General features: G+C 36.7%; 1 protein-coding gene across 2 annotated transcripts; it reads right to left on the bottom strand.

The window, feature by feature from the left end:
- Positions 1-819: 819 nt before the first annotated feature.
- Positions 820-100,906, bottom strand: LOC145693647 (protein takeout-like). Of its 2 annotated transcripts, none has more exons than XM_081769851.1 (6): positions 100,751-100,906; positions 35,824-35,913; positions 21,465-21,612; positions 16,887-17,020; positions 13,856-14,005; positions 820-3,777 (listed from the first exon to the last, which is right to left on the bottom strand). In XM_081769851.1, the coding sequence occupies exons 1-6, from the start codon at positions 100,803-100,805 to the stop codon at positions 3,626-3,628; spliced, it is 729 nt and encodes a 242-aa protein (XP_081625977.1). In that variant the 5' UTR covers positions 100,806-100,906; the 3' UTR covers positions 820-3,625. The 2 variants fall into 2 exon arrangements, with proteins under 2 accessions (XP_081625977.1, XP_081625976.1); XM_081769850.1 differs by lacking the exon at positions 100,751-100,906 and adding an exon at positions 61,365-61,718.
- Between the last annotated feature and the right edge of the window lie 21,145 nt (positions 100,907-122,051).

Here is a 122,051-nt window from a genome sequence, read left to right as displayed (position 1 = left end):
CTTAAAATATCATAATAGTTTTGATAAAGTGGATACTTTCATATATCTAGGATCAATATAAACAGACGTGAACTATATTCACGAAGAAATTAAATGCCAACTAAAAGCAGGGAATTAGCGTCATTCAGTTTAAAATATGTTGTTGTTGCGAATTCTATCGAGGAATTTCAAGCTTAAAAAATATAAAACAATAATCATGGCTGTTGTCCTTGGTTGCGAAACATGGTCGCTTACTCTGAGGGAAGAACATAGACTGAAGGTATTTGAGAACAAGATCCTGAGGCTGAGACAAATATTCGGACCGAGGAGGAACGGGAATGGGGAATGGCGGAAACTTCATAACGAGGAACTACATAATTTATATGGTTTGCCGAACATTGTTAGGATCATCAAATCTAGGAGGGCAGGTCATGTAGCCAGGATGGAAGGAAGTAGGAACGCTTTCAAAATCTTAACTGGAAGAACAACCGGAAAACGTCCATTAGGAAGACCTAGGCGCAGATGGGAGGACAATATTAAGATGGATCTGGCAGAAATAGGAATACAAAGTAGAAACTGCATCCAGTTGGCTAAGGATAGAATTCAGTGGAGAGCTTCTGGGTTCCGTAAGTCATAGAGTTAGTTAGTAATTATGATTACATTTCTCTTGTTTGTTGCTTTTGTCCAAGATGTCTCTACATTTTATCCCAATAATCTCTCCGCTTGAAAATTCAAATAAGGATATAGAACACAGAGCTTTTCAGAAAAATGTAAGCAACAAGGTACTTCTGAACAAGATTCTATACATTTAAATGTATGTATCAAATAATAAAGGTAAACTTATTTTTAACATATTTTTTAATGAAATTTGATTATATACAAAACAGAATTGGCATATACAGTGATGAATACAGAGAGTTGACATGCATTATCATGGTATGAAGAAATATTTTAATTTCTTCAAATTTGTGGAATACACGCAACCTTATTGTACTTATTAGTATTCAACTAACAACATTTCTTTTTTTTTGTAAATGAACTAACATTCTTAATATCAAATAACTATTTTCTTAATACTTGCTTGTACACATAATGTGATGTAGTGAAGTTCATGTGGTGCTTTAAAACGTAGTACACCTTCAATATGTTACACATATATATCACAGTTTTATAAAACAAATATTCAGATCAAGCGATGATCCGTTTTATAAAAGTTTACAGTTTAAAATCTTATTGTTATTAAATCTGTATTTTAAAATTTTGTTTCACATTTGTTGTGAAACAAATAAATTAAGAAACACAAGTTACACGCGCTTAATATCACTGGATCAACATTTGTTGACACATTTAGAATTTTATATTCATATTATAATTTTTTTTTTTTAAATTCTGAATACATTTTTTCAGTATCCCATGACATGCTAATGATTCATTTATATGGATGGCTCAAGCAAGACAGACACATTCTTCAGCATTGTTTCCGGTGCTTTTGAAACAAATTGAACTAACGTTAATATTAAGATTCTTGCAATACAATAATTATCATGTTAGATCGAGGAAATGGTATGTAGAAACCTAATGTATATCAGAAATATGCAAATCAATGGCATAAGATCTTCAATATATTTCCAATAAGATTATATTGAAATTTTTACTAATTAACATTTCTCATATACATTTCTTAATTGGCTGGTATTACTGAAACCGACATGAAATAAGAATGATAATAACTTCCTGTAAGTGACTACCAAAATAGGTTTCCACCTCCATTTCAGTAATATGTTACTAGACACACAGCACTGACATGCTACTATGAACGACTACCAACATCAAAACATTTCATTTAGAAACATTAGGAGTTGACGACCTCTTCACTTGAAATATCTCACCAAACTCAAGAGCTATGTAGATTCATCATGACGTTCAGAGCTATTGTCGTCGCAATATAAGAAGTGCAATTAGATGATTATGCACTTCACTACATAGCATTTTTATGAAAATAAAACCCAAATAAAAAAGTAGCCCCTTCATAAGTAAATTTCAACATTTTTTTTCTACACGGTACGTCCAAAATTATAAAATTCTTATAACCTTTCTACAAAACATAACTACATACTGAAGTCAAAGTGGTTACATAGTTTGCTACAGTCTACAAGACTATGGTGACAGACATAACAATAATTATTATTATTTTAAATTTAAAATTCCGATACCAAAAATCTTAAAGAATAAACGAATTTATTAGGTAAGAAAACGTTTTTAAATGGAAAGAACTTTAAAAATATATAGCAACTAATAAACTCTTTCTAGGTAAGTGCTTGAGAGCGTCACTGCTCCTATTCTGAGGACATTACAGAGAGAGAGATGAAGGAGCAGACAACAAACGCTGGTTTGATAAACGACAATAGGATCCATGACTATTTGTACAATGCCAACAATTGTTTACCCCATTCCCCTGCCTTACATTGTCCCCTCTCCTCCTTTTCTTTATCTGTTCTGTCTTTTATTTGTCTGATTATAAATACCTGTTGCTACGTTATACATCGGTCACTTAAAGTGACTGCTTTGTAGTAATTAAAAAGTTTTGGATACGTAATTATATAGTTTGGAATGTCTCAGTTCTACAAATGCCGGATGTGTCTTAATTACTTGAGTCATCCATTTAATATCCTAATGTTTGGAAACCCAAAATAAAACACCATAGTCTACACATTTAGCCTTAGGCCATAGAATAATTCCAGATTTAAGCAATAGATGATATCAAGGTCTGCTAGTTGATATCAACCATTACACTATACCTAGCAGCACAGACAATAGGATCATTAGCTCTACGTTGTCCGCTCTGCTCAGCATTTGCTAACCAATTCAAGAGAAGTAAAATTACGATTGGAAGTACTATATGAACCAATAGCATGAATACGGCCCAATCATCAGCCTGCGTAGGATCCACCATACAGACCTTTAGCCTACGTAGGATCCAACATGCTGATCATTAGTTTACGTAGGATCCAACATGCTGGTCATTGTCTGTCGTAGTGTCCACCGTGCCAACCATTAGCCTACGTAGGATCCACCATATTGATCGTTAGCCTACGTAGGGTCTATGATGTCAAGCATTATCCTTCTGTAGGGTAATTTATTAGGAAAAAAGGTTTTCTTCAATGGTCTTAAAATAGACTTAAAATATTTTCCAGTCGGACTTGCAAAACTGTATTGTAGGTGGCAGATTTGATTGGGCAACCACTAGCCTACGTATGGCCCACCAAATGTACTGCTAGGGAAATAGAACTTTATATTCTGATCAAGAAACAAATACATTCGAAATTAGCTTATAAATAAAGTATGGTACGACATCTTTTGTTTGAATATAAAATTATAAAAAGAGACTCATAAACTTTTTAAATCAAAAGTTTGATATTATTGAAATATCGTGGCACATTATTTAAAAATTCTACTTTTTCGAAAATCACATTTATGAGAGACATAAATACATTATTATTACGATTTTATAATTAATAAATTTTGGTCTTCCACTACTTGCTGTTCAATACACTCATACACGCATACAATAAAAACTTTATGATAAAGGAAGCACATGAACTATCTTATATAATGTATCTTTCTTCTTCTTCTTAAACATCGGTCATCAAATATCTGCCAGTCTGTCGATGGGGACGGACCCCAAAGCAGAGTTGACAATGTCCTTGGCGATGGAATTCACTACGTTGGTCAAGATTGGTTTAATGTCTTGAAGCAAATCTAGGGCTCGTTCGTTGAGGAAACTGTTGACTGTGTCTCCTGAAAATAGAAAGAAAATATTGTTTATTTTGTGTCTTCAGAAGTACAATATACAGTGTGTTTCAAAACAACAGCAACAACGTGTTTGAATTGTTTCCTGACACCAAGATAAGACAAAAAGTATAGATGAACCTGCGTGCACAAATGGTTCATTTCGGAGTTATAGGCTGCCGAAAATATGAAAAAAATTAACTTTAAGGGTCCATAGCTCCAAAACTGTGGGACCTACCGTAGTCGGGTCAAAACTTTACTTAGGAAGTAGTACGTGTCCTATCCAAACATCCGTTTCAAAGTCCTGTGGTACTTCCGCAACAATTTTTATAGAGGTGGTTATTGAGTACTTCAAATTATATGCCTGCAGCCAAGAAGATTTTCACATAAAACATTACAAGATCATAATTCTGCAGCAACTGGAGCCACAATACATGCAATATCATGTGAAATATTGTTATCTCAATGCTGTCTGAGATTGCAAAGGATACTTACATGTGAATCTGTTGTTTATGACCGATGAGGTATATTTCCGTCTTAGTGGGTATATAAATTTCCATAACTCACAATTCTGGGACACTTTTGCACGACCAGAAGGAGAGTGCATGGTGTACTGTTTTAGCCAGGAGGACCGTCACATCTTTCTTGCAAGAAAGCATCTATTGACTGCAAAATATGGAATAACTCTTCATTCTAACTCTCAGTGAATTGGATGGTGACTACAGCACAACCACATCTAACAAGACGGGGCAACCCTTAATCTGCCCCCTCAACGCAAGTAGTAGTCGGTCAGAATTTTCGATAACGATCAAAATGTGTGCCTCGCCGTATGTGTTTTTCTTATGGTGGTTTGAAGAAGAAAGTGTATCAGAACACCCACCCACCCACAGCAACTCCAAAAGAACATCACCACGGCTGTTGAAAATTGTAGTTTCATGTCCCGCAGTTATGTTCTTTAGGCTACAGGAGACAGACATGAGAAAGCGGGAGGTAACGGGAGAACTCCGAGAGAATTCGCGGGCACGATGTTGTTCCCCACTGACCTGAGATCGAACCAGGAACGCCTTGCACCAGAGGTTAGCCACTGTGCCTTCCAGACCACTAAGGACATTGAAGAGTTCACGTAGGAACCTACTGCGTGCAACGTACTGGTGGCCATTTCCAGCACTTGTCATAGCGTAATTGCCAATTGCTAAATATAGCATCATAAATATATCCAGTGGTGTCATTCCACGAAGCACTTGGGCGAAATCCTCCCAAATTAATCATGCTTCTTATTCACCCTTAAGAAAAAAAAAAGTAGCTTGTGCTTCCTTCTTTTTAAACAGAATCAGATACGGCATACCTACTTACGATCCCTGTCTCAATATTATCCATTTAATGAAAAGAGGATGCGTTCTTTTCCATTATGAGTAATTATTTATACTACGTTGTCCTTCGCAGTTAGCATTGTTGAAAGCATGATTATGGTATAATTGAAGTTCGATCGTACCACTTTCAAGGAAAACTTATTTCCTCCTGAAAAATCTCATGAGCAGAACCTGCCATCTAAAATTCACCTCTGAATATTCTTGTACAGCGGGGGACACTTCTAAATGGTACACCTTAGCCGTAAATCTCCATATGGCTGTACCATTTAGAAGTGTCCCCCGCTGTATATATATATACAGGGTGTGGCACGTAAAACCGGCCCGTAAAGTGAACACATAAAATGAAATGTAATGTATTGAGTTGAGTTAGTTGATTTTGAGTTTAACGTCCCGTTCAGCAGCGAGGCTATATGAGACGTGGACCTACTGATTAACGTGGAATCCGAACCACATGAGCTCCCGCCGGGAATCAAACCCGGGCCTCCCACGCTAAAGGCGCGTACGCTAACCGCGTAGCCACGGAGGAGCTCATGTAATGTATTGAATATGATTAACTACAACACATAAATGAAATTGTATTGAATTATTGAATATGACTACTCACCTTCACAGCAGAATATAACAGAATATACCAGAATATACCAGAACACAATATACCAGAATATTACGACGGGCCGGTTTTACGTGCCGCACCCTGTATATATAGTATATATTGGCAGAATATTCATTCTTCCCATAGTGGGGAATTCATTTCATTTCGGACATAAAGGGCTAAATTTGGATTTAAACAGCATCAGAAGTTTCACTGTTTGTCTCAGCGACCGCAAAAACTATGGATTCGACACTTATATCGGTCATTTTCGATTATTTTTAAATCTCTCCTCTCATCCCATTCCCCTAAGCTGCACCGTCAAAGTGAAATGATAAAAGCCATACCAGACTCGAACTTCATCTGTGTTGAAAATTTGATCGAGATCGGTCGAGTGCTTCAAGTGGTGTGAAGTCACAAGACAGTGACTTTCATTTATCTATCTATGTATATATATAATGAAATTCTGGTTAAAGCAAAGAAATTTGCATTTAATTGGTAGTAATTTGCACTATTATCATCGTATGTAACGCAAGAAAAAAATGTTTGGTATGCTTTTTTGTCTAGTTATAATCGCAATACAATTTTTTGTTTTTTGTGTAGTTATTAGCTTTAATAAAATAACCAAAAGCAAGAATTTCTGTCCACAAATTTTTCTTCATGTCTTGCGTGAAAAGTTAGTGTGGGAAAGAAGCAATCATTTTTATGTCATTACATAAGCTTTTATGTCTTTTCTCATCCACGTGGATTGGGATAACAGGCTATTCTTTGACCAATTATTTCTTTTTCCCCTTCCTTCCAGTTCCCTCTGATTTCCTGTCTCTCATTACAACTTCCATCAAAAGTTATGTTAGCCATGTCTTCACGTATTATCTACAGATCACTCTCAAGGTTTCTTTTTCTTTCTTTCTTTATTTCTTTCTTTTTCTTTCTTTTTTTTTTTTTTTTTTTTTTTGAGTGTCTCTACATGTGTCTGTTAAATTTAGCCTTTCGAGTGGTGCTTTCCCAACACTTTTGTCATTATATAAGAGATACAAGCGTCAATTAGCTGCTTCCTTGCTTAAAATAAGAAAAATTAGTAATACTGTATGTTCCGTTAGTCAGTCAGTTTCTTCTATTACTGAAACGCCCTCTGATATCGGTCATTTTCGATCATTTTTTATATTTCTCCCACTTCCACTTCCCCAAAATGTGGGGCTGAATTTGGAACTAAACGGCATCGGAAGTGTCACTGTTCAACTCAACGACCCCGAAAACTATGAATTCAGCACTAATATCAGTCATTTTCGATATATATCCCCCTTCCCCATGTTGCGAGGCCTGGCATCGGAAGTGTCACTATTCATCTCAGTGAGCCGGCAAACTATGGATTCAACACTGATATTGGTCATTTTGGTCATTTTCGATCATTTTTATATATCGCCCTCTCCCCCAAGTTACGAGGCTGATTTTGGATTGAAATAGTACCGGAAGTATCATTGTTCTTCTCAGCGACCCCGGAAACTATAGATTTGGCACAAATATCGGTCATTTTCGATTATTTTTAAATATCTTCTCTTTCCCTAAAAGTGATATAATAAAAATCATCGTAGATACGAATCTCATTTATGTTGAAAATTTTATCGAGATCGAACGAGTAGTTCAGGAGATGCGGTAGAGTCATAAACATAGTGACTTTCAATTTTATAAAGCGGTTATATAGAATAGCAGTACAATTGGTGAAATATTTAGTTAATAAGAGTATAAAGCTTATATACATTTTAGACTTCATCCGTAAGTATGGGAGTCTTTCGGAACGGCTATGCGTGTGCGTCCGTTTTTCCATCGACAGATATGAGAGCCGAATCGGTAAGAGATATCAAAAAGAAATATTGTTTTAGCTCTCGGCTAACCATACAGGAGGTTGTAGTCCCACTCTAAGTGTGTGTATGTGATATTTTATTTATCGGTAACTGCTGATGGGATCTGAATGAATTTGATGAACAAGCAGCAGGTTAACATAAGCTGTGCTCAAGCACGTAGCCAGAATTTCGTAATAGGGGGGGGGGGTCCGTGATAAAATACTGTGATTTCGCACCAGAGGCTCGATCATTCTAAACTATTTTCTTGGCAAAGTATACTGGTTCGTTTAGCCAGGATTTTGTAAATGGAAGGGGGGAGCGTGACATGAAATACTCTGGTTACACATCAGGAACTCGATCAATCTAAACTATTTTAGTGGCAACGTACCCATATTAGTAAGTAATAAAATGAGGATATGTTAGTAAGTATTTTAACAACAAACTATGAAGAAATCTCAAATAAAAGAATATTAAAGAATATTGAAAAAATATATAGTCTTCTGAGGTCATTCCAACTCGATTCTTTGTAACTGGAATTCATATTGCCAGGCTCATGTTATTAGTGTTCTTAAGCTGTACCTGAGAGTCTATTTGATAGAATCGGTTTATCGATTGTCATTTGTAGTCCATAGATTAGCATGGAGCTAGATGGAATTCGGAATGCTCCGTTACATTAATATCCACTTTTAACTTGACCCGCCCCACAGTGGAGTATTACGGCCATAAACCTGGCCAAAAAGGCAAATTTTAAAATCCGTCACATAGGTGTGAAATCACTCCTGCGCCAAGGGGACATATCTGTGAGTCACACAATTACCACTTCCGGTGCCTGAGTCACTCCTGGTGGGTCACAAACCTAGTTGATGTGTGGGTATCAGTCTGCGCGGGTGTGTGTTTCACAAGTTCATACTTTTCGTATTCGATCAGTTTATAGTTTTCTGTGAGACTGTATATAAAAGGATCAACTTCATACTTTTCTTGGATGTAACGGAATGTAAGAGCTTTTGATTTATGTACGTATATTTGCATTACTAGCATTCCTTTTATTTTTTTCTATTCGTCTAAACATAGAATACTTGTTTTACTATAAATTTTTGCAGAAAATTTATTACCACTGTGATTCTAACACTGTGTCAAGCTCTGTCAAGCTTTATCCCATTGATATTCTGAATCAATGGTATATTACTTACTTGATTCAAAAATAAAATTTCCCGCAACCAGTTGCTTTTTCCTTATATATATATACTTTTGTAACGTGATGTAGATAGATTTTCAGTAAATCGAAGTGATAATTACTGCCCATAACGAGTTTGAAACACAAAAATCAAATTATTATACTGTATGTACGTGCGTAAAAGGGGTGAATATAAATAACAGAATTGTAAAACATTGATTTTGTAAATATATACACACACGTATTTATATACAAAATATATACATATGAGCCAGAAATGCACAGAAATGAAACCCTTTAGACGTCATTTTAATTTAATTTCACATAAAATATATTTAATAAGTATAAAACATTATTATCGTTATATACTCAGTTTTTAATTATTTTTTTTAGGATTCTGAAGATGGAGAAAGAGTTTAAAAGGCGAGAACTCTAAGAGTTAGTAAAGGAATGCAAAATCAGAGCTACTATAATGTTACTATACTACTTGAAGAAAAATTACTATAAATGGAAAACAGAGTAAAAGAAATGACAAAATGTCCCGAAGCTCAAAGAAGTGCCCTGAAACGGTCTCTCCGATATTTTAAAATCCAATTTAAACAAAGATGGTCACAGTCACACAACAAGGAGGAAAGATTTTTGCAGCAGAATGAAGATTGGTTGGCGGGTGGGTAAAGATGCCAACATTTTCATCTAGAGTTCCAGGCCGCCCTGAAAAGGAATTTCAAGAGTCCAGCGAAAGGAGTAAACGGAGGAAAACTGAAGAGTTGAGACAGCAGACTACCCCTGAAGAATTAACATTCGCTGCTTCCATGAGCCTGAGGACTGCAGGTAATCCTGATGCAGCAGATTTGTTTAAACAAATCACGGAAACCCCAACTAGGGCTTCTAAATTCAAAAAGGTATTAGGAAGTTCCGAGCATATTGAAATAAAGAAACATACACCTGCTGAGGCATTAGGCATTTTGATAGATGCAGAATTAACCAAACATCAGTATGAAGTCATACGGGATGCAAATAAAAAGATATATCCCTGCTATTCATTGGTAAAGGAGGCTAAAAAGCAGTGCTATCTACCCGAGGATTCAATTACCGTTACCGAATCACTATCTGAAGTTAAACTGCAGGCATTGCTAGACCACACAACCTCCCGATTATGTAAGTATCTGGAGGAAGTATTGGAACATGTCTCTGTTGAAGAGAAACAAAACTTAGAATTGGTCTCAAAATGGAGGTGTGATGGGTCACAGCAGTCACAATTTAAGCAAAAGTTCCAGAATTTGAGTGAAAGTAATGCATTTTCCAGAGTTCGTTTGTTCCCCTTAAACTGATGGCAAACGTAAAGGATAAGAAAAAAGTTATTTGGCAAAACCCAATCCCTTCTTCCACTAGGTTGTGCAGACCGATATGTATACGATTTGTACATGAAAGTACAGACATAACAGTAGAAGAGATCAAATATGTTGAAGACCAAATAAAAGCGTTAAAGAACACTGAAGTTCAGTTAGGTGACAACCCAGCTATCATCAAACACACGCTTTTACTTACAATGGTTGACGGAAAAGTGTGTAACGCGGCATCAGGAACAACGTCAACTGCAAGGAGTTATAACTGTGGGTTGACGTCAAAAGATTTTAATAACCTTAAAAAACGTGGTGCTGTAAACCCTGAAAATTTGAAATTTCTTCTTTCAACCCTCCACACCAGGATTAGATTCCTCGAGTCAGTTCTCCATTTGCCATACAAACTGAACATCAAGAAGTGGCAAGCGAGAAGTCCGGAAGAGAAGAAGAATGTTAGTGAAAGAAAAAAAGGAAATCCAGATGAAATGTAAGGAAGAATTAGGACTCCTAGTTGATGTACCTAAACAGGGATTTGGTAGCACCAATGACGGAAACACGGCCAGCCGTTTTTTTCTGATCCACCTACAGCCTCACAAATCACAGGAATACACTTAGTTTGATCACCAGACTGAAAGTCATCCTGGAAACAATAACAAGTGGACACTACATTGATGAGAAAAGGTTTGAAGAATATACGTATGCAACAGCCAAATTATACGTAGAGCATTATGGATGGCACCCCATGACACCGACATTTTATAAGGTCTTAGTGCATGGAGCAACTGTAATAAGACATGCAATAGTACCGATACGACAACTCTCCGAGGAAGCCGCTGAGGCCAGAAACAAACATTTCCGGATGTACAGAAGTAAATTTTCAAAGAAATTTAACAGAACACTATGCAACCGAGATGTCCTCAATCGGCTTTTATTAACTAGTAACCCCTTCATGAGCTGCCCAAGGAAGACATCCAGGAAGAAGAGTAAACCATTCAACAGTGAGACACTTGCACTTATTCTACCAGAACCAGCTGAAGGGAGCTCCTCTCAGAGTTTAGAAGAAGAAAGTGATGAGTAAGTTGAAAGTGATGAGGACATCTAAACTTCAGCCCCAAAGAACTGTATGCATATGTAAATATTGACATCTCTACACTTTTTATGGTTATAGGTACATGTACATGTTTGTTTGTCGTTTTTGTTTACAAACTATTTCTCAAGTTCTGCAAGCCAATTAAGTTTACTAGGTTTAATATCGTTAATTTCCAGTTCCGATTTGTAAAATTTATTCAAATGTCATTACGTACAACACAATATTTCTTTCAAGCACATTTTGTATGTATTTAATTAATCATGTGTACGTTATTTTAATTAATAAATAATATCTTATTTTTGATGCGAAAAGATTCCATTATATCCACTAGCACTCATTTTCTAATTAAATAACAGTGCATGTTAATTCAATAATGTATGTTTTCATGTTCAACTTTACAAATTCTTAGCTTCTTTATCTCCACTTTCAATTATAGTATTGAGTATTTATAATGTGTAAACTGTTATTATTCTTAAATATAACCTTTTTATTCAAAACTAACACTGCAATATCAGGGCAAAGAGTTTTGGCCAGGTTTTCAGCGCAAATACTCCACTGCCCCCTCGTTTCCTCCACACAAAGTTCCTCATAACTAAAGAGTAACCAAACCCTTACTGTACCTTTATATTTTTAACGCTGAGTCTTCTATTTCTAGCTTCTTTTTATTTTATCCTTCCTTATTTTTTTCATTTCTGGTTTCAAAGGGGGGGGGTCCGGACCACCCAGACCCACCCCTTGGCTACGTGCCTGCTGTGCTGTATAGCTGGGCCACAAGTTTTATTTCGTTTTGTAAATCTGTTTACAAAATGTTATGTTCTTATCTATGGCCATGTTAGCTCGTCACATATGAGGGATCAGATCTCTCAGCGATCACACTATCCAAGGAGAGGAACGAAAGAAGTGGGGAAGGAAGGAAGCGACCTGAGACCTATATGTTAGCTACGATCCTGGCATTTGCCTGGTATGAATGAGGAAAATCTCACTCAGAATTTCTGGTTTCTTAGAATTTTACGACCGACCGTCCCCACCAGGAATTGATCCCGAGACCGCTCGCTCTCTTATCATTTGAAAGTGTATCATAGTTTGACAAATGTAAATGCGAAGGTACGATAGACCTTGAATGTATAAGAACTCTTTAGGTATTTTCCCTAATACAATAAATATGTGGGTTTCCCTGTTCTAATTGTGATATGCGCTTTAAGCCGTGTAGAGATAGGCATGTAATGTAAAGATCTGGTATGTTATTTTTCTTTTTCTTTCTTACATGGAATAATGGAAGTAGGTGATAGTCTTTCTTTTTATGATCGTTCAAGAATAATGTTAGTCTCAATAGGAAACGAAACTGAATTTTCTTGTACAGATACTAAAAAAGACAGAGTTCTTTACAAGGCAGCAGTTTTACAACAATTTTTGGAGAGGAGACAGTTTCAAATCTTGTTACGTAGATAACACTACAGCTAGTAAATTTGTCTGTCTTGACACCACTCTAGAAGGATTGTCTAGCCTCGATTCCCAGAAAGCTCTTTTTCGTCTCACAGCGATTTCTCTTGTTTTATTTTGTAAATTTATACACAAAAATTGTTCCTATTTATTCTTAATTTCATGTAGAAGTTATCAGAATCTTATTTCGTTACGAGAGGGCAATGAAGAATTTGATTTAGCAACACTTAAATCATATTTGTTATTGGAGTATAATATGTAATGACTTCCATTTCTTTAAACTTTCATAAATGCTCTTCATTCTGTTCGTACAATATCTTTATCAATTACAGTTTTTACATTATGAATCATATAGCATTGTTTGAGATCTTGTAAGATTTGGTTGAAACAGTGTTGCACACGAGTCTTGAGAAATTTCTCGTCATGTCTTGACTCTGCGCTCGAAAACTACAAAACGGAGCACGGTGGTTCACTGGTAGAGTGCTTACCTCTGGTGTGTGGGGTTCCTGCTTTGATTTTTGGCCAAGTAAGTTTGAGGTGAACAAAATCGTCTCCGTGGGTTTTGTCCCCGTTTCCCACATTCTCATTTCACCAATGCTTCCATCATTATTCACTTATCTTACTCATCCGTCTAAAGGCAAGGGCGCCCATGTTGTGGTTTCCAAAGGGAGGAGGGGCAAATAAAAGCAACGTTTCAAATATAGTTTCAAACTTTGCTGTAACTAATGTAAAAATTCTATTGGGTTTTCGATATTCCCAAACAAAATTTCCTGTTAGTGGGGGCGAGCGCCCTACTTTGCCCCCCCTGATGGTCGCCCTTGCCTAAAGGGCATAACCGTGGGACGTTAAACTGAAAGATTTCATTTCATTTTGAAAACAAGAAGAGAACTGTTATCTCGTCTGAAATTTCAACACGCAATTTTCGCCTGGACTCTCGTCTTGTTTCCTAGACTAGAGAACAAATTTACAATCTCGTTTGGAACACTAATCATGTAAGTGGAGAAAAACAACCTTTTGAAACTAAGGAGAGTTTAAATATTGAAAGATAAATTTTTGTGTCATTGGTTGATAACTTATCTCAGAAATTCAATAACTGCTTTTTGTTGGGAAACAAAAGTAAAGTAGTCCATGCAGACATTACACAATGAACATGTTTGTAAGTAATAAACTGACTTAAAGAAAGGAAATTATTGATTATGGCTGTAGTAGTTTCACAAGTTCTTTATTGGGATATACTTACCTAGAGCTTTGTTTCCATCGAAAAGGTTGCTGAAGTGAAGTCGAACGTTGTCCAAGTCAAACTTTACGTGAATTGTCTTGATTTGGGCCTTTCTGTTAGCACCTCGGCCTACAATTGAAAGCTGGACAGCCGTGTTGATATCCAATCCAGCTGAAAACACAAAAGAAAGAAATTGTTTAGTAACAGGTAGATTGATAATAAGATTGATAATAAGTATAGTAACTGATAAATAAAATAGTTTACATTATACCAGCCTTTCCTAACCTAGGGTCCACGGACTCCCAGGGATCCGCGAAACAATCTGAGAAAGACACACACACAGTGATGAGAAATACATTATTTTAAGTTAAAAGATCGAATTAATAATCAAAGTCAATTTGCGTGAGAAGTGACATTCGACCTACAAGAAGTTGCCTATACTTCAATGGCATTTTTTTTATATATATAAGACAAATCCAAAACGCGTGTAGAGACTGATGAACGCGTTTGTAAAATATCTTCAAACGAAAATATTCTTTGACACAATAGGTGACTCGAAAAGGAAAGAGGGAATGAAAAATATTTGCTCAACACTCTTTTATTTGTCAAAAACCCTTGACTATTGTGATTTAGTTGGGTTTACGTACTAGATTTATTTATATATTTGCAATACTTAGTCAAAGTGTCCTGCCCTAGGTTTGAAACCAAGGACCACCGAATTACGGAGTAGGTGTCACCACACTAACATGATTATATCAGTGAAAAGAAAAACAAAACCACCCATAGACCCATATATATATATATACTATCATGGGGAAGAAATACAAATACTAACCGTATATATTGCAATGGGTCCTTCACATGTATTGTAGAATGAAAAAGGGGGGCGCAGTGTGGAAAAGGTTGGGAAACCTGCATTATACTCTAGCACCACAGAGAATACGCCGAACATTGAGAAACAGATGGCCTGCTATCTTCCAATGCTGACCCTATATTATTGGTCATTTTGTTCAGTATTTGCCATTAGTCTCCCTGCCAAGTAAGTTGTTTTCCCCACTTCAAAACATGCGTGAACGTAGCTCGCTGAGACAATCAAGTCTTAGCTTGTGAGCTGTATGTAATGCAGTTTCTACTTGTCGTTACCGCCAAGTGCAAAGGTTCCGCAGTTATACAGTTTTTCAACGCAAAAGGCATGAAACCGATTGAAATTAATCGCAGGTAACGAAAGTGTATATCGAGGCGTGCATGGATGTCAAAAATGTCTGCAAGTAATGTAGGGACTTCGGAGCCTGAAGCACTGAAATCCATGGCAAAGAAAGGAGGGAGAAGATCGTCCATTTTGGACAAGTCAGTACGAAGACTGAGCACACCATGCGTGAAAATCGGCGAAGCACGTTCAGTAATTTCTACATGTTGTTTCCTGAGTTTTGCCGATGCACTATTCATAGGATTATGACGGAGAAGTTCCAATCTCGGATGGTATAAGAAGATGGGTTCTATGAATCATCGCGATAGAGTACCAACAGCAATAAATTGACTCTTCTTGCGGATTTCTTCGCCGCTATGCAAGACGAAAAGTGCAACGTTTTGGATTCGGTTGTCATAGGTGTCGAAATTTGAGCATTCCGCTACACACCTTAGACCAAACAAACCACTGGTTATGAATATTAGTACCTTTTCATACACATATTTATGAATATGAGTACTTTTTCAACACTCAAGCTACGAAAATTCAAACACAATTTTTCGGTAAAGTAATGGATGTTTGAGTTGAAAGAAGATACTGTTGGTCGACTTTATGGCTTTTAAAACTGCAACAAACGTTGACGTGGCACACTGAAAAAAACAGACGATTCAAAATTAGAGAAGATTTTTGAGCAAGAGTGTAAGCTTTCTCCATGACAGCGCTCGCCACCACGCTGCCAGACAAACTGTGACTTTCCTGCAACAGTTTGCATGGGACGTCAGCAACTCATTCTATAGTACGGACTTAGCACTCAGTGAATACCTTTTTTTTTTTTTTAAAAAAAAAAAAAAAAAAAAGTCGAAAGAAGATTTGACAGAAGGCGCTTCAGCAATGAGGATGAGATTCAGCAGTTCCTCAAACACGTGATGGTGAGTTTGTATAGCATTGGAATATAAAATCTGCCACATCGAATACAAAAAATGCAACTGAAATGGTGATTATGTAGAAAAGTATATAAATTTACAAGTTGTAAAATGGTGTATACATTATTAAAGATGCACACTTCTTGGTATTTCTGAAAAGACTACGTTCGGAAGTATCCTCATATTTATGAATTTTAGTACTTTTTCATACATATATTTATGAATATTAGTACTTTTTCATACAGATATTTATGAATATTAGTACTTTTACATACAGATATTTATGAATATTAGTACCTTTTCATGGATATATCTTATGAATATTAGTACTTTTTCATACAGATATTTATGAATATTAGTACTTTTCATACATATATTTATGAACATTAGTACTTTTCCATACAGATATTTATGAATATTAGTACTTTTTCATACAGATATTTATGAATAATAGTATTTTTCCATACATATATTTATGAATATCAGTATATCAATGGCTTACATTCCGCATGGAACCTTGGATATTACTAATAACACAGGATGTGTATATTAAATTACTATTGTGGCAATATTCTCATTTCCACATTTTTCAGATGTTTTTTTAGTTAGTTCTTTAAAACTACCACGGTGTTATTTTCACAACGGCTCTATTTACAACTATTTAATACAGGACCTCTGTTAACCAGAACACTCAAAATCGTGCCAGACCACTGGCCTGTGTTGAGTTGTACTAACACCATATTTTCTTGCTGTATAATATCAATAATAATAATAATAGGTGATGATTATAATGATGATCAAATCAAATTAAAAGATTTAGAAACGTTAATTGAACAGAATTTCTATGTGAACAAAATGTAAGATATGTGGATTATGTTCAGAAAGTACGCTCACTCGGAAAAGAACTTATGCATTTCTGTATTTAACTAGTGTGGCTACTTACTGATATTGGCTTGCATATCTCCTTTGCCCTTGATTGGGAGCAACAGCAATCTTCCATCGATGTCGTATTTGCCTGCAGCCTTCACATCAGGAATGTACATCTTCAGGTACGTCTTCAGAGTATCAGGATTCATGCTGAAATTTGAATAATAGTTGTACGTGAAAAAAGGAATGTATTAGTGAATTTAGACAAGAGCATAATGCTACAAGTACCAATCTTCCCTACCAACTATGACGCACGTTCACTAACATTTCCTGGGGAAACCTTCCTATTGACAAGTAACAATATTTTCAGTTCTCTAACATTTCCTCAGACAGTCTTCCTATTGAAAAGTAACACCACCTCCAGTTCTCTAACATTTCCTCAGACAACCTTCTTATTGAAAAGTAACAAGTAACAATACCTTCAATTCTTTAACATTTCCTCAGACAATCTTCTTATTGAAAAGTTACAACACCTTCGGTTCTCTAACATTTCGAGACGCAATCTTCAAATTGAAAAAATAACAACACGATTGGTTCTATAATACTTCCTGAAACATCCTTCTTATTGAAAAGTAACAATATCTTCAGTTCTCTAATATTTCCCGAGACAATCTTACTATTAAGAAGTAACAACACGCTTCAAGTAGTAAGAAGCTAATTGCTTCATGATAGAGGCCAAATGACACCGATTACTTGGTCCTTAACTCGTTCGCTGCCACTTGACGTCATATGATGTCATTCTTACCTATTGCTGTGTACCATTGAAGCCATTTGGCGTCAAGAGGTAGTTCTCATTGTAAACATTCTCTGTAACATGGTACACAGGTATAGAGCTTTTACACTCTGGTGGCACATAGTGTTGGCCTGTCATTTTCTGTAGTGTGCTTGGTTTACGCTAGATGTAGCTAGTTTGTTGCAAAAAGGCTAAATGTTGCAAAAGTGTAGGTGGCACATTGGTTTGGGGTACTGAAATCAAGGTGGCAGCGAAAGAGTTAATAGACAGAAAGCGAGTCCAATGAACAGTGGACATTATTGCACATTATAACTTAGATCTGAGACAATACGCACCAAACGTACTTGTGTTCACTCCCGTTCTGTTACAATATGCCTCAAGGAGAGTTGAACTCTTATTTATATAGGGTGTTTTATAAAGAATGCAACTTTTGAAATGCCGGCTATTTTTGTTCTAGTAAGTTAACAGCATTGAACGTTACACGAGTTTCATCTATTGTCTTCCTGATTGGTATTAACGGAGCGCATGAGCGACAGATGATGATCGTGTAACGTTCAGTGTTGCCAACTCACTAGAACAGAAACGGCGGGAATTTCAAAAGTTGCGTTCCTTAAGGGATACCCATTATAAATACAATTTTTGGAATAATCTTACTAGAAAACTAGTTCATCCGTAGTTGAAGCAGTCCATTTAAAATTTGTGTGTTTTGTAATCGCTTTTTTTTATTTAATTGTGTGAATTGCAATTCGGAAAATCACAATTATAATAACATACGTATTGAACGAATATCGGAGATAATTTTATTTATTAATCTTAAAATTGTTCATTTGTACCCTCAATAATAATAAATTAAGGTTCTTAATACTTTCCATCGACAACAGATTGATAGTTACTTCTGTATTGACAGAAAAGTTCGCTTAATCTTTATAACACAGGAAGATTTAACTTAATGAAGAAAAATGTTCACTGAAATAAAAACATAGAAGAAACTTTTCCTTTTACATATAAACATAGTATTATTTGATTGTTGATAGGATCTCACGATGTTTTAATTACTGCTTATGCAATCCGACATTCCCACGCACACATATTAAAATAACTCTTGCCTCCATAATATTATCTTTTTTTATTATTTCCGAGCGACTGTATGAAAGAACGTATGGTGATAGTGGGAACAAAATCGAATTCAATGTTTCAACGAATTTACATGTTTCATCTTCTCTGAGTACTGAAGAAATTATTTTTGGATATATGTTGGTTTGTTCATTACTTCATTCCTTCCGATGTATGTAACACTCACCTTGAGGCCATATCGTTCAACGTATCCGAGCAAAATTTTAAACTTGAGATTTTTGTAAGATTCTCCAGGGAACAAAGAAAATAAATGTTCCCTGGAGAATCTTAACGACATGCCTTAATGATAGCTCTCTTATAATGATTTATATGCCTTAACGATAATTTGATTTATATGCCTTAACGATAGTTCTCTTGTCAATGTTACTTTGTTTTATATGCCTTAACCATAGTTCTCTTTCCAATGTTACTTTACTTTTATATGCCTTAACGGTAACTCTCTTTTTAACAATGTTAAATTCTTCGAAATTTTCTTTGTTTCCAAAAATAAGGGTAGTTTACTGAAGAGTGAAAACCTCTAACAAATTTGTTCATTTTTCGTGAATCAATATTTCAGTTATAACCGTATGTTATATTATAAATAATTTTTTCTGAAAAAAAAAAAAATAGAAAGGACAGTTTCTTCTTGAAGGTGGATTATTGTACAGTATATTTCAATTTTATACATGTTTCATAAGCAAAAATATGATTAATAACCCTACACTGAGGCGTAGTCATCAAAATTACTTGAGGAGTAGTTCACTCTTCACAATTCTTTTTTTTTTTTTTTTTTTTTTCGGACGATATTCTCAGAAACTGTTTAGGTGATTTTGTTCATATATCATACATAAATATGTCATTATAACCCTTATAATACGGGATAAGTTATTCTTCGTGATAAAATAAATAAGGGATAGTTTGATTTTGCGGATGAGTTTTTTTATGGATCAAGTTCTCCAAAATTGTCTGTTATTTTTTATAAATAATCTTTTCCTTTGCAGGAATCAAATTAAGTGGCGAAAGTGATAAAGTTTAGCTTGGTGTCTCATATTTATTATCTATTCTTGATTCCAACTCCAGAAGTTCTAGTACACATTTGTGTGTTATTCTTGATATGTTTATGAAAGTCTGTGTGTGTTCCAAGTTCTGGTGAATTCTTACCGCGAATCTAGAACTGGTCTTTCCCTATTTCAAAATGGAAATTGAGAAGAAGAGAAAAATAAATTTTATTAGTTTGTCCTCGTGTCCCCCAAGAGACGAGAAATGTATTTTCAAATTCTAGACGAGATTAGGAACATGAATATTCTCGTCTCGATTCTCATGTCCATTCTTTTTCATGTCATGTCATGTCATGTCTTCATGTCATGTCCATTCTATTTTTTTAAAAAAAAATAAAATAAAAACTGTTCTGTAGCTTAGATATGACACGAAAAAGCTACCGTGCATTTCAATGCTCATCGAACATCCAAGGAATAGATGAAAAACAGATAATTGTTTTGCTTGTTGTGTACATATACAGAGTTCCTTTTTTAGTGGTAGAGCGTTCACCCCTGTTGCTTGGAGTCTCTGGTTTGATCCCAGCTCGCGCCGTGTGGACTTTGTGTTGGACAAACACCATGTGCGTGGGTTTCCTCGGGGTTCTCCCGTTTCCTCTCACTTTCTTCATTCCACTATTTCATTCATTTCTCATCATCACCGTCTCCTTTAACCTGCCGGCATAATCGTGGGACGTAAAACTTAAAATTTTCATTTCATTTTCATTGAGTTCCTTTCTTCTCCCTAGTATGATTCAATATAATTAGACCCTACCACTTAATCTGCTATTTACTGTTTGATATAATTAATCGTTTCTTCAGTACTGCATTACGACTGTCATGATAGTAAATGTTTTAGTAGGAGTAGAATGACATGTCATCTCTTGTGTATTAAACAAAAATGTTCTTAGTGTTTGTGTTGGAATATTAAGATTGTAACTAGAGCTCGAAAAATCCCGTTACCTGCTGCCTAGAAACCCACAACAAAGAGTCGATTTTGTTGCTTCGCTATTTAAAACAGCGTGGATTTTTTAAGTATTTCCTTAAACTGATGATCTAAACCATCATTCCGCATTGATCTTTACAACATTTTTAGTGATGCACAACATTGTACCCGTGGGATTCTCGCGGTACTCTCGTTTTTTCCCCACATTCTGATCCCACCAATTCTTCCATCGTCATTCACTTGCCTTAGTCACCCGTCTCCCTTAGCCTAACGGGCATAATCGCGGGACGTTAAACTCAAATATTTCATTACAAAATTTTAGGATTGCAACGCAGTGCAAAAGATAATAATAATAATAAATTCTCTTTTTGGGACTGAGTGCACAGTAGACATCAGTATTTCTTTCAGAAAAAATGTTCCAGGGGGCACACTTAGTATTACGGTGGGCACTGCTGATACTATTCCATTTATTATTATATTATAGATGTATTATTTTGGTCTCCTCCGGGAGGGCACTCTCAAAGCTCCGGGAAGTCAGTGCCCCTCTCTCTCAAAAAAAAAAAAAAAAAGTCTGAAAGAAACAGTGGTAGACACAATGGGCCTACTATTCAAAGTCATTTTCATGTATGATTAGCATCGTACTAAAGACCTGACTACTGCATGAAACGTGTTAGATGAACTCCTTGGTATGGCGCTAATCACGCGTGAGAACGACTTGAATACAACCCAAAATAAATAAATAAAATTGAATTTGTCTTTTGTACTTACGTTACATTTTGGAAGACGATATTCCGAACTCCACGGATGAACATATCCCTAATTTTGAACTTGACAGAAACTGGGCCAGTAGTTTCAACGACGTCAATGTCCTTGATGAACAATGGGTCCAAAGATGGAGTATTCCATTCTTGTATTCCTGTACAATAATGAAAAATAATAAAGAGCAAATTAGTAAAATATCATTTTTAGTTCTATTTTGTAGCGAACTAGCCTGTTAGGTACTACATTGTTAATCTATAAGTTACTACATTTACCTCCTGAATTATAAATCATATCGGTAATGGCTGTACTAAGTCAGATTTAACGAAGAATTTTGATTCGGATCAATATAAGGATGTTATTTAAATAACATTTTTTAATCAGAGTTATTTATTTTTGCAGATGATATGGCGCTTATTGCAGAATCTGAAGAAAAAAATCACTAGGATGTTAGAAAACATGAAGAGGGTCTGTGAACAATATGGGATGAAAATGAATGTTAGAAAGACAGAAGCCATGATGATGGGAACGAAGGAATCAGTGTTAAATATAGAAGTAAGAGAGAAGAAAATAGAACAGGTTACAAGTTAGGTAGTATTATTAGTGATAATATGAAGTGTGAACGTAAAATAAAACCAAGGATAGGAATGGCGAAAGATGTCTTTAGGAGGAAGAAAATACTATTTTGTGGGACCTTGAATAAAAAAAGTTTTGAGAAAAAGACTTATAAAATACTTTGTGTGGAGTATTGTGTTGTTTGGGTCAGAAACATGAACATTACGCAAGAATAATGAGAAACAACTAGAAGGTTTCGAAATGTCGGTGTGGAGAAGAAAGGACAGAAGTAGCTTGCTCGAGCTGAAAACTAATAAGAGCGTATTAGATATGAAAGGGGAGAAAGGGACAGTTTTAGATATTATTGAAAAAAGTAGGAGAAACTAGTTGGGACATTGGCTAAAAAGGAATTGTATCATGAGGGACATTTTAGAGGGTTTGGTGGCAAGAGAGAGAGGGACAGGGGTGAAGAAAACTACAATTGATGTACGATATCAATATGGTACGTGAAGGCGAAAAAGTTATCGGAAGATCGTGGAGCATGGAAGCTTCTCAGCTGCGACAAGTGACCTGCCAATAAAGGCAGAATACCTATGATGATGATTTGTAATGGTTATTTTTCTTGTTTACCAAAATTTATATCATACAAGTGAGTGTGAGTTTCTGCCTGATCGCATCACGCAATAATTACTGAACCAATTAAAATGAAACACCAATCTTAGCCTTCCCAATGCCCATATGATATTAAATTTATTAAAATGCATATCCAACTGAGAGGGAGATCAAAATTTGTGGAAAAGTTTAATATTTCACGAATATGGCAAGTGAGTAAGACTAATCTTGGTATAGCTATAAGCTGTTCTTTAAAAAAATAAACTGAGCCGTATCCCAATGACTTTGCAAACAACCGTTCAAAGGAGAACGGGGAATCGTCATGTGTGCGAAAAATTGAGTAGTAACGTAAGAAATAATCTAAATTGGCAGACATTAATGTCCAATGGAAGTTTATGGAGTGACTTCAAACCGGAAATCGAACATTTGCATCACTTACTGTTTGAATAAAGGAGTAAAGATGGCGTTTAAAATTATACATGGAATGTTGAGAGCAGGGGTAAAAGTGGATCTGAAAAGGTAGGGGACGTATGACGTCAGGCCGTGCTGCCTATTTTGTCTATTGTAACTTTTTGGGAAGTGAGGGGACGCCATAGGTATTTTATGGAAGTGGGAGAATGACGTCCCCTTGCCTTCTCCCTCACTTTTACCCCTGGTTGAGACCACAACAAAAAGCCATTTTTTGTTGTCTAGGCGTTTATTTTTTTCGATATCGAACTCAAAATTGAAACCGGAAATGGATGAATTCTAAACTTTTCTACTTTTGTGAAGAATTAAGGAAGGATATTGAACCTAATCTTGAGCACCAAAACAGTACCAAAAAGAAGGGGGGGGGGAGAAAGAAAAAGAAAAAAAAACATTTCTAGCTATCCCCAGAGCTGGGTTTAGGTTTGGTTGGGCCCTAAGCTGCTGAAGCTGATGGGGCCTTTTATGTGACCCGCAATCTATATACAAAAATGAAGAAACTAATGATATTTTAGGAGGCAGGCTAGCAAGAGCAGCTCCATTACTCACATCATAGGAGACTAAACAACACAAAGCATCGTTGCTATATGTAGATTTTATTTTATTTATTGTTTTCTTATATTTCGGAAATGTACATTCAATTTTTTTCTTTAATTTTTGGGGCCCCTAAGAAAGGGAGAACCCTAAGCTATAGCTTGTTTAGCTTATACGTAAATCCGGTACTGGCTATTCCGCATCGTTTTCGCTTTGTAGAAATCAATTTTTAAAAGAAACGGGAGAGCCCCGAGGAAACCACAATCTCAAATGACCTGAGTTTGAAGTCTTCGGATCAAAAGTGATACTCTACCACTGAACCGCTGTACGCCCTTCCCTTTTGATTTCAGGTAGTGGGAAGTCCTGTAGTCAGAGCCGGCTCTACCATATGTGCAACACATGCACTTACACTGGGCGGCGAAATCCGTCATAATTATATTATTAAAATAAATATTTCTTGTTGGAAACAGACTTTTTACTAAGCTGACTTATTTGAATACTACATTCATAAATCACGTTTAGGTCGCATTACTTTAAGATCACATGGACAGTGCTAAAGCAAATAGTCAAACAAATTCCAGCATGAATTGCTTAATTGTTGTCAAATACAAGATCTCAATTCTCGAACAGCACTTGTTCCATTTAGTTAGTTACAATAGTTTTGGCATGAAAACTAGTCTTGTCTTTGTCACAAACAAGCTCTTATCATTGAAGGTGGAAACAAGTTCTTTTCTTATATTCTAACACATGTAGAAAAATCTATATATATAAAAGAGAACGTACAAATCCTTTGTCCGCTCATCACGCTAATACGGCTGAACCAATTTCTTTTATTTTTGGGGGGTTATTAGGATTTGGACCCTAGATGGTTTTTATCATATCACTTTAATTTTCAATTACCAGTGTCTTGAGATAATTGACCATTCAGGTGTCCATTACGTACAAATCCTTTGTTAGTTCATCATAGGTATAAAAATAAACGTATTTATATGCAACCCGCATGACCGTGTCACTCGGCGGGTTAACATAAATGACAGGCGTTATAATGGTTTTTATCATATCACTTGAAAGCGAAAAAGTAAAAATTATCTAAGTAACAAAGTTTATTGCGTTCGGGGGTGACCGCAGCGAAGCGGGGCGGGTTAACATAAATGACAGGCGATATAATGTTAACATTTACTGCAATCTTCTATGGTTTTTATCATATCACTTGAAAGCGAAAAAGTAAAAATTATCTAAGTAACAACGTTTATTGCGTTCCGGGGTGACCGCAGCGAAGCGGGGTGAACGCTGCTAGTCAACAAATAAAGATAAAAGAGCTAGTTGCATTTTAATTGAAAACCGATATATTGAGATTGAAGCTCGATATTGAATTCTATAAAAAGAATTACCAACTTTCCTCTGCGTGTGTATTTGCTACATCTTTCACTAGCATAATACATTATTATTTAAGGCGTTGTGGCAAGTACTATTTAAAGAAAAAGAATATATAATGAGATTGTATTTGTAGTATTTAGGTTTTTCTGAGTGCAAGTGCGCTTTGCCTCCCCTTTGTTGTTCATGATAATGTAACATACTTAAAATCGTGGCTTTTAAGATTTGCTCTTTCTGGAGAAAGGGGGAAGGGGACCGCAAGCGATGCCATTGCATAGAGCAGTAAATTGTCTAGGGCCTGTAGTTTGGATCCCGCGTTAGTCTGTAGGTCTAGATCTCATATGGACACAGTGTTGAACTCCGAATCGAGCAACCACTATCTTACAAAATAAATCAAACCCAAAATCTTCATCGCTGTGGCTCAGTGGTAGAGTGTTCACCTCTGGTGCATGGGGTCCCTGGTTCAAACCCTGCTCCCACCAAGTGAACTTTGTGGTGGACAAACACCGTGTGCGTGGGTTTCCTCGGGGTTCTCCCGTTTCCTCTCACTTTCTTCATTCGACCGTTTTATTCATATCTCATCATCACCGTCTCCTTTAGTCTAGCCAGCATAACTGTGGGGCGTAAAACTAAATGGTTTCATTTTTCCAAAATCTTCATGATTTGATAAACGATGAAGAAATGTACATCTCTATCTATGGTAAGTCAAAGCCACCTTTCTCGCCATTAATAGAAAACTCCGGATTAAAATTTCTTGGGCAGCACCTTAATTATATTTCACTATAGTATAATATAATTTCGTTTTAGTGGCGGATATAAGGTGACAAAGCTCTTCTAATGTCTATTCTTACTTACAAGAAGCAGAACATTACGACGTTGTAACGATAAAATCATGCTTCTTAATGATGTGACCTCCCTCAGGAGGGACCACCGGATTTTTATCTTGTCATTTTATCATTATTTTGCAGAAAATGTTAAAGAAGAAGACATTACAAAAGAAACGAAAAGGTATAGAGTAACAAAAGCAGCAAAAAGATATGAAGACATATAATTATTTTCCTCTTATAATACATTAAAAGCAAATTTGATGTTTGAGTGAGGAAATGGGAAATTTCTCAGAATGATTAGGGAAGGCAAACTGCGGAACGGATTGTATTTTCCAATCTATTTCTTCATTTTGGTGGTTGAAGGTCAGATGTAGAAACAGGCTCTTAATAGCTATAAATTAACTAAATTGCCTCTGAATAAATGGTTGGCGATAGTACTTGTCTGCAACATTTTATTTACGGACTTCTGAAACTAAATCTATAGTCAGAAACCAACGACCAGGAGGATGTTCTTAGGGTGGTGTAATCTGACACGTACTAGTTCGGTATTTCTTCGGGAAATGGGCTCGTCTGACCATGTACTAGAGGTCTACACGGGCCGGAATGTTTTGCCCGGGTCCGGCTCGGCCTGTGACTTTATAATGTGAGGCCCGACCCAAGTCCGAAATATGTTTTAGCATTTAGGGCCGAGCCCGACCCGAGCTCCTGTGATAATCAAATGAGCCCGAATTACAGAAACTTAATAATTAAAGCAAAATTGTACTTTTTATTTACAGTAATAAAAGGTTTAATTTTGCAGTTGTGCTTTAAAAGTTCTTCAGACTGGCTCCGAGACTGGCTTCAGTGTTGAAGAGGTACGCTAACTTCACCAAATAAACAAACCAATCGCCTTAATCATCCTCCAACATAGACAAGAAGGCCTGCAAAATCAGAGGCGCAAATACGGCGAGGGTCCATTGGGTCCATACCCCAAGAAAACTTCATAACGCTTTAAATAATAATAATAATAATAATAATAATAATAATAATAATAATAATAATAATAATAATAATAATAATAATAATAATAATAATAATAATACACTTGTGTTTTTCATGCACAAGCGCCGCACTCATGAGGTTCCACTCCGTCCGGATTCCCTCAAATTTTTCGACTTAAACTCCTCTTTCCTCCCCCAAACAAAAGATTGTCGGTGAGTGTCTGCGTCGCCTTGACATTTGTGATCACACACTTTCAGTGACTCTTGTTCAAATTTTGAGGGTTTTCAGTTCTGGCTGTTCACATAAACGGATAAATCAAACCATGGTTCATTTGAAAAATGCATTTTATCAGATCTGTTTTGTGTTCTGAATACGTCACGAAATCAACAGCAAAATAGCATTTTTCTCCTCTCCATGTAGGCCTGGCATACAGTTCTTTCAGTTCTTGTGCGACGTGAGCACAGTTAGTGTCTAATTTAAACCTAGGAAGAGCTTTATTTATTTTCCTTTCTCCAAACTATCCGACGAAGAACCTTGAGATATTGGTTTAAATATTCCCGTTAGGTTGACGGTAAAGTGGACTTTCACGGTATGTAACCTCTAAAAGGGAAAACAGCAGAGAACGTTTATTTAATTCTAATGAAACCTAATTAAAATCAACGAATATTTTGAAACTAGAAGAAAAAAAGTTTATATATACCGTAAGACACAAAATATGAAAAGAGTTTCACAGTCCTCTGTCGGTAAAACCATGAATTGTAAAGAGGAAATTTCAACTGCCACCGTAAGATAGAAGATCTAACTGTATTTTTGCAATAATGTTGACGGTTTACAATCAGTTCTAATTACCCGGACGGTTTGTTGTTGTAGAGGTATGTAAAGCAGTCACTGTAAAGGCCGAGAAAATTTGAAACATATCACCTACAAGAATTTCCGTCAAAATTAAGTCAGTTTCGTAGAATACTATTGTGTATAATGGTACATTGATGCGTACGTTTGTAAGTTACATGAGATTTTCTTTAAAATTCCTTAAATCTTGTGCAAAGTAACCCCCGTCTTACGGTATCTTTCAAATATTGAGCACATTAAGAATAGGTGCACCAATTAAAATCATTAAATAAACCAGTCTTTCCCACAAAATCACTCTTAATACTTTGAAAACGTTCCATTCCTCGGTGCAGGTTTACTTTAGGAAGGCATAATTGTTATAGCAGTAAATACAGATTTGGAGAGATTATAAGCTATTTACTGGGACAATGACGCGTATAACAGCTGCTAATATCTACATAAAGTACTTCACTGTACGTATATGCATTACATTATTTTATTGGGCAATGTTTTCTATCAACATGGACAGGTATTTTGGAATTAGCAGAATGAAATAGATTCCTTTTGTAGCGAGATGGAGTGAGTGAAGAGCAGGTATGGTGATTGGAGATCAGCAGCCAACTTCATCGAGATACAAGATCCACAAAGCATGGAGACTTTGTAATCGGCGGAAATGCACAAGTCCAATGTTCACAATGAAATCAACACCGCAACCTTTAGTTATCGCAACGCTTAAAGGAGGAAATATCATCGACAACATTGTTTTAGCAACAATTTTACTTTGTTCTTGAATACGCTCCTCAGAGATGTTTGATTGTTGGAAGAAATTGTAGATCTCATCCATTGTGCTGTGAAAGATTGCCCTCCTTAAGCTGGCACTTGATTTAGCTGACCAATCAAACCAATGTGTTGATATTAGATCTCCAAACAAATGTGATTACTATTCAATGAGGAGATCATACATAGCGTGGAGACACGAAAAAGGGTAGCGTTTGTCATCTGGTATGTTAGCTTCAATGTCTGCAATGATCAGATTCGCAAAGAAAGCAGCTGTAAATCCTCTTCTAACTAAGAAACTGACAGACGGAAGCAGAATTGCTAAGAGAATATGACCAAACCATTGCCCGACATTTTTCTCAGAGCTGTCCATGTTAATCTACCATTATGGCCTGTCTTTGTGATGGCCTGTTCTATATTGTTTTATTGTTAATTTCATATTAAGGATTTAGAGATTCCATAACTTTATCCAAATCTCTTTCACTGTATTTTTGTACATTTTAAATACATTTTACAATGTGGTTTGGAAATAGCTCCAGTGATTAAGTGAACCATGGGAACATAGCTACTTTATTTTAACCATATCTTAAAACAATGATTTTTTAAAATTCATTGTTGAACAAAATTGAAGGGATAAAAGATGTATGTGTGGGACACATAAACTTGGAGTACATTCTGAGCAATTACTGAGGTTTCTCGTCCACAAGTCACTATGACATTTCGTCTCTTCAGAACTAGTAGTTCATGGCTGAATGAGCTTTCTCTTCTTCTTCACATAAGCATTACAACATTCTGTAAATATATATATATATATATATATATATATATATATATATATATATATATATATATATATATATATATATATATATATATATATATATATATATATACAGTGGCGCATCCAGGGTATGATCAAGGGAGGGGCTAAACCATAATTTGCCATTTTATCCAGTGTAAAGCAGAATTGAAGCTTATTTTATCCAGTGAAAACCTGAGTGTCAAGGGGGAGCAACAGTCCCTTAGCCCCCCCTTGGATCCGCCCTTGTATATATATATATATATTTGCACATACACTCGACATTTGCAAGTTGAGTAGCTATTCCTTCCGCACTGAGAAAAGTCCGTTATTTGGACAGCGATATATTGTACCTAGGTACAAATATACGGAATCCATGTTTACTACGGAAACCTGCACATAGCATACATTACCCGTATACTACATATGCACTGCCTTTTTCCCGCTTACATGTTACAGGACGTGCAGCTGCAGGACGTGAGACATTTAACAGTGAGATATATATGTTATATACGTCCATCTGTATATGATTCTTACTAGGGATGGCCATAAAGTTCCGGGTCCGGCGAAACCGGTTCTCGGAGATCCGGTTTTCTGAACTTTTTCTGTAACCGGTTCCGGACCTGGATCCGAAAACCCGGTTCTAGAACCGGATCTTAGGAACCGGTTCCAGATCTGGATCCGAAAACCCGGTTCCAGAACCGGATCTTATAAACCGGTTCCAGATCTGAATCTGAAAACCCGGTTGCAGAACCGGATCTTAGGAACCGGTTCCAGACCTGGATCCAAAAGCCCCCAAAGACCCGTAAAGGAGGCACAAAGTTCACCTTCAAAAAAAAATGCAAAGAGGACCATGTGCTCGTGTTTTCCCCGCCCAGACCCGCTTGTGCCCCCAGAAAAAAATTTTGGTCCACCAGTGGTTGTTTAGCCAAATGAGTTGGCCAGTTACCCAGTTTATTTAGCCAAATGAGACAAGCTGCCGCCGCCTGGGCGCCTGCCTGTCGCTTCCACCATTTCATCTAGCATACTGTTCACAGCCTGTCAGCAGCTCGGGTTTAGCGTAGGGATGGTCACAAAGTTTCGGTTCCAGCGGAACCGGTTCCAGACCTGGATCCGAAAAACCGGTTCCGGAACCGGATCTTCTAGAACCGGATACGTTCAGACCTGAAAACCGGTTCCACCAGGAACCGGTTCTGGCCATCCCTAATTCTTACCACCTATATATTCATACGGAAAGTGCGTATAGATAGAACACTTATACGGACAGTATTATAAAACATATATTTTCAATTATACGTCTACTACAGGATATTACATATAATCGTACTTTAAGTGCAAAAACTACAAGATTTACGCATGTAACCTACGTTTTTACGTATGTTGCATACATTTTTTCTCTGTACATGTTTAAATGCACATACTGTTCAGTTATTTATCTCTAGTTTAGTTCCTAACTACAAACAATTGAAGTTGCTGCAAGCAATAAATTGCTAGTTAAAATCCATACGGTCTGTTTAAAAAAAAAATAAAGCTCAAAGTGAAAAAATAAGATCTTCTCTAAATTTCGAACTAGTAGTAGTAGTAGTAGTAGTAGTAGTAGTAGTAGTAGTAGTAGTAGTAGTAGTAGTAGTAGTAGTAGTAGTAGTAGTAGTAGTATAGTAGGATTCCGTTAATTGGACTTCCGAGAACAACACATTCCGTAAAACTTGACGGTCACTATTGTGTATACAGTATAGGCGTTCCTTACGTAACCCTTTCATCCTTCCTGGCTGCACGGTAGCTCAGTAATAAAGCACTTGTCTTCGGTGCTTGAAGTCTCTAGTTTGATTCCAGGCCAAGTAATGAGTGATAGACAACATCGAGTCCGTGAGTTTTTCGGAATATTCTGTGCATTCTCTAAAAATAATTACTGTATATACTGTAACTGTACTAACTTCTTCCAGTGACTGTATATATTAGCATCATACACCCACAAAATGGTTTAAGAGCTCTTTTTAGCACAGAAGCCATTAGGAGTGCCGTACCGTGGAAAATCAGCGCCCGGGGCGAGACTACAAATATTCCAAGAAATTTTTTATTTTTATTTTCCTTTTTCTTCCGAATTTAGCGCCCCCTTACTTCGGCGCTTCGAGCCGTCGCCCCGCTTGCTCTCCCCACGGCACGGTACTGGCCACTGGTACTGTATATGAGAACTGACACCACAATTTAATGCGGAATCCACCAGAGATAGAATTCGAATTCAATAGACCAAAAATGGAAATCTGACCTTTTAGCAAACAGTTTTATTTTCAGAGTTTGTTTTACAGAAAGAAAACAAGACACATCATGAGCAGGGTAAATAAAGACGCTTTCCCACACGATTAGATATGATATTACCTATATATTAAAAGAGTAAATCCAATCAGTCACTCATCAAGAAATTTGCAAAACAAATCGACACAGAACCTCGAAATGTTTGTTAAATTTTCTGCTTGCATTCCCCTGGGTAAATGAGTTTCTGGTGGACAACGTTGTGTCCGCGGGTGTTCTCGGGATACTCGCGTTTCCTCGCACATTCACATTCCATCAGTTATTCCATCATCAATCACTTCCCTCAACCTTCCGTCTCTCTTAGCCTAAGGGTCATAATCGTGGGACGATAAACAACGATTTCTTTTTCACTCTTAAGTTGCAGGCAAGGCGGGGTTTTGCGAAACACGACCTTAAGGGTCTTAGAACCGCTAATTTTAGATTTTTTTTTTTTTGTAATATCTTCAAAACAAATAAAAATATTCGAAAAGCAGAAACGTAGTGAACTAGACAATACGATTTTGCATCAGATATCTTTACAACAATTCACCTCTCTGCTTTTGGTATACCACTATTTACAGAACCCGAAAAAAAAAAAATGCTAAATCTATCTACAGTTGCAAATCGAAAGCAGATAGATGAGTTGTGATAACGGTATCACATTGAAAATCGTATTCTGTAGTTCACTATGTTTCTGCCTTTCGAATATTTTTATTTGTTTTGGAGATATAACAGGAAAACACTAAAATTAGCGGTAGTTTAATTTCGCTGTAGTAAAGACTCTTTAATGGGAAGAGGTGGGACTTCGAGTGATTGTTTGCCGTTCTCCAGATCTCCGAAACTATCAACGTAGAACCTTCAAATTTTGTGTAAATAGCCTACTTGCATCCTAGGCTGTAGATAAATCGAGGTTTTGCGAAACGCGATCCCCAAGGTTTCTGTTTTTTCTTTCTTTATTTATTTCACTAATTCTCGTAAACTATTAAGTGCAGAACCACAAAAATGAGTGTATGTTATTCTCTTGTGCTTATTCAATATCGGAGACGAAGGCGAATGAGATACAGGAAGATTAAAGGATAAAATATTATGCGAGAACACGCTAGTTAGATATCAAAAGTTATATCGTAACTTAGAACGCAGCTATCTTTTCTTCTAATATTACGAGGGTCTGCGCTATCTATAGGTTGTTGTTGATAGGTAAAGCAGTTGTGACCTGCTATAGTCTGTTGACAAAGTCGAACAAAGGGGAGAGAGATCATTTACTTCAGTTTCTGAATCATCATTGTATTCCATTACTAATACTTTCGATTCATCTTCTTCCTTTGTCTATTAAGGAACACAGATTTGTGCATTTGTTGCATTCATAGTTGCTCGCAAGGATGTTTCAACGAAAATTTATGTTTTAAAATGACTCTACGTAGGGACCAAATCCACTTCCAGAAATAAATATATTGGGTGTTCTAAAATGGCGCCCATGCACTACAGAGTACTATTTTACAAGTCAAACTGGGTCCTTGTCTGGAAACATGAATTGCACTACGTGGCAACGTCGCAGGTAAAGAATCGTAGAACAGATCTACCAATCCATCAAATAGTTACATCAATTCTTTCCAGATGGCAATTAAAGTTGATCGACGTTGACGCTAGAACCACCTATTACCTTAATAATCGATGTAACTGTTCGATGGACTCATAGAACAATGCTAATAGTACCAAGTTAATCTGCGACATGGGCGGCGATTAGGGGGGGCAAAGGGGGGCAGTTGCCCCCCCACTTTTCTCAAGTGACCCATTGATGTATATAGTTTCATTTGGAAATGTAAAGTTATTGTATATATATTACTGACTCATCGAAAAGAATGATGCCATATATTTGCCATTGCGTGAGTACGGTTATTTCTCTTCCCGTTGTGTTACGAAAACTACAGGAATTGCGTTTCAATTGCCACGGAAAATAGTCCAAAATTTAACGTATTGGAGCACAATAATTCCAGCGTACTTTCATTTCTTCTTACAATGTTAGTCAGCCGCTTTGAAACTAATTGTGATAACACTTTAAAAAAAACTTCACAAATTATTCTTTAATTGCATAAAAATTGACTAAAATGTATTTTCTTTTTTCTAATAGTAAGGAATATTGATTAAAAAGAGAGTAATAGGAAAGAACTACCTTTGCAGTGTAATATACGAGTGAAGTGGTGTGTTTAGGGGTGTACGAGTGTGTATACAATTAAATTTACTGAATTCAACATAATTCTAGGTTTCAGAATTATTTTGTATAACTGGAGTGTGGATTGATTGTAAGTATTGTTGAGTTTAGATGTATTCCAAGAAAGTGAAAACTGCACCTAATTGAAACGACATGTTTCGGGAAGCTTACTGCCTTTCTAGAGTAATAACATACATTTAATACCTTGTGTAGAATTAAAAATATAAGTTGTTCATTAATCCCTAATTCATTAAAGTTTACATTAACTTTTGCAAAACAAGCCTCATTATTCATTACTGTGAGTAATACAGGGTTAGCCTAAAAGAAATAGACAACTTTAGTGGTCCCCCAAATGAAGAGTTTTAAGGACATGGTAACATAACTTACGTGAGTTGTAGGGTACATCTGGAAGTGTTTGTGGTACAACTACAGATGTTCTATGCATGATCCTTTGGTTACACAGGAAACATCTAGTCTGTAGTCCAATTCTTCCCAAACAGGCATCAAAGTATGACTGTCCACCAATGCAACAGCATCTCTGGTTCGTTCAGTTGCGTCAGACTAAGGGAGGGGGATAACATACACATTATCTTTTCTGAAAAACCACAGAAAGTAATCACACGGTATGAGGTCTGGACTTCGTGGTGGCCATTGAGTCATAGCCATGTTCTCATCAGTTGAACGGCCAATTCACCGCCTAGGAAGAACTTCGTCAAGGTAACCCTTTACATCGGAATCGAAGTGGGGTTCCATCTTGCACAAATATGAAATTGTCACTATCTTCTTCAAGTTGTGGCATCAACCAAAGTTGCAACATGTGCAGGTACGTTCTTTCAGTAACAGTTTCTTCTTGAGCCATACACCTTTTTGAGCGATACAGCACAAAACACAACCTTTGGGGAGTCCCTAATCTGCTCTGTTTACGACATCACTAATGTGAAAGGTTGATTCGTCTCCACATGTAAGCAGTTGAATGAGGTCATCTTTTTCTTCACAAAGATTTTGCATGAACACGCAAAACTCTAAACGTTGCTGTTTGTCACTTTCACTGAGACTTTGCAGTAATTGCAGTCGATATGGATAGAACTTGAGACGTTTGCATAGAATGTTTCAGACAGTCTTTTGAGGGATATCAAGTTCTTTTTCTGCACGTGTCGTTGATTTCCTTGGGCTGCGAGCGTAGCTCGCACGAACGCGTTCAACTATTTCATTTGACACTGGAGGTCTTCCTGTGGATTTCTTCTTACACAGACAACCTGTTTCTTCACATTTATGCACCCAGTCATAAATGAACTGTCGTGTGGGTGGTTCTTTCTCATACTTTGTCCTAAAATGACGTTGCACTACAGTAACTGAATTTGTCTTGGCATATTCCAGAACACAGCTTTCTCAACTTGACTCGCCATATTCCTCCTAGCCACGTCAATGTCAAGTTCGAGGGCAGGGCCGCTTACGTCACACACCCATCATTGAAACAAAGGAAAAACTGTCAGCCGCAAAACTTCAAGTATGTATGCATGTACCACAGGTAAAATCTTTTTGCTCAAAAAAACATTTTATACATAGTACAACTTGTCTATTTCTTTTAGGTTAACCCTGTATTACCCTTTCTATTTATTTGTTTTGCAAGTCTGTTATTAAATAATCTGATAGCACAATTTTCCAGACAGAATTTTAAGATGTTCATGAGCAAATAATCAAATTTTTTCTTACACTTTCGTTGTTTAAGAATACAAGGAGCTAATATCTACTTTCGTTGCTCTTGTCAATTTACTTAATAAAATATAATATACTGTATTTTAACTGAAAAAGGTAGTATCCTATTAGTTATGCAACCTTTCGTCGAACAAAGTGTTAGTATCAACAAGGTAAACTAACATTGATATACAAATATTCAAATCATGTCTTGCCCCCCCACTTTTAACGTCCAATCGCCGCCACTGATCTGCGATGTTGCCACATAGTGACATTTTGATTTCCCATAGCGACTAAAAGAGGCCCCGGAGAGTACAGCATTTTTTCTTTATTTTGACTTGCAGACTAGTGCTCTGTTGTTTGTGGGTCGCTATTTTTTAGAATATCCGAATATATATTGTTATATATAAAGTAGCGACTTACCTTCGATGATGTGTGGCTTCAATATGATGAGATTGTCCCGTAAACATTTGTTGAAATTGGCGTTTCGGTCACATCGCTTCAGGTTGTTTGCTATAAAGAAAATAAGTGATATTAGAAATATGCAGCATTAAATAGAAGACAATAGTTTTATTAATTATATCATATAATACATGATACCGAAGGAAATATAAAAGACAATACAAATCTTCTATACCTGTTCCGTTTATAAGGGTACTCCAAATTGTTGCAAACGTTTCTAAAGTCATAGCCGAAGTTGCACGAGGTCTTCCGGACTAGTGCCGTAATTTGTAGGAAGACAGGGCCATGGAGGCAACAGGCCCCTCCCCACACCTAGACATTTAAGTTCCCTCGCTATTGGAGCGCGACCTACTTCAAGATAATTTTTTCTTACTTCATAAGAAACAACTCGAATATGAATGTATAAATGAAGAATGGAATAACTTTACCAATCAGGAAAGTAAAGCAAAACTCTTAAATAGAACGAAAATGTGATTTGGGCCCATTTCAGAAAGAAGCCTACTGTTAGGGCCCCGACAAATAAAATTTATTTCTTATGGCTTTAAATTGAGTTAAGTATTCTTACATCGATTTCACTAATGGGCCAATTAGACCACTTACAAAAGAACTCAGAACTTTAAGATGCTGGTGCTGACCATCATCAAATAAAAAGAAATAAAGAAAGAAACGTTTCCTAAGGTAAAATATAAAAGCAGTATAGGTAAGCAAACCACCAAATGGAGCCCCTAGAAGTAATAAAAAATGTTTATTGAGTTTTATTAAGGCTTCGCATTACTGTTTGACTGAGACACTGCAAATGACACGCTTCTTTGGGGATTCGCCACACGCGAACATGGTCTGTGGTTTGAAACAAGCTGAACGGTGATTCATCCGAATATTACACGTTTCTAGTCACAGTGCTTCAAGTTCGACGTTCACGTCAGCATTGGCGTCGAGCTAATGTCTTATGATCCCTATAGAGATGGCGTGAGTCAATGAAAACTTGACCCATGACTCACTGAACCCATAACCCACCATGACACACTGACCCACGGCCCAGGCCCACCATAGTTCACCATTCACTGTGACCCACTCCGACCCACCACACACCATGTTCAATCCACAGCCGTAGGTCAGTGGGTTAGAATGGGTCGGTCGTCACAATGGGTCAGTTGGTTACGTCCTGTTCACCCACGACCGACTGATCGACTCACAAATCTTGACCCACTTGACACAACACCCACACACCTACTCCATCTCTGGTACGTTATCAGCAAATTCGCCCGTGTAACTTGACGTCGCAGTAAATGTAATGTAACTCGCAGATGACTGTAATTGTCAACAGAGGTTTTGGGAAGTGTTGCTTGAAGTTATCCGTCACGTGCGCCGCCCACAACGGTTCTGAATGACAATTTGCTTTAATGCTCAGCGGAAGCTGTCATTGAGGGCTTTCTGCCGACTAGTTTTCCTCTTCGCCGACGGAGTTTTAGGTCGTCATTATCTTGGAAACTATCACTCGCGACATATTTCGTCATACGCGCACCACGTAACCGACTGGCAGCAATTTGTCCTCTTTGGAAATCAGGGAAATCGCCTATTCTAAAAAATTATCCCCTGCTCATTTCATTGCAAGCTGCCATTTTACTGCTTCTCACGAAGTAGGGAATTTCCCGTACACACCATCACGAACAGGCCGGACTTTCGGTCGCCGCCTGACTATTTCCATTCCATTCCAGTTCCAAGTGTTTTCATTAAATTGATAAAAATCCGTAATGCCTAAGATGTGTTACCAAACAATAAATTATCAACGACCTTTGTGAGATTGCACATACCATTGGTTATTGGTAGTTTATTTGTTGAGAATTAAGTCCGCAGATAGGATTCTGAAGAACCCAAGTGAAGGTAGAAAACTGCATTTGGCGTGGCCTACGAGACGAAAAGAGAGAGAATGTTCCCCGCGACATACGAGACAAGAGAGAACTCTTCCAACAGAAACAAATACGACTATACTTTTCAAAACAAGAGAATGATTTCAAGACAACTTTCCGAGACGAGACAGTCCCAAATCTAGTCTCGTTAGCAACATTAGCTACATGGAAACGTGCACAGAACTAGACAAATTTCCATCCTTTACCGGCAATCGAACTCGTTACGCCCAGTTAACAGATAAACGCCTTGCAGAGCACGCAATCGTGACTCTCAAATATAGTATTAGTATTTGATTGTGTAGTACCGTAATATTAGCGTAATAGATTACAATTACATCAGTTAGATAACAATCTTGAACCAGGCATACTTCCGACGAGGGATTTCCCCCGGAGTGCTCAACCTTCTACCTAATATAATCACATGCCACTCTAATGGAGGCTACAACCTTTAATAAATATTGACTCTGTTATGGTTCCCATTTTATTAACATCTTGTAAGATGTCCGTGTTTAATTGAATCAGACCTAGATGTATATAATCTGTCCCTCAAAATTGTTCAAAACTCCCCAAATGCCGGGTATTTTAATGAAAAAAGTTAAGTTAATATCATTCGTGAAATATTTTTATAAAAAATACAGCTTTTATTATAATCGATACTTAACTAATAAGAATAACCTTCTCTGTGTCACTCACATTTGGTTGACCTATGATTTAACTAATTCTGATATTTCATTTTTAATGAAATAAAATGTTCTTATATAATTTTTATTTGATACTAGCTAAATGTACCAAATTATTCAATGGGTCAGATAAAATATCTATGTAAACAAACTCAACAACGAAAAAAAAAATATCGGTCATTTTCTACTTCTTTTACATATCCCGGTAAATGCCCCCTGAGACCCCTTGTTTCGTATTTTGAAAAATAAAATGTCTCTGATCCCCAGCCGATGGGGCATGTATTTGAAAGTCAATGTCTATGGGAGTATCACCATTCATCTCAGCGACCGCGAAAACTATGAAATTGACACTAATATCGGTCATTTTGGATTGTCTCGATGAGCCCTTTATTATGGTCCCCGCTTCTTAGCTGATAAGGGCTAAATTTCAAAATAAACGCGATTTTGAGTTTCACCATTGAGCTAAGCGATCCCGGAAACTATGGATTTGACAGTAATATCGGTCATTTTGGATTATTTTTACGTGTCTCGGTATCACCCTCCTTGTGATGCCCGACCCGCAGCCGAACGGGATGAATGCGATCGAGGCTTCAACATTGATCTCACTGACTGAGAAAACTATGGATTCGACACTAATATCGATCATTTTGGATTATTTTTACCTCTCGGTAACCCCCCTCCCTCGCAGGTGACCCTCGGTCCGCACACTGCTAAGGTTTATTGAAAGAAGACAAAAATTACAATAAACATAGTACAAATTACAAAAGTAGGCCACATCGGAAATTCCAGATATAAAGAGGAACACATACACACACATCTATCTATCTATATAAATTTAGAGATTCTAACTAATTATAGAATAACAATATAATAATATTTTTTACAAAATACCAAAGGAAAGAGAAAGAAAGGGGGAAAATATTCAGTAGGAATAGACTTAAATAGTGTGACGTCACATCCTTCTCGTTGCCATGGTGATCGCCATTATATTTTCTAAACAAGTAGCCTAAATACCTAAAGAACCTATATACAAAACGAAAACAGTGATGAAATATTTCGGAACTGCAAACATTAGAGTGGAACAAATACTTGTTTTTTTTGTTTTTTTTTTTTAATATTTCTAATGATTGAAACTAAAAAAAAGGGCAGAAAAGGTAATTAGAAAAGAAATATGTTAAATAATGTTACGTGCATGACAAGCATTGAAACTAAAATAGGCGAGTTCACAAGTTTTGTGAAATTTTCCCTCTGATATCGTATATTTTGAGAATTTCTATTTTTTCAGGTTAAATTAAACCTTAAAGTGTACTCACCCTGTTCATAATCAGATATTAACTTTAAATAATTCCGGAAAACTTTTGATTCAATAATATGAGTATGATATATTATTGCAAATTTGAACAGGATTATTGTTTAACAGTTGTTTAAAATACATACTGAACCATCTATAATTGGATGTGTAATTATTGTAGTTTTCTAAATGCTTTTTTTTTTTTTTTTTTTTTTTTTTTTTTTTTTAAGAAATTGATAGAGAATATAAGAAAAGATGTTACCTATATCCACTGATGGTCTGGATTTAATATTTCTAAAGGCTAGCGTTTTCTTTCTTTTGTAATGTATACTTAGAAATAATATTGTGCATTCTCATTATAAACAGTAGACATTAGAGGTGTAAATGCTCCAATAGAATTAACCTTATTCTAAAAGACTTTTTTCCTTTTCTAAAAATTATATATTTTTACAGCTTTCTCTGTGCCGGCAGTTTGTCAATCTACACGTCAGGGAGTTTATATTGCTTATAAATTGTTCTTATAGTGGATTGCATGATAATTGTGCTTACATTAACTTTTCGATTTCTATCTTATTACTTAGGGATCTGGAGCTTTTAGAAATAAGTTCTTTGGTTTCATTAACTTCACGCGTGTGTATGGAAAAAAAACATGGCGATCACCATGGTAACGGGAAGGAAATGACGACATCACTATTCCAGTCTATTGGATAAATCCAGATTTCTTTTGTCTATATTGTTCTTCATCCATGTCTAAAGGGAATTGGAGTTCCAGATTTCCTATACTGTTTAACATATCCGGTATTGCACGGAATATAAAGGGCCAACGCTGGATCAGTGGTAGAACGTTCGCCTCTGTTGCGTGGAATCACTGGTTCGATCTCAGCTTGCGCCAAGTGAATAATGTGATGGACAAACACCATGAGCGTGAGTTTTCTCGGGATTCTCCCGTTCCTTCCCACTTTTCTCATTTCACCGTTTCATTCATTTCTCATCATTACCGTCTCTTTCAGCATAGTCGTGGGACGTAAGAAAAAAAAAAAGATTTCTTTCATTTTCCCAAGGCTTCGAATTTCCAGAGGTCGCACCTTCCGATTCTGGGCAGAGTTTCTCACAACATTAATTCGAATAATTTTATTTGTGAGTGAGATAAATGCTCACATAAATCATTAATATTAAATTTAAGTTGGATATTGTTTCATTTTGTTTATTTGTCGCATTTTCTACCCATTATGAAATTAAACACTTGTGGATTTTCATATTCCTTTCGTCTTTTATTCGATTTTTTTTGGTAAATTTTTGTTATAAATGAATCTGATATTGAGTTATAGATCTAATTGTGCATAAATGTTTTTGTGCTACACTTCGAATTGGACATACATGATCAATTGCTTGCCATTCATTTATATTGTTTCTCAGGCAAATTATAACAGATTTCACATACAAAAATTATTAATAATGTTTCACCTAATCGTCTCTTAAGACATATTCTTAAAATATTATTTTTCTGTGCAATTAATTGTTGGTTTCAAATGCAGGCCCGTAGCCAGCCCTAAAACTTAGGGGGGCCCGGCTGAAGTTAGGGGGGGCCCGATCCAACCATATGATAGTTCATCACCATATTATAGTTCTTTTGCAAGCCTACTGTAAAAACTTTTAGGGGGCCAGCAAAAATTTAGGGGGGGGGCGGCCCCCCTAGACCCCCCTGGATACGGGCCTGCTCAAATGTGTGGAGTAAGCAGCACCGCAATTTAATACATTTTAATTCAATATGCTCTGTACAAAAGCATGGTGCTCGATATACAATATTTCTCAGTGGGACAAATTTGTATGACAATTTTCTTAAAACTTTAGTAAAGTATTGAACATTGTACTGCCATTTTAAATATTTATGAATGTTTATTCCCAAACATTTTGTGTTTTCTAATAAGATTTTTACGTTGACACCTTGTAGTACTTTCACAATTATGCAAATTTAGTGATTTATTCGTTGGTTGTCCAACAAAATTAGGTGAGAATATTAAATATCTAGTTTTATGAGATTTAGTAACAGATTATTACTGAGCCATAACTATACTTTTTTCAGCAGCTCTACTTTCGCTTTTAAGAATGTTTCATCCCATCTGTCGTCATCAGCAATAAAAGAAGTGTCATCAGCGAAGTATTATATATTCCCATATAATTCTATGTTGCATAAATTTATAATATAATACAAATAGAACTGGTCCTTGTGGCACGCTATACTGTATAGTTATCAAGGTGACCAGAATTTTCACTTGCGAAAACTGGGCGCATACGAATTGGCTCCGAAGGAAGGGGGGGGTATTTGACTTCCAGATTGCATTTTGAGACTCAGCAGGCAGTGTTCTCAATTTACAAAAGACACAAGTAAGAGTGATAACACACCGTTTCTAACTTTACGTGTACCACACAACAAATAATGGTTCCCGATTGCAAGTTCTACCCAACGATTCTTTTAACTAGTTGAACACTCAGAATTCCCACTCAATTCCCACTTGAACCACGAACACTCAATTCCCATTTGAAAATTCAGAAGTTCTAGACACGGCTGAACCTTCCCAGTGAGTGTTGGTTCGGGAGAGAGTAGAATTTTTCATTGACGATTTATATTTTGAATAATAATTACGGGACACCTAGGTCATTTTTACTTAAAAACGGGACATTTAGGCGTCCCGTTCGAGAATGAGAAAGAAACGGGACAATGGTTGGAAAAAAGGGACTGTTCCGGCTAAAACGGAACGTCTGGTCACCTTGATAGTTATACATTCATTTCGAAAATTCCCAATTTGGACAGCCTGTTTTCTGTTACTTATATAGTTAAGTACTAAACCAAAATTACACTATTGCTAGTATTTTACATTTCTCAAGCTTGTATAGCAGAACAGTTCTACAGTTGTCCGCCATGTAGTTCTGCGAACACTAGTTTCTAATCGAAATTTGGTTGTAGCTCCTAGTTCAGTTGAAGGAACCAAGAGAAGATTTGTTTTTCCAATTACAGAAAATATATTCTGACGTAAATACGTACAAGAATTATTGAAACGATGGGGTTAAAGAGACTGTTAGTATTGGTATCCTGAGAGTGTATATAAGGGATGGTTCTTTTCCATGATAATACATATACGAGGGTTAGTCAAAACTTATCCGCAATGTAACTGTAACTTTCCGTACATTTTTCATGCTGACCTCTGTCCTCCTTTATTTTATTGTTATGCTGTTCTGGTCATGTTATGAAAGTTTGATCCTAATTCCTTTATTTTTCTTCCTTTTGTTGCAGATAAATCATAGCCGCTCCATTAGAAGTTTGCACTAAAGAGGAAAAACGACCAGTGATTCGGTTTTTCGTGGTCGGAAAGTGTATTAGGGGCCTCTATCCATCAAAGACTTTCGGCACAATAAAAGAACAGCGTATTGCCGCAATAGGGTGTTTATGAATGGATTGAAAAGTTCGAAAATGGACGCACACGCTAAACGATCATGTACGGCTCCTTCCCCGTGCGTAACACTTGTGCGATAATTTTTAAATTTTTCAATCCATTGGTGGACAGTCCGTTGCAGCAAGACACTGTTCCCGTGTTGTGAAGGAAAGTCTTTGATGTATTGTAGGGATGCGCATGAGACAAGATTTGTGTCCGTCTCGTCTCGAAAATGAGCTGTAAAAGTGATGTCTCGACTCGAAAAAATGTATATATTTCTCTATTGGAAGAACCGTGTCTCGACTTGAATTTTGTCAGGAAAATCCTGTCTCGACTCGTCTCGTGCGCATCCTTAATGGATTGTTACCCCTGATACACCTTCCGATCACAAAAACCGGATTACTGCTCGTTGTTTCTTTTTGGTCCAAACTTCTAGTGGAACGGGCTTGATCTATCTGCAACAAAAGGAATACAAATGGAGGAATTAGGATCAAACTTTCATAGCATGACCAGAACAGCATAACAATAAAACAAAAGGAAGACAAATGGAGAAATTAGGATCAAACTTTCATAGCGTGACCAGAACAGCATAACAATAAAACAAAAGGAAGACAAATGGAGGAATTAGGATCAAACTTTCATAGCATGACCACAACAGCATAACAATAAAATAAACGAGGACAGAGATCAGTGTGAACAACGTAAAAAGAATTATGTCAAAATTGCGGATAATTTTTGACTTACCCTCGTATAGACCTATATGTTTGCTGGAGAAAAAAAGGAGGTTTGTCCGTATTACGGAGGTTTCAGATATTAATATTTTACTGTATCAGCACGCAACGACCTAAAGGAAAATTGGTAGAATATCTGTTGTGTTTTATATATTAAATAACTCTATTGATCAAAACTAACAGGTGGGTTATTACTTAAATAAGGAAGCCAAATAAACTGAACAGTGTGGAATAATAGAGCACAAAAGAATTAGAGTTTAGCATCCCATTCAGCAGCGGGAGCTAATGGGATGTAGACGTACAGTTTATATGGAATCCACAGAAGCTCGCATCGGGAATCGAACCCAAGTCTTCGATCTCAGAAAATGTCAAGGCCTGCCAGACACCTTATCATTGATAAAATCTGTTAAGATACTTAGCTAATGAATCACGATTGCGAAACAAGTATATATTGCATAGCAAACAAAGAAAAAAAAGGAACACAAAAACTGAAGTGACTATATATTCACACTAATCTTGCTTTGATTTATTACGAAAATTGCTATATTCTTGTTCGGAAAAAGAAGAACGGAAATGTTATTATTTTATGCATTCTGGGAATGACATTAATTCCAAGGTAATCAAGTTCCACAGATGAAAATAGCGAGCCACCAGAATACTCAACAGCTTTTCAGAAGGTCAGTAGGATGCTATCTGAAGTTCACAACCACACACACAGATACTCAAGAGAAGAATATATACATATACGAAGCAAAACAACATAAAGAGAACGTGATTGCTATAAGAATAAATATATATTTATTTATTTCAACATTAAACGTGTTTCAACTGCTAACAAGTTCACTGATGTAACATATTACGTCAGCACAAAGAAATATACATTTCACAAACTTGGATTTGACACAAAGAATGCTGCAAGACAAAAAACATCCATAATTTATGGTCATAAGACTGTAATTCTTTGCAGACTGTAATCAGATATGCATGAATGCAAAGTCGAGAAAAATATTTGAAGCTTGTTTTAGGAACAACTCTACAAGTAAATGTATCTAATATTCGCAATTATAAAATTTTGTCTGCTTTTTTTTTTTTTTTTTTTTTAATATATGAAGTTTGGTTTACAAAAACTTATCCTATGTTTAGAAGGCATTTATGTAGAGAATTCGCACTTCTCAGCTTGTAATGTTTAGCTTCCGCCTCAATCCATATCATAAGTAATAACCGATGATTATATGGTATTGATTAGGGATGGCCAAGATTTTCGGGAATTCCCCGAATCGGAAATTACATTCTCAGGATTTCGGAAAAAAATTGATGTCGAAAAAATTCCGGAATTGGCCATCCCTAGTGTTGATTCATATTCAATGTTACAGTAACTGTTGAAAATGTGCTCTTATGTGAATCCAAGGAAATATGACGTATTTGATTTTGGCATATAATACAGCTTGATTGCTCAAAATTTTAAGTGGCAGAAAATTAAAAAAAAATATATATATTCCAAGTTATATTCAAAATTATATTTTCCTTATGGAAGAAACATTCATTTTAGCTTGTCAGTGTCAACAGCTAACTTTGCGAATTTTGTCATCGGAGAACTTTGGTAAGCCCAGTGCATCTTACCCATAAGCTTCATTCAGTGTCTTAGCCAGATTCATGTTCCCATTTACTTTTGACCTTGGCTTGTCAGAATCCCTCGGAACCAACTTCAATCATTTGCCAATTTTTATGATGTTTCAAAAGAACTATCAATCACAAGTGAAACAGCGAACAGTTATAAAGAAAAACCCCGAGGGTTGGTGATACCAATCTTTGTTGTTCTAAGTTCACAAAATTTGTCGTTCAACCGCCATATTGCATTTGATAGAGTTATAATCAGTCTTGCTTTTGTTGTTACCGTAAAGATTTCGGAGAAAACGTCTCGATTCTCAACGTGGCTCTGTCGAGACTTTGAAATGTCCCAATTTCCATGTATATTGATGAAGTTGGTTATTATTATTATTATTATTATTATTATTATTATTATTATTATTATTATTATTATTATTATTATTATTATTACTGATATTGAAATTTAGTTTCCAGATAATTATTCCTCAGAATAGCGGCAGGTACGTAATATCCTACACATAGGTAACATAGGTTACATATTTAAATTTGGTACGCGCCTTTGGCGTGGAAGACCCGGGTGCGATTCCCGGCGGGAGCTCATGTGGTTCGGATTCCACGTTAATCAGTAGGTCCACGTCTCATATAGCTTCGCTGCTGAACGGGACGCTAAACTAAAATCAACTCAACTCAACAATATTTAAATTTGATATGATTTAAGGTTAGTGTAAAGATACAAGTTTTGCCGATAGATGGCACTACAGTCTTCGTATCTCTCCCATGTATTTTTTACCTTTGACCAAAATTTACAATTTCTCTTACAAATTTCAACCTAAAGACTTTAAATTTTTAGAAAGAGAACTTCATAATTTATCGAAGACAATAATCCGTGCCGATTTTTATTTAGAATTTTCTTCATCGTTGAAACAGTTCCATTGTTAAAGGTTTGGATATCCATTTCAACAATGAAGAAAATTCTAAATAAAAAATCGACACGGATTATTGTCTTCGATAAATTATGAAGTTCTCTTTCTAAAAGTTTGAAGTCTCTAGGTTGAAATTTGTAAGAGAAATCGTGATTTTTTGTGAATGGCAAAAAATACATGGGGGAGATATGAAAACTGTAGTGCCATCTATCGGCAAAACTTTTCCCTTTAAACCAACTTCAATTTGATTTTGCCGTCCGTCTGAGAGACAAAAAATGTCTGTCTCTTCGTCCGGTTGACAAAAGATCTCAAGAACTGGTTGATGGATTATCTTTCCCTAATAGCATTCTAGACTTCTAATAGCTTTACTGAAGCATTTAAGGCTTACAAAAGCTGTCTATAGATTTACACAAGCCTGCATTTACACGGTGGCAGATCTAATGAATGCTACAGCAAATTTGCTACTTCCTGGATTGCAAGCTTGCGTCAGACTTGTAAATAATACGTAATATAAGACTAGCGTTAAAATTCCTTGATATAGATACCCCTCTTGAGCATGTCTTACAAGGCAGGGAACCTCGGAGACTATGTCGAAAAATAATCTAATGCACGTACTATTTTTTTCGCTGTATTGGTTGTATGAAATAATATATTCTATAAACTTTTCACTACAGGCTCAGTAACGTTACTTTCTGATCATCCCTCGCAAATTTTAAATAATGCTTCAAGTCCTGATAATCTTGAAATATAAACTTGAATACCCTTAGACCAAACATAAGAATAAAAGCTACGCAAAACACGTCCGCATTAAAATTACCCTCAAAGATTCTCTCTTTGTTATGAATTGCGAAGTGTAAATTCTAACAAAGCAGGGTATCCAAGGGTAACACGCCGATTGTGATAAGATTGCACAGACATAGAGAACATCGAAAAAGAAGCGACACTTTTTATATATATATATATCGGTTAACAAGCGCATTGAAAGGGTCAAAAAGGGGCATAAAAATGGGGTCAAAATGAGATTATGTGGAATATAGCGAGAACGAGAAGAGATATCGGAAAAGGTTAAATGTACGAAATACTACCCATGGCCAACGCAAGGCAATGAAGTAGAACACGCCCATGCGAAGAAAGCAGAACATCCGGAAATGGACCAATCACGTGTACAACATTGTCACAATGTATTTCGGAAATGAGCGAAAAGGTGGTAAGGAGCAGGAAGAAAGAAGAAACGAAAACAGAAAATACGTGTTTTTGCTTTTGGTGCATATGTTGCCCGTGTGCGAAAGGGACACAGATTCATCTCAATGCACGAAGATAGGATAACACGCAGGAAGGATGCAAACGCCGTTCGTATAGGCACCCAACGAGACAGTACTGCGCAGTGGGTTGCATATATCGTGTAATGGGAACAAAAATGCATAGCACAGTAGACTGTAACAGCACGTGGTCCACATATGTAACATAAACCGCAACAGTAATATGATTACCATGCATGAGTATCAACATTACATCACTACAACAATATAACAGTGATAGTAACATTTTTGCTTTTGTGTTACTACTGCCTACACACATTTTCGTTTCCAACATCCATCTCATCGTTGTTTCTATTACACGATATATGCAACCCACTGCGTAGTACTGTCTCACTGGTTGTCTATACGAACGGCGTTTGCATCCTTCCTGCGTGTTATCCTATCTTTGTGCATTGAGATAAATCTGCGTCTCTTTCGCATATGGGTGATGTGTGCAGCCAAAGCAAAAAGACGTATTTCCTGTTTTCGTTTCTTCTTTCTTTCTGTTCCTTATCACCCTATTCGCTCATTTCCGTAACACATTGTGACAATGTTGTACACGTGATTCCGGATGTTCTGCTCTCTTCTCATGGGTGCGTTCTACATCATTGCCTTGCGTTAGCAGTGGGTAGTATTTCGTACATTTAACCTTTACCGATATCTCTTCTCGTTCTCGCTATATTCCACACAATCTCATTTTGATCTCATTTTTATGCCCCTATTTGATCCTTTCAATGCGCTTTTTGGCCGATATATATATATATATATATATATATATATATATATATATATATATATATATATATATAATACGTGTCGCTTCTTTCTCGATGTTCTCTATGTCTGTGCAATCTTATCACAATCGGCGTGTTACACCGAGGTACCTTGCCTTGTTAGAATTTACACTTCGCAACTCCTAACAAAGAGAGAATCTTTGAGGGTAATTTTAATGCGCACGTGTTTTTGCGTAGCTTTTATTCTTATGTTTGTTCTAAGGGTATTCAAGTTTATATTTCAAGATTATCAGGACTTGAAGCATTATTTAAAATTTGCGAGGGGTGATCAGAAGGTAAGGTTACTGAGCCTGTAGTCAAAAGTTTATAGAATCTATTATTTCATACAAGCAATACAGTTAAAAGATAGTACGTGCATTAGATTATTTTTCGACATGGTCTTCATATTGGTCGAGGCACTTGTCGCATCGTGGGATGAGCTAGAAAATTCCCTTTGTGCTTCTGTGTTTCTGTGTTCAGCCACGTTATTACGAAGTGTTTCACCTTTTCGTCTGAAGCGAAGCGTTTGCCTCCGAGGTGCTCCTGCAAATGCGGGAACATGTGAAAATCGCTGTTCGATGGTGTTCCTACGAAACTCTTTCAACAGCATGGTGATCTGGGCTGGATGCGGGCGCGCTTTTTCTCTACCAGCTGCTGGTGAATTTCAGCCGCGGTTACATGTTTCGCCCACAGAAATCGAATTCGTGAGCGGACTTCTTCGCGACACTAGCTTTCCATACGAATCTATTTGTGTTCACCTACAACTAGTGCCGTAGTTGATGAATGACTTAAACTCTTACACAGATCTCAACTCCATGTATTAAAAATTATCTGCACACTCCTCATTCTTCTATAACAGATGAAACTTCCGAAAATACCGGCCTTGTAACATTCGTTTGTGATTCCCCATCGTACACTTAGCACAATCATACACAGAGATAATCTCTAATGTGAAGGCAGTTAAGGTAAATTAAAGGAAAGTAAACTTAGGCTTACCGTAAGTAGACCGTGTGCTTACTGGTTTAATTTTGACTAGGATATACTGGGTCAAAACTTAGGACTCGAATTTGTTAATGAAAGTAATATTTAAATGGGAAGGAATACAAATCAACCATTTCCGGTTTTAAAGTTGAGCATTCTAGAGCAAAAAACTATAACAGACAGCGAGATGTGATTTCCTGTAATTGATTAACTGTTCCAAGAATGCTTGTAACCTTTACCCGTAACTCTATGCTAAAGCCACAACAGATAGAAATTCACTGCAACTTCCGGTCTCAACATTTATCTACATAAAGCAAAAAACTATAACATATCGACAAGTGTTTTTTTTTAAGTTAATTAGCTAGTTAGATGCCAGTTCAGCGTCTCGTTCAGCAGTGAGGCTATATGAGACGTTGACTACAGTTTGGCGTGGGATCCGAATCACATGAACTCTTGGTGGGAATCGAAGCCGGATAGAGAAGTGTTTTCTAAAGCGATTTTGCGTTGTAAGAATAGGCACAATCTTTTCCTTCAACCTTTTGGAGACCGAATGTCTCTCAATAACACTCTTAGTACCGGGCGGATTTTCATCAAGATGCAGTTAACTTCGAATATTTGTCAGTGAGTCGCTAATAGGCTTACCAAGTTGGAGCAAGAAACAGGATACGTAAATTACTACGGACTTTCAGAAAAGGGCCATTGAACGAGGCGTCGCTTCAGTGGGAGCGAGCAAATTCAAAAATGCTCCAACTTATAAATTGTTCATTAAAAAATGGCATTTGCCCACTTTGTAAGGCATTACTCCGCCCTGAAATACAGGTAACGAAACCTACTTGACAGAGATGATAACAATCCATATTGTTCCTAAGAAATTTATTTACACACAAAAATTAGATTCAACTATCAAAGAAATAAATGTTCCACAAGTAGTGGCCAGAGAAAAATCAGGTTATCAGTTTTTTTTTTTTGCACAAAAGAAATGTTTTTGTTTATTGCACAATGAAATAAAAATATTTTGAAGTGACAATATTAGATACTGTTTTACAAGTATGGATTCTAGAAGATATTTAAACCAGATAAGAACTTGCACATTAATAAATGGAAAATAATCCAGTATTTCCTAGTTAAGTCCAACACCCTAGTTATATGATCTACATATAGCAAAAACGTAGCGAGAAGTGATTTTTAGTCATTTAGCTGAGTTTAGCATTTTTTCAGCAGCAAGGCTATATGATAAGTAAACCCACAGCTCAGAACGGGATTCGCACCGCATGAGCTTACGCCGGGAATTGAACCCACGCCAAGTGAAACGAGAAACAAATCGCGTGAAACACGTTGTTAATCATTGTAATCTATATATAATTGTGATTTTGTCTCTGCTTCTATATATAGTTCTAGATTAAAAATATAAATCATACATTAAATTTGCGACTTCAGATTACCGTATTTTCATGTACGTGTATGGTGCGTATTTTTTATCTACACGTACAGGAAACAAAATTCCATTATGCGTTCACTAATGCGTTCTGTCCACCCTTGTTTGGGACAGAAATCCAGCAAAAATAAGCCAAACATAAAGAAAATTACTAAGAATCTAGGTTCATCTTTTGGGCTTTTTTTTTTTTTTTTTTGTCATACAAACATAAATAGACTGTAAAAAAACTAAGCCTAAAAGATAAACCTAGATTCTTAGTAATTCCCTTTATGTTTGGCTTATTTTTCCTATAACCAGGAGTGTACAATCGGCCTTACCTAGAACTAATTATATGTAGTTGTTTGGTAACCAAAAGGTTAAATGTTGCTAGCAAATGAGAGTCCAGCGGTATTGCCAAGTTTATTTTGTACACATCCACGTCTATCCTCTGCCACCTGATCGTCTGCTTATCCATAGCCACACCCCTTAGCACTCGGCAACAACGCTTCAGAGCTTGCGTTTTATTCGTTTAGCTGAAATGCCAAGACGTTTGTCACAGGCTTTAATACATCATCTCTGGGCGGAGAAGTCGGAGGCCAGAGTTAACCTCTGGAGGGCGCTCGCCCCATTGCTTCCCCTCTCACTGTTATGAATATATATTTTCATCTAAACTCTAATCTCTTTACTAAAACAGCGGCACGGTGGTTCAGTGGTGGAACGCTTACGTCTGGTGTATGAGGTCTCTGCTTTGAATCCCGGCAAGTAAGTTTGTGGTGGACAATATCATGTCCGTGGATATTCTCGTTTCCTCCCACATTCTCATTTCAACGAATCTTCCATCATCATTCAGTTGCCTTAGTCATCCGTCTACCTTAGTCTAAAGTGTATAATAGTGCGATGTTAAACTGACATTTTTCATTTCATTTTTTCTAAAAGTAAAACTGGAAGTTATAGAAACTACTACAACATTTTCAGTTTCAATATTAATTGCGAAAATATCACTAGCACATAAACCAAACTTCCTCACGTGATGTACAAGTGAAATTGGTGCTATTTCTTTAGTAAAAAAACCTTCTTCAAAGTGCGTAGATTATCGTTGTAGTTTTGTTACTATACTTGCTTTCGGACTCCTTTCTCAGTGGTTTGTTTCAGATTAAACATTAAGCAGTAGATCTACGTCTCGAACAGCCTTGGTGTTGAGAGGGATTTTTAGATGTCGTCATAGAACTATCAATGAATTAGATACAAGCCGCGTGCTAGAAGAACCTATCTCTGTCTTTCTTTAACAATTAAAACATATCTTTAGTATGCCTAAGATTTAAATAGCTCTCAGCATCTTCAACGCAAGTTTCCTTGTGGTTTCTTTCTTTTTCTCTTTATTTCTGAGAAATAAATTAACTGTTGGGAGAAATGTAACCGCAAGGCCTTCAACTCCTCTTCCGAAGGTCAAGGCCTAAGAACCAAGGATAACGACCATTCTCAATCAGATCAATAGGTGGAGCTTTGACTCCACTGGTCAAACGGTACAATTCTTAACATATAAATATTGTATTTAAAATATTTTAGCACTTGTTTACAACGTTTTTCGTAATACTATATTCTGCACAAGGATTGCCATTGCATAATTAAAATGCAACTTTTACTAAGATTAAGTCCAGGGGCATACGCAGGGGGTGGGTCCTGGGGGTACGAACCCCCTCCAAAATCCCGACTTTTTTTTTGTAAATGTAGTTTACTTTTAGGGTCAATTTTAGAAATGTTCATATAATTTAGCCTCAAATTGTATTTGGACCCCCCGTAACGCTTTAGACCCCTCCCGAAATAAATTCCTGCGTACGTCCCTGATTAAGCCCAAAGTTTCCGTCTATCACCGTACTTCTTATGATTTAGCTAAAGTAGGTTTAGGAAAGCATTTACAATTTACAGTTAGCATGTGCAAAAAACAATATAAATCTTTTAGTGTAACGTCTCACGTTTATGTCCATTAGACTAATGGAGATGGGTGAATATAACATGGGAATAATGATGAAAGAATTGGTGGAATCAATGTGGCAGGACATGGGCAACGGGGGGCGGGTACCATCCCCCAGAGTCATCGTCTGCTCCCCCGGCTGCCCCCAGACATTTTGTGGTGTGATTCAGATCAACTTTTATTTTGGATTTACCAAAATAATAGCTGCCTTCGTTCCTCAAGAAACTAAACGTAGCGTCATCACTAAACGGAGGTAGCTCGTGAGGAAAGTCACGCCGGTAAAATTAGTTTTCCGCTTGAATCTAAAACATGGAAATTTACTTAATATACCGTACTAATTATTGTAATATATTAGACAACTAGTACAATTTCTGCGAAAATCTAAGAAAAAATAATTTTTATTGCGCTAACAAACAGTTCATGTTGTTCGTGGCCATCAATGATAAGCTGAACAACACGCTAGCCATGAAGGTGAAAACTGATATTAAAACAAACTCCCATCAATACCACGACGGTTCAATGCTAGAGTGGTCACTTTCGTTGTGTTGGGGTCCGTGGTTTGATACCAGTTCTCAGAAAGTGAGTTTGTGGTGGAAAAACATCGTGTGCATGGGTTATAACATTTCTTCGGACCGCTTTTGTTATTCCACTCTTATCATAACTAACTTTATGGCTTATGAACCTCGGAGATTCAATGTCTCGTTCAGAAAAGTTCTCCTTTCACTTTTGTCCTTAGTTTCTATTTTGTATTCCTATTTTTGCGAGATTCATCTTAATATTATCCTCCTATCTGCGCGTAGGTCTTCCTAATGGTCGTTTTCCGATTGGATTTCCAGTTAAAACTTTGAAACCATTCCTACTTTCCTCCATTCTGGCTACATGACCTTGCCAGCTGTCTTCTAGGCTTGATGACTCTAACAGTGTTTGGTGAACGGTATAAATTATACATTGCTCGTTATAAAATTTCCACCATTCCCCATTCCCGTTCCTCTTCGGTTCCAATTGTTAAATACTTTCAGGTTGCGTTCTTATCATCATCGCCTCTCTTATCCACGATGCATAATCGTGGGACGTTAAACGTTTTTCTTTTTTAATCAAGCCTTTCCATACATTAGGAAGAGGACAATACATGTCATGGTTAACGAGAGTATAACTTGAAATTATGCCTAATCGATATATATATCAAATTTTCATTATAGGTGAAGTTAGGATTTCGAATAGTTTCTATTATTCCACTTTGACGGTTTAACTTAGGAAAGAGGGAGAGGGGATATATAAAAATGATTGAAAATTACCGATATTAGTGTCGAATCCATAGTTTTTGGTGTTCGCTGAGATACACAGTGACACTTCCGGTGACATTTAAATCCAAGTTTAACACCCATTAGTATTCCTAAGCGAATATGATGACACGTAAAAATAATTGAAAATGATCGATATTAGTGTAGAATTCATAGTTTTTCGGGTACCTAAGTTGATTGGTGGCAGTTTTAGTGCCCTTTATGTCCAAAACGAAACGTATTCTCCCCGTGCGAAGAACGGCATTCTGCTAGTAAGAGATAAAACTTATAAATATCTACCAACTAATGTTTTTATAATTGTACGTATGTCTTGCTAAGCAATAATAAACTTTTGTAAGCGCAATATAGGAGGATCGCACGAAATTCTTTTTTTATGAATGAAGTATCTATGCTTGTAGTTGAAGCTGTCAGCATTTCATGTATGAGATATAGGATATGGACAACCATGTTTAAGTCACCGTTACCTCGTTCAGATGTTAACAGATTGTCTCCATTAACGCAGTCGATCGAGATAATTGCAATAAGAAATGTTACTTATCCTTATATCATAGACAACCAACAATCTTTTGCTACTGTGCAGGTTGCATAGAGGCTAGGAAATGGAAACATGAAATGGAGTTTTACGTCTCACTGTTATGCCGGCTAGGATAAAGGAGACGGTGATAATGAAAAATGAAATAAATTGTGGAATGAACAAAATGGGAGGAAACGGGAGAACCACGAGTAACTCACGCACACGGTATTTATTCACTACAAGGTTCACTTGGGGCGAGCTGGGATCGAACCAAGGATCCCATGCACCAAGGTTGGACTCTCTACCACTGAGCCACCGCGGCCCCTAGGATAGGAAATATTTTGGATTTTAAACGAGATATGGATAGAGACCGTTGCCCGTGATGTTAATGGGTTGAATCCATTAAGGGACTCGGTCGAAATAATCCCTTTATCTTTCTAACGCAATATGCAGAATTTAAAAACTCGTTTCTGTTTAAAAGTTATTCTGTGGAATAACGGACAGGCCTACTAATATTACTATCTTAGAAGACATATTAGCCCTAGCTTGATCTTGATAAGTAACTATTCAATGTCTTGTTTGTTTTTCTTTTTTCTTTTCTTTCGTGTTTGTGAAGTAATAAGCTAAAATGTTGAATAAAAACTACCAAAAAAAAAAAAAAAAAACACTAGAATATTCTGCCTTCTAGTCGTGTTTCTGTTATAAGGAAATGCAATTTTTAGAACCTGTTCTGTAAGATTGAATTACTTTGATCATTCTGAAGGGCAGTAGGTGAGTCTTACTCAAGGTCAGGATGGAATTTCCGGACGAGGAGGAAACTCCTTCCAGAAGGCCTGTCTACTTCCTCTTTCCAAGAATACAAATACAAATACTTCTTGTCTGCTCTCACACCTACATAGGACAAACACGGAAGCTAATATGCTAATTCTGGATCAGTGACTGGAAAACTTCCCATTACACTTGTCTCGTCTGCTCGCTGCAGATACAGATTTACCCGACTCTTATTATGAGCGATTGAAGTGGCTTTATTTATTTATTTTTTTTCTACATATCTGTGGGCATTACCTGTATCTATAGCCTTAACCCTTTCACATGTGAGGGATGACATTCCTAGGCAAGTACATTACTTAGGGAAGTGGGAAACGAAAACAGAAATGGAGATGGACGGAAGCAGTTTGGGAGCTGGCATGTTAGGTACCATCGCGGCACTTGCCAGGGGTGAATGAGGAAAACCCAGGAAATACTTCACTCCAGGGGCGGATCCAGGACGGACTTCTGGGGGGAAGGTGGGTTTTAATACTGCTACTTAGAGCTACTTTTAAGAGTTCGAAACTCTGGGATGGGTTTTATTTATATATAAAATAAAAAAGTTTCATCTTCTGGGGGGGGGGCATTGCCCCGATCACCCCCTGGATCCGCCACTGCTTCACTCAGGATGGTGTCTCGTTTATATTCATTTAATCGGGCCCTGATTCCAGTACTGAAGTAAATATATCACTTTCCATCTATCCTCTTTTTAGCTGCTGTTGAAGTGCATCGATCAAAAGAAAATAAATCTGTTTGTTTGTGAGTATTCTGCGATCGCAAAAGACACAGACAGAGAGAAGGCAAAATGGAGAGATTTCGTGGATTCTGTCTCTGTCCAAGTTCGTCTTGCTTCCAAGTGTTAATATCACTAAGTAAGCTGTATTTAATTGTGGTAATAGTATTTCCATTCTACTTGTCACAATAATTTTCTTGGGAACGCGGTGGCTCAATGGTAGAGCGTTCACTTCTGGTGTGTGGGGTCCTTGGTTCGATCCCAGCTCGCGCCAAGTAAGCTTTGTGATGAACAAACATCGTGTGCGTGACTTTTGTCGGAGTTCTCCCGTTTCCAACTACTTTCCTCATTCCACTATTTTATTCATTTCTCATCATCACCGTCTTCTTTAGCTAGTAGGCATGACCGTGGGAATAAGATTTCATTTCACTTTTTAAAAATAATATTCCTAAATCCTTCTGCTACATCAAGCGCGGTTTTCCTTCTCGCAATGGGTTGGCCCCTCTTGCCTATCTACACCTATTTATGTTACTAATGGACTAATTTATCAACAACTATCATATAAAATGTTTTTAGACTATGAAACGGTATCAAAGTCTTCATATTTTAATGTAATTTTAAAAATATAAGTTTTGCATTGTTAATTAAGAAAAAAATGTTTTCTCTATTGACATGTATGTTTTCTATGCCAATCATACAGTAAATGTTCACAAAACGCCGTATACTCCGTGAAAATTGTGGGACTAAAGGACTGGTTCTAAGCACCATTCTTTCAATTGTATTAATCGCTAGTATATCTGATGCCCTAAAGGCAGACGCACCCCCTTCCAAATTTTAAGGTATAAGTGCTCCTAGAGAACACCTCCCTAAAATTTGATAGAAGTACCTTGGCCCATTGGTACAATCATGTCCAAAATGATTGTCGCATATCTATAACTGCCTTCTTGTAAGAATATAATTTGGTAATGATTTTGTAGGGTACTTTTAACACTGATACTGTGTATATAGTCGGGAAATGTATATTTGTGGTAAATTTCATAGGAAAAGAATTATAAATACGAAAATTACAATGAGTAAAACAAAATGTTGCTAAATGAACAAGAAAGTTTTATTTTCGTTTATTATTCTTATTTACTGCTCTTTTGACATGAAATTTTCCACATACATGTCTTTGCCGATTATACACATATTAACATTATAAGAAATACCGAGCGAATTCGTTATCAAATTACATTCCTAGAACAACATATTTATAGACATGCGGCAATAATTTTGGACATGAGTGTACATATCTAAAATTCGCGGTATTGACTTTTACGCGTCTAAAAGTTTAGTAGATTGTGTCAAACATTTATGACTTTTAATCTTCAAAATTGTTTGACCTTTGACTTCAGAGAAATGTGAATGTTTCTACTCTCAGGATGTAGGATGGGGTACACATCTCGCCCTTGGATATGTGCTATATTTCTTAAGTGAAATGAAGTGAAATCTTTCAGTTGAACGTCCCACGATTATTCTATTTAGACTAAGGGAGATGATGATTAAGGCAAATGAATGATTATGGGAGAATCGGTGGAATGATATTGTGGGAGGAAACAGAAGTACATCGAGAAAACCCCCCGAACATGATGTTGATTACCACAAACTTACTTGCCAAGGATTGAATCAGGGCCTCCACAGACTAGAGGTAAAGGCTCTACTACTGAACCAGCATCTTTCCTTGTACTTGTTAAACAGAAACTTTACAGAATATACTTTTAGTCTATTGATATAATTTTTCAGCCCCAATGCCCTGCTTGAGAAGCAATATCTTGGGAGACATCTCTTTTGGCACTAAGATCTCAAATAGAATGCCCACACGACAAAAAAAAAAAAAAAAAAAAAAAAAAATTGCGAACTAACTCCATTGATTGACTAAGATATCTTGTTACTACATTTGAGATGATAGCTATCAAGTGAGGTTTAGTCTCAACTTATTGTGATTCATCCCACCTTTTACCCTGTTCAACTCTGGAAATTTCACGTAGATATTTCAATTGATAAAGAATTTTAACCTCTTGAGCAGGTCAATTGACTATATATCGACTCAAAGTTCTTCCTTCACAGAACGGAATTGTAAATGAAGTTAATAAAAGTGGCAAATGTAATACTTTATATAAATGATGCTCTTATATGCAGTAAGGGTAGAAATATGCATTTACTTCCCAAACATGCATTATATGGAGCATGAAACTCCATTAATTCAGCTGCTAATCACCTGGAGAGCACATTTCCATTATGCACTATCTATGTTAACTGTATTTACCATCATAGCGTTCACTGATTTCCTTTTTTAATATATAAAAATATATCGATATCACATTTGAAACAAGAAAATATATAACTATGACAAAATCAGCAGTTTAGTAATAATTAAGACTGGGATTTCTGATATGTCATATTTTTTTTTATCCTGGCATCTTTTTACGTCTCTAATCTATATGCTATATCAGTGGTGCCCACCCTCCTTATGTCCATGACGCCCCCCCCAATTGTTTATCCGTAGGTGTTCTTCCATGAAAAAAAACTTTTCGATTAATTTTTACACCCTCTCAAACATATTTATATAGATTTTTAACCCCCCCCAAATATTTCAATGACGCAGTTTGTGTCATAGCCCCCCTTTGTGGGCACCCCTGGTTATATATAAGAATGAAAGTCACTGTGTTTATGACTTAACAACTCTTAAACCACCCGACCGATCTCGATAAAATTTTCAACGTAGTAGGTTTGGTTAGCGCCAGGAATGTTTTGTATCATTTCACTTTGATGGAGCAATGTAGAGGAGATATATAAAAATAAATTAAAAAATGAAGGTGACTGAATTTCCGATTTAATAACTCTTGAACCAATTGACCGATGCCGATCAAATTTCAACATAGATGAAGTTCGTGCCTGGGAGTCTTTCTATCATTTCACTTTGACGGTGCAACTTAGGGGTGGGGGAAATACATAAAAATGATCGATATTAGTGTGCAGTTCATAGTTTTCGGGGTAGCTGAGGTAAATTGTGACACTTTCGATGCTGTTTAAATCTAAATTCAGCCCCGCAACTTGGAGAGGAGGAGGAGGAGATATGAAAATGATCGCAAATGACCGATATTAGTGGCATATCCACAGTTGTTGGTGTCGCTGAGATGAACAATGACATTTCCGATGCCACTTAAATTCAAATTCAGCCCACAATATTAATATTTAACTTTTATTTATGTAGATTACTTATTATTTTCTGATTTTTCATTATATTTTCTTTGTTTCTATCGATTTAAATTTTTTTTGTTTCTATCAATTAAAATTGTCTTTGTTTCTATCAATTTAAATCTTCTTTGTTTCTATCAATTTAAATTTTCTTTCTTTCTATCAATTTGAAAGCGCTTCAGTAACAGTAAGAAGAAACGACTGACTAACCGAACATATTACTAATTTTTCTTATTTTAACGCTGCGAAACGCGTAATTTATGCTAGTTATGTATATTTCCAAAGTTTTTAAGTTATAGAAGCCCGAGCTCAACAATAGGAAATCATTTAAACTGCGCAGACAGAAACAAAGCCAAAAATAATTAAAATTATCTCATCGCTTACTCTGGGGTAGCAACGCAGCCTGAATGTATTTGAGAAAAGGTCCTGAGACGAATATTCGAACCAAAGAAGAATGAGAATGGGGAATGGCGGAAACTTCATAACGAGGAACTACATTATTTATACGGTTTACCCAACATTGTTAGGGTCATCAAATCTAGAAGGCTCAGGTGGGCGGTCATGTAGTCAGAATGGAAGAAACTAGGAACTCTTTCAAAGTTTTAACTGTGAATTCAATCGGGAAACAACCATTAGGAAGACCTAAGCACTGATGGGAGGACAATATAAAGATACTGTAGATCTCGTAGAAATAAAAATACAAAGCAGAAACCATATCCAATTACATCAAATCAGAAGTCAATGGAGAGCTTATGTGAACGTGGCATTGAACCTCCAGGTTCCATAGGCTATAAAGTTTGTTTGCAGCCCAATACATTTTCTGACATCTGAGTGTTCAAGATATTGTGCTAGAAAAAGCCGAATACTTAGATGGGAATTACAATTTTTATGTATTCACTAATAATAACTATTTCCCACTTTACCAAGGGATCCTTTACAGTAAGGTACATTAGCCTTCGACAGGACACCGATGCAAACCTATTGACTCAGAAGCTGGCATAGATCGACCTAAAATCGAAGCTCAAATTCGAACTTAGGCCTCGTCGTTAACACGTTCAACACTGGAGTTGACCGCAGAGTCGAATTGCAAGAAAGTTCTAAGTTGTACAAGAATTTAATTAAAGAATTGATTTTAGTTTTCAGCACCAAGGCTAAATGAGGCAGAACTCACTGTTTAACAATTACTTGGAGCTTATATCTGAGCAGGTCCGTATCCAGGGGGGTCTAGGGGGCCGGGCCCCCCTAAATTTTTGCTGGTCCCCTCAAAATCTTATGGTAGGCTTACAAATCAACTATAATATGATGATGAACTATAATATGGTTTAATCGGGCCCCCCTAACTTCAGCCGCCCCCGTAAATTTTAGGGCTGGCTACCGGCCTGTATCCGAGGCATTTGCTCCAACTAGGGATCGAACCACGGCTACACTTATAGGACGCACCCGCGTTATCAACTTGGTCACCAAGGGGTAACTTAAAGTGTATATGATGATTGCTGTTTGTTACTGATACGAGAATATATACTAACGATGTATATATTAGCTACAAAACTATATAATAGGTTGGTCTTACGTTGTCAGGTAATTGGAAACTTGTTGAAGTAATAGTCCAGAAATATCAGCGATCGAAGAGAGTAGACTAATCAGCATAACCCATAGTTAATAGTTATCAAATTGGGATATATCAGTTTGAATGCTGGTGTCGGCAATGCTGGCTGTTTCCCATAAATCGCTACGTAGTACAATTACTGACATGTTACTTTGAATTAATGCCAGAATCTTAAAACTTCAAAATACGCATTCAGAGACAAAAATCTTTGAAATTTGACAACGTAATATATCAATAGTCAACATTTTGGGCACAATAATATTTCAATTAAAAACAATTAGCATTAATTACTCACCAAATTCTGGGTCTTCCGTGAAAGCAACATTGAAACAGAGAGCAAAGACTGCAACTAAGAAACACAGATTATGCCTTTGGTTCATGGTGAAGGATTTACGGGAAAAGAAGCTAATACTGAGAGCACGCACCAATAGGGACTGGTACCAACTACTACTATACACTCCCGAAGTCCCAACTAAAACCAAACCACCGTCCCTTGTAGTATTTCTGATGAACAAATCCTCTCACGGGTCCCACCACCGGCCTATATAAACCTCCAATCAAGTTCCCTGCAACCCGCTTGCGTCCCTGGCTCAGGTTGCAATCCCGGGAGCACTTTTGTTTTTTAAAATTTTTATTCTAAACCATGATAGTGAGTCACGTATTTTTAAATGTAGTTGTATGGGATATACCCTCCGCTCCCCGCACTCTGACAAAAAAAAAATCACACAGATATGTATTTTTCCATAGTAACCAAAGCGCCCAACACGTTATTTTTTCTTAAGTATTATTTTTTCATTACGCACGTCTTCTTCTTTATCTTCTGATGAAAAAACCAACCAGCCAATCGGCGATTACGATTCGCAAAGTATAAACCAATAGATTTCCGGGATTTATCACATATGACATTATCTTGTTGTATCTTTTATTTCTTCTTCTTCTTCTTCTTATGTTACTCTTCGTCTCTCCCTCCTTTCCCCCCGCGCATAATACTGACAACAACCACTTCAAGGTGAACCTGGCGGTGGGATTTTTAACTAGACATTTGGAGGGAAAAATAAAAGAAGAAGAAGAAGAAGAAAAAAAGACAGAGAGAATTGTAAAACATGTTTGCATGGATGAAACCTCTCAACAACTTTGAATTAAAAAGAAAGAAAGAAAGAAAGAAAAAAGAAGGCTGTTGCCTGAAAACAAAGAACAAAAATGCAACTTTAAGATATCGTATATATAAAAAAAAGAATCAAAATATAGTTAGGATACACGTAAAGAAAAGAAACAAGAAGACAATAATAAAAAAAACGCCATTTACGTCATTAAGAAGGAAAACACTGTATTATTTACCGATATTTTTTGTATATAATCATAAATTTTGATTGTAAGTATTAGTTACTTTTTTGTACATTTTTGTAAAAAAAAAAATCATTTGATGGATGATTTCTGTCCCAAAACAAATGTTTCGAAACGGTTAATCTTTGGATAGGGTTTTCCAGTGCATGACCAAGTGTTGCGTAATGAACTTAATTACTCAGAGAAAAGTGATATTGTAAAAGACGGTAAAAGTGTTTCGCAGAAGAATATTGATATTGGAATGATAACATTTTGATACTCATAATGTTAATTTTACACATTTTTCCATTTCTATTCTCAACCAAATGAAGCCGTAGGGATGCGCTCGAGTCGAGACAAGTCTCCAATCTCAACTCAACTCGACTCGAGACACACTTTGTAAAATTGGAGATGAGTCGAGACAAACGTATTTCTCGACTCGAAAATTCCACTCGAGACACGAGTCGAGTCGACACTGCTTGTAAAAATCTCGACTCGGCTCGAATGTCTCGAAAAATTTTTCTATAATTTTTAATATTATTTTGAAGAAAATATTCACTCAGAAACAGCCTGGAAACCAATTCAAGTGAGCATTCATGCATAAGCGTTAGTTAGTGGGGCAAGGTGGGGGGAACTGCCTTCTCAAATTTGTAAAGTTTGTTAGGATAGTCATCCAGTGGTATCTATGAACTGAGCTGAAGCGAATACAACACCGTTTTGCTTAATTTTATGTTTTTGTTTCGCTCTATTAAGGTGTTTAGACGACTAACCAGGCCAAGATCAGGGAGGGGCAAGGAAGTGAAAAGACAGCGATCCTGGCCTGACAAAAGGTACCAGGTAAAACCTCAGTCACTCAGTCAGGATGGTCAGTTGGAACAGCGTTCGTGGCCATACTACACCTTTGAAATGCTGCTCGTTACCCTGGGCACATTACCTAGGGCTTCAAGTGGCTTCAGTGAATAGCCGCCTAGCCAGAATGCTTATCCACAGTGATTTGCCAGAACACAATCAACAAAGAAAGTAAATAATCGCTGATTCATGTTCCTGATCTGGCTTCATAAATCATATTAATTAAAAATTAATGCACAAAGTTTGTAAAGTGACAGGATTTGCACACGAACTAAATTCCGAGAGCAGTCTGATTTGTCGGAACGCAGTGCTGCGCGTTCCGGCTCACTTTAAGCCCTGACACTGCCTTTCTACTACTAGCTGGGTAATTGTCACTAACTTTCGATGCTTGTGATCTGAATTGGTTCACACCTCACTTTATTGCTTTTTTCGTTTTGACAGATCGTGATACAGTCAAAGGTTGTGAAAAGGCAAAGACATTTCTGGCAGTCTGTTTAGGTCCCTTTCAACTGCAATTGAAAACGTACCTCAATAAAAATGGCCGCTGGTTTCGATCTGAATAGTATAGGCAATTTAGTTGGTTAGAATAGTGTTAGTCCCGAATACCAAAATCAATTTCTGTATTTAATGTGTGAGTATGCTGGGAAAAAATAATTGATCGTGTGAAGACTTCAGGTATATATAGTGTTATCATGGATGAAACTCAAGATTTGAAGCGACATGAACAAGCATCAATTGTTTTGCAATACTGTGATGAGATATTAAACGTTCACGAAAGTTTTATTGACTTTTACAAGACAGAAAAAAAAGAAAAAAAAACACGGCGAAAGTTCGTCCAAACTGTTAATATGTTAATATCACTATGGGTCAGGAAAGACTTCATAGTTTAGCTGTGTTGTGCATAGAAAGGTCTTACGACATTAACGTTTCTCAGATTATCGACAAATTTGATTCAGAATCAACACTTGGAAGAAGGCGGCGGCAGCTCGATTAACAGTTCAAGTCCAGTCTCCGTATCATTACATTTAGCGATAAGTGAAATATTAACTTATTAAATCAAAATAATGAATGTGATATTTCTGGCTACTGTTTGGATTTCCTAATATTCCTTGTGTTTTCCTATGATTTCCTTGTGTTATTGATCAGCAGTATTTCTTTCAGAGGGTGAGCCGGGGCTTCTCCATCCATACACACACACTCAAGGCACATTTTCTGAGAAAATCAGGATATCAAGAGACATATGTTTAACTCTATAATACCCCTCTTTATTTTTAAAATACCTTTTTTGGAGATTTTTTCTGAAAGAAACACTATTAATGAGCTGGGGTAAACGAATATGTGGATATTGTGCTGATAGGTTGTTCCAGGTAATTCCTTAACAACATTTAAGGCTCAGGTCAATGTGAGGGATTGGGTAGAGAGATCAGGAAAAGATTAGCTATTCGGGGCTTAAAATAAGCCGGAACGCACCAGTTCTGCGTTCCAGTAAATCAGTGTGGTGTCCTAATTCAGTTCCTGTGCTGTACTTGTCTCGCTCCAAATTTGTATCTTTTCAGTTTATTATTGTCATATTTTAAGCAGATTAATATCCTATTAAAGCACGATATTAGAAATAGTCTAGAACTTTTCGTTCTGCGTCATTGTGTTCCGCCAAATAATTCTAGGGAAAGGCGTTCCGGCTATTGACTAAAAGAATTGTTACCAAGAGGCAAAGTTTTAATTTTAGGTCACACCTGCAAAAAGTGACTTAAAGTTAGGCTGGATATCTGCCTGAATTGTATTTATATCATTCCCACACTCGGGCTACAAAATGGAGATCCAAAATCAGAGAGGGTTTCTCGAAACTACGGTGCTAAATATTTGGTTAAAACATTAGAAGGATATACATGGTAGATTTCAAAAACTCACAATTTAAGGTCGAAGACTACTTGCCCAAGTGGAAATTTGTGAATAGACTTTTGTCGAAACAAAGAAAAGTTTACACGTGCACAAGTGAGCAATGTATATTATATAGTTCTAATTACAGCATTTGAATATTATGGTCAATAAATAAAACTAGTTGTCTCTTAATAATGCAAGAAAAGAAGAATCACAGTTCACGCTCATACCATGTACCTGCCACCGCAAATTCAAACTTTATAATCGATTTTTATATTAAAGACAATAATTTGAAATATGTTGCTGATCCCAATCTAAAATAGAAATTAAACTCTACGCCTGGTCTAGAGAGAGAAAAAAAGATATACATGGATCAGGAAGATGACAGGAGTGACCGATGTCATCGCGAAAATAAAAAAAAAAAGAACTCAAGTGTCAGGGAGCTGGTCACATTGCAAGAAGAACTGACGATAGGTGGACAAAACCAATCCTTGACTGGATCCTAAGGAAACGAAAACGATCCAGAAAACGTTGTAATACAATATCGAGTGACGAAATTAAGAAGCAATGTGGAGTAATGTGGAAACGAACTGCTGAAAATAAATACATGTGAAAAAGAATTGGAGAGAGCAGTGGACCTTCATCCAGCAGTGGATCGACAAAGGTTGAGAATTTTAATATATATATATATATATATATATATATATATATATATATATATATATATATATATATATATATATATATATATTTGGTCTAGGAATTAATTCGTGCGGGTGGACAAGAGATGGCGCAACGAACGGAGCGTCCCACAGTTCCGTGTATCCACACATGTGTTGCAAACCCCTGTCATCGCGTATCGTTCGTAGTATAGGGCAGTGGATTAAAGCGTCAACAACACCAGTTTGTAGTTAAGTGAACATGGCGCAATTTGTGCCTGATAAAGTGTTTTTGCGGGGTGTCCTGCTGCATTACTTTAACATGCAGAAAAGTGCGACTGAAAGTCATCGTATTTTGGTGGAAGTGTATGGTGACCATGCTCTAGCTGAGCGAACGTGTCAGAAGTGGTTTGCACGGTTTAGAAGTGGTGATTTCGGCTTCGCAGACCAAGAGCGAGCTGGACAGCCAAAAAAATTTCAAGACGAAGAATTGACAGCATTGCTCGAGCAGGATTCGTGTCAAACGCAGGAACAACTTGCAGCAGCATTAGGCGTTGATCAAACAACAGTCTCCAAACGCTTGAAAGCCATGGGAATGATTCAAAAGATGTCACATTGGGTTCCACATGAATTGAAAGACAGAGACGTTGAAAGACGAAAAACCATTTGCGAAATGCTGCTTCAACGACAGAGCAGAAAGGGGTTTCTGCATCGAATTATTACGGGTGATGAGAAGTGGATCCATTACGAGAACCCTAAACGAAAAAAGGCCTGGGTGAAACCAGGTGAACCAGGTCCATCACAACCAAAACGAGATATTTACTGTGCAAAGGTTATGCTGTGCATATGGTGGGATATGAAAGGTGTGGTGTACTATGAGCTGCTGCAACCGGGTGAAACTATGAATGGAGAACGTTATCAACGACAATTAATGCGTTTGAAGCAAGCTCTGGCCAGAACACGACCAGAATGGGAGAACAGACATGATAAACTTATTGTTCAACATGATAACGCTCGCCCACATGTCGCAAAACCGGTCAAAACCTATTTAGAAAATGTCGGATGGGAAGTTTTACCCCACCCGCCGTATTCACCAGACGTTGCTCCTTCGGACTACTACTTGTTCGATTGCATGAACAACGATTTGATTGGACAGCGGTTTACTTCTTCAGAAGATATCGAAACATGGGTCTCTGACTGGATCGCTTCCAAGGATGAGGACTTCTTTCGCCACGGAATCCGTACATTGCCTGACAGATGGGCGAAAGTGGTGGCTAGCGATGGACAATATTTTTCTTAAGGTATTTATGTATTTTGTGTTTGTACTACAGCTTCAATGGGTGCGTACCAACCGCACGAATTAATTCCTAGACCAAATATATATATATATATATATATATATATATATATATATGTGTGTGTGTGTGTGTGTGTATGCATGAATGTTTAGCCCCCCCCCAACCATATGGGCAAAGGTTACGCTTATGCATCCATATGTCTAGTGGAGCTCGAGCAAGGCACCATGACGACCGAGGCGTATCGCACATGGCTTGCAGACTACGTACACCATTTCATGACGACCATGCTTCCCAACGGTAGTGGCCTTTTTCGACCAGATAATGCACCATGTCACAAGGCCAGGAGTGATGGAGTGGTTCGAGTAACACAGGAGCGAGTTCAAAGTGTTGTTTTGGCCCCCAACTCGCTGGATCTGAAAACAATCGAACACATCTGAATGTGATTGAACGTGAGTTAGAAGAACATTAATCAACATTTACATACGCAGGATACTCCAATGATAAATGTTGTTTAAATTTTATTATATCAACATCCTTTGTGGACCTTTCGAGACACGGAAGGATTCTAAGAACTTCTAGATGAAACTAAGAAAAATTCAGGTCATAAAATTTTGTACACGAAACGCAGAAAATACTTTGAGAGCCTCGGGACAAGACTTGAAAGAATTCTTTGAAAATTGAAACGAGACGAGATGAGAAAGAATTCTTCGAAAATTGAAACGAGACGAGATGAGGAAGAATTCTATGAAAATAGAAATGAGACGAGATGAGAAAGAATTCTTCGAAAATTGAAACGAGACGAGATGAGAAAGAATTCTTTGAAAATTGAAACGAGACGAGAAGAGAAAGAATTCTTTGAAAATTGAAACGAGACGAGATGAGAAAGAATTCTTCAAAAATTGAAACGAGACGAGATGAGAAAGAATTCTATGAAAATTGAAACGAGACGAGATGAGAAAGAATTCTCTAAAAGTTGAAACGGACGATATGAGAATGAATTATTTGAAAATTGAAACGAGACGAAACGATAAAGAATTCTCCGAAAATCGAAACGAGACGAGACTATACCGAAAGCGAAAATTATTACCCCGAAATATGTTAAATGGTATTTATGCGTAATTTGTTTACATTAAAGTGAGTCTAAAAAATACTTTTAAAAAGCAAAAAAAGAAAGACTCGGTTGACCAAGGGAGGGCGCGAACCACCAACCCTTTAATTACTAGACGCATGCTCTTCCGACTTTTTTAAAAAAAAGTTCGTCCCAACCGGGATACTGTTCGCCATTGGCAATTCGCGCAATCCAAACACGACAGGGACAAAAATACAGAAAGATACAGGACAGTTAAAATTCCGACCTTGCACTTCAGGGGGAGTGGTGATTTGGCCACGAAGGCCATGAATGAAACGTCGTTTGTAGAGGGATAAATCCTTGGTGTCTTTTTAATTTGGTTAATTAGAATGCTCTTGTAACACTGTGTATTCGACGGTAATCGTTTGGGATCAATTAAATCCGCTCGCCATGTAATTTTATAACAAAATGACGCGTGCCTCTTTACTTTATTTCATGCGTTTTCCACATTCACTTTCAAATGATCGGCGACAGTTGGCATCTAGATAATGCAATAAAAAAATACAACACGTTATTAACTACGGAAATTATTACCTGTTTACATATGTATGAAAGATTTATCTTAATTTTTATTCATCAGTTATGTCATCTCTTTCTTTTAAATTCATCTCCCAAATTCGATGCATTTCTTGCTTCTTTCTTCTAAGCGATTGTAAGGACAGAAATTGAAGCAGAAAGCCCGAGAAACCGTTGCATGTTACTGCGCATGAGCAAATGCAAACAGCTGACTGTCATTCGTGCGTCGCTGCAGATATCAATTATGTGTCTCATTAGTATTGTAGAGGGCCGAGTGCCTCTCCTTCATCTGCATATCAAAATGCAGATGAGTGCACATTTGCATATCATTATTTAAATATATTGTAATTTGTGGTCAAATTTCTTGCTTCTAAATTAGCATTCATGTTAAGTATTATCTTGTTATTACTATGAATATTAATGGGTAAACACCGAGCGTAATACGAGAGTATTAATACAATATTGATGTATATTGTATTAAATTATGTATGTTATTTCCCTTATAGGCTAGTTAATCATTTATTTCTTGCGTGCATCTCATTACTGGAACATTATAGTGTATATAGTACATGTGTAAATGAAGTTAAATAGTTATCATACTATTCTACATACGATTAATTAAATGAGAAATCACATCATTTACTATGGATTCATGTATAGAAGTTTGAACTTTGGGGCTACAGAGCTACGTGGACAGAGATTTTTTTTCTCGGCGACATTTGTCTGCATCGAGAACTGCATGTGAGGTCCATGACAACTCACGAGGGAAGAAATCCCTGAATGACCAAGAGAAGATGACTCATTAAGTATAGGAAGTACCTTGTTCACTTCCTCTTGTATAGCAATGATGAGGTGGATACATTGCTTACAGACGCTCTCCAGGCTTTGTGTAAAAAGTCGTAAAATTCTTAGCGTCAACATGTTAGATTCTGAATTTGTAAAGGTGAGATTTTCACACCTTTTAAAAGAATTTCTCGAGTAGCAAGCTCATAGCGTCACCCTACCCCTAATTCCTTGGCCGTCAGTGAGCGGATCTAAGTATGTTTCCCAGGATGCACTGCAGTTTTGAAAATATGTATTTTATTTTGATTCATGTTATGTGTAAAATATTAATATTAACGTATTACACTCACTAGTTCTTGGAAAGACCGTTTAAAATTCATGACATATTTGTCAACGTGTTTCCCTTCGTTCAAGACATTTGGCTCTTGTATATTTTCAAAATTAAACATAACCTAAGATGTTTCTTCTCTCTCTCTCTTGCAAACATGGCTACTGGGGTTGGTAGCAGACAGTTTTGAGGGAAGCCAAAGGAAAAGAGACTTCCTTCAAATACCCAGAGAGATGACAGCTTTGTATATATGTACCAATGTATTCTATATATATTTTTCTTTATTTTTGTATATATTATCATGTGGATCTATAATGCTAAGTGTTTATTTTTGTGTAAATAGCTAATGTTTATGTGCTATTGTTATGGACTTCTGTTTTGTTCAGAAGCTTTTTAAAGTGACCGCTCAAAACCGTGAGGGCAGCACCTACCACGAGGTGTCTGGTAGTTGTTGCAGGCAGAAGCTAGTTTCTGTGATCTGTATGTACGAGACCACCCACGATATGTCGCCTGAGGCATCAAACCCTTTGTGGGAAATTTCCGAGAAGAGCGAGTCCACTATTTTCTGAGAATTGTGGAGTTTAATAACCTTGTTCAGGTGCTGAGCAGAAAAAGTTCTTGCATAGACACGGAAGAGTACACTTCGAACTATCGTGTGTGCAGTTTTAAAAACTTCTCAAGTACGGAGAAGTATCGACCCAGGACGGTGTGAGAACGCTCCCCAGGATTGTCCTGTGACTATTATACATGTACCGACATGTATCGGGAAAATATTCCTATTAGTGAACAGTGTTTGTAAATATCTTTTATCTGTGGAATTACTACAAGTGTTATTTAAACAGTGTTATTCGTCAAAAATTGAAAATTCCTCTAGCTTCGTTTATGTCATGGTTATTTGGCTAGGTCTAGGCTAGCTTTGCAAAGTAGCAGTCATTCTGCCTACAAACTTTATTAACAGTGCAGTGGCACTATTATCTAATTTCTAACATGGAATAGAAATTCACTGTCAAATCTCTATATGAGATTTAACTAGGCCTGTCACGCTACTTAGACAGTGCCATCCTTGGACTGTTAGAACAAGGAGACTAGCAGTTGCTTACTGACATTCCATACGTCAGTTCCAGCGTCATTGTGACCATCCAGCTAATAAGCATCGTCACGAGCATTTCCAGTTTAGTGGAATGAGAATGTGGAAACTATATTTGTGATTTTCCGTCATGGACTGTGTGTCAACCCTTCCTGATGAACAGTGCGTCGTACCTATATATTGAAAATTAACTATCGTTCACATATAAATTGTGTATAACCATTGTTTTGCTATTATCAGCCTCCTCTCTGAAAGACGGTCAGAGACAGTGAACTTGCAATTATGAGGAGTGTCTATTATGGTGGTGTATCTGTTTATCAGATCATTTAAGAGATCAGACAGATCTCCAGTTTTAATCATTTTGTTTTTTTTTTCTTTCCTATAAAATTTCCGTGTGGTAAATATGTGTGTATTTCACTTAGCGTGTGTGTGTGGTGCACCATAAGTAATAAGGAAAGTCAAAATAAGTGTATAATTGCAAAGGAAGTGTCACGTGCTTCTTCTTTCAACAATGGTCTGCTTAACCAAGAATAAAACTTCATCTATCAAAAGTATTTCCAGGGTGTCTGCTTTCCTGTACGGTGAGTACCTGATGCTAATCCCTATGTTTTGTTTCAGGAGTGAGAGTCAAGGAAACATTTCTCCTTGTCTTGTGTACATCTGACCATCTTCCTGAATGGGGCCCAGGGAGAATTACGCCCAAAGAACTTAAAAAGGACACAGTTATGAGTATAGAGAGTAATTATCAGGCTGCTACCTGTTTGTTTTGAAATTAAACTTTTTTTTAACCTTTGTTTATTCTAAAACTCTCTATAAGTAGCTTCTAGACCATAACTGTAGTCAGAGAATACCCTGAGATCTATGTTTGGTTTTATTCATGTATTTATGCTCTACCGACTAATAAATGTGGCAGTGGCGGCTTCCACAGGAGATCACCATTATCTCCAAACAGGGAATTATGGATGCTAATGCATTATATTTGCATTTATTTAAATCTACATTATTATTTTGAATATCCCTAGCCACTTCACATAATATTATCATCTTTAATGTGTTGGTGTCCTTTTGGTATGCATAGATTTTGTCTATAGCTACCTGCACCTCACAGTATCTGAAAACGTACGCACCTGAAGGAAGTACCTCGAACATGAAAGATATTTTTCCCAAGTGACGACATAAAAACAAATGACTATCACAGTGCGAAACTGAGCCAGGTAATAAATGCTACATTTTTGGTATATAGTCACAAATATCAATTAGGTGTAACAAGCACATAAAGCTTTAGGTAGCTGAAGAACATACTTAGCTCATAAATAGCATATGTACCAAGTGTCAGGTACCTAAAAAGTAGCTGAGGCACCTGAATGCCACATGGCTAGCACATCTTGTGCTGTTAGGGACGGTATGTTTTTAGAATTATAACAAGAGAACAACACATTGCCCCAAGTTTGGACACTGACTCAAAGTAAATTGATATAAAAGAACCTCAAAAGACTAAAAGCAAGTCGATTAAAAATTGCTTGAGTTTAGGAGGGGGACAGCCCCCAGGACCTCACGCTGAATACGTTTCTGATTCAGTGCAGTGCATTTATGTGTTATAAAAACAGGATTATTAGATGCGTAATATGTAAAATAAGTCTACATCATAGTTTTACTTTTAATAGGTCTTTTCTTAACATCTCCATATTATCCGGCGTTCTGCCTGCCTGTTTATGTCGGATAAGCGAATTTATACTGTATTTCCAAAGATAGCATTGTATCATCCTAGAACAGACAATAGTGTGAAATACTTATATTAAAAGGGTGGAATAAAAAAGCATAAGTACTGTTTTGGTAGCGTGAGAACAAATTTAAAAAATTCAATATGTTTCCTAGGTATCAGATTATCATCTTATTGTGTCGATGTGTATTCTTTTTTAAACATAGTTTTAAAAGACATACCATTCGCTATATTCCTAAGGGAATCGAGAGAAAAATTCCCATGTGCCTCTTGTAGCAAAATGGCATAAGAGCATTGTCCGAAATCCGATTCCCAGTTAAAGTATAGATAACAAATTGGCGCACAAAAACAAGTATTAAATAAACCAAACCAAATAAACCAATCACTCAAAGCATCAGGTTTAGTCAGCAGTCTCTGGCTAAAAGTTATCCTGCCAGGAAATTGAAACAAGACGAGAAAGAATTTTTGAAAATTAAAACAAGACGAGAAAGAATTCCTCAAAAATTGAAACGAGACGAGATGATAAATAGTTCTTTGAAAATTGAAACGACACAAGACGAGAAACAATTTTTCAAAAATTGAAGCGAGACGAGACGAGTAGAATTCTTCGCAAATTGAAAGAAGACGAGAAAGATTTTTTTTGAAAATTAAAACAAGCCGAGAACGAATTCTTCAGAAATTGGAACAGGACGAGATAATAAATAATGCTTTGAAAATTGAAACGAGACGAGACAATAATCAATTCTTTGGAAATGGAAACGAGAAGAGACGAAAAAGAATTTATCAAAAAATGAAACGAGACAAGACGAAAAAGAATTCTTTGAAAATTGAAACGAGATAAGACGAAAAAGAATTTTTCTAATATTGTAACGAGACGAGACGGGAAAGAATTCATTGCAAGCAGAAGCAAGCGGAAAAGAATTTCTTTAAAAATTGAAATGAGACGATAAAGAATTCTTTGAAAATTGAAACGAGACGAGACTATAAAGTATTCTTTGAAAATTGAAACAAGACGAAACGATAAAGAATTCTCCGAAAATCAAAAAGAGACGAGACTATAAAGAATTCTTCGAAAATTGAAACGAGACGAGACGATAAAAAATTTTGAAAATTGAAACTAGATGAGAAAGAATTCTTTGAAAATTGAAATGAGACTAGAGGAGAAAGAATTCTTTGAAAATTGAAACGAGACGAAACGATAAAGAATTCTCCGAAAATGGAAACGAGACTAGACTATAAAGAATTCTTCGAAAATTGAAACGAGACGAGACGATAATTGTTTTTTGAAAATTGAAACGTGATGAGAAAGAATTCTTTGAAAATTGAAATGAGACTAGAGGACAAAGAATTCTTTGAAAATTGAAACGAGACGAGATGAGTAAGAATTCTTTGAAAATTAAAACGAGACGAGAAGAGAAAGAATTCTTTGAAAATTGAAACGAGACGAGATGAGAAAGAATTCTTTAAAAATTGAAACAAGACGAGATTAGAAAGAATTCTTCGAAAATTGAAACGGGACGAGATGAGAAAGAATTCTTTGAAGATTGAATCAAGACGAGATAAGAAAAAATTTTGAAAACTGAAACGAGACGAGATGAAAAAAATTCTTTGAAAATTTAAACGAGACGAGATGACAAAGTATTCTTTGAAAATTGAAACGAGACGAAACGATAAAGAATTCTCCGAAAATCGAAACGAGACGGGACTATAAAGAATTCTTCGAAAATTGAAACGAGACGAGGCGATAAAAATTTTTGAAAATTGAAACGAGATGAGAAAGAATTCTTTGGAAATTGAAACGAGACAATATGAGAAGGAATTCTTTGAAAATTGAAACGAGACGGAACGATAAAGAATTCTCCGAAAATCAAAAAGAGATGAGACTATAAAGAATTCTTCGAAAATTGAAACGAGACGAGACGATAAAAAAAATTTTGAAAATTGAAACGAGATGAGAAAGAATTCTTTGAAAATTGAAATGAGACTAGAGGAGAAAGAATTCTTTGAAAATTGAAACAAGACGAAACGATAAAGAATTCTCCGAAAATCGAAACGAGACGAGACTATAAAGAATTCTTCGAAAATTGAAACGATACGAGACGATAAAAATATTTGAAAATTGAAACGAGATGAGAAAGAATTCTTTGGAAATTGAAACGAGACAATATGAGAAAGAATTCTTTGAAAATTGAAACGAGACGGAACGATAAAGAATTCTCCGAAAATCGAAACGAGACGAGACTATTAAGAATTCTTCGAAAATTGAAACGAGACGAGACGATAATTTTTTTTTTTGAAAATTAAAACGTGATGAGAAAGAATTCTTTGAAAATTGAAATGAGACTAGAGGAGAAAGAATTCTTTGAAAATTGAAACGAAACGAGATGAGTAAGAATTCTTTGAAAATTAAAACGAGGCGAGATGAGAATTTTTTCGAAAATTGAAACGAGACGATATTAGAAAGAATTCTTCGAAAATTGAAACAAGACGAGATTAGAAAGAATTCTTAGAAAATTGAAACGGGACGAGATGAGAAAGAATTCTTTGAAAATTGAATCAAGGCGAGATAAGAAAAAATTTCGAAAACTGAAACGAGACGAGATGAGTAAGAATTATTTGAAAATTGAAACGAGACGAGATGAGAAAGAATTCTTTGAAAATTGAAACGAGACGAGATGAGAAAGAATTTTTTGGAAATTGAAACGACACGAGATGAGAACGGATTCTTCAAAAATTGAAACGAGATGAAAAGGAATTCTTTGAGAATTGAAATGAGACGAGCTGAGAAAGAATTCTTCGGAAATTGGAACGAGACGAGACGATAATTTTTTTGAAAATTGAAACGAGATGAGAAAAATTTTTTTGAAAATTGAAACGAGACGAGATGAGAATTTTTTCGAAAATTGAAACGAGACGATATTAGAAAGAATTCTTCGAAAATTGAAACAAGACGAGATTAGAAAGAATTATTCGAAAATTGAAACGGGACGAGATGAGAAAGAATTCTTTGAAAATTGAAACGAGACGAGATTAGAAAGAATTCTTTGAGATTTGAAATTAGACGAGATGAGAAAGAATTCTTCGAAAATTGAAATGAGACGAGATGAGAAAGAATTCTTCGAAAATTGAAACGAGACAAGATGGGAAAGATTTCTTTGAAAATTGAAACGAGACGAGACGAGAAGGAATTCTTCTAAACTTTGTAGTTTTGGAGGTCGCTGAGTTTAATTTATCAGTTTTCATTATGTTCAAGTTCATGCTTATCTCTGGTCGTGATGGTGGGAGAGGTTGAGATTTTAAAAATAATCAGATAAGCTAGCTAATTAGTGTCTACTGTAATTAGAGCGAATTAAACACATTATCACATTCTCGCGGATGCGCGGGATTCTGTGGGTTGCTGGTTTTAAAGATTACTTTATTGTGAATCTTAAAAAAAAATCCCCTAAATTCTTCCGCCCTGTGTTCGGGAATAGAATAGCAATTACCTAAATACGGGCCTGAGTGTGTTCTATTGCTGGCTCCTTTTCCCCAAACTTTGGACTCCTCCGAACAAAAGTTTCTGGGTGCGCAATTGCTGTAACTTGTCAGAGTCACAATATTTTCAGTTACTTTCTATTTCATTTTTCTAAAAAAAAAAAAAAAAAAAAAAAAAAGTCCGATTTGAAATACTGATGTTATTATCTATCAGATAGAAGAAAATGGTAAACTAAATTTCATATTGCTATGGTCCATAAAGACTTATGGCCCGTCAGTTGGCTCTTGTTTAACCGGATGATGCGTAGTCATCGCATAATCTCCCAGGCGCCATTATTTCTGGCCTTTGAAAGTGGAGTTCTATTGATCTTAATACAGGTTGTTCCACAATTGTATGTTGCTGAATCATCACGGAAAAATTTTATTACTCCCAACAGGAGTATGGGACCACTCACACAGAAGTCATACACGTTAACAATACGGCTAAGGAGGAGCTCAGTAACTTCATTCTTAATGGTTTGTATTTGCACCGCCAGCTGGTAAATTTTGATACATATGCCACAGTGAAACTGTTCAAGAAGACAGGTTGTTTACTATGTAAGGTTAAATATAGACAAACCTGTCATATTTTTTTTTCATGAGAATACGGGACACTTTCGATCCCCCCCCCCCCCCCCCGCAAAAAATCTTCCTACACAATCTAATGAACTGTAGCCCTGATTATGAACAACAATATAATGGGCGAAAGTTCCCTAAGCTGCAGCTACTTTTCTCTCTTCTTTCCCAGCAATTAATTGTACGGAATGAAGATATTTATAATCCAATTACAAAAGAATCGTCCTGCAAAAATGCTTAATGGGAAAACAATACGCAAATAATCTCGGTTTATTTAAATCAGTAATCAACCTACCTTCAACAATTTTCGCGCAGTTAGCAACCTCTTATATAGATGGCTGTATTTGCCAAAATTACGTTTGTCAGTTTAATCTGATGAAAAGTTGATTTTTCCTTGTGCATAATAATATACCTATTATCAGTGTCGGTGATTGGACGTTAAAAGTGGGAGGCGAGACATGACCTGAATATTTGTATATCTATGTTAATTTTCCTGGTTGTTTCTAACACTTTGTTTGACTAAAGGTTGTATAACTAATAGGATTCTATCTTTTTCAGTTAAAGTACCGTATATCGTATTTCATTTATTTGATTAAGTAAATTGACAAAAGCACCGCAAGTAGGTACTAGCCCCTTGCACTGTTAAACAACGAAAGTGTAAGAAGAGATTTGACTGCTTGATCAAATTAACAACGTACTTCATTCTGCAATATATGACCTCGTTGGATGGTGTCGTAAGTGGAAGCTTAAATGAATTCCACAAAGACCCAGATAACTTTATTTGGTCCTAAGAAGCATAAATTTTGCCCTACTCGAAATCCTGAACGTCTCACTATTTACTAGCTACTTTAAAACATCTCTGTGTCACGTTTGACAAACATCTAACACGGTTCACCCATCTTCAGCTCCTGGAAGCTAACATCCGTCATAGTATTAACCTACTTCGACGTCTTAAAGGTACTACGTGGGGACTTAACGCCAAACTGCTTTTCGATACGTATAAACAGGGTGCCCTGGTATAAAGTTTTGGTCACGCCAGCACTAACTCACGGTCATCTCTCCTGGCTAAGTACTCGAACACATGCATTCCGCATTGCCTATTCTCTACCACACCAAACACCTACTAGAGAGGCCTATCATCATACAACCATACCACGGTTCTTCCTCATATCCGACACCTTCGCTCGTGCTATATATTAACCCGCATCACCTGTTCATATACGAACTTTTGCAGCAAACGCCTACACTACCCAGATATGTTTATCCGCCCATAGACCATTTGCTTGCTATCCATGAACAGGACAACTCCCCTGAAAACATCAACCATTATCGCCGTATCTATCAACAAAATTCTCACATCCACCTTTCCTGATATAAACAGGGAATTATCAACGGTTTAGCCTACTCACAAGTCAGCTCCATCTGGAAAATTATTTCATTTTGTGCACAGCTAATCTCCAACATTAAATTTATCGACATTCAGTTACAGCCTGTGAACCATCTAATGTTACCACAACCGATACTCTCTTACATCACTGGCCATAGAGAAGGCATTACCTTCTACGGCCTACTCATCTATGATGGAAATGAAAGTCATTGGAAAAGAAAATATAACACCGTATATGTGCATCTGTTAGTTAACTGACTCGTGGTCGGTGGCTTGTATTTCTTTTTGACGAGTGCAAGATATATTTTGTGCTTTATTAAGCAATGGTATTATTCTGTCCAGCCGGTCTCACCTGAACAGCTTATCAAACTCATGCTCTCCAGAGGTATAGATGGGAAAGAAAAGATTAGTATTTAGATTATTTGTTTAGAATCTACAGAAGTAGAATATATCGTTGCATGAGAACCAGACGAATGTAACTCCATTTTCGTAGGTTTACAGGCGAGAGGACAAAAATATTATTTTCTTAGAAAGATGTGTTTTTAATAAGATGGTAATTGAGCTACATTACAACAGATGATCAACAAGAACAGATAGCATTACGTTTCATTTACACCAAGTGGGGATTTCAAAATTATGTCGAAACATGAAGAAAACGAAAATCTCATTTTTAGAGTTACGTTCCTGTGGTTCTTGTGCGACGATATGTGGTTCTTGTTTTTTTTTCTTTCCACCTTTTAGAAAGACATTCTGTAGATAAGAGGTGAGGCAGCATCTCAACAGAAATGGAAATTTGCGTTGCATGGATCCAAACCGATACGAAATGAATTCATTGTTGTTTTTTTTTAAATGATTATACGAGGGCCGTCCACAAAGTAAAAAACGATTATACGAGGGCCGTCTAGAAAGTAAAAATGATTATACGAGGAGCGTCCAGAAAGTAAAAAAACGATTGTATGCGGGCCGTCTAAAAAGTAAAAAATAATTATACGATTGCCGTTCAGAAAGTAAAAAAATGATTATACGAGGGTCGTCCAGAAAGCAAAAAACGATTGCACATCACACCCGACGCCGACATCACACTGCGATCTCGTTAGCGGCAATTAGCTCCTTCCTTTAGCTCAGTGTGAGTGAGCCAAGTCTCAATGCTGTGCGGTCAAGCTACTTGTTTTCGCAGCGATTCAAAATATCAGCACCAATCGAAAATCCCGCAAAATGAGAATTACGGAAAGTCATTTGTTTTCTGAATGCGGAAAAACTTAAGCCTATTAAAATTTATAGGTAAATAAAGAATGTTTATGGTGGTAGTGCAACGAACGAGTCATCAGTGAGGAAACGGTGCATTGTTTAATCATAAAAATGACCAGTTTGCATGATGAAGATCGGAGAAATTGCTCTCCTCTTACCAATAACAATCACTATTAACACCACCAACATATTATCATGATCCCTCGTCAGACTAACATTCTGACGAGGTCATCACTTGTTACGGAAGAACTGAAAGAAAAAAAGTCGAAATAAATTCAGGGAAACCGACATTTCACTTACTCCCGATACCTAAGGAAGTTTTGGGTTGAAAACAATTCGCAAATGATGACGAACTGAAGCAGGTAGTGACAGCATGACTCAAAGCTTTGACGACATATGAAAAAAATATCAGCATTGAAAAACTGGTCCCACGTTATAACGAGTGTCTTCACAACTATGGCTATTACACAGAAAAGTAGAGTAAAGTTCTGTGGTTTTGTAAATAAATTTTTGTGCTGGTAAGTTTTATTTTTATTTAACCATGCCAAACTGGAATACCCTCGTAATAATGAAATAATAATATTAATCTCTGCCGAAGTACTATTCTAGTTTTAGAACCAATTGTTCAATTATTTGAATGACACTTAGAGTCTCCGAATTAGCCACATATGGCTAAATGTAGCTAATTTTATTGTCGGATTACCTAGTAAAAGTTCTCCACCTATAGCTGCCAATGCCTACCAATGGTTGAACCTATTTTTCAACCAAATTTTGTTTTAGAAAACTATAAATTGGAACGAACTGTATTTTGACATTTTTTTTGAATCCTTCTGCTTGCAGCAACAAATTGCAACACCGTTTCTTTTTTCTCTTTTTTTCATATCACGCCTCCTCCTTCTGTTATTAGTTAAGAAAACAGTAGCTGTCCCACTTCGTTTGGTTAATGATTATCAGATTAAGAAGATTGATGGTAAGCACTATTTGAAATGACCTTAATTCGGATGATTGAGGATAAGAACAGTTGAGGAATTAATCCTATTTCCACAATGTTTATTGCTCAAGAGGGTTTTAAGCGCTGAAACCCTCCTTGTGTACGCCACCTTCTAAACATTTAGAAATGGTGTATCGTCACACATATAAATTAACTCTTATCTACACATAGAGAGAGAACGATTATTCCAGATTTCAAAGAAGATTTCAGAAAACTAAAATTCTTCACATTTCAATAATAGAAGGAGTGATCAGAAAGTAAGATTACCAAGCCTGCTGTGAAACGTGTGTACCTATGTATATTATTTCATACAACCAATACGGCCAACAAATAGTACATGTATTAGCTTATTTTTCGGCATAGTCTTGATATCGGTTCAGGCACTTGTCGCATCCTGGGATCAGTTTGAAGATTTTCTCCTGGTAATAATCCCATTCTTGCGTGTTCAGCCAGTTTGTCACGAAGTGTTTCATCTCCTCATCTGAAGCGAAGCGACGGCCTCCTAGGTGCTCCTTCAAATGTGGGAATAGGTGAATGTAGCTTGGCGCAAGGTCCGAGCTGTACGGAGGGTGGTCGATGATGTCCCTGCTGTGTTCAAGTCTGTTCATGTCGTACTGGGTTGCCCGCTGCGTTTCTCGTTGGTGACTTTTTCTGTACAAGCAGCAAACTTTCAACACCATTCTGAGACATGCTCACGAGACATTACTGTCTCTCCGTAAACCTTTACTAGCTGCCGGTAAATTTCAGCCGCTGTTACATATTTCATCCACAGAAATGGAATAACTAAGCGGACTTATTCGCAAAACTAGTTTTCCAAACATGTTGTCATTTGAACTTACATACAGCTAGCGCCGTAGATATCAGGTGGTTAAAACTTTACACAGTTGCCAACTCCATGTATTAAAATTACCACGCACTGCTCATTCCTCTAATACACACGAAAGTCCAGAAATTTTGGCCTTCTCACCTTCCTCGCATATGAAAAACTAAATGAGACTGGTCAGAGCTTCCATCAGTCCATGCTCGATACGCCACTGTCCCAGACCTACGTATAGGCTAATATATCTCTCTACACTAAGAAAAAAAATTGTGGATGGCATACTTAAAAAGATAGGTTATATGCGTAATTCCTGTAGTTTTTGGACATAACGTACAGCAGACGTATAACTGAAAACGCATGTTTTATAATACTTTTCGTATAAGTATTCCATCTATACGTACTTTCCGTATGAAACAATGTAGGCGGTCAGGATCTCACATACAAATGGACGTATATAACATATAGCTGTCGACGGAAAACTGTTAAATGTCAGACATCTTGCAACGGCACAATGTAACATCTAAGGGCAGTGTCTATGTAGCATACGGATAATGTATGCTCCGTACTGATTTCTATACTAAACAAGAGGATACCGTATATTTGTACAATATACCGCTGTCCGGAGAACGGATTTTTCTCTGTGTAAGTGCCATTTCTTTCTTCCTGATCAAGTGATATTCCATTGTAAACATAAATATTACATAACATACTTACTTACCATTCATTTAATTGATTCTTAACTATACATACATTCTACCACTTGTCGAGACATTTTGAATTTCAATTTGTAACAACCTAATGCTGGAAGATTTGTAGCCCTAATTTTTTCTTTGTTGAACATTTGCTTAATTTATAAACTTTAAAATTGAATTGTATCTGTTAGCCTTGAAACTTTTTTCTCTAAACCATACTTACTGCAACAATAAACGTCAGAAGGTAATTACTGAAAGTGAAATATATAAAATTAAAGTGACATTTCTAACATAAATCGCTGTGGTTTTCCGCTTCGAACGGAAATGCTTATACAATATATTTTTACATAATGGGAGGCCGCATACCCACACATTTACATATATGCTCATGTATACCGTAAATATGGACATAAGGTTTACACATCCTTCATAATGTTTTACGTAATAATTTGTCAATTGGACACGGTATGTGGGTCACTGCTATTTATGTCATATATTTCAAGATCAAAGTAAGAATAAATTGAAAGAAGTTGTGTGAGATACGAATTTTAACGTTAGTATAGATTCCTATATAATACACAATGCACTCTTAATAAACTGTAGAAAACAGTAAGGAGGATCAGAGAGAAAAAGTTTCAATTTCGACCGATATATGTCAGCACTGTAGGTTATTTGCTGCCATCTATGGCGATATTTCTAACTTGAACCCCTTTACATAAAAGAGAATGCAAAACTTAGCTTTCGTTCAAGTGTTACTCAGTGAAGTAACGGATTGACGTAAGTCACCGTTACCTGTTAAGATGTTAGCGGATTGATTGGATTAGCGAGTTCGGCAGAGGTAATTGCTCTAGCTATCTATTGCAAACACAAAATTCGAAGATTCTTCTTTGTTCAACAATCATCGTAAAGACTAATGGACGAACGGACGTCACCTGTTAAGATGTTAACGGATTGATTGAATTAACGAATTCGGCAGACGTAACTGCTCGAGCTATCTATTGTAAAAAATCAAAATTTAAAGATTCGTTTTTGTTGAAGAATCATCGTAAAGACTAATGGAAGAACGGACGTCACCGTTACGTGTTAAGGTGTTAACGGATTGATTGGATTAGCGAATTCGGCAGAGGTAATTGCTCTAGCTATCTATTCCAAATACAAAATTCAAAGATTCTTCTTTGTTCAACAATCATCGTGAAGACTAATGGATGAACGGACGTCACCGTTACCTGTTAAGATGTTAACGGATTAACAAATTCGGCAGACGTAACTGCTCTAGCTATCTATTGTAAAAAAAACAAAATTCAAAGATTCGTTTTTATTAAAGAATCATCGTAAAGACTAACGGAAGAAGGGACGTCACCGTTACGTGTTAAGGTGTTAACGGATTGATTGGATTAGCGAATTCGACAGAGGTAATTGCTCTAGCTATCTATTGCAAACACAAAATTCAAAGATTTTTCTTTGGTCAACAATCATCGTAAAGACTAACGGACGGACAGATGTCATCGTTACATGTTAAAATGTTACGAATTAATTGGATTAACGACTTCGGCAGACGTAACTGCTCTAGGTATCTATTGCAAACACAAAATTCAAAGATTTACTGTCGTTCAAGAGTGATTGTAAAGACTAACGAACAAACGTAAGTCAGCGTTACTCTTTAACATGTTAACGGATTAATTCCATTAACGAATTCGACCGCGATAATTGCTCTACCTGTCTATGACAGAAAACACAATTCAAATATTCGTTAGTTATATCGTTTTCGTTCAAGAATTATCCTAAAGACTAACGGAGGGACAAAAGTCATCAATACCCGTTAAGATGTTAACGGATTAATTCCATTAATGAATGGCCAAGATAATGGCAAAAATATTTCCAAAATTTGCTCTCATCCATAGTTATATTGTGTACTAACGGGCAAATGTAAGTCACCCTTACCTATTAAAATGCAACCAGATTGGCTCCGTTAACGAACTTCGTCTAAATGTTTCCTTTAGCTGTCTATTGCAGGAAACTGAATTTTAGAATGAATTGCCTTTTTTCAAGATTTATCCTTTGCAGTAACAGACAAACGTAAATCGCAATTACCTGTTAAAATGTTAGCTGATTGATTCCGTGAATAAACTCACATGAAATAACTACTCTGGGTATCTATTGCCAGAAAGAAAAATATTTAAAAAACCCTTCCGTTCAATAGTTGCGAGGAGTAACGGATGTATTATTCTTACAATATTGACAGTCTCAATTGGGTGACGCTAGTAAACAACAACGACTGTCCTCTCGTTAACAGAAAGTGTTGATCATGGTTTGTGCTCCATGACGTCACTAGACCTTTATGTTGTAATATATGTGGAAAAGAGTGGCGAAAGAACTTTCAAACTGTATCAGCGACAAAAGTTCTAAACTGTATCGGCGACAGACGTTATAAACTGTACCAGCAACAGAAGTTATAAACTGTATCAGCGTTAGAACTTCTATACTGTATCAGCGACATAAGTTATAAACGGTTTTTTTAGTTTTACATATGTATCAGCGACAAAAGTTCTAAACTGTAACAGCGAGAGAAGTTATAAACCGTATCAGCGTCAGAAGTTCTATAGTGTATCAGCGACAGAAGTTATAAACTGTTTTTTGAATTTTACATCTGTATCAGCGTCATAAGTTTTATACTGTCAGCGATAGAAGTTCTATACTGTATCAGGGACAAAAGTTCTAAACTGTAACAGCGGGAGAAGTTATGAACTGTGTCAGTGTTAGAAGCTCTATATTGTATCAGCGACATAAGTTATAAACTGTATCAGTATTAGAACTTTTATACTGTATCAGCGACAGAAGTTATAAACTGTATCAGCGTTAGAACTTCTATACTGTATCAGCGACAAAAGTTATAAACTGTATTTTGAGTTTCACATCTGTATCAGCGTCAGAAGTTTTATACTGTATCAGCGACAGAAGTTCTATATTGTATCAGCGACAAAAGTTCTAAACTGTAACATCGAGAGAAGTTATGAACTGTATCACCGTCAGAAGTTCTACAGTATATCGGCGACAGAAGTTATAAACTGAATCAGTAACAGAAGTTATAAACTGCATAAATCTTACATTCATAAGTCCTAAAGTGCACAGATTCTAAAGCCCAGAAAATCTACAACATTAAGAAATAATAGAGCTTTATGTAACGGAAGTTTGAAAATAACACTCGACATGATTAGGTTAATGATTTAATGTATTGTAAGTTGTTAACTTATAGTTTTTTTTTCATAAATTACTTTCAGTAAAGTAATATTAGAACTATGTAATGTTGTTTAGAGCTTCTGGATTTTTAAGAACTTATGGACGTAATTTGTATAAGAAGGGTTTACCTATTATATCATTTTAAAAAATTCCTTATTTCTTTTATTATAAATAAATAATAGGTTATGTCCAAGTTAAAAATGCCTTCCTCTCTTGCGATTCTGCCAAAGTAATACAGAGTAGGCCCATGTGACTTACAAAATAAATATATACACATCACTAACTAACTAACTTAAAGGCCCATGGAACCCGGAGGTTCAATGATGCGTTCACAAAAGCTTTCCATTGACTTCTATTCTTACCCAACTGGATCCAGTTTCTACTTTGTATTAATATTTGTGTGAGATCCATCTTAATATTGTCCTTTTATCTGCGCCTCGGTCTTCCATTGGTTGCTTTATGATTGGACTTTCAGTTAAAACTTGAATGTATTCCTTATTTCTTCCATTCAGGTTACATGACCTGCCCACCTAAGCCTCCTAGAGTTGATGACCTTAACAATGTTTGATAAACAGTATAAATTATGTAGTTCCTTTACTGAAGTTTCCGCCGTTCCCCATTCATGTTCCTCTTGCCTCCGAATAGTTGTGTCAGACAGAACCGTAGCTAGAGATTTCGGCGCCCGGGGCGAAGTAGAATTCGGCACGCCCTACACTTATCTTACCAAGCTTCTCCGTTTTTTTTCTTTATTTTCTTTCTTTCTTTCTTTACATTTAAGAAAAGCAGCTTTTTTGTTATGCTACGCTGAATTTTTACCAAGCTGCTTGGACAGAGCATTACAACAGCCAAATGTGATCATTATGTAATTATGTATTCTTTTACAAATAAGAGCAGTTTTCAAGAGGCTTATTTGGGATTTTCTGTTAAACTTGACTAAACTACCTTTGATTGTATACAAATTGACTTGGAGAGCAGTTATGGAAAAAAATATGGAGCACTTTCTCCTACGCCAGGGAAACGATGTTAGATATGTAGTTGGTGGATGCGGGTGATGGCGTTGGAAAGGTATGGGTCCCATGAGCGTAGTAGTAATGTAAGAAGTCGGGCCCAGGCCCCAAGGCCCCAGAAATGGGGGCCAAAGTTTTGGGCTCGAGTTTGTTCTATTTGACTATTAAACATGGACTTCTTGGACGTGGGTGATGGCGTTGGAAATATCTTGGTCTCCTTAGCACATCAGTGACATCAAAAGTGGAATCACGGACTCAAGGCCCCAGAACTCGGTCCCGAAAACTTTGGATTGAAATAATTACTATTCGCCTATTAAACATGAAGTTGTTGGACGGAATTGATGGCATTGGAAAGGTGTTGGTCTCTTGAGCATAGTGGTGATGTCAGAAATCATCTCCGGGTTCCGAATCTATAAAAGTGAAGTCCTGAAGTTCTGGACTCAGGTTCCTTCTTTTCGCCTAACAAACATGGAATTCTTAGACACGGGTAGTGCCAATGGAAAAATCTAGGTCCCATTACCACACTGGCAATATCAGAAATGGAACCCAAGGACCGAAGCCCGAGATATGGTGTTGCGAAATTTTGGATTCGGGTCTATTCTATATGTTTATTAAAAATTAAGTGTTGGAGGAAGGTGGTAGTGTTCTTTCAACACAGTTGTGATGTCAGAAATCGGACCCTAGCCTCAAAGCCCCAGAAATGGGGTCCCGATGTTTTGGGCTCGGGACCCTTCTATACCCCTTTTAAACATGGAGTTGTTGGATGCGGGTTGTGGCATTACAAAAGTCCTAGTGGTTTGAGCAGGGTAATGTCAGAAATTACCCTGCTCTCAAAGTTCTAGAAACGGGGTCCCGAAGTTTTGAATTGAGGTTCATTCTATTTGCCTATTAAACATGGAGTTTTGGACGAGGGTGGTGGCGTAGGAAAGGTCTTGGTCACTTGAACACAGCGTTGATATCAGAAATCGGGTCCAGGCCCCAATTTTTTATTTGTCTTGCATACCCTTTCTGTGACTTAATTTTAATGTCTGGTTGCGCTAGATAAAACCATATTTATAGATGTATTCATAGGTTCATCTCGCGCAATCAAGTACTGAGATTGAGCCACAGCAACACAACCCTAAACGTCGGTGCCTGGATCTGATTTCTGACATCACCGCAGTGCTCAAGGGAGGAAGACCTCTCCAACGCCACCACCTACGTCCCAAACACCTTGTTTAAGAGCCAAATATAAGAAACCCGAACACAAAATTTCAGGACTCCATTTCCAGGGCTTCGAATCCAGGGTCCGATTTCTGACATTATTGCTGTGCTCAGACAACCCGATCCTTTTCAACACCACCACCCTTGTACAATAACTTTTGTTTAACAGGTGTATAGAAGGGATCCATGCCCAAAACAACGGAACTTTATTTCTAGGGCCTGATAGTTGGAACCGGATTTCCGACATGGCCTCTGTGCTTAGAAGAGCTGGGGCTTTCCAACGCCAACATATGCATGCAACAACTCCATGGTTAAAAGAACAATACTGAACCCAAATTTTTGGGACCGCATTTCGGGGGCTTCGAGGGCATTACCGGATTTCTGACATTACCACTGTCCTCAATCGACCCCAATCTTTCGATCGCCACCACCCTAGAACAATAACTCCATGTTTAATAGGCAAATAGAAGAGACCTGAGCTCAAATTTTGGGATTTCACTTCTTCGCCTGAGCTTTCCAATACAACCATCTGCATTCAACAATTTCGTGCTTAAAAGAGAAGGAGAATGAATTCGAACTCAAAATTTCGTGACCCCAATCTGTGGCTTCAAGGCAAGGGCCCGTTGGCGATATAAGTAGTTGATTGAGAAATGATCCCAATAAATTCATTCAAAATGGAAACATTTCATATCTAAATGGAATTTAAAAAATCACTGGTAGTGATCACCAGCGGCATAATATTGTCTTCAATATTGGAGGGGACGGGTAAGACCATTCTTTTTTCTTTTTTACTATGTCTGGAATATAAATGAAGTTAAAAACCAAGGTTGCGGAGGATCAGAGTTGTTTTCAGCATTGCTAGGCGGGCAATTTGAGACTTGTTCTTGGGGACATCAATTTCATATCACGTTCCTTTGTGGCAATCGGACAAAAATTATCAAATTTCTCCCCTAAAACACATTTCAAATTGGATTATTGAGGAGGACAGTCCACCTTAGTTCCAAGATTAGAGGGACATGTACCTCTCATCCCCTCAGGATTTGCGCCATTGGTGATCATTTTTTGAAAAAGACGAAATTCGTTCGGTTAAGTTCTTGCCCCTGAAACCCCTTCTCTACAAGTTCGAGGATGTTATTATTCCCCTTGTTTACCTTCATTTTTAATATTCCCGCACAAATAGCAGTTTGCGTGTGTCTCTTCACTCCTCTCACTTCCATACCTTCATTCTCACCTTCGTGATTAATCCGATTGGATAGAAAAGTTGGATTAACTAACCAAACTCATCACCATCAAAACGCCGAACACGTATTTCAGACTTAACTGTTTCTGATTTTGAAAATGCTCCCGTGTACACTCAGCACCTTGTATATCACATTTTCATGAACAAATCATATATAATAACTAAGTGAGAACATTTTGTGACTCTTATTGGAAATGTTTGGGTTGCGAGCGTAGCGAGCAAGAAAATTTTCAATAAATCTATTTCGTTGCAAACCGACAATTTATTGATTTAATAGGACGCCAATAACTTTTACTCATTTCGATTACTCATTTCCAACACTTTCCATCTTCTTCTTGCTCACTTGGCGCCCTCTTTCTATCAGCGCCGGAGCAACCGCCCCGCTTGCCCCCGCTAACTACGGCTCTGGTGTCTGGATCTTGTTCTCAAACACTTTCAGTCTACGTTCTTCCCTCAGAGTAAGCGACCATGTTTCGCAACCATACAGAACAACAGGAAATATATACGCATATAGTACAAAATAAATCGTCCCTCTCGAGACAAAGGGGCGTATCTCACTTTCTTATTTTTTCCAAGAGGCAAATTTAAACCTTTACCCATTATTTATTCTATCGTCTTCTTTGAAAAGTTTGTTTGATATCCTTCGTTCCGGTATTGAAATTTTTGTTTGATATCCTTCGTTCCGGTATAGAACTTTTGTTTGATATCCTTCGTTCCGGTATAGAACTTTTGTTTGATATCCTTCGTTCCGGTATAGAACTTTTGTTTGATATCCTTCGTTCCGGTATAGAACTTTTGTTTCATATCCTTCGTTCCGGTATAGAACTTTTGTTTGATATCCTTCGTTCCGGTATAGAACTTTTGTTTGATATCCTTCGTTCCGGTGTAGAACTTTTGTTTGATATCCTTCGTTCCGGTATAGTACTTTTGTTTGATATCCTTCGTTCCGGTATAGAACTTTCGTTTGATATCCTTCGTTCCTGTTTAGAACTTTTGTTTGATATCCTTTGTTCCGGTATAGAACTTTTGTTTGATATCCTTCATTCCGGTATAGAACTTTTGTTTGATATCCTTCGTTCAGATATAGAACTTTTGTTTGATATCCTTCGTTCAGATATAGAACTTTTGTTTGATACCCTTTGTTCCGGTATAGAACTTTTGTTTGATATCCTTCGTTCAGATATAGAACTTACGAGATGAAACTAAATTTCAAAAGAAGACGATAGAATAAGCAATGAGAAAAGATTTGAAGTTGTTTCCTGGAAAAATTAAGAAAATGAGATACGCCCTTTTGTCTCGAGAGGGACAAAATGTTCTGTAATATTATTCTTTTAGTTACGATACGATTATTTCTTTGTCTTCATAGATTGAAAATTGAGCACTGACTTTCAAATTTTTCTCGTTGTCGAAAATTACGAAATATTTTTATTAAATATTATAAATGAAGTTATTCAAAATCTTTTTTTTTTTTTTTTGCTACAAATAACGTCAGTAGACGATACTACGTGCGTAAAAGCAAGTTTTACAATTAACTAAGTTGCTAAAAGCGACAAGGGTAAGGAAAAAATGTATATATAAAATTTAAAAGCTTCATTTAAAGCTATACTAGTCATGTCACATACATATAACGTATAGTACATATAAACACACACCATTTACATCACGTATTGCCTGTGTTCATTGGCCTTGATAAAAATTGACGTCAGATGTTCGTGCGAAAATTTCCTATGATGATGATGATGGTGATATTTCCCTTCTCCCAACGTTAAAACATGTGCTACCTGAATTTTAATGTGTCTGCGATTTGTATCTTTTACTTTTCTTGACAGTGAGTTGTTCAAGCTAGAATTAACAAAAAGATAAAAAAAAAAAAAAAAAAAAAGGTTTCATACTAAGATGTAGCTTAACTGAATACAAGTAAAAACTTTTTATCGCCTCCAAGTAATCCGGTATACGAGGAGCTATCAAAAAGTAAGGTTACAAAGCCTGCAGTGAAATGTGTATATCGTCGCTGCGCCTCGAACAACCGCTATGTGACGTTTTTGTCGAAAATGAGTTATACCGTGCAAATAAACCTGAAAGCTATCAAACAGCGTCTCTTATAATGTGACAAGTGAATATTCAATTGTTGCGCGCAACATTAAAAAAATCATAGATTGAAATTAATGGTTTCATGTTTTAATCACGTACGTATTGATCCTATATGTGCTTATAAAGGCGCAAAAGATAAACAGACATATGCTATGTAAACACAAAAATAGTAATATAATATTGTTGAAGCAAGCTACAACAATGTCCAGTGCATAATATACGCAGAATCAATTTTATTATGATTTTCAAGTGTTTCCGTATGTATTTGGGAAAATGTTAAGTTTGGAATGTATTTTGCTACTGAAAAGTTACGGTTTTAACACATAGCGGTTATTCGAGGCACAGCAACGATATGTTATTTTATATAATCAATACAACCAACCGATAATACATACATTAGGTTATTTTTCGACATTGCTTCCATATCGGTTGAGAAACTTGTATCGTGTGATGAGTTTGAAGATTCCCTTGCGTATTCAGCCCTTGCGTATTCAGCCCTTGCGTATTCAGCCCTTGCGTATTCAGCCCTTGCGTATTCAGCCCTTGCGTATTCAGCCGCGTTATCACGAAGTATTTCACCTCCTCGTCTAAAGCAAAGCGACGGCCTCCTAGGTGCCCCTTCAAGTGCGGAAACAGATTAAAGTCGCTTGGAATAATGTTCGAGCTGTAGGGAGGGTAGTCGATCATGTCCCAGCCAAACTGCTTCAACAGCGCTGTGCTCTTCTGGGCTGTATGCGGGCGCACATTGTCGTGAAGGAAAACTTCCGACACTATTCTGAGACATCCTGACGAAACATTACAGTCTTCCGGTTACCTGTTTCGCCCACTGAAATCGAATAACTGGGCGGATTTCTTTGTGAAATAAGTTTTCCAAACAAGTCGTCATTTGTGTTTACATACACTTAGCGCCAGTATTATGAATTAAAATCACCATACATTCCTCATTCCTCTATAGCAGTTGAAAGTCCAGAAATATCGGGATGTGTAACCTTCGTTTCTCATCTTCTCTATGACGGACGAGACTTTTAGAAAACAGATGACGAAACAAGACGAGAGAACCTTGTTTGTCGTTCCGTCTCCTGTTTAACTCTAGTTTTAACTTTGGGCTAAAGATAAAAACATGTATACAAAAGAAACACGCGCTTCCCATTTGAAAACACACTAGACACAAAAATCGTCTCCAGGTAAGCTATAGTATTACAGGAATACGAACAAACAAATGGAAATTATGTGAAATCTTTCAGTTTAACGTCTCACGGTTATGCCGGTTAGGCTAAAGGAGACGGTGACGATGAGACATGATTGAAATGGTGGAATCAATAAAGTGGGAGGAAACGGGAGAACCCCGAGAAAACCCACGAACACGGTGTTTGTTCACAACAAAGTCCATACGGCGCGAGCTGGGATCGAACCAGGGACCCCAAGCACCGGAGATGAATGCTCTACCACTGAACCACCGCGCCCCCGAGAATTACTTGAATTTGGTTGGTTGGCTTGTAGCTTATCCTTCGTTTCCAGCATTGCGGATGTATAGGTTTGACAAGGGATCTACTGTTAAAAATGGGCGTACACAAGAGGAATCGTGATTTTAAGACATCATGTTGTCGTGCTTGAACAGACATTATGAAAAACTATAAAATAAATATTTATAATATTAAAAATTATATTTAAAAAAACACACGTCGCGAAAGGATATGAGACTAACTATTTGGATCTTCTCCCCTTGAAGAAATTCTGCATATGCCACTGAAAATGGGATACGAATGGGATACGAACGGTCACGAGTGGGTAAGTTGTTTGGAGGGTTAAGTGGAGTGTACGCACTTAATTTGTGAACTAATTTGAAAATAAAGTTAAGCAAAAGTGCCAAAAAGATCGCGATAAACTAAATTAAAATACAATCCTCGAGCTTTATTTCTTGAAATGTCTTTTTAATGCTAATTATCATTAAATACGGTACACTTACCTTTTGACCGGAAGCTAGTAATGCTAAAAGAAAATTAAGAAATTAAGGTAAGTACTATTCCTGCAAAGTCAGTGGCGACTGTAGCCCGTGGCCGGGAGAACTAGGTCCCTCAGTGTTTTTCAAGTGTCAAAAATAATTTATTTTTGAAAGTTTACAGTAAACTCATGGTGCAGTCTACCTATTCTAGTCTAGGTTCTGCTGTCTCCCCCCCCCCCCCCCCGAGTTTTTACCTTTTAGATCCGCCACTGACAAAGGTGAATAATGTTTTACTTCCGTTGGAAGAACAATAAATTGTGAAAGGCAATTCCATCGGTGTTGACTTCATTTATAAGATTTTCCTGTCCTCTATCTCTCGTTTACATATATACGTTTTATCTATGTAAAGAGAGAGAGAGAGAGAGATCTATATGGTAGGTTGATGCATAATTCCGTAGCGTTTTTAAATATAGGTTTGTTAAGTTTGTTTAATGTTTTATTTATGAAATTCAGTTAAAATTCTGTTAAATTCAATAAAATTTATTTAAAAACGTTACAAAGTCAAACAAGCAGCTATTCAACAACGTAATCTCCGTCATTGTCAATACCTTGCTCCCAACATTGGGGTAGTTTTTGGATCCCCCGTCTGTAGAAATCTGTTGGTTTTGAGTTTAGGAAGTCTTCAATCCAAGTGTGGAGAGCAGTTTCATCTTCAAAGTTGTGTCCTTGAATGTGATTGGAAATGGAACAGAAAAAGTGAAAATTTTAAAAGGGCAAGGTCCGGTGAATAGGAGAGATGAGGACAATGTCCCATCCAAGTTCCTGGATAACTGCTTTTGTCATGTTGGCAACATGAGGGCGTGCATTATCATGATGCAGAAGAATGTGGCGTTGTCTAGGTCTCATTTTCCTCAATTGCGGCCGCAAGTTGTCTCAATTATTGGCAATACACTTCCGGTGTGATGGTTTCATTCCTAGAAAGGAATTCATGGCACGGTACTCCTGTTGTGTCCCACCATATTCATAACATAACCTGCTTAGTATGTTTTGTTTTTTGTTTTTTTTTTTTTTTTTTTTTTTTTACTTGGGACTAAGCCATTCCTTCCTCTTATGAATATTTACATATAGGCACTATATTTCATTATCTGTAACAATATGTGAGAGAAACGATTGATGTGCAATGGCAACTCGATCACAAGACATCAAAGAAGCACAAATTGTCAAACGTTCATTTTTGTTTCGTTCACTAAGCCCGTGCGGTACCCATGAACCTACCTTCTGGATCTTTCCCATGGAATGTATATGTCGAACGATGGTTGCTTGGTCACATTCCATCACAGTAGCGATTCTCTGGTTTTCTCCTGTGGATTTTCGCGGATCAAACTGTTAAAAGTTTCCTCATCAAAATCGGAAGGTCTTCCTGTGCGTATTTCATCATGCAAATAATGCAATGATTTGTTCTTTATTTACTATTCTCAAGCTTGTGTTCAACATGCGTATTTTTATAAATGATTTGCTCGTTGAATTAGTAATAAATGTATTATTATTATTATTATTATTATTACTAGGAATGCAATGGATGTACCCGATTGCAATGAAATGAGCTGAGCGAGCTTAAACTACGTAATCATTCCTGGCCATTATGCAATAATAAATGCCATTTTTAATTGTTGACAAAAAAATCGCGTGAAAACTTTTTCCCCATGTTAAGTCTATGGAAGCGTTTTTCGGTGATTATTCCTCGATGGTACATCGGATTTTTGACTTCGACCTACGTTCTCACTCACCACGACATACTCTATCAGCGTGCTAAGTCTGGTTGAGATCGGCCAAACGGTCTAGGAGGAGTTCGCGGACAACCAAACGGCTAACCCGAGTATAAGAGCTTCGCTTCGCTCAGCTCAATTATTATTATTATTATTATTATTATTATTATTATTATTATTATTATTATTATTATTATTATTATTATTTTAAATTCCTCTTTAACAGTGTAGTGTAGCGAAATAATGCAGTGATACAACCGGTGCTTCATTTTGTTCTCAATAGAAGCACCTTGTGTATTTACTTACTACATGATCATGAGTCATCATCATACTTGGAATTTGAAATGCCAGGAACTCAAGAAATTACAAAGAAACATTGATTCAAAGTTTCGTTTCAGAAAAGTAATAGAATGGAAATATTTGTATGCAAACTGACAAAATAAAAGTCAAATATATTTGAAACTTCACATGTGGAAAATGTGCAGAGTGAAACTTATTCATGTTTATATCTTCCTAATTGGGACACGGATTGGGCCATAAAATTTTAATTCGTTCCACCAACGATTCTACTTGTAAATGGAGGGATCAGGCAGTGACACCAACCAACAGGATAAATCCCATTTTATCGGATATTTTCACATTAATTATTCAGAATGGGATAAAGAAAATTTTCGTCAAAATTGGAAACATATATGGGGTTTTCAGCTATTCCACACCAACAAAATTTTCTACGAGAGGGGAAGTATACATATTGAATCATCAATAAGCGAGGCAGTGTTGTCAACGTTTAGTTTAAAGTCTTTTCTTTGTTATTGGCAAAATTGAGGATAGTGAGGAGGACTTAAATCATATGTGATTCTTAAAAATGAAATACAAAGAAACGAAATTTGAGCTCTGGTATTTGAAGAAACAACAAAACAAAACAGAGAAAGAAACGTAGTAAGTAAACTATCAAATGAGAAATAATCAATTTTCAACATTCCAGTGCAGAATGCAATTTTTCCAGTATCATCTTTCTCAGCAAAAGGTGATGATTCAAAGGCGTGGACTGCATTTCTGACAATAAATCAAAATACATTTGTTGTCGATCAAGAAAAATAGTTATTCACAAACTATTTATAAATGTGGGAGATCGAAATTTATTAATAACTTACCCAAAAATTGAAAAAAGTAGCACACATAAATTCCATTTTCATCTTATATTATTATTATTATTAGTAGTATTAGTATTAGTATTAGTAATAGAAGTAGTAGTAGTAATATTAGTAGTAGTAGTAGTAGTAGTAGTAGTAGTAGTAGTAGTAATAGTAGTAGTAATAGTAGTAGTAGTAGTAGTAGTAGTAGTAGTAGTAGTAGTAGTAGTAGTAGTAGTAGTAGTAGTAGTAGTAGTAGTAGTAGTTGTTGTTGTTGTAATAATACAATGTGAGAAATTAGAATGCAAAATGGGATTTTTTTGTCCCTCGAGATGAAGCTCCATTCACATAAAAGTGCCCAGACGAACTAAAATTTGACTTCTGTCGTGGCTACATTTTGACGATGTAAATAGACGATTCGTCGGTCATTCAAATCTCCAATTCTGTGTCTTGCTCAGCACTTGATAATCTCCAACATAGATGAAGAACTTCCAGTAAGTCTTCTCGGAAATCTTTTAAACATACAGGGCCCTATGCAGAGCGGCTTTTAGCGCTTGTATTAAGGGTTTCACTAACACATGATAACATATGTATTTAGTAACAGGTAATAAAATTAACAGCGATTTATATCGAAAAAGGTCAAGCTCGACTTTTCGCAGGGATATCTGAACACTTTAACAGAAATGAAGTGAACCATATTTACTCTTATATTGATTTCTGCTATTCTATTTGAACTACCCTATGGAAAAGTCGAAGCTCGCCTTTTTTCGATATAAATCGTTGTTAGCTGCATTTACGTGTTACTAAATACGGAAGTTAGCATCACACTCTTAATACAACGACTCTGCATTAGCTTCTATATATCGTTGCACTATCCAAATGTTTTTTGCCCAGCTTTATGCGATTCTCAAATTACACCATCAGGAAGTCGTGGTCGGAAAGAGGGATTGCCGCCATCGATGGTGGCGGGCCGCCGGAGGCAGGTGGCACCCGTCCGCGGCGGCACGACGATCTACTTGTTCAAAGTTGCCGACCATCTGCCGAGGCGGCAAGCGGTCGAAAATCGTAAAATAAAATGTCATTTGCCGACTCTTTACCGACTGTTGCCGACCGTCAGAGTCGGCAAAACAGTCGGAAAGGCCTCTTTCCGACCCTCTGCCGACTCCTTATGCCGGCCTCTTTTCGACGGCGGCGCCGGCGCATTTACTGTGCGTTTACGGCTGTTTGCCGACTACTCGGCAAGGCAACTTTCCGATGGCGGCACCAGCGCATTTAAGGCTCATTTCCGGCTGTTTGCCGACTGCTCAGCAAGGGAACTATTCGTCGCGGTCGAAAATCGCGCGGAAAGACGCCGGTGTCCGGCGCCGGCAATCCGACCGCGGCATCTGGTAGGCATGGACTAAGGATGCGCACGAGACGAGTCGAGACAGGATTTTCCTGACAAAATTCTAGTCGAGACATGGCTCTTGCAATAGAGAAATATTCATTTTTCGAGTCGAGACATCATTTTTACAGCACATTTTCGAGACGAGACAGCCACAAATCTTGTCTCGTGCGCATCTCTAGCATGGACAAATTGTCCGATTACAGGCGGCAGGATCCTGATGTGGTAGCGTCAATTACCGGCTTCACTGGGTTAAAATAAAAAAAAAATTAATATGTTCCGTTAGTTAGTTACATTTTACTGAAGCGCTCTCTGATAGACAATAGTTTTTGTGTTGCCGATCATTTTTATATCTCCTCCTTCTCATCTTCCAAGTTGCGAGATTGAATTCGGACGTAAACGACAAGGAAAGTGTCACTTTTCATCTTAGCACGCCAGAAAGCTGTGGATTCGACACTAATATCGGTCATTTACGATCATTTTTATACATCTCCCCGTCCCCCAAGTTGCACCGTTAAAGTGAAGTGATAAAAGCCATCCCAGGCCTGAACCTCATTTATGTTAAAAAAAAAAAAAAAAAAAGGGTGGGGGTCGGTCGGGTGGTTCGAGAGGTATGAAGTTACAAACGTAGTCATTGTCATTTATATATACAGGATGTCTTAAAAGTCCCCTGACAAAAGGTAACTCTATTATCATCAGAATTACAACAAAATGTAAGAGGGAAAACCGTCTCAGAATATGACGTTTTCAAACTAAGCTGAAGCATTTTTTTTTTTTAATCGGGCGAGCCGCTTGGGCTGTATACTCTTTATGGGTCCAATTTTAAACGAAAATACGTAACCATTTACCTAGACCCACAACATAAGTAAATGAAATTATTCTTTGAAATAGAGGCTGGTTATCGATGCGTTAGCGTAAAAGACAGTAACTTCATTCACTTATGTTGTGGGTCCAGCTAAATGGCAACGTTGTATTTTCATTTGACGAGGACACGTAAAGAGCATACAGTCCAAACGACTCGTCCGATTTTAAAAATTCCTTCACTTTAGATTGAAAACATCATATTTGGAGACGGTTTCCCCTCCTACATTTTGTTGTAACTCTCATAATAACAGAGTTACCCTATGTTAGGGGACTTTTGAGGCTCTTTCTCTCTCTCTCTCTCTCTCCATATATACAGCGATTTGTCTGCCGTAGAATATATTTTAACAAACAAGGAACATACAGGTATAACAGAGAGTTACAAAGAACATTGTTTTAAACAAAAATGAAACTCTTCTCTCCAAAATAGGGCAAAATAACTTTGCCAATTATCTTCTTGTTTTAAATTTACATGCACATTTAACACCATGATGTAATGGTTGATGGTCATTCCGTTTTTGTTCAATCTGAATATACGAGTATTGTCTTGAAATTCAAAACATGCATTTTCGCGTTCTTTTCTATTGTAAAACATGTCACTAAATAAATAAATAAATAAATAAATAAATAAATAATAAAACTTTCTCGGGCTTTCCGCTTCAAGTTTCACTGACGACCATCAGTCATTTTAATTTGGACCTACATTCTTTTGTGCTCGTATTTGCTTTTATTTCGTAGAATAAGATTAATTGAGAGACACTGCAGAGGTCAAGGTTCTGACTGATCCGAATTCTTTCCAAGGTGCTGAAGACCCCGGTTAGAGTCCCGATGGAAGCTCATATGGTTTGAATCCTACGTTAAGCAGTCGGTGAACGTCTTACATATCCACGATACGGAAAGGAACATTAAACTTAAAAGAACCAAACAGATCACCCATAGCATTGTACTTTAAATGTCATCATCATCACAGGTATTCTGCCATTATTGGCAACTCACTTACTCCAACTGACAAGCATCCATTCTCCATGGTCTTCCGCTAACCTCTTCGTTTTTACGTACGATTTTTCTGTTTTGATATTGTCCATTAATTGTACTCTGCTTCCTCTCTCCCTCTCTTTCCTGCTACCATACCCTCTAGCATTTCCCTCATGATATACTAGTTCCTTCTTAGCCAATGTCCCAACCAACTTCTCTTCCTCTTCTTAATAATATCTAAAATTGTTCTTTTCTCCATTACCACTCCAAAACTCTCTCATTTGTTTTCCTTCGACCCACCTGATTCTCTCATTTCTTCACCAAAACTACATTACGAAAGCTTCCAGTCGTTTTCCATCAACATATTTAAACGTAGGACAATAAAAATTAAAAATAACGAAATTCTAAATTAGGGATACGCACGAAACGAGTCTAGACAGGATTTTCCTGACAAAATTCGAGTCAAGGCACGGCTCTTCCAATAGAGATATATACATTTTTCGAGTCGAGACATCACTTTTAAAGCACATTTTCGAGGCAGGACAGCCACAAATCTTGTCTGGTGCGCATCCCTATTCTAAATACTCTTCGAAAGCCTTACAAACACTTTTTTCTTTCTTTCTTTCTTTCTTTTTCTTTTTCTTTTTCTTTTTCTTTTTTCTTTTTTAATGAAAGGAATGCATTCGAGTTTGGCATCCTGAACAAAGAACATCGAAATAACTGTTCCTGTCGAGGGTTTGTCATACTTTATGTAATTGAACGAACATAAACATTTACGGAAAACCTCACGACGACAATTTAATAATTAGAAGCAATAATTTGAACACTATCGTGGACCAAAGTGTTGAAATTTATACTGAATATTGATCAGTGACGTACGCAGAACTTCGACTAGAGGTGGGAGGTATTCGTGTACCTATATAAATGTGGTAAATATTTAGTTTTACATATCTTGCTCAAGGTTGATTGTTGAAACCAGGAAATGCCTTTCTTGCGTATAACATTGGTACTGACGATTTTTAACTAACAGAACATCTTGTTTTCTAGAAACAAATCCTTCTGCTAGTCTACGAGCATAGAGAGTTCATTACTGAATTCTCTATGTTTGTTGTGTGTGTGTGTGTGTGTGTGTGTGTGTGTGTTTGTGTTTGTGTGTCTGTTATTTGGCATCTTCTTTTTTTTTATTTAAGCCCTCCGTTCCCGAGATATTGGCGCAAAAAAAAAAAATCTGATTTCGGGAGATTTAAGGAGCCATATTTCGGGAGAAGTAAGTCATAGAAAGATTATGTTGGTGTTGATCAATACCTAAGAGGATCGTAAACATTCTGATATCAAATAGTAGTCGGTGGCTACTGTCCAACTGATCACTGGTTTGGCCAGTGGCCACCGGTTACTATTTGGTACCAAAATGTTTACTGTCTTCTTACGTATTGATCAACACCAATGTCATCTCTCTATGGCTTACCATTCCCGAGATATTGGCCAAAAAATTCCAATTTCGGGAGATTTAAGAAGCCATATCTCGGGAACTGTACGCCATTTGTGTTGATGAATACGTAAGAAGACAGCAAAGATTTTGGTACCAAATAGCAATCGATGGCCACTTGAGAACTGGCCCCCGTTCCCTAGATATTGTCCAAAAAAATGCGGATTTCAGAAAATTTATGGAGCCATATTTCAGGAACCGTAAGTCATAGAGAGATGATATTTTGCGAATTTTTCAATTTTGAGGCCTCTATTTTCAGCTGGTCTGTTCGTAAAACAACATATTGTAGAACGTTTTAACAAAATTCTTAAACAAAAGATGTAGAAAAAAATTAGTTCTCAAGAAAGTTATAAATGGGTAGATATATTACAAGAATTGTTTAATGAATATAATAATAGAGTACATAGAACAAATTATAAGAAAAATTAATTCTTTTTAAGTTCGTTCTGGCAAATGCTCTTGGAGCTTTCTCAACTGGTTGTATCTGTATTCATACAATTACGAAGGTGTAGGAACACTAAAGTGGAACACATTTTCAATAAAAGCTTCTTATACTCACGGACAAATGCGAAGCAACTGGCCACAAAGAGGGATGTTAGCGCAAGAACTTTCATGCTGATGATAAAGTACAGAGCAACACTAAACGAAGAAATGAACACAAGCAGATAGAAGATGTTCCAAGTATAATGGTTTCTGATAGTCTGTTGTTCAGCCACAGTTGGACAGAAACGGTGTTAATATGGTTACAATACACCAATTAAAAGGTGGATGAAAATGTTAGTCACATAATAATCGACCTTGACTTCTGTGAAAAAGAAAGATGATGATGAGTCTGATGATGAAAACAAGACGAAAACAGACTCTTGCAAAATGTCAAAAGAGAACCAACACAACAGCATGTCAATGATGTACGTGGTTTTTTGGCCTCGTTTGATCAGTTATTTTTCCCATTGTATGCGAGACCGACACAAAAGTTGATGCTGAAGAAAACAATTGATGTGTTGTATGCGTAATCATGGCACGTGGAGAAGAGAACAGATATGTTTTCTCAGATCCCCTGCACTCTTCGCCCCCCCTTTTGTTTACTGCTTTTGTTAATGTAGCGAAATATTGTTGTTATTACCAAGAAAATGATGTTACGAGGAATTATTTGCTAACAATGAGATTTGCTAATGAAAAAAGAAGAAGAAGAAAAAAAGGAAATGTCTTCCAACTCTTCAGAAGCCGGAATACTGACATTCACATTCTTTCATCCGACAACTAAATTATGACAAAGCCATGACAGTGATATTCGTAACAAAGAAAGAAAAATGATTTGAGATTATTGCTTTGGGTATGACATCGGGAAAATAATTATTATTACGCTTTCTGCCAGTACACATAGTATCTTTGACCTTGTGTTGAATTTGTCCCGAAACAAACATTACATGGACAGTACATAAAACTTGTGCCAACCTTGATCATCGTGTGGGTGTCCCGTGAAGTGTGAGGATTTGCACAATCGTAATACCAAGGGAAGGTCGATCTAATATAAAGTTCTCTTATTTTAACAAACATGTTGGCCTTGTTATGAGGAAGTCCTGTGATCGAAGCCTCGTGCCGGACCATTTTGTCTTGATTTTTTCTCTGATTTTATTAACCTCGTTCGGAGAAATAAACATGGCAGCATGGGATATGCAACTATCTGAATTATTTTCAAGGCAAAGTTAGGCCGTCGTTAAAGAAAGGTAACGAAAAGCTTCGCCTTACAAAAGTTTAAATTCTTAACGAATTCTTAACGAGTTGTTACTAGATGATATTGTCTTGATGGCTCACTAAAATAAGTGAATTCCATTTTAAGCTTTTTTTCATTGATTCGGTTTAGATTTAGCACCCCGTTGAGCAGCGTGGCTGTATGAGACATGAATCTATACCTTAAAGTGGGGTCATCCGAACCACATGAATTCCTGCCGGGAATCGAACTCGGGTCTCCCGCGCCAAAAACACGTACGCTAACCATACAGTATAACCACGAAGTTGCTCTCTAGTTTTCTTGTTCATTATACAGTCTGGTTATCTTCTGGTTTCTAGAATTAATTAAATGTTGCATGTTTCATTAACGCACAAAATGTTAGGTTTTTCAGCAATTATTATGTTTAACCTTCACAATTCTACATGATTAATGGCATATCTCCCTCTTTTTCCTTCTATCGTAGGTTTCATCACGTTCCTTATGATACACTTCATTCTCACACGATGTATCAACTAGTTCCTCTTCCTGTCTTCTATTTACATCTAAACACAACTGTTCTTTCCTCCTCTTACTATTCCTAACACATATTCTCTCTCTGTCTCTCGATTTACATACCTAATTTCTTCCATTTCCCCCAAATTCTCATCTCGAAACTTCTCGATAATTTATTGTTCTTTTCTGTAGCTTTGTTCTGTTTGAAAATTTACCATGTTGAAAACTGCGGTACAATGTGAAAGAAAACTGTGTGCGAAGAGTTCACATTAAACCAAACATGTTAGTAAGAAATTCTTTTTCATAACGAAATTATAGAATAATCGAATGGAGTATACAGGAACTTGGAACTCATGAAATTTTTTGATTACGCTTTCATGTATTCCTCGTATTAGTGACAGGCTAGGTCACTGGGTTATTCGGGTCTATGTCTCACTTATTACAAGGGACAATTCCGATTTGGTGAATTCCATTACTGAAAATTATTGCTAGCATTGGATTCAGCACCAAAAGAAACAGAGAAAAACAGGATGTTTAATTTCAGACCACATACAGGGTGGGAGATAAATGAGAGCAAAGTGCGAAGATAGAACGTAGAAAATGTCTAGAAATGTCACGTTAATTTTGAAATGAGTTGAGGGATTGAGGTTAAATATTGGATATGAGGAATGCCTCTTGAGCTCCTCTGAATAGCCCTAATGTGAACAGTGTTTTAACTGCCAATTGTATGTAACTGGTTGTGTAAAGAGACACCAGTGTTACAATCGGCTCGTTTTGTTGGAGGGGGTCATTAAAATATCAGAACCCTGAATGGGACAGGTGTCTCTATGCAAGCTACCACGCCAGCATTTATCCAGTGGGACTGCTTCTCATTCCGTTACACGTTGCAAACATTCTTCTTGATATTCCAGGATTCGATTCTATCTCTTTCTACCGCTCGTGCATATAACGTGCTCATGGACCGTACTACAGGTTCTCTAGTTCCTCATTCACGTCACTTTTACGACAGTATTGATATATTTGTTATAGGGTGGAAAGCCTCCTGTTACAGAGGTCTCAGACTGTATTACCAGTTATTGATTTCAATAGACAGTGTCCGTCAAGAACGGTGTGTGACATGACCCCTTCCCATATATTCTTTTTGTGCTACGTCCAACATGGCCGCTTTTCAGATCTTCCCCATTATTCTCATTGCGCCTTTTTAAGAGAGATCTACATGTGATTCTCATATACAACATTTGATCTCAATTCCTCTACTCGTTTCAAAATTAACATTGCATTTATAGACATTTTGTACGTTCTATCTTCGCCTTTTGCCCTCATTTATTTCCCACCTTGTATACGGTCTGCCACTAAACACCCTCTTTTCCTCTGTTCCTTTTGGTGCTGAATCCAGTATTAGCAATCATTTTCAGTAATTGACTTCACAATTTGGAATGGTCCCTTGTTACATCAGATTTGACGCGGAGGCAGTTGGAATCACAAGCTCTACAGTATTTTCCTAACTTTTGTAGTGAATTAATGATGTGATGGGCTACTTGAGGTGAATAATAATGTGTTGGATTTCCGATGTGACTATTTCTTAACGACAACACATTTAGACCTAATCTACTTGTAGTACGGAGTTTGTAATGTCGATGTATTGGTCTCATTAAGACGTGAACTTACAGATGTGAACTTACAGCTTAGTGTGGCTTATACTACTACAAAAAATTAAATCGGGATTTACTATGCCGAAGATGAAAATATAGCCAAGCCATATTTAAATGTTCATAAAAGGTAAACTCAAAAGTGAGCACAAATTTACACAGAAGAGAGAGGGAGAGAGAAAGAGAGAGAGAGAGAGATAAAGAGAAAGTGAGACAGAGAGAAAGAGGAATAGAAAGGAAAGTGGAAGAGAGAGAAAAAGACGAGGAAAAGGAAGAGAAAAAGAGAGAGAGTAAGAAAAATAAATATAAAGAGAGAGAGAAAGAGAAGTAGAGAGGGAGATAAAAGAGACAGAGAGGGAGAAAGAAAGAGAAACAGGTGAAAGAAAGGAGAAAGGAAAATCGAAAATAAATAAATAAAGACAGAGGGGGGAAAGGAAAGAGGGATAAAAGGAAAGTGGAAGAGAGAGAAAAAGAGGGAGATAAAAGATAGAGGAAAAGAGATAAATAGAGGGAGAAAGAGAGAAAATGAGAGACAAAGAGAGTGAGAAAGAGATAGACAGGAAGATAAAAAGAGAGAGAGGGAGAGATAAAGAGATAACGAAAGAGAAAAAGAGGCGAGTGAAATATATAGAAAGAGAGTTTGGCTTTCTATGCTCGCCCTTTCAACGCGTGCTTTGGTACACTCTGCCTGTTGTCGTACTTGCAAGCGATACTTTAGATCCTTTGCAGAGCGTCATAACATCACTGGCCGTTCCTTTGCTATTGACTTTCTGCCAGCGTACAATGCTTGCGTCAAGCTTGAATGGAACACTGAATGCAAGATTACTCCCGATGTAACTTCATTACTGGAATCCAGCTTGTAGCATGTTTGCACGCTTTCGAGTCAAGCTGGATGCAAGCTTGCCGACTTCCAATGCAAGCTTAGAGCAAGAGATTTGCAAGGTGTCTCTGCCACATGGAACAGAAAGGAGATAAAAGGAAGAGAATCATGTTTATTAGAATTAAATTCGCATACTTAGGGGCTATGCAGTTCTCCGAGTGTTCGTTGACAGTTAGTGGTTTGCGGGTTCTTATGGTTTACCGGGACCTGGGCCTAGAGAGTTCCGGGCGTCTTGGATCACGTGTTTAATAACTTCCAGCTGACAGGTCATACAGTTCACTAGTCGTTTCGTTCTTGCTGTTGAAAATGAACCTCAGTTGGAAAGGCTTAAACATCTACCTTTCTTTTCTTTAGTGTACAAGATAAAGAAATGATGGTGGTTTCTGTATTTCGCCATGCATACTTCAGTTAGGGTTAAAGGTAACTGAAGTGATGTAGATGAATGTAAGTCTTATTGTCAGTACTGTATGTATGTGACACATTTCCACACCTTTATTCTTATTTTAAACAAACACACTATGATAATGAGGGTTCATAAACAAGTTAAAGATGTCATCGGCGTACTAGGTTATACTTAAACTTTGTATTCTGTAAAATCCTCGACCTCATTTTTGTAATACTCGTACAATAACAGAGATACGTCACTAATTAGTGTGTCACTGGATTCAATTAAATTTTAGAAACAAACATTTCTTATATTCGAAGTGTTAATATTCATTTGTGTTTGAAAATCATATATTTACTGTTTACGACTTTCAAGGTAAATCAAATAATCTATGTAATAATTCTCATTTTTGATACTTAATTTTCGATTCACGTGTTTACGTCCATGCTCGGAAAAAATCTTTAAGTTTTACGTTCTACGGTTATGCGGCTTGGCTAAAGGAGACGGTGATGATGAGAAGTGAATGAAATGGTGGAATGAAGAAAGTGGGAGGAAACGGAAGAACACCGAGAAAACCCACGGTGTACGGTGTTTGTCCACCACAAAGTTCACACGGTGCGAGCTGGGATCGAACCAGGGACCCGAAGCATCGGAGCTGAACGCTCTACAACTGAGCCACCGCGCCCCCTAGATCTATGGTCGGCAGTGAGACAGTATGGAGAAAGAGAAGCTTAGGCGATGGGCAATATTTTGCTGTCCGCGTGCCAACAACTAGTCTAAAGTATTCTTGTTTGGCATGAGCGTGATCCTCTACGATCTTTACCAGAGTTTATTTGATTTTAAATGTTGACTTCTTATTATAGAGATTAGAACGAAGGGGCTGGTGTCAAATATAGAAGTAAAAGGGGAAAAAATGGAAAAGGTGACTAGTTTTCGATACTTAGATAGTATTATTACTGATAATATGAAGTGTGAACGTAAAATAAAACCAAGGATAAGAATGGCGAAAGAAGACTTTAGGAGGAAAAAATACCATTTTGTAGGTCTTTCAATAAAGAGTGGAGAAAAAGACTCATAAAATGCTTCTTGTGGATTGTTATACTGTACGGGTCAGAAATATTATGCAAAAATGATGAAAAACAACTGAAATCTTTCGAAATGTGGGTGTGGAGAAAAATGAAGAGAATTAGCTGGGTCGAGCGGAAAACGAATGAGAAGGCACTAGAAATGCTGGAGGGAAAAAAATAAAAATTATTAAGAAGAGGAAGGGAAACGTGTTCAGACCTTGAAAAAAGGATAAGAACGAACTGTATCACGAGGGACATGCTAGAGGATATGGTGGCAGGATAGAGAGGGAGAGGGTGAAGGAGACTACAATTAATGGATGATATCAAAACAGAATATTTATACGTGAAGATGAAGAGGTTAGTGTAATACCATAGAGTATGGAAGCTTCTCCGTTGTAGCAAGTAGCCTGCCAATAATGGCAGAATACCTGTATTATTATTATTATTATTATTATTATTATTATTATTATTATTATTATTATTATTATTATTATTATTATTAGACTGATCTTGACTGTGGTACAAAGTGCCAAAACAATGGCTATATTCATTGCAAAATATTAAGTAGATCAGTCAATATACAAAAAATCAAGCCTTTATTTGCTGTTAGATTTTTTAATAACAAGCATATTTAATTTTTGTTGTGAGTCATTCATGTGTATATTCAGCACACAGTGTTATCAAGCGACCAGTTGATACATCAACTTGCCTCAATTACTATACATTTTAAGTGTAAAATAATCAGGGTTAAAAGTGAAGGGGAACGCGGGGGGACGCCGTTACCCCAGTTCCAAAAAATATCTATGGCGTAACCTCTCTTCCTAAAAAATTACAAAAAGGGCAAAGATAGGCATGGGGGACGGCGTGATGTCATGCATCACCCTTTCTTTCCAGATCCACTTTTACCCTGAAGGTAATACAAACTGACATTTTGTATAGACCGTACGAAAGCTCAATGACTTGCCGAGTGCAATCAGCTTCTTGCTATGTTTCGAGGAACTTATGTACTACATGAAAATGTAGTGTTCTAAAGTCATAAAGATCAATGTCAAATGTTGCAAAATGATTATTGTTTAAATCTTTTAACACTTTCTGTAATTATATTTTATAGCTTCTTAATCACTAGTCTTACCTTCTATCCTTGTAATAAAACTCTCGTAAAAATACTTAATTGCATTCTAACCAGGAGTACTAAAAAAAATTAAGAGTGGCAACACATTGCGTTTCTTTTAACTTTAGAAAATAAACAATAATTCATTCCATCCTTGGATCTTTGACTGGAAGACTATTGATGCTAATAAAAAAAAGTTGAAAAATGATGAATAACTGTTGTGTAAATATTTGCCCTCTTCCAGTGTTGTCAATTTGGCAGAAAAGTCGCTAGATGTAGTGGATTGAACCTTCAAAATGGTAACAAAAAATAATTTTCCGATTGGCGACTTTCTTGTGTGATTTATTGTGATTTACTAATGACGTTTTGTCAACTTTTTGGTGATTTAATAATGACGATTTAGGAAACTTTTTGGTGATTTTTTAGTGACGATTTCGCAACTTTTTAGTGAAATAATAATAAGATTTGGCATCTTTTGGTGATTTACTAATGACGATTTGGCAACTTTTTGGTGACTTACTAATGATGATTTGGCAACTTTTTGGTGATTTAATAATGACTATTTGGCAACTTTTTGGTGATTTAATAATGACGATTTGGCAACATTTGATGACCTAATAATGAGGATTTAGCGACTTTCTTACCAATCTCGCGACTTTTGTATTGCGAACAACTTGTCCTGTAATCAAGCATTATTAATTCTACTCTATTTTGATACATTTGTTTGTTTGTTTGTTTCTTATAATCGCCACATGCAACAGCGAGTTGTTCAAATAAAGCGTGGCCACTCCTCCAAACTCCTGCTTCATTTTCGGTTACTTATTGCTCTCTAATGAAGAAAATTCTGACGAAGGTTTGCACAGCTTTCGTTGAAAGACACAAGTAACGTACCATTAATAGCAAATAGATAAAACGTAGAAAGCTGAAGTGAAATGTTAGGTTTTTGCTTTCTGGACTCTTTTGTGCATTTATAAACCGTAAATAAAATAGTCTGATCAAAGCAAGCATTTATTATGATTAATTTGCCTTACACTTATAGCAATATATTATTTCTTTCAGGTATCAGAGGTATCAGACGCATATCTGATACTTGTCCAAGTAATACTGGCAAGAAAGCTTTAGTCCAGTTGGCAGGTGCCTGGCTTTTGGCTTTCTACGCTTGCACTTGAAGCACATGCTTTCATGCAATCTGCCTTTTGTTGTACTTACAAGCGAAACTTTAGTTCCTTCGCAGAGCGTCACAGCATCACTGGCCATTCATTTGCTATTGACTTGCCGCCAGCGTAAACACGCTTGCGTCAAGCTTGAATGGAACACTAAAGGCAAGGTTGCTCCCATGTAACTTCGTTGCTGTAATCCAGTTTGCGGCATGCTTGCATGATTTCCACTCAAGCGGGATGCAAGCTTACAGTAAATGGTTTGCAAGTTGTCTCTGGTACTTGGGACAAATTAGTAATAATAAGTGTTTGTTTTGATCAGGCTTTATTTTATTAAGTTACTAGCAGAATACCCGTTCTTTGCACGGGCAGAACACGTTTCATTTTTGACACAAACGGCTGAATTTGGATTTAAACACCATCGGAAGTATCACTGGTTGTCCCTTCGACCAGATAGTGTTCAGTGTAACATGAATATTGGTGGCTTGATAGTGGATACTTTTACGCTGAAGAACTTTTCTAAACACTTTGATTTGCCTTCCAAACAAGACTACAACTCTGTCATGCCCATAAGCAAGAAAATGGATATAATCAAAAAAATTCGTCTACATACCTCAAGAAAAGGCGCTATTTTGGAGTTCAGTAGTATCCTGGCCCATCACAACGAAAACATGTTCTGATGGCAAAGATGACTGATTAATTTGTAATTCCACAACTCATATATTATTCAGAAGGGTTTTCTTCCAATAAAGAGTGTTTATCAATTTCATTGTCGTTTCCTTTACTCAATTCAATCGACAATTCGTTTGAACAATGCATTTACTGCAGAAAGGAATATGTCCAAAATACAAAACTGTTTACCCTTAATTTTGCATGTGTATTTTAATCATGTATACTTCTATCATTAAAGAAAAAATATATGTCATGGTGGAAATATCATAAAGATAGTGTTATTCAGTTTTTTGCCTCTCCTGCAAAATTACTTAATGTGGACATGTTCGTTTTTTGCAGTTAGCAGTTCATATATGTTGCCAATCTCGACGAAAACTTTCTTTATACTTATTTGGAACATTAATTTCAAAAAATCCCACAAAATGGAATTTTTTACCACGGGTTGTCATTATCGTTTATGACCTGATCTGTTCAGTTGACCAGTTACCCGGAAATGACGGAACATTATCATTCACAAACAGATTGTGTGTGAAGCTACTAATGGAATTCTAAATTACACAATTCTTTCCATTATCAATCCATCTCCTTAAAATCTATAAGTTCTTGTTGTGTGAGTCAAAGGATTGCACTGAAAGATAAGTAAAAGCGTTATTAGAGTAAAGGGGTGAGAATGACAGATGAGAAAATCGTATCCGTAACATTGTTTTTTAATTTAATGTTTTTCTATAGTCTATGTTCAAAGTCATTACATTATTTCTCGGTATGATAAGAAGAATATACATGAAATTACATTTGAAATAATCAAGAAATGATATGTTGAATAACGAATATCAACGAGGAATAAACCCATGAATATTTGACCTCGGGTGCTGGACATTATTAGTCCACTAGAAAACATATAGTAATGCTATAGAGCTGATATATCGGCAGTAATGCTGAAGAGCTTTCCTTTTCTATTGACTAACTAAAGCACACTACTTTTAATCGAGTTAAAATATTTTATCAAACATATATTACATACAGTACACTTATAGTATGCTATGTACATTTGACGGCTGGATGTCTATATGGGTGAAAATTACCCGTTCCTGAAAAAAAATATATTCAATTTGCATGCTGAGGTGCAATGTCCCCTATACCCAATCCGGAAATAGCTGCCACTAACAACTACACTAAACGTATCATTGTTCTCATATTCCGCACATCTCAACCCAATTCTGTTCTTCATGTAATTGTTTTTCTACATGAACCCAAAAGATCAATATAAAAGACAGATTCGTTATAACAAGGTCATGAAATATAAAAGCCATAAAGTTTTCGAAATCCGTGTATTTAAGAAGACAACGAACTCCGGAGGAAGTTATTGCTACATAACGACTTGAGGGACTCCTGTTGCATCTAATGAGAAAGAAGTTACTTAAAGAAGTCTATAAGAAACAGAAGTGATCAACTGGGAATATTTCCTCACAAATAAAATTGCATAAAGAAACGTTTTTTTTTTCAAGTTGTTAAACTGTTTTAAAGACGCGTGGCTTTCGTAAGGTTTAAGTTCTTGTTTTATGAGTAGCTCATTGGTCATAGTAACCTATAATTTTAAAATCTCAGACATAAACAGCTTATAATTACGTAGTTTATACCTAATAAAACGTCTGAGAATCAGTCTTACAGCTAGATACTTGAGCTAAACAAGTAATAATTAAATTTCATAGTGTAACTTTTATATACTTTTACCGGAATGTTATGTAAGTTGCATGGTCATTTTCTAAGAAAATTATCGGCGATGATATAGTTAAGTCACTTTTACCACTTTTACTTAATTAATAATACGTGCCAATAAATGTCTTAATTAAATTGAATAAATAAACTTTGCGAAAGGTAGTAAGGAGAATCGCGCGAAACTTTTATGTATGGGATGTGAACGATCTGTATCCTGAAGTATTAGACAACATAAATGTCAAAGGTGTAAAGTGTGTTGCATATCCCTCAAGGTTACCTAAATCATTTATCGTACAGCCGGTAGAAGACAGTTAAAAGTCAAAATTACACATTTGTGGGAACATAACTTTTAGAGGTTGTTATTCTATTAAAATTGCTCCCTGTAATTCTGGTATTTCTGTCAGCTAGGGGTTAATTTGTTTAGTTATGTTTATGCGAAAATATCACAGGTAGAGCTCGCTTCTCTCTTTCTATTCTCTTTTGAGCAATGATAACTCAAAATTTCAATTTTTTGAGTTGTAAACACTCTTCCATTGGGTGTGCGATATAGAGCCACCGTTAAAGTAAAAATTAGCAATAAAAATGTTAACGGCCTGACTCCATTAAAGAGTTCAGCCCAGACAGTCGCTCTAGCTGTCTATTACCATCGTGGTCCTGGGTTCCATTTCTGGTGGGAGACCACGGAAGTAATTGAATGCATTACGATGGTTCGAATTCCACTTCAAACTGTAAGTCCATGTTTCTGTCCTGGAAGAGTAACATTAAACATCGCCAAACAAACAAATAACCTTGGAAGGACCACTTATTGTGATCCACCGTTTTAATTAGGTATGTTTTCTTTTTTCAATTCATAACATTATTTCAAATTTGACTTCATTGTAGTGAGGAAACAAAATGCTCGTATGGTAGTACTCTAACCTATGAAATTAATCTAATATCTCATAACGAATTTACCCATTCAAAATAATAACCATATCATTAATTACTTTCGGATGCCTCCAAATTTATTTTAAATCTACTATCAATAATATTTTATGCATTTACAAACTGCAATAGCAACCACAGTGCTGGAAATAATGCACATGACACGTTTAATCCATAAGATAATCTAGTCCTCTTTTCGATTTTGGGAACTTTCTGCTGGATAAACGATTAGAGTACGCGCCTATTGGCGTGCGAAAATCTGGTTTGATTCCATCGGGAGTTCATATGTTTCAGATCCCACGTTAAGCTGTAGATCCACTTCTCATATAGCATCAAATTTCTTGCATACTTCATCTTTAAAATCTCTGTCTGAAACTCTTTTTAGTGCTTAAAAGATTCATGTGATTCATTCATAAATAGCTCTTATGATGTAAATAAGAGAAGGTGCACTCCTAAAGAACAGGCTGATAATAAATTATTAATCTGGTTTTAAAGTGAAATATGTAACAATTATTACAGTACATTTGTACTAATGGTAAAACAATACAACCCATTTATTTTGTGTATTCGTAATCTTGGTTCTTGCTACACGCAGCCTAAACCTAACTTCCAAGATGACGCATATGCAGCAGAAAGTTTTCTGTGTTTTGGAATATGAGAAGGGCTTTTCCATTGTTATCATACACTGTTCATCCCGTAGACAGATTGTAAATGCACTCTGAGGTGGTATCGATGGTTTAAGGACATTGAAAGCCTATGTAAAGGTAAAGTACAGGACTTCAAAGTTTCTGATGAAATACTAGTAGTGGAGCGAGTTAGAAGAATTCCATTCGTAGTCCACAAACGTCAACAAGGCGAGCGTTGGGGAAATGATATTCCGCAATTAACTGTAGCGACTGAAACTGTACCGTATACTGTAATTGTCATAACCGGACTGCCTTATGAAATGAAATGAATACGATGATTCTGAGCACAACGCTATGGTGGACAATGTTTTCTAAACTTTCTGTTCTTTACTGACTCAACATTCTATTTAAGTGATATGGTTAATCGCCATACTGTGTGTATCTGAAGTACAGTAGAGCGTCGATTATCCGAAGTAATTGGGGGACATGGGTGTTCGGAAAACTGGTTTGTTCGGATAATCGAACTGTACATGTTTATTTGCCATGCGCGGAGCGGCACGCCTCAACTCTAAGCTGGCGCAGCTGTTGCTGTGAACAGCTTTGATACTGCCGCTATTTCTACAGCCAGTGCCAAACCGACAGAAGTGTGCTGATTGTTGAAACACAGTGACTGGCGGCTTGGCCGGTCAGCAGCGCCTTATGAAGGCCCCATTAGAAGCAATGTTCCGCCAGCGGTGGCTCAGTGCGGCGACTACTGTGGGAAACTTGGTTTGGGAGTGAGGGGGATGATGGACGGTAGGATGGGAGAGTAACAGGTGCGAGCGAGTACACAGTTCGGTTAAGCGGTCGTTCGGATAATCGACGCTCTACTGTACTACGTTCATATAGTGCAACATGAATGAGATTCCCCATTGTGTTCGCTGCAATGTCTAAGTGGAAGGTGTACCGTCCGTTTTTCTTTGCGAAGAATATGAAATGAAATGAAATTTTTGAGTTTTGCCGATTAGGCTAAAGGAGACATTATGAGAAATGAATGAAATGGTGGAATGAAGAAAGTGTGAGGAAACGGGAGAATCCCGAGAAAACCCACGCACACGGTGTTTGTCCACCACAAAGTTCACTTGAGGCGGGAGCAGGGTTTGAACCTGGGACCCCAAGCACCAGAGGTGAACGCTCTACCACTGAGCCACCGAAGAATACTGTGAAGGGTATGTTGTTTCTCAATGTGCTACAGTTGTGGTTGTTTCCACAACTACAACTAAATATTCCAATAACTAAATATTCCAACTTGATGGGGCATCGTAACATTCACACATTGAAATGAGTTGCTGCTGACCTCGGATTGGACGATAGCTGAAGATGACCTAGAGCTTTCCCCATGGCCTTCTAGATTTCCCGATCTCCCAGTTAGTGAGTTTTTCCCCTTTGGAGATTTGTGAAAAACACTGTGCCCGGGTCGGCATTACTTTAGATGAACTACAGGAATGCATTTATTTTGATGATAGGAAGTCACACCAAACATTTGGATCAGTATTCGATGTTTGAAACCTGGACAGTTTCATTATTGTATTTGTTAGACATTTTTAATACAGTCCTTTCTACCCGATGAATTATTTGTAATCCTCCTGTACGATAAAAAGGTTTATAATAGATGCATACATGTGATTTGATAATGATACCCTGCATTTGATAATGATTTTGCAGGGTACTTTTAATACTGATACTATGTGTATAATCGGGGAATGTATATTTGTGGTAAATTTCAAAGGGAAAGAATTACAAATACGAAAATTAGAATGAGTAAAACAAAATATTGCTAAATGGACCAGAAAGTTTTATTTTCATTTTATTGTTCTTATTTTCTGCTCTTTTGACATGAAATTTGCCACATACGTGTCTCTGCCGATTATTCACATACTAACATCATGAGAAATACCGGACGAATTTATTATCAAATTATATTCCTACAACAACATTTTTATAGACATGCGACAATAATTTTGGACATGAGTGTACTTGTAGAGCAATACTTTGAGCATACAATTTAGTACATAGAAGAAAGATTTGTGAATTATAACTATGCATTTGTACTGTATGAATAGATGTACTACCATGAGCAAAATAAATGACGCGTCTCTTTATTTTGAAGTTTTTTTGAAAATATCTCCGTTTTCTTTATATGTTCGAAATTTCGGAAGGTTTCCCCAGCAGGACAGGTTAATAACAAACCCGTTTTTAATATTTGTATTAGATATTAGCTTAAAATAAAGAAATTAGAAGCAAAAAACATTAAATCGACAGAAATCTCGAGAATTACCAACTCTGCTAAAGTGGGAAATTTTCAAGAACACGAGGGAATTCTGCATTTCAACACGAAGCAGCGACATCTATGTCATTGAGAGAAATGTGGATTAAATCTACAAACTAAACTTTTAACGAATATTCCTAGTATGTCTTATTATATGCATTATCTGCAAACTCCAAATATATGAATATATGCTAAGTATTAACATAAAGATAGAGCAAATAGTGGAAATTATCTATGGAAAAGGACGAATTGGTAGGACGATCGTAATGAAATATTGGCTTTACCGGAACAGGCTCAGTTCACGTAAAAAATCAAATAGCTCAGTTAGTTAAAGCAACGAGTCTGTATGCTGAAGGTAGCGGGTTCGATCCCAAGGAAGTGCCGTTGTCATTTTTTATCTCTACACTACGGTTATTTTATTTATTCTTTTATGTGGGAAAGAATCAAATTGTAACGTATGTGTAAAACTCATGACGATACCAAAAAAAGAAAAAATGCCGTTGTCGCACTTGCATTAGCGTCCCTAATTTTGTTTGCAAACAGTTTCGTAATTATTTCCCCTGTGCTCACTGCTCACCATATGCTCGCTGGCGCATAACGAATGTTTCCCAGTAAATGTTAATTCTAATTTGGAGAATTTTATAAAGTTTCACAATATTTCTCACTAGATAGTCTTCTATCTACGTGTTTGGATATTTTGATAACAGATGTCCCTAAAATGTTTAATTTTCCCTAGATGTTTAATTACGGAAAAGTTTTACAATGTATTTGTATTGAATTGAAATTGTTTTGAATTTACTACATAAGGTAAGTAGACCGAAGGAGGAGAACTCAAGTAATTGATATTCTACGTAAAAGCAACCTATTGTAGAATGATGATGCTTCTTACCTTCAGCACATAATCTTTACGTTAGAGAGTCAGACAGAAAAAAAAACCTGGTTTTTCCTCCTCTATGACCACCCATCTTAAAGCTCTACCTATAATGATTCGTGTCACATAATTTCGGCTCTCCAAAGACATTCAAATAATAATAATAATAATAATAATAATAATAATAATAATAATAATAATAATAATAATAATAATAATAATAATATTAATAATCCTGAATATGCCATCCTTACATAATGTAAGGATATCTTAGTTTCCTAGTTTAAATCTTAAATATCTTAGTTTAAAATGCTTTCTTTAGTACTTATTTGAGCAACCATGTAGGAGGGGGTACGACTTTTTATTTTGCCCCTCTCATTTCAGTACCCTTCCAACAGAAAGTAATTTTTGATAAGCAGGACAGACAAAATGAATAAGAAATATATTTACAGCATCCTCTCCCCTTTCATGATTGGAATATCACGTAATATTTTTTATTCTACGAAAGATGGCCCTGTGCGGTTAGGGGTATGTAACTAAAAAAATACCTAATATATAGCGCTCCTTGATTGTAATATTACCGCTTCTTTATTTGTACGAGGGAGCCCCTACACAATCAAGGGTGACAAAAAGAATAGGAAGAGTGTCTATTGATTCCAGTGGTGGATCCAGCACGAACTCCTGGGGGAGGGGAGTTGAAGTGAAACATTCTTTTGATGATGTGAAGCTGTCACAAATTACCACTTAACTAAACTAAACAATAGTGGGGGGAACCGAAACCCAGTCAGTTTAAATTGATGTAAAAGTTTAATTTTTGGCTTCATATTAAAGTTTTGGTTTCAAATGAGAATTTCAGTCCAAGTGGTCAATGATCAAATCTCGTGGGGCTCTTCAGTGTAGGCTAATACGGCCCCCTTATGAGAAAAGGCAAAATTATTAACATGTTTATAGCTTTCGAATTTTTCGTCTAATTTAAAGAAATATTTTGCTTCGTATTAAAGTGTTGGTTCCAAATGACAAATTCAGTCCGAGATCTCCGGAGGGGGGGGCTCTTCAGTATAGGGGGCTACGGCTCCCTTATGGGAAAAGGCAAAAATATGAAAATGCTTATAACTTCCGAATTTTCCGTCTATTTTAAAGAAATTATTGGCTTCATATTAAAGTCTTGGCTTCAAATGACAATTTCAGTCCGTGTGGACAATGATCAAATCTCGGAGGGCTCTTCGGTGTAGGGGTTTCGGCTTCTTTATGGGACAAGATTCACGTAGTTGATATTGCAAAATTGTTTTGTATATATAAGTGGAAACTTGCACCATTTGATTAATTTTACCCCTTATGGTTTGCAGATTCATATTCCAAGCAATAGTTACTTCGCAGAGCTAAAAGAAGGCACTTACTAGTTTCATTAAAATGAAATGTCTTTTATGAGAAGTTCTCATGGAGCCGACGAACGAATAGGCACCCAAACGTTGGTTGAGTCGTACGGTTGAAACTCGTTAAGCTCGCTTCAATTATTATTATTATTATTATTATTATTATTATTATTATTATTATTATTATTAATAATAATAATAATAATAATAATAATAATAATAATAATAATAATAATAATAATAATAATAAAACATTGCAGGGACCTTTGGTGCAGGGGGTCCGTGGCTCGATTCCACTTCGTGCCAAGTGAAATTTGAGGTGGACAAATACCGTGTGCATGGGTATGTGTTTTCTTGAGATTTTCCATTTTCCTCCCACTTTCTTCATTTCACCATTTCATTCATCATCATTCTCCCTTAGCGTAGGTGCATAATCGTCCAACGTTAAACTAGATATTGCAATTTCAATAATAATAATAATAAAAATTAATTCAACTGAAAGGACTGTAATTTATGTGGACAGCAATTATCATAAATATGCAACCATTATAAAAACAATGCTTTGAGTAGAAAGATAATCCTTTCCAAGTGTTAACGAATGCGCACGAGATAAGACATGTCTCGAGAAAGAGACAAGACGCGCTTTGTGACATCCAAGATAATACGAGGCAAATGTTTTGGGCACGAGATAGCTTGTAAAATGTCTCGTCTTGTCTGGAATGTCTCAAAAACAAAAGTCTAAGTTTTAGAATTATTTTTCAAGATCTATTCTCTCAGAAGTAGTTCTCTGCCTTAAAATTAATAACGACATTTGTGATTTGAAAAAAGATAAACAATGCCTAAAGTTAATAGTTAACTTTTCGAAAAGAAGCTTCATTAAGGATGAACCTGAAAGATGTCCACAAACTTCGGGAGGTGATTCGTGACATCAAAAGGAGACAAATGGTCCTCTTGCAGTTTTTGAATTCAGCTTCGTTGTCGAGATACAGGATTGCCAACTGGTCGTGTTTACTTATACCATGTTGTAAGGTCAAATATTTATTTATGAAGTGTGTACAAAATTCGCCAGGGTCGTTTCTGAGAAAATCGTCGAGAAAAAGTCACCTCCAAGAATAAACTACCCCTTGTAAATTTTTCTAAGATAAATATCTGATACTGCAATATAGGGTTGTTAATTAAATATTGATTAATGAAAAATAAACAAAATTGTTAAAACCATTTGTGAGAAAATAGCGTTTTTCGATTTTCGGCTGTTTGTAAACCACACTTATTTTAGGTGGTAGGAAAAAATGGAAAAGCTCCTGTAAGAATACTAAGTAAACCCTAAGTTTAAAATTTGATGTAGATAAGTTGAACGGTATGGCCTCTAGGCGAGTGCATATAAAAGTGTGCCGAACGGACGGACCGGAAGGACGGGTGTCGAAAAGTCACATTTTCGGTATGTAGACGCCATGAAACATGTAAATCCGTTGAAATCTGAATTTGATATTATTATTTAACGAATATATTGAAAATTGTCAGAGACATGTATGCAGTAATTTATTTCGGGAGGGGTCCGACTTCAATATTAGGATAAATTATAATAAAATTTTAAAAGATAATCCCCAAATTAGGCTAAATTTACAGAAAAGTTGGGGTTTCAGAGGGGGTCCGGACCCCCTGGACCCACCCCTAAATGCGTTCTTGTTTGTCAGTAACATTTCCTCATTTTGAAACCCTCAAAAACTTCGGAAAGACTATATAAAGGAAAACGAGTTATTTTCGATGAAATATCACTTCAAGGAGACGCGTCAGTTTTATTGCACAGTGTTGTATCCCACGTTCACAATGGCAAGAATTTCTTTCCTCTGATTCTCTGTCATTGTGCTCTATCGAAAGGTTAGGTTTGTAACATATTACTCCTACGAACAAGTATGACTGGCAGATAGGAATACTGAACACAACTCCAGAGAAATGCATACTGGAACTTACGTTTATAGCTACGCTTTGGTGATTTGCCCTCAAGGTCAATCGAGTGGTAATTCAGTTACGTCTCTGTTCTTAAGCCATGTTCGTATTACTTCGAACAGTTTTGATAATGAAAAGCATGCCTCTTAATATAACAGACTTCTTTCGCGTAAGAAATCGAAACTCAGTTGGTCAGAGCAACTAGTCTGTAAGAATTAGGTTGTTAGTTAGGAGCCCAGTACGAGTAAGGGTTTTTATTACTATTGTTTTTATCTTTTTTATGTGAGGAAAAATCAAATTGTGACATCGCGATATCAAATGTATTTGATTAGGTAGCTTTGTGTTAGCTAAACTTTAAACATCAGTAACCGTCGAAATTATTTCACTAACCGATCACTTACTGAACATTTCAAACACGTCAAACCAGTGGCACGACATGAAGGTTAACCTCTCCTCCGCAATCCTTAGTTATGCGTCCGTACTTTCAAGGGCGGACTAAGGGCCGGGCGACTGCCCGGGGCGCCAGAGAAAGAGGGGCACCAAAACGAGCCTCAAAAAGTAAATTTTATAATGTGCTTTCTACTGACGTTTTTGGTTTATATTCTTGTAAAGTAGTGGCAATTATATGATCTTTTTCTATTTCACTATGGAAGAAGAGAGTTTCATGGTACTAAGGGGGCTGTATCGAAAAATTGAGAGATGGCATGTAGAATAAAGAGTGCCGGGAATTAAGTATTGTTTGTTTGTTTGCTTGAGTTTAGCGTTCCACGGTTATGCCTTAATGGGCAAGGGAGATGTGGATACTAATTATAGTGGAATCCGAACCACTTTTATCGTTCAACAGTAATCCACCGGGAATTGGACCCGGTACCACAGAAGGCAGGCGTGCTAGCCACTAGACCAGGAGAGGTGGAGTTGGTATTGTTTATAGCGGGCCATATTCTTTGTGAAGTTTTCCTAGATAATGGATTTCTTTTTGAAAATGGGTTTAAAACAGGGGCGTCATTTAGGGAGGGCAGGGAGGGGCATTTGACCCCCTGAGTTTGAGATGTATATAGATTTTATCATTAGAATAGTAGTAAATCAGTGAAAAACGCGAAATTTTACTTATATCAAGAGGTCTTGCCCCCCCCAAAGCAAAATCTGAAATGACGCTCCTGGTTTAAACTATTAAAAACACTATGATAAAATGTAAAATATAGGGGAAGGGCGCCAAAAAGTCACTTTGCCCGTACTTTCTGTATATTTTTTGGCCTTGCAGCTTGTGCGGTCCGCACGCCACATTGTTGCGGGGGCGCTATTTACGCCTACCCTTCGAACGTAATTCAATAACTGTTTAAGAAATTCTACCATCAGCGTGGAAACGGGAATATATTTTTCTAATAGTCCCATAGAACTTTCACTCAGAACGCCAGATGCAATTTTTCAGGTTGGGCTCTGGCTAAGTAGAAGGAAGATCTGTTTCCTAAGTAAGTTCCTTTCAGAAAGTTTGCTATTTCTTTAACAGTGATGTAAATAAAGATACTCATCGTTATTAGCTCGACACCAAACTATCCTGGACAAATCCCTCTAGAACAATGATCGGCAAAAGTTATTCTGCCTAATTTTATAAGCGACTCAAGGGTGAAACACTTGTTAACGAAAACAATGCTGTGTATACACTGCCTTGTTTCTGACAAAAGATAAAGTGTTTTGTAATCTTTAGACACTTTTCCTATTCTTTTTGTCACCCTTGGTTATGTAGGGTGGCCTCGAACAAATAAAGAAGAGGTAATATTACAGTCAAGGGGCGCAATAAATATATTAGATATTTCTTTTTTTACCTAACCATAACGGCCTAGGGTCGTCTTCAGTAGAATAAAAAATGTTACGTGATATTCCATTCACGAAGGAGGAAAGGTTACTTTAAATATATTTCTTATTCATTTTGTCTACTCTGCTTGTCAGAAATTATATACTTTCTGTTGGGACGGTGCTGAAAAGAGAGGAGGGGGGAAATAAAACTTCGTGCCCCCTCATACATTTTAAATTTTGTTACATGGTTGCTCAAATTATTACTAAAGAAAGCACTTTAAACCAAGATATCTAACGTTACATTATGTAAGGGTGGCATATTCAGGAATAATAATAATAATAATAATAATAATAATAATAATAATAATAATAATAATAATAATAATAATAATAATAATAATAATAATAATAATAATAAATGTCTTTGGAGAGCCGAAATTATGTGACACGAATCATTACATGTAGAGCTTTAAGATGAGTGGTCATAGGAGAGGAAAAAACAGGATTTTTCTCTCTCTGACTCTCTCAGGTTAAGATTATGTGATGAAGGTAAGAAGCATCATCATTCTACAATAGGTTGCTTTTACGTAGAATATCTATTACTTGAGCTCTCCTCCTTCGGGCAACTTTGCTTATGTAGTAAATTCAAAACAATTTCAATTTAAGACAAATATTTATAGAGAAAATTAAACATTTAATAGGGAAATCTGTTATCAAAATATCCAAAGACGTAGATAGAAGACTATGTAGTGAGAAACATTGTGAAACTATAAAATTCTCCAAATTAGAATTAACATTTACTGGAAAACATTCGTTATGCATCAGTGAGCACAGGGGAAATAATTACGAATCTGTTTGCAAACAAAAATTAGACACACTAATGCAAATGCGACGATATTTTCTCTCTCTTTTTTTTTTTTTTTTTTTTTTTGGGTATCGTCATGAGTTTTACACATATGTTACAATTTGATTCTTTCCCAAATAAAAAATAAATAAAATAACCTTAGTGATAAAAATGACAACAGTACTTCCACGGGATTCGAACCGTCTACCTTCGGTATACAAACTCGTCGCTTTATCTAACTGAGCTATATGCTTTCTTGCGTAAGCTGAACCTGTTCTACAGTAAAGACGATTTTTCATTACGATTGGGCTA

Source organism: Thermobia domestica, chromosome 8 (genome assembly GCF_964235325.1).
Source record: "Thermobia domestica chromosome 8, izTheDome1.hap1.1, whole genome shotgun sequence".
NCBI classification, from domain to species: Eukaryota; Metazoa; Arthropoda; class Insecta; order Zygentoma; family Lepismatidae; genus Thermobia; species Thermobia domestica.
Note: the sequence above shows the minus strand (reverse complement) of the source record. Positions and strands in the feature narration are given on the sequence as shown.

Bases quoted from the DNA above. Each gene is read 5' to 3' on its own strand.
- LOC145693647 (XM_081769850.1), bottom strand. From the start codon at position 61,449: ATGAACCAAAGGCATAATCTGTGTTTCTTAGTTGCAGTCTTTGCTCTC. The intron at 35,914-61,364 runs GTGAGTAATTAA...TTTTCTTTATAG, and splicing joins CACGGAAGACCCAGAATTTG to CAAACAACCTGAAGCGATGT. The intron at 3,778-13,855 runs GTAAGTATATCC...TTCTATTTTCAG, and splicing joins CGATGGAAACAAAGCTCTAG to GAGACACAGTCAACAGTTTC.